The sequence below is a fragment of the Dermochelys coriacea genome, chromosome 3 (genome assembly GCF_009764565.3).
Source record: "Dermochelys coriacea isolate rDerCor1 chromosome 3, rDerCor1.pri.v4, whole genome shotgun sequence".
Taxonomy (NCBI): Eukaryota; Metazoa; Chordata; order Testudines; family Dermochelyidae; genus Dermochelys; species Dermochelys coriacea.
The window spans coordinates 193614323-193758501 of NC_050070.1; the positions used below are offsets into that span (position 1 = coordinate 193614323).

Consider the following 144179-nt stretch of genomic DNA (forward strand, 5'->3'; position numbering starts at 1 on the left):
GACTACTATTCCACCATGTTTCTGTTATCCCTATAATATCTGGTTTCACTTCCTGCACCAGTAGCTCTAGTTCCTCCATTTTGTTACCTAGGCTCCTCGCATTGGTTTACAACCATCTTAATTTTTGCTGTTTGGCCTCGCTCACATTTTGTACCCTATTAGGCACAGTCATTCTACAGCCAGTATAACCTATTAGACTGGTATCCACACTGCCCTCGCTCCTTATATACATTCTCCTACCCACGGCTGTATCCTTTCTTACTTCGTCTTCTTCCCTCTCAATGCTAAAATCTGGCGTGGAGATTTCCTGGACATCTCCCAACCATCTCCCCCTAATTCCTAGTTTAAAGCTCTCTTTATCAGTTGTGCCAGCCTCGATCCTAGAAGTCTATTTCCTTCCCTACTCAGATGAAGTCCATCCCGAGAGAACTGTCCTCTGTCCGTGAATGCCTCCCAGTGGCCATACATCCCAAAGCCCTCCTTATAGCACCACTGCCTAAGCCATCTGTTGACAGTCATAATCTTGTGACACCTTTGTTGCCCTTCTCTAGGAACAGGAAGGATCCCGCTAAAGATCACCTGAGCCTCAATTTGCTTAAGCGTCTTCCCCAGCCTAGCATAGTCTCCCTTAATACTTTCCAGTGAGAATCTAGCCGTATCATTTGTTCCCACATGAAGGATAATTAGGGGATTCTTTCCTGCTCCCTTTAGGATTCTTTTCAACCTCAGGTCTACATCCCGTAACTTAGCACCTGGAAGACAGCACACCCTTCTATTCTCTGGATCAGCTCTAGTTACAGGCCTGTCTATTCTTCTCAGTAAAGAGTCCCCGATCACATAGACCTGCCTTTTCCTGGTGACGGTGCTATTCTCCAGTCTCTCCCCTGTTCTCTTTGGCTGCAAGTTCTTTCCATTCCTATTTTCCCTTATAATCCTCTTCAACCCATCCTGTATCCTCCTGGGGCTCATATTTGGTGTAGTCTCCCTTGACTCTTCCCCTTTTCGTATAGGACTAGCCGCTCTTCTCTTCTTCCTTACCCTTTCACCTTCAACAAGTACCTGCTGAGCCCCTTCTTCATTTTCCAACTCTGCAAACCTATTCCTAAGCTCTATTTCTCCTTCACTAGCCCATATTTTCCTCTGCCTGGTTCTTTTAGTCACATGCTTCCACTGACCACTTTCCTCACCCAATCTCCCCTCAAAATTCCCCAGCCCTGCTTCCATCCGTGAGTCTGAGCTTTTCCCTTCAGATACCTCATATCTTTGCTCCATCATCTGCTGAAACCCCTTCCTAAACTCAACGAGACTTTCCACCTGCATCTCCAAACCTCAGATCTTTTCCTCCATCAGCTCTATCAGACGGCATTTCATGCAGAAAAAACTCTTACCAGATCCCTCCTCCAGGATCATGTACATACCACAGCTTCCACATCCAGTCATCCTCAGTGTGTCTTCCAGTACAGGAATCACTCCCACAGCTGCCTCTGTATCTGTCATCGCCTTCCCACCTAAATCCTGTTAATCTGGGAAACACAAGCCACACCAAAAAGACCACCCCCCCCAGCAAAAGCAAACCCCAAACAAGCACCACAATACAAACTCCCACTCAAACTCCCCTGTTTAGAGCTCTGTTTGCTAACTCCTGTGCCACTACAGCTGTCTGTGCCACTGCCTGACTGGCTGGCTACCTTTATAGGACCTCTAGTCAGAAGCCCCACCCCCTAAGCAGGGCTCATCAGCTCTCCCAGCACAATTGTAGAGGGTTGCGTCTGTCTTTCCCTGTCAGACCCAGAGGGAGGCCATCACCCTTGCTGTTGCGTCTCTGTAAAGACTGGTGTAAAGGGGAATTAGCATCCTTGGAGGCTCTGACCCTCTAGGGAGGGCCAAACACCAAACAGTCTGGGGGTTCAGAACCCTCAGGTGGGGGAGATCCCACCGAAACACACTGACCAGTATTCTGGCCATACAATTGACTATTCTGTGGCAGCAGGTAGGAGGCATCTGTCTCCTTCACTAACTCTGGCCCAAATGAGCTGCAGGATCCACCTTTTATATTGCCTTTATAGTCCTGCCCCTCTGTTTCTGGTAGGGTGAGTGTAGTAGGCCTGGCTGCGCCCACCCCCTGTGGTTCCTCATTGTCAGGTCTGGAGGGAAGCCATGCCCCCGCCCTCGCTATACATAGCCCCTCAAGTTCAGCCCCTGACCTTCAGGGATGGCTTAGTCTCCGTCTTCCAACCATGACAAGGAGTCCGCATTTGCATATTTCTTCCCGTCAGGATGCTGCACAATAAATTCAAAAGGTTGGAGGGTAAAGTGCCACCGCATCAGCCTTGCATTGGTGTCCTTGATGGTTTGGAGCCATTTGCAGGGTGCGTGGTCCATCAGTACGATGAAGGGCCTGTCCAAGAGGTAATAACAGAGGGCTTCTGCTGCTCACTTGACTGCTAGGACTTCTTTCTCAATGACCGCATAGTTGCGTTCCTGGGGAAACAGCTTCCAGCTGATGTAGAGGACTGGGTGTTCCTGCCTGTCCATGTTCTGGAAGAGGAAAGCACTGAGTCCTACCGTGGAGGTATCCATTTGGACAATGAAGCCACAGGTGAAGTCAGGGCTGTACAGGTTCTTGGCAAGCTGGTCCTTCAGTGTCCAAAAAGGCTCTTCACATTTGGGTGACCAGCGTACCTGATGCAGGCTGCCCTAAGTGAGTAGGTCGGTCAGGGGTGCGGCAATTATGGCAAAGCCAGGAATGAATCGTCAATAATACCCCATTAGTCCCAGAAATTGCATCAGTTGTTTCTCAGTGGTCAGGGCTGGGTAGTCTTGTATAGCCTGTACCTTCCCAACCAGATGGTGCACCTTATCTTGCCCAAGGAGTAACCAAGGTAGGTGATCTCTTGCCAACTGATACATCACTTCTTAGGGTTTGTAGTCAGTCCTGCCTCCCGGAGGGTCCTCAGGATGGCTGCCACTTGGTTCAGGTGGTCTTCCCAGTGGCGACTGTAGATCACATCATCAAAATAGGCCATGGTGTACTCTATGTGGTGCTGCAGCAGACAGTTCATCAGCCTCTGGAAGGTCATGGGGGCTCCATGAAGGCCAAAGGGCTTCTTGGTAAGTTGGTAGAACCTGCTGGGTGTAGCAAAGGCTGTCTTTTCCTTCAGCCTGGGTTCCAGCGGGACCTGCCAATCGCCCTTGGTCAGATCCAGGATAGTGATGTAGCGGGCCTCTCTGAGTCAGTCGAATAGCTCGTCAATCCAGGACATTGGCTATATGTTGAATTTGGAGACAGCGTTCACCCTCCAGAAATCGATGCAGAACCGGAGGGTCTCCTCTGGCTTGGGGACCAGGATTGTTGTTGTGCCACTCGCTCTGTGACTTCTTGATGACCCCTAGATCGGCCATTGCCTAGACCTCTTGCTCTACCACATCCCACATTTGGTGCAGGAGGGGTCTCGTCGCCTCGCAAACCATTTTCCCAGGGTTGGTCTGAATGGTGTGCTGGACCAGGGAGGTCTGTCCAGGTAAGGCTGTGAAGGTTTTAGAGAAGGCCTATAGCAGCCGCTTGGTCTGCTTCCACTGCTCTTCTGTGAGGGTGTCCCCAAGCAGGGGATCTTTGGTCTTGGCTGCTGCGGGGACCTGGGGCCCCAGTTCTGGTTCATGGAGGTATAGAGGCGATCAGCAGGCTCTCCCCATGCCCATTCCCCACTCATGCCACAGTTTCAGGAGGTTCACATAATATATTTGGTGAGTTTTTTTCACCATCTGGCCGCCAGAACTCATAGATAATGGGCACTGCCTGGTGGATCACTTTTTATGGGCCTTGTCATCAAGCTAAGAGCTTGGACTCCTTTGAGAGTAGTAGTACGAGGACCCAATCACCTGGTTCAAAGGTCTAAGTCCAAGCTCCCCATTGCAATTTGTGCTTGGGCCCCCTGTGTGGCCTGCAAATTCTCCTTCTCTAAGTCCCTGGTCCAAGCCAGGTACTCTTGCAGCTGCAGTACATACTGTAGGAGTCCATGGGTCCAGGATGGGGTCTCTTACTAGGTGTCCTGCATAAAGTCGAGCAGACCCTGAGGCTGTCAACCTACAGTAGCTCAAGTGATGAGAACTTGGTGGGGGCTTGCATTGCCTTCCTAATGGCAAGCAGTAAGGGAAGAAACTGTTGATCCCAGTGGCACAAGTCCTTAAGTGGGAACTTCCAGAGCATATATTTGAGGGTCTGGTTGAACCACTCAACCAGTATGTCCATCTGAGGGTGGTAGACTGACATCTGCAGCTTTTTGATCCCTAGGAAGCCGCAGACTTCACGGAGCAGCTGGGAAGTGAAGTTCATCTCCTGCTCCATAAGGGTCTCCCGGGGTAAGCCCACCAAGGCAGAGATCTTCAGGGGTTCTTTTGCGATGGTCCACACAGTGGCGTTCCTTGGGGGTGGGCAGCCTCTGGAAAGCAGGTGGCTTAGTTCATCACTACTAGAATGTAGTGGAAGCTGGTGATGCTTTTGATGAGGGGCTCCACCAGGTCCATTGCGATCCTCTCAAAGGGCATCCCTACCAGTGGCAAGAGGATCAGCGGAGCTTTCTGTAAACCCAGGGACACCAACAGTTGGCACTCTGGACAGGAAGCGCAGTAATCCTCGAAATCCTGGTAGGTGCCCAACCAGAAGAACCAGGCCAAGACCAAGGCCAGGGTCTTCTCTTTTCCCAAATGGCCAACCCTGGGGACTTCATGGACTAATCCCATTACTGCCTGCTGGTGACACTGTGGCATGACCAGCTGGAAATGGGGCTCACAGGTCCGAGGATTTCAGTTGACCCACTACAGGTCAACTCGAACTGCGGCCACAGAGCCACTCACTGTGGGTCCTTCACCACCCCACCAATATAGGCTATTTTTTCATAGGCCCGGCTGAGGGTGGGGGTTCTCTCTTTGGCCCCAGATGAAGTTGACTCCCACGTCCAGGCGGGCTTCCCTGCTGTCCGACCACGGTGGCTTGTTTCCTGCTGGGGCATCGAGGGTCCCAAGTGGAGTTGGTGGGTCACTTGGGTTAGTCTTCTTAGGCCCCTTGGCCTTGCCCTCAAGGGGGTCTCCCTCAAGGGCCATCTGCGCCAGTGGGTCCCAGAGGCTCGTGGTTTGCAGAATCTAAGTGAATTCTGGCCAGTCTTGACTGAGAATGACAGGTTGGGCAGCTTTGGGGTGACTCCCACTGTCATTACCCGGGTCACTCTGTCCACAGTTAGCGGTACCCAGGCAGTTGGACACAACTTCACATTCCCATGGGTACAGAGGAGTCGAATCTGGCCCAATGTGAGGTTGCTTGCAGGGTGAGTCTCTGACACACCAGGGTTTGCCCACAGCCAGAGTTTACCAGGGCATGCACTTGTTGCATGCCAAGGACCATGGTGACAGTCACCTTGACAGCAGGACGCAAGCGGGTGTGGGCCTTTCTGGTATAAACCTGGGCAAAGGAGCAATCCATGGCTGGGCATTGTTGCTGGAGGTGTCCCAATTGACTGCAAGCAAAACAGGGTCCAATCTCAGTGGGGCCGGCCTGGGCCTTGGGGTTCTGTGGGTGATCTGGAGGGCTCTGGTTCAGGGATTTCCCTCCTCCTCTGCGGCCTGCTACTACAGCCTTTGTCATGGCTAAAGTCTGGCCGGGTCGCTGTCTTAGGGCTGGACTGTCTTTCCAAGCTTGGGGCAGGTAAGGGTCCAGGCACTATTGGGGGCTCTGTGGCCAGAAAATCCTCCATTTGGCTGACTGCCACCCTTAGGGTGGGAGAATATGAATGAACTGCTCACAACCACCTGCTTGGCTACTTCAGTGGCAGAGTTGGAGCCACCGCCAGCTGGTGTCCTTGAGCTCCTGTGCCACAACTTGGGGTTGGGCCCCCAGCGGATAGGTCTTCCCCCAAAACTGGTGCTGAAAGGTTTTTGGGGTGATGTCTAGAGCATTCCGGATGGCCATCTTTACTGCTCTGTAGTCATGGCCCTTGTCGGGGAACTGCAATAAGTGTCCTGGACTGCCTCCGTTAGGTAGGGGGCAAGAGTGTGGCCCATTGGTTCAGTGGCCATCCAGCTGCTGATGCGACCAACTATAATGTTATCAGGAAGGCTTCTGGGTCATCTCCAGGCCCCATCTTTGTGATGTGTACTGACATCACAGGGCTCTCCACCCACTATTTTATAAGCTTATCCAGCTACATCATAGTTACTCGGGTGGGCAGCGGGCTAGAAGCATGTACATTCCCCTCATCTAAGGGGTTGGGTGTTGCCTGCATTTTCTACCACGTGTAGAGGGTCATGTCCGTCCCTCCCTGTCAGACTCGGAGGGAGACCACTCCCCCTTGCTGCTGCATCTTTGTAAAGACCAGCATAAAGAGGAATTAGCAGCCTCAGAGGCCCTGACCCTCTAGACAGGACTGAACATCAAACGGTCTAGGGGCTCAGGCTGTCAGGCAGGCCAGAGCACCAAAGAGTCTGAGGAGCTCAGGCTCTCAGGCAGAGAAGGGCCATAGGCAGTCTTTCACCCGGCTTCCTGCTCAGGCAGACATTAGAGAAATGCAGGCCTCCCAACCTATGGTATATAGGTGGCTGCCTCACCCCTGGGCCCACCCTACTCCACTGGGTCCCAACCCAGGGCTCTGACTGTGGCAGAGGGCTCCACCACTAGGTCAGGGGGGATCCCACCAATGCTGACCAGTATTCTGGCCGTACAAATGAACTATTATCTGGTTTTCCTGGTCTACTTCCTATGATCCCTTCATTGGGTAGCTTCGCTTCGTGCGGGTCCTCCGTCTACCCGGGGTAAACAGCTAGTGGCAGTTCCAGCAGCTCTTTGGCTGTCCTTGTCAGCTGGCAGATCTGACAGTCCCTTCAGGACCTTGGTGCTGCAGAGGTGCCCCTCAAGCGCAAGCCCTAGCAGCAGATAGGAGGCGTCAGTTTCCTTCACCAGCACCACCTTTTATACTTCCTGTTCTGCCCCTCTATTTCCAGCAGAGTGGGGATGGCTTGCCTGGCTCTGCCCACCAGGGGTGAGCAGTGGTTCCTCTCCCTCGATACAGTGACCCTACGCTGTATGCTATGAGACCAGTTTGTTCTTGATTACTCACTTCATTTCAATGGGACTACTCATATAAATAAGTGAAATAGGTCCAGATCTGCAACAGGATATAGGCACCTAACTCCCAGGCACTAGGTACCTAAATACCCTTGTGAATCTGGGCCTAAGTCCCTTATAGTGACAGACGAACGCCCATCACTGACAGTCATTTTTAGTTTATTGTACATAATGGAACATTTTAAAAATATGCAACATAGCTTCCTTTTTGTGTTTTAAAGCTGTTGCTGAATTTGGTGCTTCTAACATGAAAAATGAGATACAGTTCCTAGAGCCAAGAATAACATGAGCAGGTGATATGCAAGCTTACCACATGCAGCGCGGTCAACACAGTTTCATCCTATCTTTGTCACATTTCTGATATCCCAGTCCAGGGCTGCCCCTGAACAGACTGAGCACTGCAAAGTGTGACAGAGTGTGTGGTGATTTTGTGATATATTCATTCAAAACCTGGCTCAGAAGGTCATATACATTTCACTTCTGACCTCAGGTAGGAGTTAACTCAGACCTCTTGGGAGTGGAAATAGTGGGTCACCCACTTCCCAAAGCACATTATTGGAGTTAGGATATAAAGGGAGTTATTATCCACTCCATTATGTCAGTGTTAAACCAGTGTGCTACACTGGTTTAAACAGTGTTATGCTAACTTATGTGTTATGGTGTAGCAGAGTAGAGAATCAGGCCTATTAAGTGTAGAATAGGCTAGATTCTGATCTCCATTACACTGGTTTAAAAACAGAGTAATGCCATTGTCTTCAGTGGAGTTACACCAGTATATGGGAGAGCAGAACTGGAAGCCATGGGCCTGATTCATCACTGAATTACTTGCAAAACTGGAGTAATGAGGTGGGAGATAAAACTGGAGCAATGCAGAGGTAAAACAGGCCCATTAATATTTGGAGTATGACTTCATACAGATTACTCAATCAGACTGTGAGTGCATTGGTTTTGTTCCAAATGTATAGAACACACCATCAAAATAATAACAAAAAAAATGTCTGCTATTTTGAGTATTGTGCTATCCTGTGCCTCTTAGATCAACCCAGAGATTTAGATAATCTGATGCTTATTTTACAAAACCAAAATGACACATCCTGTTTAATATTCCAGTTACTGTTGAACTGTTCATCTGAATATGTTAGTGGTGACTGTCTCATAAGCCTTGCATCTTAAAGTCTCTAAGCAGTAATTCATTATCCTCAGGTCATATTTTTGTATTCATTCAATTTAAAATATGGGACACTTTTCACTTTAAAGGTTTTTTTTAATCAAACATTATTTTATGCACGGCTTTTAACATACTAATTGATTCATTTAGATCTGCCCTTTACAGAGTGAGTTGCTAATTCCTTTTATTCTTTTTTCTATAGGTCAATGATGCCACTTTTAATACATTGTGGAAACACTTTTAAAATACATTTCCATGTGTGTATTTACTTGCTTCAGTCAGTTTTTAATCCAGGAAATGATGTACTAATTTCTAAACAGTCTGATGACTTCTTAGCAGCCTATACAAAACCAATTTGATAGTCTCAACTCAGCTCCAGGTTTCCACATCACAAGTGTAACCTTTGAAATTAGCACTAATTAACATCCGTATTGGTAGTTTCAATGGAGAAGCCATTCAACAAATGGATATACAAGATAAAAAACCTGCTGTATGAGAGGCAATGGGAGTTTAGTCATGGACTTCAGTGAGGTCAGGATTTCACTCATGGGATGTCTACACTGCAATTAAAAACCCACAGCTGGCCTGTGCCAGCAGACTCGGGCTCACTGGGCAAGGGCTGTTTCATTGCAGTGAAGACTTCTGGGTTTGGGCTGCAGCCTGAGCTCTGGGACCCGCCCACCTTGCAGGTTCCTTGAGTCCGGGCTTCAGCCCAAGCCCAGAACTCTACCCTGGATATCTTAGAAGTGGACTATCAGTTTTATGAGTCCTCCAGGAAATTTGTCTTCAAAACCAGTATATGTAGCAGTATGTGGCAGTATACATGGCTGTGGCTGTTGACACAGGCTCCTGATTCCATCCAGGTAGCACATTCCCCGATATCTGTAGACCTCTCCCATTTTCAAGATGAAGTCAGAGACCAAATGTGAGACCAGACATGCAAACTGAGATGAGGTTGGGTCTTTTCACCTTACTATGAGTTGTGGACTGAGATGTACGTGGCCTTCCTTCTCAAATTAACACATGGCACTTTGGGAAAAATTTGAAAGGCGTCTTCTTTACTGTGCATACAACTTTTGTGTATGTGCCTAACAGTAAGCACAAAACTCCAGAGCGATACATGCAAAATTGGCAAAACTTTCCATAACATCTGGCTCAGCGGAGTCCTGGAGCATTCTGTGGGATTATGGAGAAAACTAATCCTCCTCCCTCCCAAGCCACTGAGCAGCAAGGTAATGGTAACCACTCTGCAGTGACTGCTCCAGCCATGGATTAATCTGTGCTAGCCTTGCACCTATCCTCATGGACAGGGAAGGATTATAAAAATCGATGTAGTCACAGACCTTTTGACCCATCCCAACCCCTAATTTTAACCTACTACACCCACTCCTTCCTCCCAACTCCATGCCGTGTAACAGCATTGAGGAAACACCCCTCCACCCTTCTGTGGAGCCAGACTCTGTGCTGCACAAGAGGTATGTACCCCTTGTTCTGGTTCTCCACATCCCAACACTATTTGTGCTGTGGAACCACACTCGAAGGAAGCAGGATCATAGTGCAAAAATTCCTGTCAACACACACAAATGGATGGATGCACAAAGGCTGTGGGGAAAATTCATAAGGCTCTTTTGACAAACTGATCTCCACATCAGAGTGCTTTCCTGACATGAGCCAGGGCAATAAATCACAGCAAGCATCAACAAGGAGACTGGACCCATGTTTGTGATTCACATCTATACAAGACTTTTTCTGAGGACACTGACAAATCTGGCTAGATATCACCTTTTGAATCAGAATTGTATAACAGATACTTGATTGAAGATAGTGGGTATAAGTTCACAAAAGGGATACAAACCATGCCAGCACCTTCCCTACTCTGCCACCTTCCACTGTTAGGATCTAGCCAGTTTTTTTCAATAACAAGACCTCTGGCTTCCTCTCCCATACCTGTTCTTCCTGTTATTCCACCCTCTGTTCCTTCGCTCTTATATCTGATTCCAGGGTTTCTCATCTACTATATGTTTCTAGCCGAACCCTTTCACCTGTTCCCTTGAACTTCCCTTCTTGTCTCCTATTATCTCTGGCTCCCTCTCTAATTACTCCCTTATCCTTAACTGCTCTCTCTCCCGCTTCTGGCTCATGTTTCTCTTCCTTCAAACAAATTGTTTCCTCTGTCTTGAAAAAACTTTTCCTCAGTTTACTCTCCCTCTTTATCAATTTATTTCCTCCTCCCCTTTGTCTCCAGATTATTAGAACATGCTATTTACTCCCATTGCCTTGACTACCACTCCTTTTGCTCTCTCCTTTATCCCTAGCCACTCTCTGCATTCCACAAAAAACATCATCACCAAAATCCTAAATCTAAAGGCCACATCTCTCTTCTTCTCTTTTTTAGAGACTAACAAATTTATTAGAACATAAGCTTTCGTGAGCTACAGCTCACTTCATCGGATGCATACAGTGGAACATATAGTGGGGAGATTTTATATACACAGAGAACATGAGACAATTTGTGTTACCATACAGACTGTAACAAGAGTGATCAGGAAAGGTGAGCTATTACCAGCTGGAGAGCGAGGGGGAGGAACCCTTTGTAGTGATAATCAAGGTGGGCCATTTCCAGCAGTTGACAAGAACAGTACGGGGGGAAATAAACAAGGGGAAATAGTTTTACTTTGTGTAATGACGCATCCACTTCCAGTCTTTATTCAAGCCTAAATTAATTGTATCCAATTTGTAAATTAATTCCAATTCAGCAGTCTCTCGTTGAAGTCTGTTTTTGAAGGTTTCTTGTTGAAGAATTGCCACTTTTAGATCTGTAATCGAGTGACCAAAGAGATTGAAGTGTTCTCCGACTGGATTTTGAATGTTATAATTTTTGATGTCTGATTTGTGTCCATTTATTCTTGTTCTAAGTCAGCCATAAAAATATTAGCATACTGTGGGGCTGTGCGGCACTGCTATGGGTACCTGCATGGCCCCACAGTATGCCCATTGCCAACTGTGTCCACATATCTATTCAGGGGACACCATCATAGGGACTAATCACATCAGCCACACTATCAGAGGCTCGTTCACCTGCGCATCTACCAATGTGATATATGCCATCATGTGCCAGCAATGCCCCTCTGCCATGTACATTGGCCAAACGGGACAGTCTCTACATAAAAGAATAAATGGACATTGATTATTGATTGATTATCACTACAAAGGGTTCCTCCTCCCCAGCTCTCCTGCTGGTAATAGCTCACCTTTCCTTATCACTCTTGTTACAGTCTGTATGGAAACACCCATTGTCTCATGTTCTCTGTGTATATAAAACCTCCCCACTATATTTTCCACTGTATGCATCCGATGAAGTGAGCTGTAGCTCACGAAAGCTTATGCTCTAATAAATTTGTTAGTCTCTAAGGTGCCACAAGTACTCCTTTTCTTTTTACGGATACAGACTAACATGGCTGCTACTCTGAAACTTCTCTTTTTTGATCTCTTTGCTGCCTCTCAGACTGAGGTCCACTTTCTCCTCCTCTTGGCGTCTACAATTTTGTGCCTTCCTAGTCCCAGCCCTCACCTTGGTGACTGCTTCCTCCCTGTCTCCTTTAATGGCTTCTTCTCTTCTCCTCCTCTACTCATCTTGCCTTTGGACTCTGTTCTTGGTCCCTTCATTTTCTCTCTCAACTTTCTCTACACCTGTATTCCAGTTACGGCCTGCTGAAGATTTTCAGATCTACCTCTAATTGGACTGTCTCTTTGTCCAATCTCTCATCTGCAGCTGTCTATTTTATATCTCCTCCTGGATGTCCAGCTACCATCTCAAATCTGAGTGTCTCCAAACCTCAACTTCTTATCTTATTTCTTCATCTTTTTCTACTTCCCTTTTTTATCTCCATTGTTAACTCTATTATACTTAAAACAATGAGGAGTCTGGTGGCACCTTAAAAACTAACAGATTTATTTGGGCATGAGCATTCGTGGGTAAAAAACCCACTTCTTCAGATGCATGGAGTGAAAATTATAGATACAGGCATAAATATATATTGGTGCATGAAGAGAAGGGAGTTACCTTACAAATAGAGAACCAATGTTGAAGGCCAATTTAGTCTGGGTGGATGTGGTCCACTCCCAGTAGTTGATGAGGAGGTGTCAGTACCATGATGTTGCACCCCATAATGCTTGACAGAAATATGCTTATGAATGTAAATATGTCATAACTGGAATATGTTTTATGCTAGATATGCCATGTAACATATCTTTGCAAAGATTATGATCTACTGAATATATTCATCCTATTTGTATGCATGTATCATTTTTATATCTGAAGTTATGAGTGTTGGCTCTATGCTGTATTAAAGTGTTTGCTGTAGGAAGCACATAAGACAGATTTGGTCAACATAGTGTGAAGGGGTTATTCAAGCAATTGGGCATACTTAACTAACAATGGGCTTTGGTAGATGGCAATTGACATCTGAGCTTTCCCGGGAATGTTCAAACTAACATGTAAACAATGGCGTTGGCCTGCAAAAAGCTGAATCATTCATAGACATGTGACTTGCACAGGTGACTGCAAAACTCCATCTTGTTCAGGGGGTTTTACATAGAAAAGACTATATAAGGCCTGGAAACCCCTTAATTTGATCTTCAGCTGGCTCAGAAGATAGCCTCTCCACCTCAAAGAGATGCCTGAAAGAAACTGGAACAAAAGACAGTAACTATGGGGGTGTGAGTGATTGCTGGACCCAGACTAGGAAGGCATCTAGTCTGTCAAAGAAGCTTATTGGAACATCTCTGAAGGTGAGATTTACCTGCATTTAGTTTCCTACTGTATTAGGCTTAGACTTGCGTGTTTTTGTTTTATTTTGTTTGGTAATTCACTTTGTTCTGTCTGTTATTACTTGGAAGAACATCCTACTTAAATCCTACTTTTTATATTTAATAAAATCACTTTTTTGCTTATTAATTGATCCAGAGTATGTAATTAATACCTGGTGGAACAAACAGCTGTGCATATCTCTCTATCAGTATTACAGAGGGCGAACAATTTATGAGTTTACCCTGTATAAGCTTTATACAGAGTAAAACTGATTTATTTGGGGTTTGGATCCCATTGGGAGCTGGGTATCTGGGTGCTAGAGACAGGAGCACTTTCTAAGTTGTTTTCAGTTAAGTCTGCAGCTTTTGGGGGACATGGTTCAGACCTGGTTCTGTGTTTGTAGCAGGCTAGCATGTCTGGCTCAACAAGACAGGGTACTGAAGTCCCAAGCTGCCAGGGACAACAGGCTCAGAGATAGCCTCAGCACATCAGGTGGCAGTCCCAAGGGGGTTTCTGTGACCCAACCTGACACAAATATCAAGAGAAGGAAAATTGCTGTTGTAGTTAGCCAGCCACTCCCAGTCCCTATTCAAGCCCAAACTGATGGTGTTAAGTTTGCAAATGAATTGTAGCTCAGCAGTTTCTCTTTGAAGTCTGTTTTTGAAATTTTTTTGTTGAAGTATGGCTACTTTAAAATCTGTTATTGAGTGTCCAGGGAGATTGAAGTGTTCTCCTATTGGCTTTTGTAGGTTACCATTCCTGATGTGTGATTTGTGTCCATTTATCCTTTTACGTAGTGACTGTCCCATTTGGTCAACATACACGGCAGAGGGGCATTGCTGGCACATGATGGCATATAACACATTGGTAGATGTGCAGGTGAATAAGCCTCTGATGGTGTGGCTGATGTGATTAGGCCCTATGATGGTGTCCCCTGAATAGATATGTGGACAGAGTTGGCAACGGGCTTTGTTGCAAGGATAGGTTCCTGGGTTAGTGGTTCTGTTGTGTGGTGTGTGGTTGCTGGTGAGTATTTGCTTCAGGTTGGGGGCTGTCTGTAAGCCAGGACTGGCCTGTCTCCCAAGATCTGTGAGAGTGATGGGTCGTCCTTCAGGATAGGTTGTAGATCCTTGATGATGCGTAGGAGTGGTTTTAGTTGGGGGCTGAAGGTGATGGCTAGTGGCGTTCTGTTATTTTCTTTGTTGGGCCTGTCCTGTAGTAGGTGACTTCTGGGTACTCTTTTGGCTCTGTCAATCTGTTTCTTCACTTCAGCAGGTGGGTATTGTAGTTGTAAGAATGCATGACAGAGATCTTGTAGGTGTTTGTCTCTGTCTGAGGGGTTGGAGCAAATGCGGTTATATCATAGAGCTTGGCTGTAGACAATGGATCGTGTGGTATGATCTGGATGAAAGCTAGAGGCATGTAGGTAGGAATAGCGGTCAGTAGGTTTCCGATATAGGGTGGTGTTTATGTGACCATTGCGTATTAGCACCGTAGTGTCCAAGAGTGGATCTCTTGTGTGGACTGGTCCAGGCTGAGGTTGATGGTGGGATGGAAATGGTTGAAATCATGGTGGAATTCCTCAAGGGCTTCTTTTCCATGGGTCCAGATGATGAAGATGTCATCAATGTAGCGCAAGTAGAGTAGGGGCATTAGGAGACGAGAGCTGAGGAAGCGATGTTCTAAGTCAGCCATAAAAATGTTGGCATATTGTGGGGCCATGTGGGTACCCATAGCAGTGCCGCTGACTAGAAGGTATAAGTTGTGCTGACTTGAAGGTATAAGTTGTGCTGACTTGAAGGTATAAGTTGTTCCCAATCTGAAATGCTGGTGGGTGAGGACAAAGTCACAAAGCTCAGCCACCAGGTGTGCCATGGCCTCATCAGGGATACTGTTCCTGACATCTTGTAGTCCATCCTCATGTAGAATATTGGTTTAAAGACTGTCTATATCCTTGGTGGCCAGGATGGTATTTTCAGGAAGATCACGAATGCATTATAGTTTCCTCAGGAAGTCAGTGGTGTTTCAAAGACAGCTAGGAGTGCTGGTAGTGTAGGGTCTGAGGAGAGAGTCTAAATAGCCAGATAATCCTGGTGTAAAAGTGCCAATGCCTGAGATGATGGGACATCCAGGATTTCCAGGTTTATGGATCTTGGGTAGCAGATAGAATACCCCGGTCAGGGCTCTGGGGGTGTGTCCATGTAGATTTGTTCCCATGCTGTAGCAGGGAGTTTAGTGAGCAGACGGAGTAGTTTCTTTTAGTACTCCTCAGTGGGATCAGAGGATAGTGGCCTGTAGAATGTGGTGTTGGAGTTTGTCTGGCAGCCTGCTGTTCATAATTTGACTTGTTCATGATGACTACAGCACCTCCTTTGTCAGCCCTTTTGATTATAATGTCAAAGTTGTTTCTGAGGCTGTGGATGGCATTGCGTTCTGTACAGCTGAGTTTATGGGGCAAGTAATGCTGTTTGTTCACAATTTCAGCCTGTGCACATCTGCGTAAGCACTCTATGTAGAAATCCAGTCTGTCATTTTGACCATCAGGAGGAGTCCACGCAGAATTCTTCTTCTTGTAGCATTGGTAGGAGGGTTCCTGTGAGTCAGTGCTCTGTTCAGTGGTGTGTATTTTCTACACACCTTGAGTCAGAGACGGCGAAAGTAGGCTTCCAGATCATCACAGAACTGTATCATGTGCGTGGGGGTGGGGGGTATAAAGAGAGTCCCCGAGATAGAACAGACTCTTCTGCTGGGCTAAGTGTCTGGTTGGATAGATTAATAATATTGTTGGGTGAGTTAAGGGTACCACTGTTGTTGCCCCCTGTGGCATGTAGGAGTTTAGATAGTTTACTGTCCTTTTTTCCTCTGTAGAGAAGTAAAGTGTGCATTCTAAACGGCTTGTCTTGTTTTTGTAAAGTCCGACCATGTGGAAGTTTGTGTGGAAGGATGGTTTTGTATGATAGTCTCCATCTTTGAGAGCTCATTCTTGACCTTTTCCTGTTTGCTGTACAGGATGCTGATCAGGTGGTTCGCTATACTTACCTACATGCATCCAGCTTCCATCCAGGACACATCACACAATCCATTGTCATCTGCAAACTATTGGAAATAGTGCCCCAATCTGCATATACTTACTAACAAATGTAGTAATAATATCTAGTTCTTATACAGTGCTTCATCTATAGATCTCAAAGCACTTTAGAAAGGAGGTAAATATCTCTATTTTACAGATGGAGAAACTGAGGAACATAGATGTGAAATGCCCAATGGCCTGTGATGGGATGTTAGATGGGTTGGGATCTGAGTTACTACAGAGACTTCTTTCCTGGGTATCTGGCTGGTGAGTCTTGCCCATATGCTCAGGGTTTAGCTGATCGCCATATTTGGGGTTGGGAAGGAATTTTCTCCCAGGACAGATTGGCAGAGGCCATGGGGGTTTTTCACCTTCCTCTGCAGCATGGGGGACGGGTCACTTGCTGGAGGATTCTCTGCACCTTGAAGTCTTTAAACCACAATTTGAGGACTTCAATAGCTCAGACATAGGTGAGAGGTTTGTTACAAGAGTTGGTGGGTAAGATTCCATGGCCTGCATTGTGCAGGAGGTCAGACTAGATGATCATAATGTTCCCTTCTGACCTTAAAATCTGTGATTCTATGATCCTATGAAATGACTTGCCAAACATCACCCTGCAGGCTACTGGCAGAGCAAGGCCTGGAAACCAGGTCTCCTGAATCCTAATCTAGTGCCATACCCCCTGGACCACAGTAGAGCTATCAAAGTCAACGCTGATGCTTAGAAGTAATTGCAGGACTAGGCCATCAGGGTTTAAGGAGTCAGATTTTTTTTTATTTTATTTTACTTTTTGTAAATTAAAGGAAAAAAGTAGGATCCAGGAAAAAAATATTACCCTGCAATTTTTAACTTTTTGTTTACAATGAATTACAGAACAGCTTCCCACGAGTATTCTTGCAGGTCATTTACACTAATACACATAAAACTACCAGCAAGCCTACATTAGCACTGTAGCTACATTTGTAGTCAATTTTGAAGAATGTGCTCCATCCATGGACATATGACCAAATTAGATGATGAATCACGTGCCACCTGAGGCATGTGGCACATATACTGAGAAGAAGAAGACATTTTAAGTGCAAATGACGGAGCAAGCTAAAAGTTATATTCTAAATTACACTTTAAAATAAGTCCCATAGTGCATCCATACAATATATATGATATCCTGACACTCTGTAATTAAGTTCTTGTCGAAAGCTGTCATTAAATTGCACTAAATATTGAAGCTGGAATTATTTTTAAGTTAGATTTATATTTGATCTTGACAGTTACAAATTCTTCTAGTGTATTTTTTTAAATTAATTTCTAACATTGGGTGTGTGAAGGAGATTTCAGTGCTCATGATCAACCACACTGATAGCCCTAAAGACTAGATGTTTGGACCCAGATCCACTAAAATATTTTGGCTCCTAATTTCCATTGATTTTAACTGAAGTTAAGCATCTAAATACCTTTGTAGATCTGGGCTTTGCCCACTAAGAACTTGACCTGAGACCATCCGCTAATATCACACACCTGAATGATTAGCCATTAGATAGTAATTATTTTCAAGTCACTATTATAGCTGGGTGAATACTGCAAACAAAATCACTAATATTCATTTAATTTTTTTAAACAAGTACTTTGGCTTTATTTGCACGCTTTCTGTGTTCATTTCTCACAAATACTCATGAAATTCAGTTTTAGCACTACCAATGGTGACAGAAAGCAAGTTTTAAGCTGACACAAGTGAATACTTGAGAGGAAAAAAGACTTTTAAATATGCCTTCTTTGAGTATTCATGCTAGAAACATCTGCAGAAACAATATTCCTTTCAACACCAAGCAGCATGGGTCTTATTTTGAATGGCAAAACAAGTAGTAAATGAAATTAATGGGAAATGTTGATAATTTCAGGAGAGAAAAAAGAGAGGGGGGCAATCTGTTCATGGCCAGTCTCTGAAGGGAAAAGAAGAGGTGAAAGCCATCAACTAAATTATTGATAGATTGAGCTCTTCCTACTATCAACCTAAGAGAGGATTTTCAAATATAGGAAGCCAAAGTTAGTCTCTTAAATACATATTTAGGCACCTGCCTGATTTTCAAAAATGCTGAACATCCACCAGGATTTCAGTTTTGAAAATCCTAGCCCAAGGATAGAATGGAATTAGTAACCTCGAAGTGAAATGATTCCTATCCCATTGCCCATACCTAATCCATCCAAACCCACATTGTGCATACTGCAGAATTACAGCAAACCTGCTTGGATTTCCTTAAAGAGCTGTCAGGTGTGAGGAGAAAGGTTCAATTGAGGAATAGTGCTGATCTCCTCATTAATATAAAGTAACTTGTGCACTAAAGGATTGATGTCACGAGATGCTGAGCACTGTGGCACTAAGCCAGAACAGTAAATTAAGCATGCACTTAAGTGTTTTACTAGATCGGGGCTTAAATTTGAGAAGACAAAGGACAGTTCCCTTTATTGAATATTTGAAGAGGGAAGAAAGAAGACCAACAGGTCTTTAAATAAATCAGCAGCACATTCTAAAATGCAGTATAGGGAGGAGCATGACGAACTGCAGTTGTTTCCTACTACCTTCCTACCAATACAGCCTTTTAAACAAACACTCTTTGTTGATTTTTCAAATGGCAAAGAACATGACGCAATACTGGAGCCAACACAGTTCCTATTGGGAAGGTGGTGAACAAGGTACGTGTTAAGTTAAAGCATGTATTTAGGTGAGACTAACACACATGTGGTGTGACATAGTCTTTAGGTCATCTCAATGCATAGAGTTTCTCAATCATTTTGAGAGCGCCTCTTATTTTATGTTATCTTTTCTCAGGTCAATGAGGGTTCAAGGAGTCCATTTGTTAAGGGTGGGCCGAGTCTTTTTGCTCTAATGGTGCATAAGACAGTTTCTGGTTATGGTGAATGTGGCACCCATGAATCTTGTTTTGCATTTGTCTGGAGCAAGTGTAGACAAATTGCTAAGATAACAAATTTATGGTTGTAAAACATTCTTTACATCTGATCATCCAACAAAACTCCCTCCTTGGAAGTTTTCAGTGGCTTGGTGTCAAAGTGCATACTCCAAGTGCCTAGTTTTACGTTTTGTACATAATATCATAACTGACAAGCATTTTATTAACTTAACTTGTGTCCCAAGCTTTCTCAATAAAATGAAAAAGAATTGGTTTGTATTTGCTGAGATTGTTTTAACAGGTTTTCAAACCTCTTTCCATTCATCTTCATAGTTCTGTCTGCAAATTGCCTTCCCACTTTCCTCTATATCTATATGGTTATTCATTAGAAATCTATGTAATTTTAGTAGTCCTTTTTTTAACTGGCTCCCTGGCCAATATTAGATACTTCAGTGGATTGAACTCTGGTCCTTAAAGCTTCTGAAGGTAATGACTTAACCAAGTATTCAAGATATATGCAGAAAGGAGTGTCAACTTTAGGAACATGAAAGGTAACTCCAATCCCTTAAAAAAGGAATAAGAGTTTGATTGCCATATAAACCCTAAAAGGGCGGGCTTACTAGTTTGTTTCACTGGTAACAAGAGCACACCCAAGGACCTCTTCAGGCTTTGAGAGCTTACAGTTCACAAAGGTGAAACACCCTGAGGAGTTTTGGAAAGCTTAAATGTCATTTGGATTGCAGTATCTTCTATAAAAATTCCATTTCAGCTTATGTTAGCCTAGAAAAAATTAGTTTATAACAAAAACCAAAACCTCTTTCAGATCACAAGTAATTGGGGGGGGGGGGGCAGGACAGACTTGTGTCTTTTTTTGTTTCCTTATGTTGGTTTTAAAAATGGGTATTTAAAAAAAAATTGGCTTGTCTTTTACATATGAAAGTCAGGTCTTACCTGATCTGGCAGACTCTATGAGGACTGAACTACTAGTGAAATGGTGAAATCACAAAAGTCAAGATAGTGAAAGTTGAGCAATAAAGAGGTAAAAGAATTTTTAGTCAGTTTATCAAACTCGGGGGTGTGGGGTTTTTTTATTTGGTTTTGGTTAATATTTACTTAACTTCAGTGACTAAGTAATAGTTTTGGATAAAGATCATCTCTGTGAAATATTCAATGTCCTGATCCTTCTTTATGGCACTTAGTCCCTCTTAGGGCATGTCTACACTGGAGCTGGAGGCATAATTTTCATCTTATTTTCATCTGATCGAGCTTGTGTGCTAAAAATAGAAGTGTAGCCACAGTGGCTACGCCATCCCCAGTATAATCCCATCTGAAATCCTAGGTATGTACTCATGGTGGTTAGCTTGACCTGCGGCTCACATATCATGGTTACACTTTTATTTTTATTGTGATAGCTCTCATTGACCTACCCAATATGGAAATTACCCCAACAGCTCAAGAGTAGACATACCCTTAGACATTCAAGAAATCCAGCAGCAACACCAAGGAAGAAAGGAATTGACATTCCTTATACTCCTAAAATAAAGAAATAAAACCAATTAAATAAAACCAACTTTTTTGGACTTTGTTATACTTAAGCACAAGTCCATTAATAGATGAGGCATGAAAACATTGTCAGTCAAACCGTTACTCCAGTCTATGTGTACATAATTTCTCTCTTGCAGCATGCCTAGTTTTGTTATTAAGGACCAGATTTTTAACGGTATTTAGTTGTCTAAAGATGCAGAGGGAGATTTTCAAAGCGCCTAGATGTCTAACTCACATTGATTTCACAAGGAGTTAGGTGCTTAGGCATCTTTGAAAATCCCACTTGGCATTTTTAGGCACCTAAACACTTTAAAAAAAATCCAGCCCTAAGGCCTTGGTTCAGAAAAGTATTTAAGCACATGCTCTGTTTAAATATGGGAGTAATCCCATTTACAAAACATGTGTTTAAGTGCTATGCTGAGTCTAAAGTTTCATTTGTATTCATCCATACATCAGGATAACCTAAAACTCCATTTCAGATTGAATATAATCCTAAATTTAATTTTCCAGGTCTTAATGGATCAAATTTTCCAGAGTTAACATTTGAATCAAGATTTTCCTTTATGGAGGCTAACCTGAAAAGCCCCATGGCAGTACCACCAACAGAAATCAGAGTCAAAGAACAAAACAATTAAAAATAATTAAATTTATGGGCCTGATTCTTCACTCACATGGAGTAAGTAGTCACTCCATTTAAGCTAGTGCTGTAAAGTTGCTGTAAAAGGCCCTTAATGTTTTGCCAGCTACCATACTGAGATTGCATGCAGACAGTAGTCGAAGAAATGTATGTTTAGTTCCACAAAAACAGTACATTAGACGTTGTTAAATGTTTTCTGAAGCAGGGTTTCTCTGACTATTCTGGCAAAAATACCAGTATACATAGTAACCAGAGCTTTGAACAAATATTAGTTAAGATGATTTACAGCACAATTGCCAATGCATTCCTAGCTCCATCTTTGATGGACACTTACTCAGGCTGTCATCTGTAGCTGCACAGATAATATCTGCACTGGCCTCTTCCACAAACACTGGAATCATTGGAGTGTGTTACAGACAATTCAGCTCTCAAACAATGAAGCATTTGTGTTCATTTTCTTCCATTTTATCTTTGGAATTTTACTATTTAGGTCACTATCTGTTGCTCCCAGCTATCCTTTCCAGACAAGTCACAGCTCTTTTTAGATTTAAAAGATATAATCAAAGAATTCATCTAACATTATTCCTTGAGTATAAAGCTCAAGATGTAATAAATAGTACACATGTTATAAGATTACACTGCCATTCCTGGACTGCAGCCCCAAGATTAATTATATGTTACAGGATAGAGTTGAGAGCTGTGGGGTGGCAAGCACTTTGAAAATCTGGCCCTATCAGTACACCGAAAAACAATATTAGTAAACTACTCAAATGTGTTAAGTTAAACATGATTAAGATACTTCACTAGCAGGAATTAGGACATGGTGTAAAAGAGGTAGAACAATACCAACTGAATTCCTCAACTGCTCATGGACCTCTTTCTTAACAAGATGAGTTAGGCTATGGAATAAAAAAAATATACTGTATGAGAATGCTATATACATCTATCTGCATATTTACATTAAACTTAAACTGACTACTCTGTTCATGTCAAAAATTACTATGCTTAGAATGAAACGAAGATGAGGGCTTAAGTAAATCATAAATTGATTTATAATGAAACATGACAGTCATAATTTAATTTAGAATGTATTTTAAATTATTGTTACTTTTTGTATAGGTCTTTATTGCCCTGAGGTAATTGTGGCTGCAGAGTGAAGTATCAACTATTGAAATGCCAAATTTCTGTACATGTGTATTAATTAATTTAAATGATGTAGCTACTTTACTAATCAAGAATTGTCTATTGCAAACATTATTAAATAAAAGCTTGCAGGATAGAAACTGACACATGGAGATTATATCAGAGGTATGCAACCAAGAGTTTATCAGTGAGTGATGCAGCTCAGAATAGGCTAGATTTAAGACTGCACTGTGGCTTCTAGGAAACATCCCTATCCTATGGCCAGTGGAGGGGATGGAGCTGGGAAAACAAAGCACAGCCAGGCCTTCCCCTGTGTCCCAGCTAATGTGTCAACCCCTGAGGCTTCAGGTAGCTTGAACAAGTTACAGCAATTCTCTGGCTACTTTTTCACTGGGGTCTGGTCTGGTGCACAGTTGCTCTGAGATTGTGCAATGGTAGCTTTACCCTCACCCAATGATACACCCTGCAGCTGAGTTGCCACAGACAACAATCTAGGGCTATATTATAATATTTTTATGCTGCTGTGACATTATCTGATTAAAATATGACCATATAGATAATTGTTGTAACCAGTGTTATATATTTGCAACAAATCTTGTACAAAATGTGGCATATAAGACATTTATGGAAAGGTTATGATTTGCTGAATATGATTATGCTATTTGTATGCATGTATCATTTTCATATTTGAAGTTATGAGTATTGGTTCTATACCTGGATTTAAAATGTTTGCTCCTAGGATAACGCCCACAAGGTATTTAGCCTGCACATCTTGGAGGGACTATTCAAATTAAGTGGCTCCTCAAGAAACAACTAACAATGGACCATGGAAGACACCCATCTACGTTGAATGCACTATCCTACAAACATACTGAGGCATAGGTAATGATTTCCTGCCGTGACTAAGCAAAATCGTGCATGGACATGTGACTTGCTCATGTGATTCCAAACCCCATCTTTTACCTGTAATTTTCCACTAGCTGTGCTGAGGGCTTTGTTTGAAACAATGGGTTTCCCTCCACATGGCAGAAGCTATAAAAGGCCTTGGAAACACCTCCATTTTGCCTCTTTCCTGCTTGAATCTCTGAACTATGTACTTATACTAATGGAAGCATTCTAACCAAGGGACTGGTTTCAGAGTACTGAGGTCCTTCCAATGATTTGGAAGCAACCAGAGACTTTTCAAGCCAGCAGTTTATTCCATCACTGCTACAAGCCTGAACCAAGAACTTTGCATTTATTGTATTTGATTCCTTTAACCAATTTTAACTCTCACCTTTCTTTCTTATAATGAATAAACCTCTAGATTTTAGATACTAAAGGATTGGCAACAGTGTGATTTTTGGGTAAGATTTGAGTTATATATTGACCTGGGTGTATAGCTAGTCCTTTGGGATCAGAAGAACCTTTTATTTGATGAGGCTGGTTGTAAAGAACCACTCATCTCTAAATCCAGTGTTTTTGGTGGCGATACAAGGACTGGAATATCTCAGGAAACTGCTTTTATGACTCATTAGCCAGTGTGGTGAAACAGAAGTTTACTTTTGTTACTGGTTTGGTGTATCTAATGGGAGAATAACCTCCAGGTTTGGGGTATAGCTTCCCTGTTTCTCAGCAGTTTGTCATGAATTTGGTATTCTCAGTTGTGACCCACAAAGGCACGGTTACAGCTGCTCCTTTTTTCTCCTGTGGAGTTTGCAAATTCTCTGCTTCCTGATAACTTCTTATAAGCAGTTGGATAGGAGGAAGGGGCAATGTCTGGATCACAAGCCATTGCAAAGCAAGGATAATCTTTTTAAACGCATACCAATTCAAAATGGCAGTGATATGTCAGCAAGACTCCCAGTCTCACAGGGATTACTAAGAAACAGTATGTTCAAGTATATTTTAATTAAAAGTATTTAAAGATACACACATTTGGACATGAAACATGAATAACTGATAGATAGGCATGTAAAAACATAGGAATTGTCATACTGGCATATGCTAGTGTTCTACCTAGTCTGGTATGGTTTCCAGCAGCAGCTAGTATCTAAGACTTTAGAGGAAGATGTCCAGATGATCATGATGAGGTCAGAGGTATATGAAACATAATGGGCCAAGTTTATCCCCAGTACAACTCTACTGAAAGTTAGTCCCTCTGTATCAGGGAGAAGATTCCTTTAAGTATTCCACAGGTGGGTATAATTTAGTCCCTAATTTTCTGAATTGTGGATCCTGATTTGTGTAGCACTTACCAACATTAAAGACTCCCTTCCTTCCACTCCCTCTTCCCAAATAAATATAAGATCACTATCATAATATTTTTAAGTCAGAAATTATCCTGGTTTCCTTTACACTGCATCTTTTCCAGAGAAACAGCTTTCCAGAGACACACCTCCCCCACCCCCCCAAATCAAAAACTGTTCCAAATGAAGCCTAACTTGTACCTTTTCCAACAGCAAAAGTACTTATTTTGTTTCTGGTATGCCTATATCAATACACCTAAATATTATTTTGCTTTTCCTATAGTCTTAAGGCTGATTATAAAGGTTTTTTCCATAAAGCAACCAAACAAAATTACTTACTAGATGCAGTATTGGCCAAGAAAGTACTCTGATGAGATATGTTGTCCTGAGATATTTTACATTTCTCCAGAGCAAAATGGAGACAGGAAGTCCCATCAGATATACAATTCAAACCCTGTTGTAGAATAAACATGATTCTTGCTGTAACTACCACTTGGGGTTACTTTTAAGTGGCAGAGTGAACACTAAAATCTGTTAGATGCCTCTCCAATCTTCTTGTTTGCACACAGCTGCCAGTTGAATGTAGTTACAGTAGTCCACATCAGTGATAAATCTTCAAATTTGGAAATGTGCTACTGCTTTTTATATTATCTTTTAAGTTAACATTTAAGAAGATTGCTATAAACAGCACCATGATCATACTAGCCTGGTAACTGCTTTCCAGCTGAAAAAAAGTCCCTTTACTAGCACAAGCAACCGCCATTATTACTAGTCTTACAGCAGCACCTATAGACCACAAATGAGATCAGGATGCCATTGTATATACATAGAAGAAGTCAGTTCTTACCCCAGAAAGCTTGTAGTCTAAATAGACCAGACAAAGGAGGTATTATGCCAATGTTATAGATAGGGAACTGAGGCACAGAAAGATTAAATGACTTGCCCAAAGTGACAGATGAAATTCATGACAAAAAAATCAGGTATTAAACTCAGATTTCCTGACTCCCAATCCAGTGTTCTAACCAGAAGACCAGCCTTTCCTTTTTTTCCATGCTTTGGAACATTCTTCACTAAAATTATTTACTTTTAGCCTGACAATTTCCCAATCACAGAACAAAACAGAATACTGAGATGTAAAAATGGCAAGTTTAATAATGGTTTACAAATATACAATATTTACATTTGTAAGTTTTACAAACAAAAAGCACAGTCTACAGGAGATGAAGACTTTGTGACCCTTTGGCTGCACTCAGCAAATTTACAAAACCTGATCAAATCATTTTTCATAATATCATAAGTGATAGCAAAAAACATTTTAAACTGAAAGCAGCTTTCTGTTGTGACATGCCCACCAGCTTAACCAAACGTAATTTTACAATTTGAACTCATTCGCCATGTATCACTTGAAACAGAGCTTCAAAACTCCAGTTCATCAGGTCAAATAAGGAAGAGGATAGTATTTGATCCACCATGTTTAAGTGCTTTACTAGCCAAGGTCACACCAAAAATCTATTTCAAACTGAGAACATAGTTATGAAATTTCAGGCATTTTAACACTGAACTGATTAAAGCAGTTGTAGTACAATCTTCTGCATTGTGTAGTTAATTCCAATCACATTTAACCAAATGAAGTTATACCTATACAAGAGACAACAGGCCAGATCATTAACTAAAAAAAAGTCTGTATAATTCCATTGAAGTCAATGTAGCTATTCTGTTTTACACCATTTGAGGATCTGGCCCAATAGATTCTATTTTCCCTACACAGTTTGATGGGTCAGTAAAATAGCATTAGCTGCATTTTAATTAGCCCCATAATTCTTGGTTTTGGAAGATGGGTGGCATAATCAGGAACACCTTCAAAATGGTAACCAGGAAAACAATACCTCCAACTCTTAATGGAAGAAACAAAAAAAAAAGTGTGTTTTTTCAGTACAACGTCTTGATCTTACAGATTAGCTAGGTACTATGCTAGGTTCCTTCTTTACCACATGTTTACTAGTCCATCACTTAAAAGAAACAGACTGACAATAGACTCTCCAGACTGTGTATTTCCATTAATTTTCTGAGGGCTGGACTTGTTCTAAATCAGTGAGCACTAACTTCATCTTTTGAAAGCTGAATTTTTAGGCTCTCATCTCCATGAGTTAGTTTCAAGTTTACCAAAACCAGTTTGAGAACCACAGAGATATAATAAATGCACACATTAATATTTGAGCCTACTCACGTCATAGATTAAGAAATCTTGCCGATAACTGAGAAACAAAGAAAAACAGAAACGTGAATGAACTTTATGCTGTATTCCTTTTTTGAGCACTTTAAATACTATTCACATGAATTTTAAATCACACAATTGCAACATGTGAGAGTACCAGTGTGTACACAATATTTGAACTTCATTGCAATAGCTATTAAGACATTTAGAGGAAACTGTTTATAACTATAAACTATTTTTTAATAATTTAATGAATTTAACATAGTCCAGCATTAACTTCTCATACAGAAGTCAAGTAAAGAAGATCAAGACGAGCATCACAGGCAGAATTTTAAAAATGGTTCAGTCTTTATTACAATCATTACCAATTTTCCTACCCAACTAATTAAAAGGCAAAAAAATCCAGACCAAATTCAAGTATCTTTGAGAAATGCTTGCATTCTGGATTTTCTTCGAGCAAGAGCTTCTTGTTTTTTCCTTTCAATTTCTTCTTGAGAACATTTTCTGTTTTTCTGTTCTATCACAAATGCTGAAAATATAAAATATGCATTAAGGGCCTTCAAACTTGTTCAGTATGTATTTTTAGTTGTCCGGCTTCAATGTCTGAAGATAAATGGTAGCAACACACTGTACTGACAAATGAGGAACCCAAGTTAAAAAATGGCCTATAAAATATAGGCCATCCTCAAGGCAGAAGTGGAAGGATACATGACCTTTGTACTGCTGCTGAAGGCTACTTACTATCCAATGTACAGGGAAGCAGACATTTGCTTAAAGGAAATTTTACTGCTGCCCTTCAAGTGAACTTTATGATATCAGAAATCAATATAGAGACTACAATGGGTTAAGAAAGTTAAGGATATTGGCATGAAAAGGGCTCTAAAATCCAAGTGGGTTAGGTAGAGATACTGGTATCAGATTGTACAGACACAGGGGTCAGGTATAGCACAGGCGTCAAGACAAATAGGACCAGCGGGATAGAAATAAGGTCAAAACCAACAAAAAACAGGAGACAGGGACATGATAGCTAAGCATAACATTTTATGTGTTTTTATATAGAGCAGTAAATTAGCATGCACTAAAATTCTGGCCCCATTGAAATCAAACGAAAAACTCCCTCTAAAGTCAGTATGACCAGGATTTCACCTATGATGCTATTTTCCTATTAACATAGCTCGGAATATGTGGCCTTTCACATTAGAGAAATAAGACGAAGGGCATAAAGTCAGTTAAGTCAACTACATATGTGGGTAAAAATATAAGTACAAGTTTCGAGAGAGATTACTTGCCAAACTCTATACTTATCTGTGGCTAATGTCTCAGCAACGAGATGGATTATCATCCTTTCAGTGAGGATGGGAAATTTAGATTAAAATACAGAACTACAACCCAAAAAGAACTGAAAGCAATGCCACAAAGATATTTCCTATATTTAATGACCAATGTATTCTGTCAATAAGTCCAAACATTATTATCAAGGAAAGCTATTTATTCCTTAAGGCTAACTCTCCAAAAAGGTAAATCAGAAAGTGTTGAAACCAAGCAAATATAGTAATTCACACCAATTCCCTGGTAAAAGGAGACAAGATTTCCTTGTTGCTAAGTGCTAACGTAATTGAAGCATTCACCAGTCATTGTTTTGGAGAACAGTGCTGTCAACCAATGACATCAAGGAGCTGAGGTTTCCATTAATTTTCTTCTAGAACATATTTTAATAGTTTTTGGGTGGTGTGATTTTTTATATTTGTTTTGTAATAGTTTCCCAGATTGCTACTTCCCACTTACCTGCTGTCCCAGGTATGAAAAAAAGAAGAAAAGGACTAGAAGATATGACACAAAACAAAATAATCCATAACGCTACTTGAATGAGTCAGTGGTTTGGAAAAGTCCAGATACCTCCAAATGCAGATGATGTTTGCTACTACATGAGAGTGTTTGGTATTTTTGTAGCTGTGATTTCTGAACTTCCGCACTGACACAGTATGTTTTAAAGGTGAACTACAAACAAAACATCAGTAGTTCAGCTTCACCAACATTTCATATTGAAAAGAAACTTCACAAAGCCATGCAGTGAACTAAAATCTTGAACTGACTGTTGGCTGGTTCCATGCCCAAGCATGTTTTCCTAGTAACTGATCAGTGCTTGCAGCAAGAAAAGGCTGGGTATGCTTAAATAGGCTTGGGGAGAGGGACAATGATACGAGAGCCAATCAGCTAGCCCATTCCCCCATCAGCAACCAGTAGAAACCAACTGACAGACTTGAGAACTGATAGGAAAATGGAAGTTTTTAGATTACATGGTGAACACCCCACTTCACTGGCACGTTTGGGCACACAGCAGATACTGATGCAGGCCAAGGTTTTCGTAGGTGACTAGTGTCTGGAGTGCCAATTTCAGGTGCCTAACTTGAGACACTTGCACTCATCCCCTGAAAATCAGGCCCCTTTAAAGTATCCAATCTTTGGCACCCAAAAATTTAGCAATCCCAAATCAAGTCTCTTTTAAAGATCTTGAAGTAAGTGGCGTTTTGACATTTAATTTGCTGTTCACATTTAAAATCAAACGTAAACTTCAGAGAACAGTGACTGACAAATGGTGAGACATTCAGACAATGCTGAAATATGGTGTGTTCAGAAGTGTCATCAAGACACACTGGACCCTATAAGCACTTACAGGTAGGGTCAAGTATTTTGGCAAATGAGTGAAAAGTGGGGATGGGGAGCGTATTCCTTCAAATATAGTAAGTTAAGGAAGGTTTTCCAAAACAGATTTTCATTTTTGAAAAAGAGTAAGATAAAGTAAGAATAGGAGTACTTGTGGCACCTTCAAAACTAACAGATTTATTAGAGCATAAGCTTTCGTGGGCTACAGCCCACTTCATCCGATGCATAGAATTGAACATATAGCAAGATATATAATCATACAAACATACAAACTGTGAGAGACTAATTAGTTAAGATGAGCCATTATCAGTAGGAGAAAAAAGAAAAACTTGTAGTGATAATCAAGATGGCCCATTTAGACAGTTGACAAGAAGGTGTGAGGATACTTAATTTAAGGAAAAGAAAGAATGTTTATTTTAAACTTGTCTCATCATGCCTAGTTTGAGAAGACCGAATACTTAAGTTTATAAACATTTCAATACCATACAAAGCTTACAGTACTCAGTTTGCTTTGATGTGATTTAACACCTTACTCCTCCTCCCCCACCCCACCCAGGTTAATATTAAAAAAGAAACATACCTGTCGTCGACTCTGCCAGAGATTCTGAAAGGTGCCTCTTAAAAGGTGGCTTTTGATTAATTTTAATCTTCCCATGCAAAGGGATGTTCAGTTGATTCTTGCTTTCTTCTAAACCCTGCTGAGAAACTTTGATTCCAGAAGTGCCTCCTATACATATACTTTTAGGATCCACATGAACAGCAATATGGGAATTGTTAATCTTTTTAAATGTAAACTTTGAAGGCACAACTGACATTTTGTTCATACAACTGTTATTTTGTATCTTTCCTGTGTTGTGTGAAAGATCTTGGTTGCAGCCCCCATTAAAAGCATTAGCACACCTATTTGTTATGTTAACTGGATCAATTTCAGAACTGAGGCTTCCTGCAGGCACAGAATTAGACCGATACCATTTTCCTGGAACACTGGTTGTAGTATTTGCAGAAGCAGCTTTATTATAGTCCTGGGAATGGGTATACCTGTGTTGTATAGGAACATTTGCCATTACAGCTATAGGATTTGCAGAATTTGTACAGTTCACTACATTTCCAAATGTACTTAATCTGTCTGTAACCTTTGAGGAGTTTGTACAAGGAGTGCTCATTGAGCTGGTGTCCTGGTCAGCACTGATTTTTTGTGCCAATGGGTGATTAGGCAGTCCTTTTTTAGATGCTGTGAAGCTGTTATCAGCATCAGATTTGGAAACAATACTGGCTCCTTTTATAATTATTGCTTTTTTGTTTTCATATTTAATGTCTTGGTTCTGAGTTTGTTTTTCTACATCATCACACACCTGATACAACAAATCATCATCTTCACAGTTTGTGTCCCAAAGACTATCAGATTCACAAAACATATCTAAAACTTCATCAGGAAACTTAGGATCATTCCAATCAAACGACACAGGACATTTCTTAGGCATTTCAGCTTGTTTTAGGTTAGCCACGCCAGTACAGGTCACCACCTTCACTAGATCATTAGGTTTCACATTAGTAGAAATGGATGACTGAGGGAAAATATTGTGTTTGTTATTTCCATGTTTTCCAGTCTGTGTTCTATGAGGATTACAGTGTATCAAGATGGAAGACGATCCTTTTACAGGAAAACTGGTGGGACCACATTTAGGCTGAATTCGTTCCATTCCATTCTTAAGGTCAGATTGCACTGAAATAAGAGAAGTATAGTCAGAAACTTTGTTTTGGGCACTTTTCCAAGTGGAATTTTTCTTACAAGCTTTAACATCTTGCTCCACATGTAAAAACCCAGTATGTATCTTTGAATTTTCCATCTCATTATTTGGCTTCTGGAAAGAAAGAGATTTTACAGCATCTTGTATTGTTTTACTATTTTGTTTCAGAGGTGCATATTGAATACTGTTGGATTTGGATGAAAAACTAACACCAATTACAGAATTAGAAGTATTTGTTCTTTCCTTAGTTTTAGTAAGGCCATTGAAAGCATGTGTGCTTGGCTTTTTAGGAGCTGATAAAGCTTTTTCAGGAGTACTAATCAGTTTAGGTGTTTGAGTAATCTGCATTACAAAGGAATCATCTGCCAATAAATCAATATCCCAATCATCAAAGTCATCATGAGCTACTTCAGCAGGCTTACTAGAGATCGATGATTCTATCTTAGAGGACAGAAAACTTTGTTTTGGCAGCAAAGGAATATTCTTAGTTTCTGGAGCTGCAATCTGTTTCACATTTTCTGATGCGCATGTTGAACCTTGCTTCTGGCATATCTCTTTAGCAATGTGCTGCTTGATTACTGTACTTTCCTTAAAAGTGTGCTTCTCCTCAACCAAGGGGCTTTTGCTTTCATGGAAACTATTGTTTAGGGAAATAGCTGATAGGTCTTGGCTCAACTGTCCACTACATTTCTGGGTAGAGCAATCAAAAAGGGCATTAAGGGCCACTTCGGCCTCAAGATCTAAAGACTTCTGGCTGCTAGTTTGACATTCTATAGCAGGGATGCCAGTGCTCTCTTTAACTGGCTTCAAGGACAGAACAGTAAGTGTTTCAGAATCTTCATCAAGGAATGACTGCAGATTTTTCATCTGTGCATCATCTTTATAATTATTTAAAGTCTCTGCCTCTGAAGTAGTCTGAATAAAACCATTGCATTGACCATCTTGCTCCTGGACTATATCTAGCTCTATCTGGTTTCTATCAAATTGCTTAGCCAACTTCATCAGTTCCTCTTCAGTATTTTTTATTTTATGATCTCTAAATGGAAAAACAGAAAAAAAGTCAAATACTGAATACTTTGCAAAGTGTAACCAGCTTACTCTCTAGTTTAACAAATGTATGTACATAGGATATGATTAAAAATCTCTAAACAAAAAACATATATAATTAATTTAACTGTCAAGGTATATCCTTTTACTGCAACCAATGATCATCCCATTTTAAAAGATTACGAAGTAAAGGATAAAAGTATTACCATGTATTGACTCTGATAATGTACAGACTGTATTCATGAATCCCATAAATTCATGGATTCAGTGAAATGCTGCTTCCCTTACATGAAAGCATAACTTCTTTGATGTATAAACTAAAGTGAATTTGAACTTACCGTGTACCATTTAATTTTGTCCTAGTTCGCACTTTTACTACTCCAGGTGTACAGGGAATAGCATCCTCACCAATCCACATCCCTAGAAGAGATCCCTCAGAACAGCCTGGTTTTTCATCCTGAACAATTAAGATTAAATTGGCACTACTTAGCAATTTGATTTAAATTAAAGATTTCCCTATACACACAAGTTGCACTGATTTAACTTAAATCAGTTTTAAAACAGATTAAACTGCTACAAACCTGGCTATAAATTAAAGGCACAAGCTAAATCAACATAAACCAGGTTTAAGCCAATGTAAGACTTCAAAGGCGAAGTTGAACGAATTTAACTACACCAGTTTCAAAACCACAACTTTATTTAAAGTGGTGCAACTTTGTGTGTGGACCTAGTTTAGGATATTACTATATTAAACAGGCAAAGTACCAAAGCGAATGATTACAATAAAATATTCTGCAATGTTCACTTAGCAAACTTTATTTTAGTCTACTAAGATATGCTCTCTGTGTTTACCTATTAAAACAGTGCTGACAAATTACAGAAATTCAGAAAATCATATTGAGGATGTCTTCAACAGGAGCAAGTTTTACATTTTTCCATTACACCACCACCCCAAATATATTTCAGATAAATTAGTAGAAATAAATAGAATTTAGAACTTAAATAAAAATTGGTCTAGAGCTCTAAAGTTCAGATCTGCATCTGAACTCTCTCAAAATTCTTAGGTATACAGATCTGTGAATGTGATCCACGGATACTTATAAACAACAATAAAAAAGAATGAAGATACAGAATTACCGTATGTAAGCCAGAGGAAGTGGCTCGAGTTTTATTGGCCAGTAATGGAAAAGAACTTTTATTTTAGGGAAAAATCATGGTACCAGCAAAAGGTAATCCACACACTGTCAAAAAATGTGAATAAAGAAGCCGCAGTCCAAGACAGGGCCATAAATGGTGCAAGAGAGAGCAATAACTTGCACCACAAAAGGGGAGGCACAGTTAATTGTTTCTTTGATAATGACTTTCAAATCTCAGACTGGAAGATTTTTTTTTTTCCAAATATTATGTTTTCTTCAAAATACAGAAACCATTTTAAACGGTGTCAGATAGTAGGCATATTTTTGCCTGCTGAAGATTACCCAATTGTGACAGGAAAAGACAGATTTTCTTATGGGTCTTATGCTTCAGTAAAAGATGGCCCAGCTGTTAGAATAGCATCTTGTTTACTTTGTCAAATTCCAGGCTCTTGATGACAATTACAGAGGTGCACTGACATCAACCATAAAAACTGACTAGGATTTTAAACAGACATTTCTAACTTCATCTACTAGAATAATCAAGCAATTTAATTATATCAATGCTATTGTGCAGTCTTTCCTCATCTTAATCTTGTATGGTTCCTGAACTTTGCTAGTCTTTATTTCAAGATATTCATATTTTAGGGGCAAAATAAGATTAATTCTCTTCTTTCCATTGTTAGATTATTTCTTTCAACAACAAAAAATAAAAAGGAATAAGTCTGGAATGGCAACATGAAATGAATAAGGTATTTTAAATTGTTAACAGTTACTATATTTCCAGGATTTTTGGATTTCCAGTTTAAACACCAATATAAAAAGTTGACAAGATTAACAGTCACTCAACTGTTACTATTTATAGTCAGTTAACCGATGCAAAATTCTGTACATTAGATATCAACAAAGTATAAAAAACAAAGTATTCTTGAAAGCCCATTCATGTTTAGCAGAATACGAACGACTTATCTATGAATATTGCTTTTTAGAAATGTAACTAAGAAATCAAAGCCAAAAGGTATTCAAAAACTGGAAATGAGGGAGAATGTGTATACATATATTAGAGCTTGGACCATCCTTTCATTTAATCTGATTTACACAAATAACGTAACATTATGTACCTTTAGAAAGATGTTGGGAATACACAAAAGGATATAATTTATAAAAATGTTCAAAGGAAAATGGCAAAAATTAAAACAAATCTGACATACAAATTTAAATTGACTTGAATTTTGATATTCTTTTTTTAATCTCAAATTCTGCAAGCTCCTGCTTGCCACTAACTGTCTTTTCTCTATTATGTGAGCTACTCCTTCTAGCCAATTTACAAGATTAAATGTAAAGGGCCACCTCCTCACCGGTTATACACTGTCTTAATAGAGCTATGTGATTTTACATCAGCTGAGGATTTAACCCCAAGAGTGCAATATGCTGGCTATCTTACAACCACCAATTATAAGAAACTCAAAATTAAAATTCTTATTTCAGACTTGTTTAAGATATGAATAATACAATTTATCTTTTACCGTACTGTACTTCTTGTAACTTTGAATTCACAGGAAATTCAGACTTGATGGTGCTTTTTATGAGAGTCTGTGGCCAGCAGAGAACTGCAAGTTGTATGATTTTCTTGCTGCTCCAACTTTTTAATTTTAATTGTAGAAATATTATTTTAACAAACTGAGCTGCATGGAGAGTCTGAAAAACTATCCCAAGGGCTGGCCTCTGAGCAACATAATTGGCTTCAACAGGCAAAGTAGTCCAAAGGAGAATGTTATGCACATCTAAGAAAACAAAATAGCAGCAGAAAGAGAGAAAAATGAAAATGGAAGAGGGAGGCGAGGCAAGGCAAGGAAACAAACTGAGAACTTTGTAAAAGGAGGGAAGGAATAAAAGCAAGTTACACAAGAGAAATAAGGAGGAAAGACTGAACTTATAAAAAGAAGGCAAAAATAACTCTTCCAAGTAATTTCAGAACTCAATCTGGGAGCAGGATCAGTCTCTAAAGCCAGGAACACATTAAATCATTTGGAGAACTAGGTTATTTTACAGGTATGGCATGGATGTATGTTTGGAAAGCTAGAACTAACTATAAGCAGAGAACACTATGATTTAACAAAAAGGAAGGTACAAAAAACTGAAAGCTATAATAACTTGCATGGTGTTAGCACGGTAAATGGAGAGGAACCACCTAGTAAATATAATATGCCTAAAATTATACATTTGAAATTAAAAGTGGTTGAAATAGAACATGCCACTGCGTTTTCTACAAGAAATGGATCACTATCACCCCTTTTGAAGCGAACATCTTCTAAAAATTGGGGCTGGTGCCTGTTCAAGTTTCTGCACTGAATGTCACATGGGTAATTTTTTAACCCCAAAAATGAATGTATGAAGTCAAAGATCTGACAAAAAGAATCAAAACAGTCAAATATGTTATGCTTGTGATTTTAAATTCAACATGACAAATCTGCTAATGCAAATATTAGAAAAGCTAAGAATCTCAGTCTTTTACTATGAGAAAGATTATGGAGACTAACCAACTGCTTTTTCCCCTGGTTTGCAGACAGGCATCTACAGCACCATTTTTAACCTTTGATTTTTGCATAAAGTACAAAATGTTGCTCGAGAAAATTATAATTACCTGTGGAGCAATACGATTAACAATATCTGAAATGTCAACTGTACATCTACTGGTAGCCTGTTTCTTTCTTTCATTACCTATAAAAGAAAAAACTGTTTATAAACTGTCAAACATGACAAACCCAAGTTTCCCAGGTAGACACATTTCACATACAGCTGCTAAATTCAAAATTATATTAAGTGTGGTATCACAGTATTTACTATAATGTCAATAAAAAGCCAGCCAGCCATACTAAGAAATGGCATTAAAAATGGATTTTACTGATGAAGAGTTTCTGTAGTCTACTCCAACTGTAGATTTCAAATTGCCATTTACTTTCTAAAAGTTTCAGAGTAGCAGCCGTGTTAGTCTGTATTCGCAAAAAGAAAAGGAGTACTTGTGGCACCTTAGAGACTAACAAATTTATTAGAGCATAAGCTTTCGTGAGCTACAGCTCACTTCATCGGATGCAAGTGAGCTGTAGCTCACGAAAGCTTATGCTCTAATGAATTTGTTAGTCTCTAAGGTGCCACAAGTACTCCTTTTCTTTTTACTTTCTAAAAAGCACACTAGAAATAAGAACTCTTGGTAATAGTTACCTAGTTTGTGTGTAATTGGCGAATGAGGATCCCAAAAAATTTCTTGCTGTACATCAGTATCATTGGCTGGAGAACTGAAGGTAGGTAACCGTGATCTGATATTTAATGATCTCTTCGGAGTCTTATATAAACATGATTCTGTGTGAATATAAAGTAAGATTTCCCATATAAGAAATTAGCACTAGTAAAAAAATGATTGAATTTAATTCAAAATACACAAAACAGACCCCATGGTCCAAGTGCACACATTTTATAACCTGCAAGATGAAAGAAACTATATACAATCACTCCTTAACAATTTTTCAATTTAGACAAACTATGTTTTTCATGATTACATTTTAAGTTCAGAATACGACTTGTCAGCTGCATTAGTGCAGACAGAACAGTAAATCCATTTTCAAAATGCACTGCAGGACACAGAAAGCAAGATATTCAGCACCTAGCAGTAAGAATGAAAATCATCAAACAATAGGTCAATATAGTGCATTGCCCCACCAGTGGAATCTGATCATAAAAGTCATCTTACCAACTTGAGAGGAGATCTTTTGGTAGAAAAGAGGCTCCTCCCTCTTTTTCTTTCCCTCCACTGGGATAGTTTTGTGACCTTACACTGTAGTGATCTCTGGCTACAATTTTACCCCCTCAAATCCGTTAGCTGTCAGCGTAAGTTACAACAGCCAACAAAGGGCTGTTCTAACTTACCCCTGGAGACTGGCTGTGCACAGCAGTTCCAGGACTGGGAAAATGTTTTCCACCCCACCGCACCCCAACACTGTGTACAGTTCAACCAAACCCCAAAATCTGACCGTATATTTGTAACATTAAGGTAATTCTAGAGTGCCCTTTGTCTTGTCCTGTTGGGGATTATAAGCTGCCCTATCACTATGCATTTTCACATATAATGGATAAAAACAGGTCATGAGTGTGTAAAGACAGTTTGATTAGCTATGACTCCAGTGAAATAAACAGAACAGAGTACACGAAGCGCAATTTGTTGCACCTGCCTTTTTGAAATGAACTTGGCAGTGTTGATGCAGCCTACAGATAAAGGAATTTTAAGACAACACTACTAACTTTAAATATATTTGATTTTGGAAAAGACGTTTTATAGTTAGAATTCAAACTATCCTCAACATCTGTGACTGCTTAAAAATGAAGAAATCCTTAATCATACATTCAAGTTTCAAATCCAGAGGTATTAGCATAGAGAAAGGATTGCCTTTCCCTGCAGGAAACATTCCTTTCTGGTTGATCTGGGTCAGTGTTGACAAAACTGGAAGGAACTGAATGTGCGCAAGGAGCAGGACTGGGAGATGTCTCGAGGCACAAACAAGTGTCTCACGTTCCACTACTGCCCTCCACTTAAAAAATATTAGGCTTCAATCCTACAAATTATTCTACGAGTTCTGCAATTGAATGAAGTTCTACTAAAGGTAATGGGGCTCTGTGTGAGCATGGAATAAATTACAGGACCATGACCGAAGTTATTTAAATGGTTTTCTTGCTTAGTATCATTAAACAACATTGAAATTGAAAAGTGGAAAGCACCTTGACTTAGGAAAGAGAGAAAAAAATAAATGGAACTTCAGCAGAAAATTCTATAGCTGTATGATACAATGCTGGTGACTTATTTTCGTCAGTGCAGTCAGATCACACCATGAGGTTTTTTATACTGGATTCCCTGTTTGTACAGATGGCAATGTTCTGCTTAGAAATTGATGGCACGATCTGCTTCATGACAACAGGGAGATGCTGCTTAACTATTCATATATGACTTATGATAGAATCCATTTTTTCCCAGAGTTGAGAGAAAGATTCAGGAGACAGATGAAACCTTTGGAAAAAGGGTCTCACATAACCAGAGGGTTTGGGCGTTGTGACACTGAACTTCAGTTACCCAGTTTAGGCAGTGCTGCAAATTACAGGCTTAGGTCTAGCCTGTAAATTTATAAGACAATTCAATCACCAAACAAAAATGGTGCAAACACCAACACCAGTTTTTAAATTTTTTGTTTACAACAAATCCTTGTTATTTCCCAGACAGCTGCAATTCACTGAAGCACAAGGCTAACTGGGCCAGTTTCCCCATTAATCAATAAGCTCTTTCAGAGCAAACAGAATCTTATAAAGGGAACCAAACTGATGTAATTTGAAATGAAGGAAGAGACACCCCCTCTCCTTGGGTCAGCCAACCTGTTTGATGCCTTATACACACACCCAGACCGTTGCAGCGTGAAAACAACAAGCTTAGCAGTTACTGACTTGCATTAAACGTACAGCACCTAGCACATTAGGGGCCTGGTCTCGGTAAGGCCTTTGCACAGCTGACAGCAGTTATGGTTTGGGGAGAAGAGAATGGAATGGAAGGGCGAGGGGGTCCCCCTATGTGCCCCTGGAGCTTCAGGGAGTGAATATCGCTTGTGCGAATACGGCTGGGGCGCCCCTCCTGGGCTGCCGTAGGGATCCGTTCCCAGAGGGTTCTGGGGTAACTCAAACTGGGGGAGCCCGTCTCTGCAGAGTGCTGCGCCGTACCCCCGCACCCGGGGTCGGAAAGCAGTCACCCCCATGCGGGGCGGCCCAGCCTAGCTCCTCGGGCCTCACCCTCCGCCTTGCTCTTGCTACTGGGATCGGCAGCGGCCGCCGCCCCTCCATCTTCTGGGCCGCTTTCCCCGGTAGCCGCCGCCCTCCGCCTGCTGCACCTCCCGCCGCCGCTCCGCGTCTCCGGGGCCGGGGACCTGAGGCGGAGCTTGTCACCAGCCTTCCGCCGTCTGCTAGCCATGGCGCGCAGCCCGGCGGCTCAGCATGGCGGCCCCCAACCGGCCGCTCACGCCGCCGCCGCCGCCATCTTCCCTAGCGCCTCGAGCTCGCTCCGGCCCGGATTGGTCGAAATCAGCTCGGCTGAGAGCGTGATTGGTCGCGAGCGCAGAGCCGTGCGGACGCGGCAGGGAACTATAACAGCAAGCAAAGTGGCGCTTAATGGAGCCGGTTGCCTCTTCACAATACAGACTCCGCCCACTACTCCCTCATTACACCAATCCCCTCACTCCGCACCCCTCCCACTGCCCACCACCTCACTACAGACCCGCCCCTCACTACAGACTCCTCCCACTGCCCCCTCACTACACCAATCCCCTCACTTCGCACCCCTCCCATTGCCCACCACCTACTACAGACCCGCCCCTCACTAGACCCCTCCCACCACAGACTCCTCCCACTGCCCCCTCACTACACCAATCCCCTCACTATGCACCCCTTCCACTGCCCACCACCTCACTACAGACCCGCCCCTCACTACAGACTCCTCCCACTGCCCCCTCACTACACCAATCCCCTCACTTCGCACCCCTCCCATTGCCCACCACCTACTACAGACCCGCCCCTCACTAGACCCCTCCCACTACAGACTCCTCCCACTGCCCCCCTCACTACACCAATCCCCTCACTATGCACCCCTTCCACTGCCCACCACCTCACTACAGACCCGCCCCTCACTACAGACCCCTCCCACTGCCCCCACACTACAGACTCCTCCCACTTCCCCCTTATTACAGACCCACCCTTCACTACACCCCCCTCCCACTGCCCCCTCATTACACCAATCCCCTCACTACGCACCCCTCCCATTGCCCACCACCTACTACAGACCTGCCCCTCACTACAGACCCTTCCCACTACAGACTCCTCCCACTGCCCCCTCACTACACCAATCCCCTCACTATGCACCCCTTCCACTGCCCACCACCTCACTACAGACCCGCCCCTCACTACAGACCCCTCCCACTGCCCCCACACTACAGACTCCTCCCACTTCCTCCTTATTACAGACCCACCCTTCACTATACCCCCCACTGTCCCCCCTCACTACAAACTTCTCCGACTGCCCCCTCATTACACCAATCCCCTCACTACGCACCCCTCCCATTGCCCACCACCTCTCTACAGACCCGCCCCTCACTACAGACCCCTCCCACTGCCCCCACACTACAGACTCACTCCTCACTACACCCCCCTACTGACCCCCCTCACTACAGACTCCTCCCACTGCCCCCTTATTACAGACCCATCCCTCACTACACCCCCCACTGTCCCTCCTCATTACAGACTCCTCCCACTGTCCTCTCACTACGCACCCCTCCCACTGCCCCCCTTATTATAGGCCCACATCTCACTACAGACCCCTCCCACTTCCCCCTCCCTACACAACCCTCCCACTGCCCCCTTATTACACACCCCTCCCCTCACTACAGGTTCCTCGCACTGCCCCCTCATTATATACCACTCCAGTCACCCAGACACTCTCTCTCTCTCCCTCCCACTGCCCAGCCCAACCTAGCCTTCACTACAGACCCCTCCCACTGCCCCCTCATGATATATCCCTCCTTTAACAATCTTGGGGTTCATTAAATAACAAACTAGTGAATGAAAAAGGAATGAAACTTTAATAAAACAAACTAGAAAGCATCTCTGGTGAATTGCTGCACACAGCCATGTGTTTCAGAGTAGCAGCCGTGTTAGTCTGTATTCGCAAAAAGAAAAGGAGTACTGGTGGCACCTTAGAGACTAACAAATTTATTAGAGCATAAGCTTTTGTGAGCTACAGTTCACTTCATCGGATGCATTTGGTGGAAAAAACAGAGGAGAGATTTATATACACACACACAGAGAACATGAAACAATGGGTTTATCATACACACTGTAAGGAGAGAGATCACTTAAGATAAGCCATCACCAGCAGCAGGGGGGGGAAAGGAGGAAAACCTTTCATGGTGACAAGCAAGGTAGGCTAATTCCAGCAGTTAACAAGAATATCAGAGGAACAGTGGTTCCCAACCCCATGGGCGCCAGGTTTGTATAATTTTTGGTGGTGCCCAGAACGGGTCCAAGCAGAGCCATCCCGGCCATAGGATGGACCAGGGCAACCGGCCCGGGCCCCGCGCTTCAGGGGGATCCAGGGTCCAGGCAGAGCCATCCTGTTCATAGGATGGACCAGGGCAACCACCCTGGACCCTGGACTTTGAGGGGCCCTGCGCTTCAGGGGGACTTGGGGTCCAGGGCAGCCTGGGGTGTTAGCAGGGACATCAGCGAGCAGCGAGCAACCTGGCCCCAGCCCACTCCGCTCCACTCTGTCCTGCCCCGCCTGGCCCCGCTGGCTCCTGGCATGGCTTGAGGGAGGGGGTGGAAGTTGGAAAGAGGCGGTGAAAGGGGTGCAATGGGGTGGGGTGTGGAGGGGAGGGGGCAGGCCAGGGTGCCAGGCCGCCTGTTAACCCTCCAGGCCGCCTTGGACCCCGCGCGCTGAAGTGCGGGGACCCACAAAGCACAGTAAGCCCAAACATTGGTGAAGCCGGGCCCACGTTCCTAAATATTGGTGGAGCACGGGCACCACCGGCCCACATAACTTGCCGCCTATGCCCAACCCCTGTCTTTGGGGCACATCTCCGAATGCCTATGTTCATAATAGGGTCCCTTATGAGGGAGCATTTCTAAATTATAATCTTCTTCAAACATATCTCTACACCTCCCCTCTCTACAAACTCCTCCCACAGGCCCTCCTTTCACTACAGACCCACCACTCACTATAGACCCCTTCCACTGCCCACTCCCTCACTACACACCCCTCCCTTCACTTTATTAGGAATCATATTGTGTGTAGTGATTTAAGTAGATCTCTTTTAGGTATTTGAAGGTACCTGTTAGCTGCTATCTAAGCGCTTTGGAAATAGGTAGAGGATATTTAGTGGCTGGGTGCACTAGCTTGGCCAGTGTGAGTTCAAATTTTAGATTGCCAGCTGTGCCCCCTGTAACTGTGGTTCTCCAGTGTCTAACCAAGCCAGATAGTGAGTATGAATGTTGTTACTAAGCAAGCAAATTTCTTTTAATGGCTTGTATATAGTACATCAAAAGCTGGATACTTCTGGGTGATAATTCTTCCCACCCCACCTCTCCTGCCTGCAAAAAATTAAACCTGAAGTATAAGCATATCTACCAAGCATATAGATCAAGGAATAAATTTCTTGTATTTTGGTGGAATATCAGGTTAGGATTTCATTTAATCAGTTTGGAATAATCTTTTTAAAAGGATCACATTTCCTTACAGTGCAAAACTAGTGGGTATTAATTTACGGTCTGGAATATGAAAAGTTTAAAACCTTCAAAAACAGTAATTCTCCAGCATTGATTGGGTAAATTGTGAACGCTTCCATTCCCACCCTATGCCCTAGGCAAACAATGTTTTTTTCCCCAGTTCTCCAGTCTCATGAGCACAATTAAAACCAATGGAAAACTTTTAAGTAGAGGAAAAATAAGTATTATATATCAAATGTAAAAAACATGTATTATGTGTATGGTTAAGGTTGCATACTTAATTTTAAAAAATTGGGACATTTAAAAGTTAAAGTTCTCAGGACAACTCAGTTACATTGCACATACTGAATGTAAAGTGGGGGCAAAAGTTTTAAAAAAATGGTTCCTAAAGTAAGTCTCCAAAATCTATATTTAGAAATCTAAAATAAGGCCTCAGTCTCGCAATCAGATCTATGTGGCAGATACAGGCATAAATCCAGAGTAAAGCTATTTAAAATTTTTTTGGCCATCTGCTTTAGCATATCCATTTTGAAATCCATTATGCTTCATATTGGTGCAGGAGTTGCCTGCTTGGATCTATTAAGATATACATTGAAAATGTGGTGTATGCTTTTTGGTTTGGAGAAAAAAGAAAAATGAGAAGATGCTCTATATACCTTAATAAGTATTTGAACTAGGGCTGTCAAGCAATTAAAAAAATTAATCGTGCAATTAAACACACTGTTAAACAATAATAGAATAGCATTTATTTAAATGTTTTGGATGTTTTCTACATTTTCAAATATATTTATTTCAATTACAACACAGAATACAAAGTGTACAGTGCTCACTTTATATTTTTTATTACAAATATTTGCACTGCAGAGAACAAAAGAAATAGTATATTTGAATCCACCTAATACAAGTACTGTATTGCAATCTCTTTATCATGAAAGTTGAACTTCCAAATGTAGAATTATGTACAAAAAATAACTGCATTCAAAAATAAAACAATGTAAAACTTTAGAGCCTACAAGTCCATTCTGTCCTGTTTCAGCCAATTGCTCAGACAAACAAGTTTGGTTCCAATTTGCAGAAGATATTGCTACCCACTTCTTGTTTACAGTGTCACCTGAAAGTGAAAACACTTTCTCATGGTACTTTTGTAGCTGGTATGAAAGATATTTACATGCTCGTTGCGCTAAAGATTCATATGTCCCTTCATGCTTACACCACTATTCCAGGGGACATGCGTCCATGCTGATGACGGGTTCTGCTCGATAACAATCCAAAGCAGAGTGGACTGACACATGTTCATTTTCATCATCTGAATCAGATGCCACCAGCATAAGGTTGATTTTCTCTTTTGGTGGTTTGGGTTCTGTAGTTTCCACATCTGAGTGTTGCTCTTTTAAATCTGAAAGCATGCTCCACACCTTGTCCCTCTCAGATTTTGGAAGGCACTTCAGATTCTTAATCCTTGGGTTAAGTGCTGTATCTATCCTTAGAAATCTCACATTGGTATCTTCTTTGCATTTTGTCAAATCTGCTGTGAAAGTGTTTTTAAAACGAATATGTGCTGGGTCATCATTCGAGACTTCTATAACATGAAATATATGGCAGGATGTGGGTAAAACAGAACAGGAGACATACAGTTCTCTCCCAAGGAGTTCAGTCACAAATTTAATTAATACATTTTTTTTATGAGCATTATCAGCATGGAAGCATGTTCTCTGGAATGGTGGCCGAAGCATGCAGGGGCATATGAATGTTTAGCATATCTAGCACGTAAATACCTTGCAATGCCAGCCACAAAAGTGCCCTGCGAACGCCTGTTCTCACTTTCAGGTGACATTATAAATAAGAAGCAGTCAGCAGTATCTCCTGTAAATGTGCACAAACTTGTTTATCTTAGTGATTGGCTGAACAAGAAGTAGGACTGTGTAAACTTGTAGGCTCTAAAGTTTTACATTGTTTTGTTTTTGAGTGCAGTTATGTAACAAAAAACCCTATGTTTGTAAGTTGCACTGTCACAGTAAAGAGATTGCACTACAGTACTTGTATGAGGTGAATTGAAAAATACTATTTCTTTTATCATTTTTACAGTGCAAATATTTGTAATAAAATAATAATGTAAAGTGAGCACTGTACACTTTGTATTCTGTGTTGTAACATAAATCAATATATTTGAAGATGTAGAAAAACATCCAAAATATGTAATAAATTTCAATTAGTATACTATTGTTTAATAGTGCGATTAATTGCAGTTAATTTTTTTGAGTTAATTGCATGAGTTAACTGCGATGAATCAAAAGCCCTAATTTGAACCCAAGCATATCTTGGAGGGTTGTAATTTGCAGCTATATCAAAATGCTGTCAGAAGCAAAAATTATTAACTAGAGAGTGCAATGAGTTGAAGTACGCTGTTTTGCTGTCTATCTATAACAGTATTTTGCAGAATTACAAAAGAATCTGGCAATCCACAAATCTGAAAAGTCTCACCAAAAACCTTGCTGTCTCTCCCCACTTCTAACTGACCACTTAGTGACCACTGCAGAGTACTGTAATGAGGTTATATTATTTCATACTACAGTTCATTTACTAGTCTACTCTGAAGTATTGTCATAATTAAAACTAAACTACACCTGTCAAATTCAATGAGCACTTTGAATTTTATGATGCAATTTCCTTGATTCCTGCTCACCCCACCCCCCCGTAGTGTTTGTTCACAAAATGTGATTATTCACATTGCATCTATCAGACATTAGTGAGGTTTTACTCTTACAGTAAAATCACTTTTAAAAGAAAATGTCATGATGTACAACTTGTTCTACATGAGCCATCTTGTTACATCAGTCTCAACCTATGCAAAGTTGAGTTTCCAAGGTTTTTTTGGGACGGTGAGGGGGGTTGAAACTTCTTATGCAGTAAAGCTGAACAGGTTTATGAAGGAAAAACACTTTCCTAATTAATTAAAGTTGTATGTGTATCTTACTGCACTTTGAGAAATCAGCTCTGAAGCTGAGGCTGATTATTCAGTTAAGAAATATAGTAGTGGGAGTCTGTGATGTTGAAAGGTTTCTCTGTGGAGTGATTGCCTCAAGGAGGAGGGAATTTGAGTTCCCTTGTCTTGATACTAGCAGCTGGATCATGGCTAATTGTGGTAAGGCTCTGTTCCAGGGAATAGCAATAAAATCTTAGTGCTGTGCTGCTAAGTTCTGAGTCCTAGTTCAAAATCAAGAGGGATAAATAATGGAGGAGACTGAACGAATAGTAAAGTTAGGTGAGTTTTAATAGGATGCTGTCTGAGAACTTTTAGAACATTTTTTACAGGAGACAAAGAACAGATTTTAAGGATCTAAAATAAAATAAAAATAAGTAGAATTGGAAGACCAGAGGGGTTTCATAATCAAACCCAAATAATGTAACATGGGCATTGAAAATATGAGTGGAAAAAACCTTCTTGTCTAAGATGCTTGTGGAAAAGAGCACAGAACCTTAACTGAAAAAGTTTATGTTTTTAAGGCTTACGAGGGAAGATGTACACACGATAAGTAAAGTATTTCAAAATCTTCTAACAAATTAAATTAGACCAGTTAACAAAGGCATGACAGTGACTTCAGGTTATAGATCAGTTTCCATTGTAAATCTGATTTTGACCTTCACAGACTAACTAAATTAGAAAACACCCCAAATCCTCTTAACTTCGTATAACTTCTGGGGGAGAGTCTGAAGTTGATTTGACAGAGTAATTCTGCTATATAAGATTTTGAAAAAAATTGATGTCAATTTCACTTTGTGAAAAATCTTCTAACTTCTTTTGTAAAAATATGTTTAATCTAGCTAGGAACTTCAGTTTGTACCCATCTTTATCAGAATGATGAATAACACAATATTTGTATAGCTATTAACTATGTAGATTTTTGAAACCCTTACTGCTTTGCCTGCTTCAAGCATAGGACACAAACTTCACCAAAGTCCAGGGTGAGTTTGAAAGCCCCATCAGAAAAAAACATATAGGTTTAAGGCAAATTCTATTGGTGCAGTTCATGGTGTTTGTAAAGTTTGTTCTCATCTATCGTAAGAATCTCTAAAGCACCTGTCACATTCAGACAAATAGCTCATTCAGATTCAAGGGGTAAAATCCTGGCTCTTGAATTTTGTGATTGAATCAGTAAGGTCAGTATTGCACCCATAGAGTTATATACTTTGCTGACAGGGAACTTGATTCAAACATTATATTGTCTTTTTTCATAGAACAACTTGTATTGTTTTATACTACTGTATATCTATAACTATAGTAAAATATGGTCTCTCTAGCAAAATAAAATAAGATACAGCAAGTGTCCACATATCAGTTTTATTATAAAATACTGGCTTTACCACATAGGATAAGATTAGTGTCCAAAAACAGGCTAGTCATTCTGATCTTCCTGAGTCTGCTATCTCTCTAACCTTAAGGCCAGATTCAATGTATGGAGCTAGGCTTGCCAGCTTTCTATTTGGACAAAACCGAACACCCTAGCCCTGCCCCTTCCACGACCCCCCCCCACATTCCCCTCCCTCGGTGGCTGTCTCTCCCCCATCTTCACTCATTTTCACTGGGCTGGGGTAGGAGGTTGGGGTGCCAGAGGGGGTGAGGGCTCCAGCTGGGGATGCGGACTCTGGGCTGGGGCTGGGGATGAGGGGTTTGGGATGCAGGAGGGGGCTCCAGGTTGGGAGTTTGTGGCCAAGGGATTCGGAATGTGGGAGGGAGCTGCAGGTTGAGGCAGGGGCTTGGTGTGTGGGAGGGGGTACAGGCTGTGGGTGCAGGTTCTGGGGTGGGGCAAGGGATGAGGGGCTTGGGGTGCAGGAGGGGGCTCCGGGTTTAGGGGGGCTGGGGGTTGGGGCATGGGCTTACCTCGGGCAGCTCCCGGTCAGCGGCACAGCGAGGGTGCTAACTCAGGCTCCCTGCCTGTCCTTGCTCCACCCTGCATCCCGGAAGTGGCCAGCAGGTCCGGCTCCTAGGTGGGGGGACCAGGAAGCTCCACATGCTGCTCTCGCCTGCAGGCACCCCACCCCGCAGATCCCATTGGTCGCAGTTCCCAGCCAATGGGAGTGCAGAGCTATTGCTTGGGGTGGGGGCAGCATGCAGAGCCCTGTGACCCCTTGCCTAGGAGCCCGACCTGCTGGCCACTTCCAGGGTGCAGCGTGGTACCAGGACAGGTAGGGACTAGCCTGCCTTAGACCCACAGCACTGCCGACCGGACTTTTAATGGCCCCGTCAGCGGCGCTGACCGGAGCTGCCAGAGTCTGTGACCGGGTCTTCCAGTCGAAAACTGGATGTCTGGCTACCCTACATGGAGCCCTCAGTAGTTTTGTAGCATTACTAGGCACTGCAGTCTTTGATGCTTACATGGATGCAGTGTAGCTATAAACTACTTGGTTGGCCACCTAATGCTTCCCTAAAGGTATGATTCTGCTCTACTCAACTTCCTTCCATATATGATCATCAGCTTTTAGGGAGTAATGTCAGGGGAGACAGTGTCTCTCTGAAGTACTAGCAGAGGGCAGTTTTTCCATGCCTGAGACCTGGGGAGAATGAACTGTTGCTGAAAACTGAATCCAAAACAGAGTGGGTCAGCTTGCAAGAGCCATCAGGCTCAATTTTGGGGGCAGGGACAGGAGAGAGATGCCCTACACCAAAAATGTTGTATTTTTCATTTTTTAACTGCAAGAGGAGAAACTCAGTCCCTTCTGTCATTATTTCAAAAGGCTTCAGTAACCTATGCAGATCTAGTAGCAGGTTAAACTCCATGTAGTGGAACAGACAGCTTATTGCCATGAATTCTCCACATTCTGTACCCCCCTGCAACAGTTGCAGCACTCACCTGTGGAACAGGTGCAGATGTACCTATCATCTGAGATCTTCACAGCCTTTAATTTCACAACACCTCTGTGAGGTGGGACAGTGCTATTATCTCCATCTTATAAACATGAAACTCAGACACAGATAGACTAAGTGACTTGGCCTATCATCACAGGAAGACAATGGTAGATTAGGGACTTAAATTGAAGCTTTCAGGCCAATTCCTTAAAAACTGGACCATCCCTCCTCATCCATTAGGGAACTCATTGTTTTCAAAGTTGGTTAGCCTGCCACATAAGAACTTTATGAAGCCCTCTAGGAGCTTTGTGTTTCTTAAAACAATGCACATCTTGCCATTAGTTTCCTCCTTAGTGAGCAACAGGCAATGGGGTGATCTAACTTGCACACTGAGTGTCGATGAACCAAAGGAGGTGGCTTGTTTGTGCCAATTTCTCTTTTGTTCTTTTCCCAGCCTGGATTTGTAAATGCCCATCCCCCTCCATGCACAACCTTTGTTGATAATTGGTCACTGCCACGTTATTTCCTGGGTAGAGACAGATTATAAATCTCTTCTAATCATGTTAGACCAAAATTATTTCATAAACACTTGCTAGAGTCCATAAGCAGGATAGATGTTTTTCACACATTTTGTACTAAATGCTTAATTAGTCACACTTCATATTGATGTTCTATTTATAGTTTATAAATGGTTAATAGATGGTTAATAGCTGTTTTAATTAATAGTTACTAGTAACCTATTGGCTTGTTATAACTGTCCCTTTAATAATCTATATCACCTTCCACTGATGTGCTTAGAACCATCTAAAATAAATACATATCTCTAATATGCATATAACATCCATTAATCATGTATTAACTCTATATAAACCATTTATAAATAGAACCTAATATAAAGTGTGATTGCATAATCTAAACAGGCTACAAACCAGGAAAATGTCTAGATTATGCAGATACAGGGCTACCGGTGAGCACTCTTACCCCATGGCAAATTATTGTATTATAACAGTTGTATAATACATACCATTTTAGAAATGGCATTTGCCTGCATCAGCATTTAAAATAATATACGTTGTCCCACTTCAGATAAAAGGAAAAGAAAGCCTGTATGAAAGATCTGGAAAAATGGTTACTTTCTGGAGGTGTGTTATTAGAAAGTCATGTTGCTTTAGTCAGTGACTGTGACAGGTTGCCCCCACTTTAAGATGCCACCTGATGTGCTGGGATACCACTGAAAAAAACTAACGTGTGCAGCTAAATGTGTGCACAGGCTACTGTTTAGCTGCCACTGCATTGGCCTTGTCAACACTGGTTCTCCACTTGTAAGGTAACTCCCTTCTCTTCATGTGCCAGTGTATTTATGCCTCCTTCTGAAATTTTCACTCTATGCATCTGAAGAAGTGTGTGGGGGGGGTTATCCCTGAAAGCTTATGCCCAAATTAATCTGTTAGTCTTTAAGGTACCACCGGACTTCTAGATTGGTGAATCTTCTGGAGTTCACTTGCCAATTTACATTCTCAGAATTTTTATTCCTGAAATTTAGAGATACCTGGGCCACCAAACATTGGAGAAATTTGGATCTAAACTTTGCTACTGAGGACCTTCTCTTCTGTAATTTAAACACAGGGTTTTTTTCCCCAAGGACGGTCAAATTAAAAACTGTGTGCAGCTAAACAATAGCCTGTGCTTTTTTTTTTTTTTAACTAGGGATAGAAAAAACTGGCACAACTATTTTTCTTCCTCCCTTTCTGCTTCTTTCTTTAGAAAACCTGACCTATGAGGAAAGATTAATAAAATGGGGCATGTTTATTCTTGAGACAAGATGGCTGAGGGGGAGATCTGATAACAGTTTTCAAATATGTTAAGGGCTGGTAAAATGAGGACTATTATCAATTGTTCTCCAGGTCCACTGAAGGAAGGACAAGAAATAATGGGCTTAATCTGCAACAAGGAAGATTTAGGTTAGATTTTGGGGGATACTTTCTAACTATAAGGGTAGTTAAAGTCTAGAATAGGATTCCAAGGGACGTCTTTAAAAACAGGCTGAACAAACATCTATCAGGGATAGTCTTTGTTTACTTGGCCCTGCCACAGTAAAGGGGGCTGGACTTGATGTCTTCTTGAGGTCCCTACGAGCCCTATGTTTCTATGAGTCATTCTTCTCCCTGAGCAGGAATTAGTGGGAGCTATGGTGTGCAGCACCTGTAAAACTCATGCCATTTACTTAAGTGCCTGGAGAAATGAAGTATGGTTACATGGTTAAAGCACTGACCTAGCATTCAGGAGACCTGCGTTCAATGCAGAACTCTACCACAGTCTTGATGTTTGATCTTGAGCAAGTCACTTCATCTCTTAGTGACTCTGCTACCCATCTATTAAACGGTGATAATAGTAATTCTCTACCATGGGGGGTGTTGTGGGGATAAATACGTTAATAATTGTGAAGCTATCAGATGCCACAGTGTTGGGAGCTGTATAAGAAGATGGATAGATAGATTTAGGACCTGTCTACAAGGCAAGGCAAAGTGCTCTAGAGCAGTGTGATTTGTGGACTGCCCTAACATATTGTGCTTTAACTGCCCCTATAGACCCTTCTGGCATGCTCTAACAGGACTATGTTAATGTGAAGTAGGTACCTTGTAGAGTACACTAGTGTAGTCTATATGGGGCAATTAGCGCTCAACACATTAGAGCACTCTACAAATCACACTCTTCTAGAAGACTTTGCTGTGCCACGTGCACAAGTCCTTAGATGCCTAGCTTTAGACACACGTTTGAAATTCTTTTGAAAAAAAATCTTAATTTTATAAAAACTACCTGTCCAGGGCACTACTGCCTTTGCCATGTATTAAAAATATGGCCAACTGGACACAAACAAAAATAAACTAAGCAGCCTTCTCAAAACTGGGAAGGAAGGAAAAAACCACTCTAGCCATATTTCTCAAGCCAAGTCCTCAGCTCATCCCTCTCCCCCAAAGCCTTAGGGGTGGGGGTGGGGTTTCTAAAACAACATTACACAGTAATAGCTGAGAAATGTATGAAGTTAATTATAAGAGAGAGAGATGGATTCTATTACCTTTACTGGGACCTTAGAAAAAATTCTGAGGATACCTGAAATTATAACTTTTTCTGCCCATGATGGAACTTAAGTATCATTCATATATTTTTGCTTTTATTAATAGCCTAGTTATAAAGCTTGTCCTGACTTTCCTTGAAATATCATACCCAGTTCACTTATTACAGATTGATACTATAAGTTTTACATTTCACATAACTATTTCACATTTGGTGACAATGTATACCTTCAAATCAGCGGCACTGCGATGGGTACCCGCATGGCCCCACAGTATGCCAACATTTTTATGGCTGACTTAGAACAACGCTTCCTCAGCTCTCATCCCCTAATGCCCCTACTCTACTTGCGCTACATTGATGACATCTTCATCATCTGGACCCATGGAAAAGAAGCTCTTGAGGAATTCCACCATGATTTCAACAATTTCCATCCCACCATCAACCTCAGCCTGGACCAGTCCACACAAGAGATCCACTTCCTGGACACTATGGTGCTAATAAGCGATGGTTACATAAACACCACCCTATATCGGAAACCTACTGACCGCTATTCCTACCTACATGCCTCTAGCTTTCATCCAGATCATACCACTCGATCCATTGTCTACAGCCAAGCGCTACGATATAACCGCATTTGCTCCAACCCCTCAGACAGAGACAAACACCTACAAGATCTCTATCATGCATTCCTACAACTACAATACCCACCTGCTGAAGTGAAGAAACAGATTGACAGAGCCAGAAGAGTACCCAGAAGTCACCTACTACAGGACAGGCCCAACAAAGAAAACAACAGAACGCCACTAGCCATCACCTTCAGCCCCCAACTAAAACCTCTCCAACGCATCATCAAGGATCTACAACCTATCCTGAAGGACGAGCCATCGCTCTCTCAGATCTTGGGAGACAGACCAGTCCTTGCTTACAGACAGCCCCCCAATCTGAAGCAAATACTCACCAGCAACCACACACCACACAACAGAACCACTAACCCAGGAACCTATCCTTGCAACAAAGCCCGTTGCCAACTCTGTCCACATATCTATTCAGGGGATACCATCATAGGGCCTAATCACATCAGCCACACTATCAGAGGCTCGTTCACCTGCGCATCTACCAATGTGATATATGCCATCATGTGCCAGCAATGCCCCTCTGCCATGTACATTGGCCAAACTGGACAGTCTCTACGTAAAAGAATGAATGGACACAAATCAGACGTCAAGAATTATAACATTCAAAAACCAGTTGGAGAACACTTCAATCTCTCTGGTCACTCGATCACAGACCTAAGAGTGGCTATACTTCAACAAAAAAGCTTCAGAAACAGACTCCAATGAGAGACTGCTGAATTGGAATTAATTTGCAAACTGGATACAATTAACTTAGGCTTGAATAGAGACTGGGAATGGATGAGTCATTACACAAAGTAAAACTATTTCCCCATGGTATTTCTCCCTCCCACCCCACCCCCCACTGTTCCTCTGATATTCTTGTTAATTGCTGGAATTAGCCTACCTGCTTGTCACCATGAAAGGTTTTCCTCCTTCCCCCCCCCCTGCTGCTGGTGATGGCTTATCTTAAGTGATCACTCTCCTTACAGTGTGTATGATAAACCCATTGTTTCATGTTCTCTGTGTGTGTGTATATAAACCTCTCCTCTGTTTTTTCCACCAAATGCATCCGATGAAGTGAGCTGTAGCTCACGAAAGCTTATGCTCTAATAAATTTGTTAGTCTCTAAGGTGCCAGAAGTACTCCTTTTCTTTTTGCGAATACAGACTAACACGGCTGCTACTCTGAAACTAGTAAATGATACTCTCTCTACCAAGAATTGTGGAAGATCTGCCTTAAAAATTGCATGTATTAATTATACTTAAAGCAGTGTTAACTCCTGTTGTGTGTGCTTTGATATTCTTTTCCCCTGCCAACTCTCTTGTGCAACAGCATCCGATGATAGAATGGCAACTAGCTCTGCCTTGTTATTATGGCTGCTTAGGGTGGAAGGATGTTTTGTCTTTTGTTGTCTGGCTTGGAGCTGTAGGCTTAGGTGTTCACCTACACGAGGCCCCCAGTTTTTATCTCCTTTCAGCCCCAGCCCCTTACTAGTATGCAACCTTATTGACCCTCATCCTATAAGCTGTTATGCATATGATTAACTTATACATATGAATAGTCCTCTTGAACCAGACTGGGACTGGATAGAAGACTGGGACAGGGAACCAGTGTGGTAAAGGAAGTGTGGGGGAGGTGAGACAGATCTGATGAGGAGGAGCCAGGTTGCAGGGGGACAACTGGGATGGATGGGCAAAGAGTGGATCAGTTTTAAGTGCTAGTCCGCACAGAGGATGACAACCCACTACTGCTATCATATGCTTCATTGGCTCAAGTGGCAGAGATCTTTTCAGTGGATCTAAAGGTTCCAACCCTGCTTATGTCCTGTGAGTGTCAATATGATGCCACATAATGGAATTTCTGTTTTTTCAGTTTGCATTTTGAAAAATCTCAGAAATTAAATACAACCTATTAAGGTTGCACGTGCAACTTTAATTCTGGCATTATCTAACTTTTGAGTGCTTAACTTTGCAGCATTAATAATGTTCTTTTAATGTAAGTCTTTTTTTTTGTATAGTTATACATAAGGAAGAAAAGTTATCTTTAAAATGATGTACAATAGTCCAGGACCTTGGAAGTGCTCTTTTAGAGATTTTTACTATATTTTGATTAATGTCCATATTATAATTTTAATATAACACTTCAGGTGATGTGGTAGTGCTGATTAACCCACCTTTTGGATGTGCCCTGGGACTTGCTGTGCACCCGAGACATGCATCCATCAGCACCTCCACACAGTCTGTCATGTCTTATTATTTAATAAATGAAAACAGGCTCTAAACAATAAAGGGATAAAAATGTTCTTAAAAATTACAGCAACCAAGCTTTTTTATATGTTGACCCTACTGTATTACTGCTCCAGGCTATCTCAGAGTGAGAAATAGGTTCTCTGTTTTGGGTGTGTGTGTGTGTGTGTGTGTGAGAGAGAGAGAGAGAGAGAGAGAGAGAAAAAACATTTTTGATGAGACATCCAGGAGAAAGATAAAAGGCACTGCTTATTTATTTAAAGTAAGCATAGTTTTTGATTGACATGTACACTTTAGGAGAACTTTTAGTCTGCAGTGCTAAACAGCTTGCTGAAGAACTAATATTCAAACTACACTCCAGCACTTAAAATGCAGTCACTCTGTTTTTCTTCAATGTATTCAGTTTTTCCTGAATCAAATATTTTCATGTCAGATGTTCATGGCTTACAGTTGAAAAAAACAGCTCCTATTAGCAAAATGCATTTTGGGGGCTTTAGTTTTATAACCTCTATACATTATCCATTGAGTCTGTATCACATTAAGAGGAAGCCACAGTTTACATGGAAATGCATAACAATGAAGTCTCTCTATTCCATATGCGTATGTAACTCCTATTAAGAGGGTATATTCACTGCTGGTTCAAATGTCAGTGGTGATTGGAAGTTATTGCCATCTGACAGCTGTTCGGTAGTCTGTATAAAATGAGTTAGTGATCTCGGCTTACTACTGATGTCCACATTACAAAACCATCACCACAGCTGGCACTAATGGGCAACATTGTTGGCAGTCTTTTTGGAGATGCCAAGGTTGAATGGACATAGAGGCTGTTGCCCCAAGATGTGGTCCCCTAGACTTCAGGATTGAAGCATATGGTCAGATTCGCACAGAGAAGCATGCACTTCCAGTGTTGCACGTGTTTTATGGATAGAGAATTTCTCCAGGACTGTCCGATCTGATGCCCTTCATCAAGCACTACTGAATTCATTGAACAACACACACATAAGAATAGATCTCCACTATGATTATGAATTTTTTTCATTTATTTTTCAGATGGCTTTCACTTTTGTCATATTGTTCACACTTAATAAGTTTGACTCTTCCTATGTCACACTGTATCCTTGAAATAATTTTGCTGCACTGTTCTGTCCCTCTGGATTTTACAGCAGTGGATCAGGAAGAAAGTGCAAGCCCTAACAGAAATAATATATCCACTGCAAGTCTTACAGGTACTAATTTCTGCCAAAGAAAATACTGCAGTGTTTCTTTTGTGGGCTAGGTTAGTATTAAATTGAAATAAATTAATTGTGTAACTGCCATCATCAGTGTTTGCAAAACTTGTTGCTAAACCAAATAAGCCCCACCTGGGAAAAACTGTAGAAGCAAAAAATCTGTCATCTTTTTCTAAACACCTGGAGAACTCTTCTAATTATAGACTTTTCTAACCTATCCTATTTATGTATAGGTTCTTATACCATGCCCATTTCCTTGTTCTATTGCCTGATCCTTTATCCATAAAGAGTGAGGTGTATTTATTAAGGTGCCTTAAAATTTTCTTTTCTTTCATGAGAGTCCTTCTTATCATCACTGAGAAAGTCCTGAGAATTCCTCCCTTGTTCTTTCAATTTAACCTCCTCCTCTTCCACTGTTAAGTCCTGTGTTGTAGCAAGAAACTTTCTAGCTGAGGGATAAATTTAGGTGGGACTTTGAACCCCATCGGCTCCATTTTTAATTAGTCAAAGGATTCTTCAGAGATTTAAATATGATTCATGTAAACAAAAGCCCTCACAATTTGGGGTCGTGTCCCTTTAAATTTAGTACATGTTCATTAAAATCTTTGAATTCAAATGGTGAACAAATTTAGAAATCAGTTATAAGAAATTAATACAGCTATACATAGGTTGATACACTATTACTATCATTTCTTTTTGACTTCAGTCATGGTGATGAGAAGGTGAGAAGCAATGATTTGTTTGTTTCCTTTTAATTAATTAATTGTTTTGGTTTTTGACATAAAATGATTTTTTTTTGTCTGAACAGATCTTTAGCATGTAAATATTATTGCTATCCCTTTTGACATGATTGGCTAGCCAAAAATTGTCTCAGTTGGGAGGAGAAGTTGGTGATGCAGTTTTATGTGTTTACAAAGTATGTACAAAGTCCTACTGGAGGAATCAAGTAACAGGAGACAATTTCCTTGTTCACAGCTACAAGCAGGGCCAGATTAACCTTTTGTGGGCCCGGCGTCAAACATATTTGTGGGCCCCCCTTGGAAGCAACGGAGCATGGCGCGGGGAGGTCAGTCCCTGGAGTGAGGGGCCAGCCAGAGGCAAAAGGGTATGGCATGGCAGGGGAAGCCCCGCTCCGCCCAATGAGAGGGCACTATTTACAAACTGGCAGTTGCCCCACGCACAGTAGCCTGTCTGGCCCTGTGCTGCCAGTGTGCCCATTCCCTTGTGGGGCGCCCATGCCACGTCATACAACCCACCCGCCAAACACCCCCCCCCCAACTCCCTATAGCCAGAGGCCCCCCAAGACCCAGCTGGAGGGCAGGCCGAGAGGAGCAAGTGGTGGGTTGGGGAGCCAGCGGGGTCTCGGGGCACAGTGCAAGCGGAGCAGGCCGGGGCCCCTTCTAAGCATGGGCCCAGCTCCATGGAGCCACTGGAGCCATTGCAAACCTGTCACTGGCTACAAGCCTCTCTTATGCAGCACCCAACTCAAAATCTGTCTCTAGGTTTCCCTCAGGGCCACACTGTGCTTGCCGAGTCTGTGTCCGGGACTTCTATCTCTGTCTTTGTATGCTTCTCTGCTTTTCTCTCTCCAGTGAACCCACCCCCTTATCCAAAGCAATGCACAGCGAAGCCTTCCACCCATGTAGTCCTAATTCCTAGGAAGACTCACATATGCCTTTGTTTTAGGTGGTGGTTGCTATAAAGGAACTTAGCTGTCTTTTTATAGCTATCTTAAATGAAAGGCAGCAGTTCTACCCATCAGCTTGAAGGAGTTCCAAAATCTTATTTTCTTGTTTATTTGATCTAATTAGTTCCTTAATGTTTAATTGCCTTCTGGGAGATCTTTACACTATTGTGTTTTGTGTTTTACATTTATACCTGCAAAACAATGGTATAGTTAAGATGACTGAAAAGCATTGCATTGTATTGGTTCTGGCAGTGATGATTGCAATTTGTGGTATCTGCTTGTTTCCTAATTTTGATGAACACTTTCACTTTGAGTTAGTATTCATTAATCATTGTGACTGTACAGTATTAAGAAGGCACAATAGCAGCTCCATAATTAAGAAGACGCTGACACACGCACTTAAAGTAGGACTCAAATCTCTTAGCTATCTATGAATGACAAAAGCCTGCTTCCCAAACTTAGAGCACTTACTTTTTGAGTACTGAAACATTTTCAGAGAATTTTAAATACATTTATAGATTAATGTATTCATAGATTTTAAAGACGGTGGGACTTTTGTGATCATCTAGTGTGAAACATAACATAGTTTGACTTCTAAATTGGGGGAAGGGAGAGGCAGCTCCCATCAGGTCAATGGGGCTGCGCATGGGGGAGGAGCAAATTCCGTACCCGCCTGAGGCTTGCAGTTTGTGGGGGACAATGACCCCCTGTCATCCCTCTCCAAACTATGCCCATGGTCTGAATTCCTGCATAACACAGGCCATTGGACTTCCCTGAATTAATTCCTAATTCAAGACCAATAGCTTTAGAAAAGATCCAATCTTAATTCTAAAATAGTGACGGAAGATCCACCACAATGCTTGGTAAATTGTTGCAATGGTTAATTAGCCTCACTGAAATGCACAGTGTTAGACTGAGCCCACCTTATCAAGCGATACAGATTGCTCTGTATCAGTGACCTGTCCTTTTCATTATTTTCCAGATTCTTAATCTGTGTCATCCGCAAACTTTATCAGTAATGGTTTTAAGTTTTCTTTCAGGTCTTTGAAAAAAAATACCAAATAACAGAGGGCTAAGAATTGATCCTTGTGGGACCCCACTAAACACAGCCACTCACTAATGGTTCCCTGTTTATATTTACATTTTGAGAGCTGTCAGTTAGCCAGTTTTTAATCCCTTTAAACATGTGCCAGGGTGATTTTGTATCTTTATAGTTTCTTAATCAAAATGTCATGTGATACTAAGTCAAATGCCATCCAATAGTTTAGGTATATTACATCAAAACAGTTACCTTTATCAACCAAACTTGTAATCTCATAGAAGATTAAAATTAGTTTCACAAGATCTTCTGTCCATAAACTCATTCTGATTGGAATTAATTATATTACTCTCTTTTACTTCTTTATTAATGGAGTAATGTCTTGTAAACATTTTAAAATGGACTTGCTAATCTTTTTATGAGGGGTACCTTTTTATGAATGGCCAGTGGGAGCTTTGGGCGGCCCTGCAAATGTAAGCAAACTGTCTGGCGGATTACCCTGACGGGCTGCGTGCAGCCCACAGGCTGCAGGTTGCCCACCACTGACTTAAATGCTCCAGTCTCTCTTGCCACCCAGACAAACTGGACTCACTTATATCATGTCACGTTTAGGTTGCTTCCAGTCCCAAGAGACCAGTCACTTACCCCGGATCAGTTGCTACTCTAGATTTTACAGCAAAGACAAGTCTGGTAGCCAATTCTACAGTATACTAACTAAAAGTTTATTAGCTAAGAAAAGGAAGTAAGAGTTATTGAGAGGTTAAAGCAGGTAAAATATATGTACAGGTGAGTCTCAGTCTATAATTCCAAATGGTGGCAGAGATGCAGTAATCTGCCAGTTTCCCAAAAGTCTCTCGGGACTACCCAGAATAATTCTGAGGATCTCCATCTTCTCATTCAGTTATTCTGCCCTGTTAGAATCCAAACAGTTCAGAGATGAAGGTTCTTTCCTTGAATCAATTGTTATAGTTTTTTCTCACAAAAAGCAAGCTCACATTGTCACTACCCATGTGGCCTTTCCTTTGAGATGGAGAGTGAGGAATGCATTTTGAGCCCTTGACTTCCAGTCATCACACACAATGACCATTTGCTTTGAAATTAGCACTTTTCTGTTAAAGTTCTTCATTTGCATTACACAAGGCACCTTTCTTGTTTGATGGGTTATTTAGTTACAGTGGTATCCACAATGTAAATTTATTTGAGCATAAGCTTTCGTGAGCTACAGCTCACTTCATCGGATGCTGTAGCTCATGAAAGCTCATGCTCAAATAAATTTGTTAATCTCTAATGTGCCACACGTACTCCTTTTCTTTTTGCGGATACAGACTAACACGGCTGCTACTCTGAAACCTGTCACAATGTAAATGTTTGCTATTGCATTATAACAGGATACAGATAAGTGAAAACAATGCATGTAACATCCCATTAGTTTTCATGAAGTTTAAACACTAAATACACTCTTATACAGTTAACAATTACTTTGATCTATACTCATACACAAGTGAATTGACCTGGGGCTTCAGCTTGAGCTGGCACCTGGTCTTCCAATGTCAGTGTTAATCACCGTCTCAAAGAATGGCATAATATTTGTTTCCATCTGCAGGGAAAATGCATTTTCTAGAGAGGTGTTGCCCCTTTTCGACCATAGTGGCTAATGAAAGTTCTGGATGTTCCAGAACTCTATGGATGTTCCATCTGGAAGTAGAAACTGAAGGGTCTGGTATTTTCATTGATGCATTCTTGTTTATTTCCAGGGAAGGTCCTTCTTCAGGAGGAACCAAGAACAAAAGGAGCGGTTTCTTAGTTCACAGCTCCAGGCCTTTCTAACCAACCAAATCAGCTTTTTCCAGGGTCCTGTTGTGTTCACAGGCTGCTGCTTGGTTTTCTTGCTTTTTGCCTCTTCCTCTCTCTCTCTCTCTGCTCTTGTCTTTTTCGGTCTTTTGTCTCTTCTGCCTTCACATGCACATATACACACCCATACCCCTACCCAAAACAATACTCAGCCAAAAGCTCGTGGGTGGGTTCACACACTCCTTTTGTTTTAGATAGGGGATTATATTTACAATCATGTTAATTGAAGAGTATGTTTGCACCTATCAATCTCAATGGGGTTTACACTCAACCCACAACAAGATTTCATCCCACTCATAACAGAGGGGAGGCATGTTAGTAGGGTCCACATAGGATATTCAAGGGCACTACTCCAATAATAATAAATGAAGAAATTAATAATAAATAAATCAGATTGTCTAGGAGCCAAATCTCAGGCAAGTAATTAGTAAGTGTTCTGCCCATCCTCAAAATGCAGGTTAGATTGCTACATTTGGAGGCATGTGAAATTTTCACTCTTTCCTTTATTTTACCTTACTATCTTGTTCATTTTCACTGTTCTCCACTACTTCTGCCCCTACATTAGAAGCCATGATAGTAGAATTGCAGTGGCCAGCCCACCAGATGGACCCGTTGGAGAGCTTAATTCCATTAAGGGATTGGAGCTGTGCTTTTTAGGATCTTACGTTGCTAAACTAGTGTCATGTGGGATATTTTAGGAGAATGTTTTCTAAAATGCAATTTTATAGTCCAGAACTAATATCTTGTAACACAGTGAGTGCTTTGTGCACGTACTATGACAGTTACCACTACAACAGCTCTTAAGCAAGCTTAACTGAGTGTCTGCACTGAAACCATTTCAGATCTTTGGGACAGCTCACACTTAGGCTCATTATAGGAGTTACCTAATCAGCAATGAGTTGCACCTAGACCAGTAGATATTTAAGTGATTACTTCTTGGAAGGTGTTCATCCAAGTGTAAATTAGTCTGTCTCAGAACAGATTTTAGCTAGTGCCTGGCAGCTTGGATGACTGGCACATTGTCATTTTCATAACACACCTATAGAGGAAAGTGCCAAAAAACATAAGCAGCATTGGTACAGTTAAAAAATTCCATTCTTGTTCTACGTTGCTAAGGCCCAGCAGCAGAAATACAGTGGCTCTAGTTAATGTTTGGGGTAAAACGTGCTTTGAAATGTGTCATGTAATCTTTATTGCTTTAATTACTATCTTTGATTTTCATTTGTTTTTGCGGGAATTTCAGTGCATGTGAAGTGAAAGTGACAATACTGCCAGTCATACTAAGTTTTGTGGTGATTCTGTGCTGTTTCTAACACACATCCACTCCCCAGTATTCATCCTCTCGATGTCCCTGGCCTACCCACTCCCCAACTATGGATCGCACCATGCCAAAGAGTGTGGTATAAAAATTAATATGGATAGGAAACCCCTTTGCTGTGTGGAGGCCATTGGAGAAGGTGTCATGGAGACAGATCACCTTCCTCTCCACCCATGTAGGCTGGGAGAGATTGCATAGAGGGGGGAGTCTCTGTGCATCTTCTGATTTTTTTTTTTTTAAGAATTCCTTTGATGCAGACACAGGGTGAAATGAAGACAGACACATGGATGGATTTTAAGCAGCAGATCAGACCTTTTATTAAACTTTAACACAGTGGAGGGGTGCTACCATGAGTGGGACAGAGGGTGCAGAAGGGTGAGGACCTCAGTATGTAAGGGCCATAAGGTCTGACTACAGTCTTGGAAGGCCACAACATCTCATTCTATCCCATAAGTCCAAGGCCTATCACCAAACAGGTCTTTTACCTCTGGGAACCATTTATTTTATCCTTTTAACTGCACTGGAAACCAGCCGCAATTTGTGATGAATTAACAACCAACCACCTCTGTTGGGTGCTAAGTTTCTTAACCCACTATGGCTTGAAGGTGCTGCAAGGAAGGCAAAAAACTCTCTGGTCCTCTGTCAATTGGCACATGGAAGAAAAAATTCCTTCCTGACCCCAAAATGGGCAATCGACTAGAACCACAGCATCTGTCAGGCCAGATTCCTAGTTCAGGAAGGGTAGGATGGGGCTGCTGGGACAGAGCCAAAAGAAACTCCAGTGGCCTCATTCCAGGTTAAATCCTGAGAGAACCTGGGGAACGCTGATCAGTCAGCTCTTCTCCCCGCTCCCAGCTGGCCAATGGGTGCCAGAGACTCCAAGAGAGGGAGGAGCTATCTGGTGTCCTTCAGTGTGTGTTTCCCTGTCTGGCTGCTGGGACTATGCCCTTTAATGTATAGTGCTCTAAGTGAGGATGATGTGTGGGAGATAAGGGTTGTTTTCACCATTAACAGAAAAAATCTCCTGTGAATATTTGACCAAAACCATACATGTTTTCTGATTAGCTCCATTCAAAGAAACTAACAATTACTTGCAGCATTTTAGATTCTGTTCTCTAGCAAGACATTCGAAGACTCTGCAATTTTTACAAATTATAATGGATTTAACAGAGAAATGGTTCCTGTAAAACAGAAGGCATGCACACCAGTACTTTTGTTTGTTTAATTTATTTAGCACTGCCTGACAAGATGGCCTTGGAACTGTCTTATTTGGTCATTATCCTATTGATTAAATAATGTGATGAAAAGTGCATGATAATGCAGTGTTGAGAGATTATTGCTAGACACTTTGCAAACAAAACTGCTAAAGGGAGAGCAGTTGCAAAACCTTTAGCATTGCTAGGTAATTAGAAAGCAAGGAGGAATTAAAATAAGGGGTGCGTGGTATATATAATGTAGTGATTATGTGCAGATAATGTTTTGAATACCCTCTTTTGCTAGCTCTAAATAGAGTACCTCTTAGTACAGGAAATGCCTGTTGAACTACTTATTCAGAATCCTTAACAAGCTGTTGGATGTGTCTGTTTGATACTGTGACAGTGCAAATAAAGCATGGACCTTTTTTTGTTGTCGTCGCACATTTCTTATAAAAATGTCATATCTGTACAATATATCACACAGAAAAAAATAACATGGACAATATTCAGAAAAAGAAAAGGAGTACTTGTGGCACCTTAGAGACGAACAAATTTATTTGAGCATAAGCTTTCGTGAGCTACAGCTCACTTCATCGGATGCATACAGTGGAAAATATAGTGGGGAGGTTTTATATACACATACCTCTGTTTTTTCCACCAAATGCATCCGATGAAGTGAGCTGTAGCTCACGAAAGCTTATGCTCAAATAAATTTGTTAGTCTCTAAGGTGCCACAAGTACTCCTTTTCTTTTTCTGAATACAGACTAAAACGGCTGCTACTCTGAAATAGACAATATTGTAGATGTGAATTTTGTTTAGAATAATTATAGTGAATTCAAGCCCTATGCTGATGCATCATTTCTTTAAATGACCATCTAGGGTCAACATTGGGATTTGAACATGTGACTTGCTGAGCTAAAAGCACAAACCTCTACTTCATGAATTAAAGGACAAATCTATTAGCTACAATCACTAGCAAATGCCTAAGTGTCTTATGTGGACCAGCCTCTAGAGGGGAACAAAGACCCACGCTCTCAGGATGTGGATTTCATAATGGAGATAAAAAGAAAAGGAGTACTTGTGGCACCTTAGAGACTAACAAATTTAACAGCTTGTGCCACACACTCTGAAAGAATTTTTTTTGACAGCTTGTGCCACACACTCTCAAAGAATTTTTTTAAAATTGTTAGTCTCTAAGGTGCCACAAGTACTCCTTTTCTTTTTGCGAATACAGACTAACAAGGTTGCTACTCTGAAACCTGTCATAATGGAGACAATCACTTTTGCAGCATAATTCTCCCCTCAGTAGTCCTTGCAGGTATTGGGGCACCATGAGTTTAGGAGGGCCCTGCAGGAACTGCCAGAACTGTCTCAAAAGGCAGGCTCCAACATGGAAAGAGGAACAGAGCCATCATTGTTTTATAGAGGGGGAGTGATGGTGGAGAGATGTGAGAGAAATCAACCGGAGATTGGCATGTGGAGGTGAACAGGTTAGGAGAGGGAAGTGTGAGTTTAGAATGGACATTTTGGATTGTGGCTAAAAGAGCCGGACATGGAAAGTGATCTTCAAAGATGTAGTCCTCCCTGCCCTCTTTGAATCTGTGGTTGAGGCTCACATGAATATTGCTACATTCAGTTTGTATTTTTCTGCTTGGAACTGACAAAAAATTAACATTTGAAACTTGATGACAAATAACTATATAGCTGAAATAGAACAAAAGATAACTGTATGATGTAGACGGAGGGACATATTCTCATTGCAGAATCACAAAAGTATGAGGATTTATTCCATGCTCCATCACACCTAAGAAGATCTTCTATGCATGTACGGCAGCAGATTATCTGAGATACATGAGGCTGTGCATACTATGTATCTGAGAGTAGAACTCTGGCATGAAATCATAAATCTGTGTAGGTGGAATTGCAAAACAATTCAGTCATTTTCAATGATAAGAGAGCCAGAGGTGAAAAAAATGAATGAGTGTATTATGTTGTAGAGATGGGAATACAGCCCCGTTGCAGGTATATCAGAGCACAGTAACTCAATGTTCTATGTCTAAAATAGCTTTTTTTAATTCAGTTTTTAAATTTAGTTTTAAAAGGCAGATTTTTAACGAGATGACCTCTGATAATCAGTTGTTAGAGAAAAGCTGGAAACAACAGTTGGCTTCATCATGTTTTAAGGTGCCATCATATATTTAGCACAATTTCATACAAAAAACTACTTTAAGAGAACAGTAAGGTTGCAAAACCAAGTGCTCAAAAGTTTGCAAATATCACAATTAAAATTGTCTAGGCAAACTCAATTTGCCCACCATTGTGCATATGGACGATGAAACTATTAATCTAGTGGCTAAAGCAGAGGATTAAGAGAACTTTTGTGTACTATTTGCTTATTAATTATGCTTTGCATTTACATAGTGTTCATTTATAGTGTTCAGGGGTCCATGTGATTTGTGAACTTGGGTGTGCAAAAGAATCACCATTTTGTAGATAGCATAGTCAAGCACATAGATTTGGCACATTCATTTTGACAAGCAGCATAATGAAGTAGAGCCTAAGCTAAGTCTGCCATATTAGAAACCTGAATTTTATTCCCTGCTCTGGCAGAAGTGACTCTCTGTAACTTCTAATATCTTTAGTAATCTTAACTATAAAAGGAGGGGAGCGGGAGTCATACTTACCTGCTTCCTAAGGTAATGTTATGAGGCATTGCTCTATAATAAGGGTTGTGAAATGTACAGAGTTATTAACACTTAGCCAGTGGAAGAGGTGAAATGTAAAGTTATGGTCTCCTTGCTCCCAACCTAGCACATTTTTTATATGTTACATAGTATTTTGATAAGGAAAGGCAAACTACCTGATTGGCAGGTACACACAGCTCAGTGAGGCTTGCAAGCATGCAGATAAATCATCCAGAAAGCTAAGGATCAAATGCTGAATGGTGATTTTCAGAAGATTATAACTTGGTCAAATTAGGTAGATTTTCATGTTGATTGCAAAAGTCATCTCTCAAACCTGGGATTATCTCCCTGCCAAGTTTCTAGTTCCTGGGGCATGAGATCTGTTTGAGTCTGATTTTTTTTTTTTTATATTGACAAAATTCCTACTTTTCCAAAGAAAACAAATCAAGCCGGAGGCAGAGATTATTCCAGCCTGAATGGTTAAAATTTGGAAAACACATAGACAAATGAAAACAGGTGAGTATAATGGGAAGTGTTTAGGCAGCTCTAAGGGAAGGTGTTGCTCTACATTCCACTTACAACAACAGATTTTTTGTGCTGCTTTGCTCCACTGCTCTCTTTCTCTACTATGCTGGTGATTCTCATTCACTCCTTTCCTTTGTAACTCTGGAAGCATGTTCCCACTAAGGCAATTGTTCCAATAATAATCTCCCTAATCCATTCTGTTCCCACTGATGGCATCCTTCCCACAGAGGAGATTATTCTTCAGCCCATGCCTGATTCTTCCGCCTAAGAATACAAAAATCACCATTTATTTCCAGCTCCCAGAGATACCATCTTTTCTCTTTTAAATAAGAGATCCCTGATCTTTCCTAGCACTGTGCTTATCATAGTGCAGACCTCTCTGATATGAGACTCTACCTCAGCTCTATCCTCTTCTCCCTCTACTGAGGCCATCCTTTCCCCTCTTAGAGACAACCTGATTCCACAGAAGCTCTCATTTCTCCCTTATCCTTCCATTACAGGGACCCCCAAGGCAGATGGCCTTTCTAGCCAGGCTTCAGTCTTTCTCCTAGAAGGAACAGGCATCTTTTCATTACAGGGCCCTGAGCTCCATGATGAATAGGAGTCAAGGAAATTAAAAAATAAACAATAGCATCTGACAGCCCGACCAATGACCCAGGACTGTGCTGTGGCACCAAAAGATAATTATTCTAAACTGACCTACTCCTCTCCTAGCAGCAACACCTCCCAGCTTTTTCTTCTTTTAGCAGCAACTGACTCCAGGCCCTGCCTGCCCCCTTGTTCGTAGCATTGGCATAAAGCTGGAGCTGAATGTTCAAGAGAAAGATAGGCTCAGCCATCATGATGGGGACAGCTTTGCTGTCAGGAGAGGAACCTGATTGTGATACACAGGTTGGTTCCACATAGGGGTGGAAGGAGCCATGGAGGGGAAAAGTAGCTATGGGGAGTAGGAGAAGGGAAATGCCCTAGGAGGTGGAGAAAGGGAACAGAATGGGGGGAGAAGGCATGAGCGAGAATAAGGTAGGGGAGAAACTACCGTGTAGAGGGAGAGAAGGAGGAAAGCATAGTAGGGAGCAGAATGGTCGGAGGGAAGGGGAGAGGGAGAGGGAGCCATGAAATGGGTAGGACCCAGGTCATGGGGGAGAGAAGTGAGGAGTACTCAGGCCAGCTTCAGAACTATTAACTTTAATTTGTGGATCCTATTTGCCATTTTTCATCTTAATGAATAAGCTGGTGCATAGTCACGTTTGTATAATGAACATGCCCACTTTGGTGTAATGAAGATGGAATATGCCAATTTGAAGCTAATTCTTGCCCTCAGGAGATTGCAGGGAGTGCAGCTGTGGCCAGCCCCTGTACTGGACATGCAAGTTGGGGAGAAAACAACTCCTTTAATCTTTCCCTTCCTCCCTGTTACATAGCCTCACAAGACTCAGTCACAATCTAGCCTTTGCAAAAAAGAAAAGGAGTACTTGTGGCACCTTACAGACTAACAAATTTATTAGAGCATAAGCTTTCGTGAGCTACAGCTCACTTCATCAGATGCATTTGGTGGAAAAAACAGAGGGGAGATTTATATACACACACAGAGAACATGAAACAATGGGTTTATCATACACACTGTAAGGAGAGTGATCACTTAAGATAAGCCATCACCAGCAGCAGGGGGGGGGAAGGCGGAAAACCTTTCATGGTGACAAGCAAGGTAGGCTAATTCCAGCAGTTAACAAGAATATCTGAGGAACAGTGGGGGGTGGGGTGGGGGGAGAAATAACATGGGGAAATAGTTTTACTTTGTGTAATGACTCATCCATTCCCAGTCTCTATTCAAGCCTAAGTTAATTGTATCCAGTTTGCAAATTAATTCCAATTCAGCAGTCTCTCATTGGAGTCTGTTTTTGAAGCTTTTTTGTTGAAGGATAGCTACTCTTAGGTCTGTAATCGAGTGACCAGAGAGATTGAAGTGTTCTCCAACTGGTTTTTGAATGTTATAATTCTTGATGTCTGATTTGTCTCCCAGTCCACACAAGAGATCCACTTCCTGGACACTACGGTGCTAATAAGCGATGGTCACATAAACACCACCCTATATCGGAAACCTACTGACCGCTTTTCCTACCTACATGCCTCTAGCTTTCATCCAGATCATACCACTCGATCCATTGTCTACAGCCAAGCTCTACGATATAACCGCATTTGCTCCAACCCCTCAGACAGAGACAAACACCTACAAGATCTCTATCATGCATTCCTACAACTACAAGACCCACCTGCTGAAGTGAAGAAACAGATTGACAGAGCCAGAAGAGTACCCAGAAGTCACCTACTACAGGACAGGCCCAACAAAGAAAATAACAGAACGCCACTAGCCATCACCTTCAGCCACCAACTAAAACCTCCCCAACGCATCATCAAGGATCAACAACCTATCCTGAAGGACAACCCATCACTCTCACAGATCTTGGGAGACAGGCCAGTCCTTGCTTACAGACAGCCCCCCAATCTGAAGCAAATACTCACCAGCAACCACACACCACACAACAGAACCACTAACCCAGGAACCTATCCTTGCAACAAAGCCCGTTGCCAACTCTGTCCACATATCTATTCAGGGGATACCATCATAGGGCCTAATCACATCAGCCACACTATCAGAGGCTCATTCACTTGCACATCTACCAATGTGATATATGCCATCATGTGCCAGCAATGCCCCTCTGCCATGTACATTGGCCAAACTGGACAGTCTCTACGTAAAAGAATGAATGGACACAAATCAGACGTCAAGAATTATAACATTCAAAAACCAGTTGGAGAACACTTCAATCTCTCTGGTCACTCGATTACAGACCTAAGAGTGGCTGTCCTTCAACAAAAAAGCTTCAAAAACAGACTCCAACGAGAGACTGCTGAATTGGAATTAATTTGCAAACTGGATACAATTAACTTAGGCTTGAATAGAGACTGGGAATGGATGAGTCATTACACAAAGTAAAACTATTTCCCCATGTTATTTCTCCCCCCACCCCACCCCCCACTGTTCCTCAGATATTCTTGTTAACTGCTGGAATTAGCCTACCTTGCTTGTCACCATGAAAGGTTTTCCTCCTTTCCCCCCCCTGCTGCTGGTGATGGCTTATCTTAAGTGATCACTCTCCTTACAGTGTGTATGATAAACCCATTGTTTCATGTTCCCTGTGTGTGTATATAAATCTCCCCTCTGTTTTTTCCACCAAATGCATCTGATGAAGTGAGCTGTAGCTCACGAAAGCTTATGCTCTAATAAATTTGTTAGTCTCTAAGGTGCCACAAGTACTCCTTTTCTTTTTGCGAATACAGACTAACACGGCTGCTACTCTGAAATCTAGCCTTTAGTATAGAAATAAGAGGTTAACAGTTTTCTAGATACAGGGTGGGGTTTTGAAAGGCACTCTTTATTAGCTTATTTCTGCTTCCATTTAGTGGATTGACTACAGTGGGAGCAGAGTTGGGCTGACCCTGAATTCTTTTGAAAACTCCACCCACAGAGTAGTGCAGTTTTAGGCCTTGTCTACGCTACATAATTTTGTCGACAAAAATCAGCTTTCCTCAACAAAACAGTGGACTAGAATGTTCCTCTCACCGATGTAACTCTCCTGCTATGCTGACAAAATAAAATCACCTTGATGAGAGGCATAGAGCTTTTTGTGGAAAAGTTAGATCAGTGTTGACACTGTGCTTGCTTATATCACTGTAAATGGCCTCTGGAGGGTGTCTCCACAATGTCCATCCTGACAGTTCTGGTCAGCAGTTCGAACTCCACTATCCTGCAGCCAGGTACACAGGCATCTATCTCTTCCTCTTCAAAAGACCTGGAATTTTTGAAATTCTACTTCTTGTTTGCTCATCATGGAGAGCTCACATCACATCTTCCCAGCTGACCATGGCGGCTTCACGCAGGAAATGTACACTGGAGTTGTTGGATCTGCTGGGTCTGTGGGGAGAGGAAGTTGTGCAGTCCTAGTTCTGCTTCAGCCATAGGAACTTTGATACCTGTGGGCAGATTTCTTGTGGCATGTTGGGGAAGGGTTGGGGAAGCACATCAGTGCTATGCAAAGATCAAGGAGAGGGCAAGGGAGACAAACCATTGCTGTGGTGCAGCACCAAAGACCAGCTGCTTTTACAAGGAGCTGGATGCCCTCCTTGGCGGCGACAACACCTCCACCTTCAGGAGCCCTTTGGATACTTTGGGCAAGAGGGGGGTTGGAGACAGTAGCCAGCGGACTCAAGCCTGAGGACAAAGTGGTGGATGGGGAAGTGGAGTTGGAGATTGAGGTGGGACAGGTGACAGGGTCATCTGGTAGCATGGCAAACCAGGAGCTCTTCCCAACTCCGGAGGGTTCAAGCCAGTCCCAGCACTCCGGCTCTGGCATGCATGATGCAGGATAGGGGAGCTCTGAAAAGTGTTCAGTTTGATTTGATACTGCTCGGTTACATGAATTGGAGTTGCCCTTTGTTTCATTATATCATAGACGTGAGTTAAAGTATAGAAGTGTACAAGACTAGCAGTGTCTGCATCTATTTCCCATTCCTCTTTGCAACTGTGCAGTGGGGACCCTGTGGAAAAATTTGTTAATGCACAGTGAGATATCACGGAAATCCTCCAGAGAAATCTCCAGGAAACTTTCCTGGAGGTACTCACCAGTCCTCTGCCGAAGGTTCCTTGGCAGAACTGGTTTATTTGTTCCCCCGCTGTAGGAAACTTTGTCATGCCAATTGGCAATCTTGTGCAGGGACCAAAGCAGCACATAGGCAAGCAGCATAGGGACCTGGTTTGAAGCTGCACGCATGCAGGAAATGCTCCCTTACATCCTTGTTTACCCTCAGGAGTGAAATATTGGCTTCAATTACCCCAGCCTGTGGAAAATGGTGACAGAATTTACAATAGTGTCCCTAGTTGCTTGCAGTGATCCGTTGCACCTGCGCAACCTGTTGCTGAAGTGCTCCTTGCTGCTGTCAAGATTTCCAGAGTAAGGCTTCATGAGCCATGGGAGTAAGGGGTAGGCTGAGTCTCTCGGGTTCACTATAGACATTTCAACATCCCTCATTGGAATCTTCTGGTCTGGAAAGAAAATCCCTGTTTGCAGCTTTCTGTACAGGCCAGTGTTCCTGAAGAAGTGAGTGTTACGCGCCTTCCTTGACCACCCTGCATTGATAACAGTGAAATGATGCCGGTGATCCACAAGCACCTGCAATACCATAGAGAGGTACCCCTTTCTGTTGATGTACTCCAGCACAAGATGGTTTGGGACCAAAATTGGGATATGTATCCCATCTATCGCCCTGTCGCAAGTAGGGAATCTCATTGCCGCAATGCCATCCACTATTTCACACACATTGCCCAGAGTCACAGTTCTTCTTAGCAGCATGCAATTAATGTCCCTTCACACTTGCATGACCACAACCCCCATGGTGGATTCCCAATTCCAAACTGATTCATGACTGGTTAGTAGCAGTCTGGCATTGCCAGCTTCCACACAGCAATTGCCACTCACTTCTCCACCCAGAGGGCAGTTCTCATTTTGGTGTCCTTACGCGAGAGGGCGGGGCGAGCTCTGCACACAGGTCCAAGAAGGTGGCTTTATGCATCCGAAAGTTCTGCAGCCACTGTTCATCGTTTCATACCCGCATAACGAAGCGATCCCACCATTCAGTGCTTGTTTCCTGAGCAACAGTTCACCGTGTGCAGCTGTTCCATGAATGTCAACATCAATCTGAAATTGTTTCTTTTCATGGCTCACAGCAGGGCAGATACCACAGATTCCTGTTCGGATTCACAGCTCATGAAATACTGCATGATCAGCCCACACTGTGTTCATAAAACTCATCATAAGACTGGTGAGCAGTGTAGGATCAATATTTTCAGGTGGAGATGGCAGGTGCACAGTTTACAGGGCCTGTTGAAAAATGGCACAAAATGTCATTGGAAGCCCATGGAATGATGGGACAGAAAATACTTCATCACAGGATGTTGAGCCTACACCCAGGATGCACTGTGATCCATTCCCACAACTACTAGCGGCAGAAGGTGGTGAGTTGCACAATGGGATACCTACACACATTGAACTGCTCTCTCTCTCTCAGTGCTAGAGCACCAACTGTGGATGTGCTCCGCCAACACAAGGAATGTTGTGTGAACATGCACAAGTGATATAATTATAGCGGTTTATGATCACCGGTGTAATTTGCATCGACTTAACTCTGTAGTGTAGAGAGAGCCTTAGTTTGAGAGATTATTATAGCTAGTTTGTCTTGTTTCCTGGATGTTATAAGTAGCGTGTTCAGGAGTGGTGGGCTACAGCCTAAATGGTTTGGCAAATAACTAATCCAAGTTGAAATCTGTTTCATGTCTAATATTTTTTGTCCTATTTTATGTAACACATATTAACTGAGAGTATCTCTTGTTAGCCACAATGTGAATTTACATTTCTTGTTGCTGTTGGAAATATTCTCCATCCCTTTTTATTTATTTAGCTAATTAATTAATTAATGCTTTGTCTTCCAGAATATAATTGGTGGGGTTTTTTATCAACCTTCATCTCAAAGCTTTTATGTTGGCATGACGCCGACAGACCCCAGTCATTTGTGGGCAGGGTTGAACTTGGGGCATCTGGAGCTTAATGCAAGAGCTAAAAGCCAACTGGTTCTTAGCTAAGGCTGTGGAGCAAACTCATTTTCTCTCTCTCTCTCTCTCTCTCTCTCTCTCTGTCTAAGTGGTCTCGGTGCCACTAGATGGGACCAGGTGGTGTGTGGGTTACATTGGCGTGATGGCAGTTTCAAAAAATGTGCATGTCATAACACATTTCCCACATCCTCTAAAGGTTGTGGTTGTTTGAGTTAATGCTTTTGGTGATTACTAGTATGTAGAAGGGAGTGGGAAACCCTGCTTTGGGAGTAAGATGGCCTGGTTCTCCAGAAGATCCCTGAGGTTCATAATGTTTTCAGACTGGATTCCTGGCTCCATTGAAATCTATGGCAAAGCTCCCATTGACTTCAGTGGATCCAGGATTTTGCCCCATATTTGTTTGTTTTTTTTTTTCTGTGGTGGAATGGGAGTAACTGTTTCCTTAATGAAAGAATTTGGAAGGAAAGCCCACAGTGGATAGCTCTTGGAGTTTTCTTCCTTTTCCTCCCTACCTGAAGCGGTTCTCTTCTGTGGGAGGGGACAGTTCCCCCTTCTTCACACTGTTTTTGTTACACCAGGAGTATGAGGAATTCTTTGTTTATAATTTGAGCATTAAGGTTGTTGATCCAATCTGGTGCTTCCAACTGGCTGAACGCTTCCTGGCACTTTGGATGCCAGATATGACCTAATTTACTGCGGAAAACAGCAGGGATAATACACTTCTCACTCTCAAAGGTTAATGTAGAGTATCAGCAGCTATTCAGCCAGGATACATGTATCATCAGTTGGCCCATCCTTACTTATTAACACAGAAAAACAAATTATTTTCTTTTTTAACGGCACTGTTCCTCCCCAATAGTAATTTTAACTCCTGTGCATTATGCAGTTTTCAAACATTTCCTGAGGTGAGGGTAGAGAACTGGGGTGAAGGGGAAAATTGGGGGGGGGAATTGATTGCTTTAACAGTATGAAACTGACCAAACTAGGAGATTTTTCTTTTTAACTAAAACATCTGTTTCTGTGCCAGCACTGAGTGAAACTGCTGAGTTAGCCAAGGCTGTAAATTGAACTGGTCCTTTTATCTCTAGAAAATATTAAAGCATCCTCTGCCACTGAGCTGGCACACATTATTGGATCAAATGCTACTATTAACGGGAAATCAGGAAAGTACATTATCACTCTAGTGCTGTCATTACCAGAGGGTTTCACTGTGAACTATAGCATTCGGGAAAGCTAGGCTGCAAAGATGAGAGAAAAATGGAACACTTAGGGTGGGGAAAAAAAACTGCAAGCAAAAGCTTGGAGACATATTAAGAGTTTGTGAAGGTACCCTACCTGTGAGGCATGCTAGTGCTTATTTCCAAAAGGGATACAAACAGGAATGATTCTTCATGTATAAGTTTAGAAGGAAACCAGCACAGACTTTTCTAATGGGCTTCTCTAATCAATTCTAGAAGGTCTGAAACCTGTCAAGGCAAGATTGTGTCTGCCTTAAATTTAATGAGGTACGTTCTGTACCAAACAACGCTCTGAAGAGAGAATTTTATTGTGAACATTTTCTTTCCAGCTTTTAGAGGAAGCTATCTTTCAGAGATTCCTTGGTTAAATAGCATTTAAAATAATTAAATATATCCTAAACTGCACCAGTAGATTGGATTATAGTAAAAATGACAAATAGAGATTAGAATAGAAATTACAAAATAATCATGCAAGATCGTGGCTACTTCAGTGATGTTATTAACTTAGGCTCTAATACTGCATTGATAGCACATGGGCAGACCATTTTACCTGTGCAGTCCACCGAGGCACTAGCAGTTCCAGGATCAGAGTCTTTAAGAAGATTTTGATTAAGTTAATATTTTGTTATAGTTCACAGTCTGGGCTGTATCTGTATCTTCAGTTGTTTAGTTTATCAGATAAGAAGATACCAACTAATGCCTAACGCTTGGTTCTGCTTTTCATTTTCAAAATTCGTCACAGTCACTACCTAATCCTCATGATACCTGTCTGAGGTAAGTATTACTACCAATTTTACAGAGTTAGGAACTGAGGCACAGAGATGTTAAGGGCAACATTTGAAAATTTGGGTGCCTAAAATTAGGCACCTCAGCAAGTAGCCTGATTATTAGAGGTGTGAACTCCTATTGATTTAATTGGGAACTGTGGGTATGCAGCAGCTCTGAACATTGTTTAGATGCCTAATTTTAGAGACCCAGGTTTGAAGATTCTGACCTAAGTAACTTGGCAAAGGCCACAGAGCAAGTCTCTATCAGAGATGGGGTAAGAATTATGGAGTTTGGTTCCCAGCCCCATGCTCAGACCATTAGATCATAACACTTTAATGCTTTCAAGGTCTCACATTTTTTTGTAGGTGTGTAGCAGAACTTCTCTAATAGGGTTACACAAGATAGTGAAAATATGGAACTGTAAAAGAAGACGATCCAGAGATCCTATCCCTGACTCTTCTTCATTAGCTGTGTGATCTTGGGCAAGTAATTTAAACTCAGTGTATGTTTCCCAATTTGTAAAATGGAAGTCCTAATATCTACCCCAGAGGCATAATCAATATATGTTTGTAAAATGTTTTGAAATCCTCACAAGGAGAAGACTATAGGAATGTGAAATATGATTGTGTTTTCCCCAGTCAGTCATCCTTCACAGAACCGTTGGTCAGGCCTCCAACTTCCACTGCAAAGTGCTTTCTAGGAGAAACGCAGATTTTTTTGTTTTGCTTTAAGGCCTAATCCTATATTCCTTCTGCACTCAACATTCACTTCAGTGGGAGCTTTGAGTGTGCAAGGAATCTAAGATCATGTTCTAAGGCCCAAATGTTCAAAATGGCCAGTCATTTAGGGGTGTCTATTTTTCTGTGCACCTTTAATTATTAGAGATATTGAGCACCTGTAACTCCAGTTTACTTTATCTGGAATTACTGGTGCTCAGCACTTTTTAAAACCCAAGTCCAAAGTGTCTCAAGTTGACAACAGAATCTGAGGCACCCAGAATCAGTAGCACTTTTGAAAATTTGGCTGATATGACTGAGTACTAGTAGTTGATCAACACAACTTTTAGCAAGTCATGGTATCAAGGAGTCAAACAATATTGAGCTGTTATTCCACCATTATTAGAAAATCATCTATTTGCCAAAGAACAACAAATAGTAGTGTCCCCCATACCATCCACAAGTTGTTTTCAAACAGGTTTCAGCAATCATTCAGATAATAAGACTTCAGTGCTGTGAAATTTTATCAGTGTGTGTTCAATCTTTGGTCGCATATATGAGTCTTTTTTGGCAATCAGATAAAACTTCCCAGGTTTTTTCCTAGTGGCATGAGTGGTTAGCGTGATCTTATTGCAATGAAAAGGATTTTGTGCTACAAATTATTTTTCATAGAATCTCTTTGTTGTGTTAAGTGAACTCTGGGTAGATTATATGTAAAAGCATTTTCAGGGACATTAACACCAGGGTGTAGTCTCAAGTGAACTGAAATTAAAATAGTGTGAAAAAAGATATTCTTATAAATTTAATGAAAGATAAAATGTACAGTGAAAAAGGATGATGAGAAATATTTAAGCATCATAACATGTCATTTCTAATAGAATAATAGTCACATACAAAATATCAGATTTTAAAATCTTTAAAGTCATATTTAACATTATTGTAGGTGTTGGGACCTTTTTTTTTTGTAATTAGTGAAAGCTGATGCTTTTTACTTACATCCTAAAGCTGCACATTAGAGTAAACGGAATATGAAACAGACCTACAGGTTCTCTTTGTCCTTTGCAAAAAATGGAATGTCATTTCTTCCACAACTCCTTACACCCATGCCAGTATTAAAGGCTTTTCCTACAGAAAAGCACTAGATGGTGCCCCTTTTCTTTGTGTGTGACAGTGCTGGATTTCCCGAGAGGTGCTACTGCCGTGGAGATCATCATGTACTAGATTTGTAGGGTCTCCTTCTTTAACATTATTGTTGAGAGCACAGTGTAATATTCTTTTACTTCTTTCAAGCTGTCAGAACCCAGGCCATCTGAACAACGATATTCATCTTTTAGGAGACAATTGTGTTAAAGATTAAGAGTGAGTCATAGCCTCAAAGGTTCATGAAAGCTAAAATTAAAATGTGATTTCAGACGGAAAAAGGGAGAGATCATTCTCTCTCTTTCTCTCTTTAGCCCCACCATCATTGTATCTAAGTACATTTTCTGTGCTGCAAAGAAAACTTTTAATGTCATGGATTTTTAATTAGACTCTTGCTGTGAAATCTGGTTGATATAGTTAATTCATTAATTTTATTATGACCCTTGGACCATAACTGACCATACTGTATTATGCAATCAGAACTGAAGTCACATTTCAGTTTTCATTTTTTGAAATACAATGCTAAATAGTGGATTATGTCTGAAATTAATATTCTGCAAGTCCTGTCAACCTGCAGCTTCTCTCTGTCTCTCTCTCTCTCTCTTTTAAAATCTTGTTAGGCATGGCTAACAGATTGCTACCCTGTATTTGGAATGAGAACAAATAATTGGTTTAAGGGATATTTTTTGGAATAGCTCTTTACCTTCATTATACCCATAATTTTGGGTTTAGAAAGTTGATCTGTTCAGTAGGGTTCTAGTCCAGTGACAGCTGAAAGAGATAAGCATGATTTTGAAAGAAATGTTAAAAAACAAAACCAAAAAAACCAACGCTTCCTCCCCCAAAAATCCAACCCAACAACAACAAATAAAATGGTATGCGTTTGTTGGGAGTAAAAGTTTAGGCGACATCTAGTCACTCGTTATAAAGTCCTTGAAATGTAAACTGAAAAGAAGTAATTTTGTTAATCTGTTTGTTTACACATTTTAAAATGACATGAAAACAATCAGTCTTGGGTATGTTCTGGGATTGTAGTTTCTTACAAGTTTTAAAACGGTGTTTAGAAAATTAGGCCTGTTAGTATCTGGGAACAAATATTCAACTGGGGAAAGAATCTTTAATATGAAACAGAAAGAATTATTCCCATGTTCTAGCTGCTCCATCATATGTCATGACATGTGGCAGGTTGACTGCTCATTAATTCTATTTATATCAGTATGATAATACACCCCACTGAGTACACGTGTGTTAAAATATTCATAAATTATGTTTAGTGGAAGCAGATATACATTAAATGCCAAAAGAACACTATTATTTAAAGACAAAACTGGTAAACAATGAAACAAGAAAAAGTCTTTTTAATGTAGGTCCAGTACATTATGTATCATCAAACTCATATTAATTGCCTTTACTTTAAAAGTCTACCTCCAGCAACAAAATATATGGTACATCTTTAATTTTCATATAACTTTAAAAAAAAACAGCTTTTACTACAAATAATTGGAATGTTGCAATTACTGTAAATGTCATATTAGTGCAAACCAATAAACATAGCAGTTTGAAATATTTAAAATGAAGGACCGCTTTGACCTTCACATATTTTTAAGGCAATCCTTAAACAGCTAAAAGCTAGAGTCCAAATTAATGTAAATCAAATGTGAAGTCTTGTCTATGAGAAATATAGGCTACACAAATTGCTAATAAATCAAACAATTTGTGGATGTTCTATACTAAATAATAGATTTCTTAAACTTATTAAATACATTTTAAAACAATGTTAATTAAAATAAATTAAATTGTTTGAATTTGTATAGAATACAAAGTTGATCTCAGAAAATTTAAAATGTCAGTATCATCCGTATTAGAATTTAATAATTATAAACTGAAATATACTCAAGTGCAGTGGATTTTGAGCATGTTCATTTAACTCTGTATGTTAAAATCACCAAACATATCTCTTAGACACACAGTTTTAAACTTGAACAACTGAACAGGAATACATTATGCTTTGTGTTGAATTTCATACTTAAAATATTACAATTTCATTTTGAAATTTAAGAGTATATTTTAGGACTTCCACAAATCATAGAATCATGTTTCAGGTTTTAAAATCACTGGGAGTTTCAGAACTATTAACAGTGTTATAGTCCACAATTATTTGTAGTTATTGTACTATCAGTTATCCTCCAAAGTAAGTATAAACAAGCTGTTTAGATCTCCTGTTTGTAGTTCACATTCAGAAAACAGTTTAAAAACTCCTTGACATTTGTTGTTTTGTTTTGGTTTTGTTCATGATGAAATTTTATAAAGACATATGATGAGAATCAGAATGTTTGTACTTCATAAAAGGCAAATACTGTAATTATTCTGTTTTTATTCATTTAAGGTACCTGAACAAGGATGGGATAAGACTAACTGATTGTAAAAAATCTTTTTAATCACAAATACCATGCTAATGTTTATAGCTGTCGTGACTCACAGCCTACTGTTAGATTGAATATGAACTTTGAATAAAGTGTCAAGAAGCAACAAGATATTACAGGGATATACTTAAGATCTCCTAGGCACTTTTAATAAGAAAAACATTTGCCTTGGTGTTCTTGGGGAAAAAAATGTGTCCTGATTCCTGCTACTCTGTCATATGTGCCATTTGAGTCTGCTATTACCCTCCTCACAGAGATGGCTTCATTATATTCTTGATGAAATGATTCTTATAGGATCTGATCCTACTCCTATTGAAGTTAATGGCAAAACTCAATTGACTTCATGGGAGCAAGCTCAGGCTCATGTAATATAGTTTGAAAATATTTAGGGATTTTACAGGATTTAAAGCATTATATAAATGTAGGAAGATAGTGCTTCATGATGCATCTTTTTCATAATATATGTTCTGAATTTTAAGAACCTTTGTAATTCTGGTAATGGTAACAAGAAATTATATGCACAGTACAATTTTATCAGACAAAAAGACTTTTTTCTAGTTTGTACCTTTCAAAAATAGGTTGTGATTGCTTGAGGGGAATAACTCTTTATGACAAAAACTAAGTTAATTTTGTGGTATCTTATTTCACTAGTGAAGATGATTTTTTTAAGCTCTTCCAATCCTCTTATTGCCCTGAAAAATGGAGTAATTTCACACAACAGTTATTTAAAAATAGAAAAGTCATTTTTAAAACCTCTCATTAGGAGCTTTTTGAAAGTTTGCTATGTACTTTCAAGTAAAACTTGGCCTCAGTACAGAACTGTTGTACAATCATTTTCATCTGAGATTTGAACATATTGGAAGAACTAGAGCAGTTCTTTCTTCTATCCTGTCATTTTTTCCCCTTAGAAATGATGAACATATGGCAACCACCCTCACTGGATTCTCAAACAACAGGAGGGACCTTATTTCGATTCCTACATCCTGTCATCAGTGAATCCCATGATATTTTGCTCTTGCAAGGGTAAAGATGTGATTCACATTTGCCATAAGGACAGAGCTTAATGTGATGCCATTTTACCACAGGAGCCCTCAATCAGTTAATTAAATATGATATAAATCACTGCATGTATTTGTAAAGTAAGATTAATATGGTAAAGTCAGAGTAATGAGGAATCTTTGCCATTGTCTGAGTGTGAATCGCTGATATGAAGATTACTCTTTTTGAAATGGGATATCTTTGAGTGGGTTTTGTTGGCTTAATCCCTCAGAGGGCTTTGAGCAACTTGAAACCCAGAGCTGTCATCTTTAGCCAAAATTTCAGCCAGAACTTCCTCAGCTTTCACGCAATCATTTAAATCAGCATTCACAATACTTAGAAAGATCAAGCTTTTCAACATACCACAAGGCTTCTTCATGCCACCTGGGACACTGGCAAAATGTTTAATAAATATTTCATTTCATCATGAATCCTCTCTTTTTATATTTTTTTCCGTGGGATTTAGGGAGACATCCACGGAGGCACGTTCCATCACTGTGGTCAATTAGGTTTATCGCCTTAATTTTTTTTTTTTCTTGACGTGCTATGGAGCCTTGTTAAACTAGAGCAATTACAGAAACACAAGATAGGCACTCTGGAAAGATCAAAGCACTCCTAAAGACAACTCTGTAGGATCCCAGAGTTCTCTTTGAAAAATGCTCAGTATATAGATGTATTCAACCACACATTAAAAACCCTGCATTCAAATAATGCTAAAGGCCTGCCAGTAGTTAATATGGAATTCACCTTAGTCACCTTAGTCACTCCCCATTCACATCATACCTAGAATAACTCCAAAGGAACCATTATGGTGTATGAGCATTCTGTGATGGCACATGTATATTATGGCATAATATCTTGCATGGAATAATATCCTGTTACTATAGTGCATTAATGTACTAACATACTATATTGTGGAATAATATAGTACAAATATATTGTACATGAAACAGGTTCTTTTAATCCTCAGTATTTTAGCTGGGAGTTGAGGTGGGGAGGAAGTGAAAGGGAAAGTAAAAATTGATGCCACTTTGGGTTCTGAGCCCAGTCCCACGCCCATCAGAACAGCAGAGATAGAGAGTACTGCAGAGGCAGCATACTAAAGGCCTAATCCTGCACTACTGAAGTCAATAGGAGCTTTGCTATTGACTTCAGTGGGTGTAGAATCAAGCCCTAAGTGCATGGGGAAAGGCAGGCACCTTGCATCCCTCTTGAAAAACCCAGAGGTGAAAGTAAGCCAGTCCGCTGTACCAGCATGAGCCAGTACGCCATGCTGGACCAGACCAGCTTACCCAGGCTAGCGCTTTAAAGGGCCCGGGGCTCCCTGCAGCGGCTGGAGCCCCAGACCCTTTACATTGCCTCCCAAGGAGCCCTGGGGTAGCAGTGGCAGGGCTCCGGCGGTGATTTAAAGAGTCTGGGGCTCCGGCCGCTGTGGGAAGCCTTAGGCCCTTTAAAGTGCTGCCCGAGCCCTGCTGCCACTACCCAAGGCTCCAGCAGCAGGGCTGGAGAGGCGATTTAAAGGGCCCAGGGCTCCGGCCACTGCGGGGAGCCCTGGGCCCTTTAAATCACTGCCGGAGCCCTGCCACCGCTACCCCGGAGCTCCGGCAGCCGGGCTCGGGCAGCAATTTAAAGGCCCCGGGGCTCGCAGCCGGAGTCCTGGGGCCTTTAAATCTTTAAAGGCCCCACCTCTTCCGGTTGAGGCCACACCCCCCAGTCAGGACTCAGGCATACCAGTAAATCCTTTAAGTTACTTTCACCCCTGAGCAAACCCCTCTTGCTGACATTCCAAACGGCACTGACAAGCTTCAGAAAAAGATTGGTTTCCGTGCAGCTGGAAAAAGAGCCATTACAATGAGAGCCTTTGAGGCGATGTGTTTGTGAATATAGGGGAAGAGAAAGGTAAAGTGGGAAACTGGAGGAATTCTGGAGAATCCCTACCACTTTCAACATAAGCACCCAAAGCCCTTTTCATATTACAGGTGCAAATAATTGAAACCTACTGATTCCTTTTCTTTTCTGTGCATTGCAGTAATTTTAACATTCAAAACTAAAACGGAAATAAAATGTCCTGCTGCTGGGCTGAGATCATATTTCACCCTTGATGTGAATATTTTATTTAAATTCGTTAAGCTGCTAAATTAAGAGGATTTGTTTTTGATGCTCCTCTTAATGAGCATCTTTGTTTCCCTGATTTTGGGATAATTATTAGAATTTTAGTGTATAAACTGTTTATCTTTTTTTTTAAAGTACCTTGCAGCGATTAAAGAACTCTCATTTTTATAAGTGACTATTATAAACAAAAATTTAATGACAATCTTTCTCATTACACAGTAATTATGTAGTACCGTAAGACATCAGATAAGAGATTTGTTTTTCTTTGAAGTCTAACAAGTATTCTTAAACCTATTATTATGTAAGATTTTTTTCTAGCTTAATCATATTCGTTAAGATGCATGGTAAAAACAGAATAGAAGTAAATATTATGGGCCAAATTCACAAAATAAGCTGTATCACATAAACTAAATCTGTAGGTATATATTACACCTGCAAAGTAGATGTTGAATTCCAGGGATGAATTCCTAAGCCCACTGAAATCAATGGGAGTTTTGCCATTGACTTCAGTGGATCCAGGATTTTACCCCAAGTGCAGTTCGACACATGGTAGTGGGAAACAACTGTGTGTAACCTAATTTCTTAATCAGGGTTGCTCGAAGGCAGCTTTATTTTAGGCCAGCCATTAAAAATAGCTCTACGGTCTTGCATCAGGACTGAACTGTCATATCTGGATCCCACCCTTAACACACATTTTTTTCATTTAGGGCACTCCCCTTTTTTTCTTCAACTCAGCCAACACACCATCAGTTTCATTAAACACCAGTTACAGCAGCCACTTGGGCTGGTTTTACAGTTCTATCACACCTATCTTATCTTTTATACCATCTGGAGACTTATATTGCCTGTCTATGCTAGTTCTTGTTTTTGCCCGATATGTACCTGTGCTTGCTTAACTGTATGAATAGATTTTTCTTTTTTATTAATTTTATACTATTGTACTTGACATTATTTCTAACCTAAAATTCCTTGTAATTTACAATGAAATCTTGCAAAATGCAAAGTTTCCTTAGAAAATTGGGGTTCATTTAAAGGATTAATACCTGGCTATGAAATCTTTCTCTGCACAATCATTGGATCAAAGCCAGCCTGCACAAGTTGTCATGCGAATGGAGTCAACTCACTAAAATAAATGTTGACTAACTTCAAATTTTTAAATGAGTTTGCTTCCATCATGTTTGCACCCATTCTTTGTTGCTTCCTGGAAATATTTATGCAATCAAGTTGTTCTGGATTAATGTTTGCAGAAAGTAAATTTCAAAATTATATGGATGAATAGTCATGGAAAATGAATTTTAAATCTATATGAGTCTGCGCTGGAAATGTTTGCATGTACATGCAATCAGGGAACAGAAAAAATGCCATGTGTTTTATACGAACACTCATAAGTAACAAACAGTTCAACTAGCAATTTTTGAATGTCCACAAATAACTTACTTAAGATCCATTTATAGGGTTAAAAGAATTCTCCTTCAAATTGTTGAATATTGTTGGAAAAACATGATTTGAGGTCATCACAATTTGCTTGTGGATGTTACATATGCAGAAAAGAAGTGCATTATTTACTGTGAATTATTGCCAGCTCTAGTAGTTAGTAAGGACAAGATTCTCACCTCTGCTGGGGCCCCTTTATGTTCAGTAAAAGTTGTCTGGAATGTGTAAGTGGGCTCTAAAAAGCCCTGGATATGACTGAGTATAAATCCCCCTAGCACAGCTCCTCAGGAGGTCCTCACAAGCCCTGCTTTAGAGGGCCTATTGGAGGTGGGGCTGGAGTGGGGAGGATGTGCTAGGGGTGCAGCCTTGGCTACCTTGGCCTTCCCTCCCTCAGGCTACAGAGTCTCACCCAAACGTCATCACAATCTCACACCCGAAATGATGGTCTCAGTGATAGCAGTTTTATGATGTGAATACCTATCTCATTAAGTGCTAATTAGCAAACTTCTTAGTGGTTTCAGAAGACAGACCAAGGGTTAAACCATGTAACTCACGAAGATGGTCCCTAGGATCAGGCATTGTGCTGGGCCAGTGTGGGATAGTTTGCACTGCTATTGCCCTTGTCTATGTGGATTCATAAATTCCTTCACGTTCTAGTACTGTCATAAATACTAAATTAACTATTTTTTATAAAAAGTAGTTCACTTTTTAACAAGAAGAAAGATTATTTGTACTCTAGGAATTCTATTAATATTGGGCCAAATCCTGTAACTCTTACTCAGTCCTTATAAAAGCAAACTCCTATTGATTTAAACCTTTGGTGTAAAAGTGAAAAATGACATTACAAAAAAGTGGTTCCTATATTTTACATTAAATATGCCTTGTCATTGGCTGTCAAATTGTATTTTTAACTTTATAATCTTTCATTATTTTGAGATTACGGTAGACTGACTGGGCCTGATTTTCTTTTCATTTACCAGTGTTTGACTTCAGTGGAGACATTTCTCATTCACACCTGTCAGAGCGTGAGGAGAATCAGCCCAACTTATTTTGGTATTTGCTTGGTAATGGTCAGGTAGCTTTAGTGGTTTTTACTCCTGCCTTGTAATTTCTTTGCAGCATAATAAAAACCGTCTTTAGAAGATTGCTACATAGATAATATAGAAAATGCTTGTGATACTTTTATGCACAGAGAGTTTAATACTTGTATGCAAAAGTAAATTGATTGTAGGCAATTCTGTGCTCGAATACCCAGGAGTTAAAAGGATGACAACAATAACTCCCTGGGATTTGTTCTCAGAAGTGGTGTCTATAAACACTTACAAAGTATCAAGCACAACAAAGTATTGTTCAGTTCTGATGTGGAATCATAGAAACATATTTTAATTTGGGAGGTAAAAGGAAAGTCAAGAGACATTTATGTTTAGTGTTTTACGTTTTGTAAAATAAACAACAAAAATGTATGGCTATGTGAATGCCTCTGAGGTTGTTTGAAATGCAGGCAACATGTTGTCAAATGTGATGCTTAAAGGGAGAGAAAAGAGAGGGTTGCTGGATTAGCGGATAAAACACGGACTTTTCACCTTTGACACCATGGTTTGAAGACAACTTGAGATAATAGTGAAATGAATTTGGTGTATTGTCACATGGTCCTCAATGAAACTGACACAGGTCAGTTTGAATGACAGCTGAAGTGTGTCAGAAGAGACCCTGGATTGTAGCAAGGAAACTATATTTCCTCTTATTCTTAAAGAATAAGAGCTAATTCTAATGGGAGGAATTTGTGATTAGAATTACAGTCATTGGCATGCCAATCTGGATGTCTCATTCCTCGGCTTTTCAGTCATATTTAGGCTTGAACTGTAGAAAAAAAATACTAAATAGGCAAACTATTATTGCTTTTCTTTCAGACAGGAGATGGTTGTATTTAATTACAAACTAGATTTCATCATAGATTTGTTGGTTCTGATAGTGAACTTCTCTCCCCACTTCAGCTGAGATCAAAAAGATGGTCCTGTGGCTAAATCTAATAACCAATAGTAATAATACATAGTATTGGTGGTGGTGGCCAGGCCATTCCCCATCAATTAACAGAGCCAGTTTCATCCTTATGCTGGGGTAAGTTTCAGTCCAGGAAAAGAGCAGGAAGCTTGTACCTGCCTTATTCAGTGTCTTCTGGGGGCATTGTGTATCCAGGCACAGGGTGGGGAATCTCTAACGTGCCTTTGCTTCGATGGCCTCTTGCAAGGATATAGAATAGCAGCAGAGAAAGAACATCTTGGCTATGCTCCTGGCTGGCCCCATCTTACCCCCTACCTCCTCTGCCCCACCTCTGCCCTAATCCAGAACACACCTTGTGCTTGGGGCTTCTGTGCAGGCAGTGTAATGAGCACAAGGGAGTATTTTCCTGACACCCTTACCTCTGCGTAGCTGCTCAGTCTATTTGGTGCACATGAGTGCCAGGGCAATGATGAAAAGGCACCATTTATACATGAGACTCAGTGAAACTCTTTATGCTGAACAGAGCTAATCAGAAACTGGAATTTCAGTTCTGCAGGAAATTCCAAAATTCCAGAACAAGAACAAAAATTCAGAAAGTTAAAATTTCAGAATTTCCCACAGAATGAAAATTCCAAAAAATTTGATTCAGAACCATCAAAATATTTTGTTTCAATAATGTCAAATAGTTTCCTTCAAACTTTTATATTATATTAAAATATGAAATATATAATATATTTGTATATCTAATATATATATAATATATGATACATGTATCACAATTCATAATTTATTATAATATAAAAGTCTAAGTGAAATTAATCGAAATGATAAAGTTGAAATAAAATGTTTTTACCGTATCAAAATGAAATGTTTTGACATTATTGAAATGGAATGAGAACCTAAAGATTCATTTCAACTTCTTCCCATCAATAACATAGTCAAAATCAGTATGTTCCTGTGAAATGTCCTGTTTCAGTTTCAATGAAACTGCAGTTTTTGATGGGAAACTGCTCCATCAATTTCTTTTTAACTAGATCTAAAGAATGAATGCTTAAATTCACTGTGGGTTTGTCTATAAACTCTTAAACTGATAATGTACCTCCAGTATATAAAACTCTTGAGATCCAGTGAATTGTAGTTCTGCATCTCTTTGGGGCTTTTTGAAAACTAATACAGAAGAGCTTCTGCACATCTCTGACAATGGTGAAAGAATATCAATGGAGCAAAAATTATTGTAGGTAATGATGATCTGCTATTGTAGAGACCAAGCTGAAATGAGCAGGGGGTCAATATTGACCTTATTTATGTTTTATACAGGTTTATATTATGCCTACTACTTGGCATCTCATCTAGGAACCTTCTCTATTATTTGTATTATGGTAGCACCCAGAGGCCCCAACCAAAATTAGTGGCCCTTGTATTTCATTAATGTGAAAGAGCTCATCTTTGCTCATATGGGGAAGAGTCAGGTGCCTCCACTGAGTGCCTTCTGGGGGATTAGGATCTGTAGCGGGGGAGATGGTAGGCCTGAAGGATGAGCCAACCTCACCTTTCAACCCAAAGCCCCTGGGGAGGAAGTTATCAAAGTTAAACTATCCTCAGACTGCACTGACTTTTCCATGACTTTCCCCTCCTGCTGTGGAACCTTGTACAGGGACAACTGCCTATGCAGTTTCTGACTCTGAGAGCTAGAAGAGAGAGGCAGGAATTTCACAGACAGGTTAGATTCATAAAGACCTTCACATCATTAGCCTGGCTTTTGCAAATCCTTTGGGATCTACAGGTTGTGTGGGGTAAAATGTCCCATTCTGGGAAGCAGGGGGAAGAGGGAGAGAAGAACACCACTGCTTTCCTCCTAGAATGATTTGGGGGAAACTCGGTGAGGGAAACTTCTGGATGCTTTAATCCCCAGGATACTCCCAGCTGGTTTTCCCATGGGTGGGTGGGTGGGTGGGGAGACACCAGGCTCAATATGTGAGTCAATTTAGTGGCTGAACCAATAAAAACACTCTTCCCAACTGGCACAAAATCACCTTGCCTTGTTGACAAGGTAAATTAAGGAAAGGCCAAAATAAATAAACCTTGCTCATCTTGTAACACAAGTTTTGCTGCAATGATGTCTTTGGTTCTATTATACCAAGTTATTGATGCAGATGCTTTGAGTTTTTTGAATGATTTAAACATGTGACAGCAGCTCACTGCAGGATTATTGAACCTCTACTGTACATTAGGATTGGCATAATGAACAGGTGTGGGTGCTTTAGCCAATACGAGAACATCTTATAGCCATAAGTGTTTTCAAAAATACACTGTCCTATTAAGAATCAGCTTGGTTCTAACCAGTTTAATTATAAAAAGCTTCTTCATCAACTTTGTATGGGAAAAATTCCATTTGGTATCATTTGCAATATAGATTTTACAAGCTGCAAAATTAAGAACTGGATGTGAACTTCTCCAGAATTCGGGCGTGCTTGGCTTTCAGATACCACAGGGATGGGTACATTATGAGAAACTAGAGAGAACAGAAATTCAGAGCTGGGTTTTGATTCCAGACTCAAATAGCTTGCAAACTATATTAAAGCAAAACTAGAATGGGATCAAAGGGAAGTGACAGTCAGCAATCATTAGGCTTAAAATTAAACCTGCCAGCTTGTTTGGTTTACAGGCATGCACAAGCATGTTGGGCTGTTGCTCCACATTGCAGCACCATTCTTATGAGCAGGCACAGTATTAAATAATACTTCCTTACTTCTACAGCAACTTTTCATATGAGGATCTGAAAGTGTTTTACAATCATTAATTAAGCCTTATAACACCATTGCAAGTAAACAGACACAACCACCTCTGCAATAGAACACAACAGCTGTTTACAGCCCATGAGAACACTACACAGAAGAGAGACAATATGTTCACCAAGAGAAATCTTGTTTATGTCAGAACATCATCGCTGTTTGCAAGCATGGAGCTGTCAGTCATAAAGGAAGGAACACCTGACATGAATTTGTGACCAATGAGTGCAAACAATCCAGCATCCTGTGTGTGGTGTTGGTGGGTTATCAAACTGAGAAGGTGGGACTTGAGTGATGGTGCAGCCATTGCAATGAGGGGCACATATTCTTTCAGAGTCAAGAAATCAGTAACAAAGCCCTCTAAATTTTTCACATTACATTTTGAGGCTTCTAGCCCTTGACAGTATCCATTTAAAGAATTTTTTTTTACATGACAGTGCCCTTTTCAGTGAAAGTACATCAAAATGAAATTATTTCAGGTCTACAGATCTGTCCAAAATGAGGCTATCGGCATTTTTAAACCATCAGCCACTGGTGATCCTTCCCACACTAGCCTTTCAAATAATCAGACTAAATATCTAATAACAAAGTTGGGTTCAGGCACAAATCTTTTCTGTTGAATAAACCAGCCTTTTCACTGAGTGATTTTGTCCATTCATCCTATTTCAATGACTTCATCTTGCTAAGAAATTTTACGTTGTATCTACAGGGTGGCCAACTAAACTTGCTACACTTTCCACTGAAGCTATCTTGTGTTTATTGTTTAACTTTGAGTGACCTTGAGATTATACAGGAAAAATTGGTGTTGCTGATGGTTAGTTCTAGGTATAGCCTGGAGATTGTGTCTAGCAATTTCTTTTATGGTATATATGTATTTAGCATTACAAAGATTAATTCTAGGAATCAAGCTCTTTAATTTTGATAAACATATTAAATATGTAAGAGAAATTGCTCTCCTTTTAGGAATATTACAAAATGAAGACCTTTGCTCTCCATAGTTGGTATTGAATGTGCTGGTACATGCATTCACACCAGCTGCACTATGTACTAATGCAACCCCTTGTTGTCTGGTCTTCCTGAGAATGCATTATATAGATTGCAGTTGGCTCACAAAGAGGCTGCCAGGGTCATGACTCACACTAAGATTAATCATTACGCCTGGGTTAGCTTCATTACTTTGACTACCCATTACATTTAGCAAAGATTATGAGATGTTGCTTTTAACTTACAAGGCTTGGGCTAACACCCACTAACCTCAGTGACATGCTCTCATGGGTATGTTTCTTTTGGAAATATTAAGTCTCCTAGAGCTGCAGAGATTCTCTAGAGACTGTGCCTCCAGCAAATGCCTAAGGAGCAAGCCGTCCATCATTATATAGTATGATGTATAGAATGGCATTTGGGATTCTTTCAGTTTTTAACTTTCTTACTCTGATGTGCACTGATTTCTTCTGAACACATACTATCAATGCAGATTTTTAAAAACAAAAACAGTGCATAGCATATGTGCCAGAGCGGGGCGGCTGGTGGGGGGGAAGGAGATTATCAAACCCTGCACAGGGTGGACAGAGTGGGGATGGAGGCCCATGGGTGACCAATGGGTGGGATCCTTGCCAAATGGTTGTCTGCTTTTCTGCTGGATTCCCCTTGGCTGAGAGGTGATGTGGATCCTGGGGAAGCAAATCTCCCTGGTGGTGAATTGGCTGCATTTACAATAGGGAGTGCGAAAAGATAATTGATTCAAGTGGTCCAGGCAATTCCTTCTGAAATTGTTTCCTCAGCGGTGCAGGGCTTGTAAGGTGCAGTGGGTCTCCCAGAGCTGGGACATTCGATTGAATGGATTTCAGGAGAGGAGAGCAGCATGGCTGGCAGGGATGAGTTTGATCAGCACCAATTTCAAGAGCAGGGTGTGAAAGTGAGACCCCTCCACACAATGTGGCAAAGGGTGTCTGGAATGGGGACCTCAACAGGGTTCAGGGACCTGACCCACTTTTCCCCTTTTGGGGCTTAAATGGGGAGGGGAGTGTGGAGCTAGCAGGGTAGCAAATAGGCTGTGGGGAGGATCAGATGTCCTAGGAGCTGTATCAAAGATGTCTGGGATAGACACACAACTTCTGTGGGTGCTAAGGGTATTACTCAGCTGTTACAAGCTAACCTTCAGTTGTTGCAGGAACTGGGAGCACCCATGGGTTTGGGATCGGGACGTGGCTGTAATGCAGGCCCAGCATGGGCTTGAGTTTGGGGTACAGGTGATAGTCAGGTAGGGCAGTCCCCTCACCAGGGGGTGGGAGCTCTTAATGGGGGGTTGGGGTTGGGCACCTTTCAACTCACCCATTGCCAAGGACTGTAAATTCGTGGGATAGAATTGCTGGAGAGTAATTGGGCACTGAGGGTGCCCCAACAGGCAATCTCAAGCATGGTTATGCTGGGCTGGCTGACCCAATGGGAGTTCACTTTCTCAGTACTACAAGGGATAAAATTTAGAGGGGTGGACATGTGGGCATATTATCATTGTTGCACAGGGAGATACTGACAGGCAATAAGCTGGGTCAGAGCAAGCAGAGCAATGAAATGCCCAAGCGGCCCAGGGTGACTGCACAAGAGAAGAGTGAGGGGGGATTTGATAGCAGCCTTCAATTACCTGAAGGGGGTTCTAAAGAGGATGGATCTCGGCTGTTCTCAGTGGTCTCAGATGACAGAACAAGAAGCAATGGTCTCAAGTTGCAGTGGAGGAGGTCTGGATATTAGGAAACACTATTTCACTAGGAGAGTGGTGATGCGCTGGAATGGGTTAGCTAGGGATGTGGTGGAATCTCCATCCTTAGAAGTTTTTAAGGCCCACCTTGACAAAGCCTTGGCTGGGATGATTTAGTTGGTGTTGGTCCTGCTTTGAGCAGGGGATTGGACTAGATGAACGCCTAAGGTCTCTTCCAACCCAATATTCTATGATTCTGTGACTACAACATGGGAAATTTGGGAGGCTGCCTTCTTGATCTATGGGGGAGTTATTGCAGAGGCCTACCTGGACATAAGCCCCGTATTGTTTAAATATATAGATTAATCAGGCTTGGTTTAACTATGACAAACAGTTTAGACTGAGGGCAGCAACACAAACTGGGATCAGGCGGGACATACCACCTCATATGCTGTGGTTGGAGTGGATGATGCCACAAGAGTCCAAAGTCCATATGGACAGTGGCTGTTCATTCCATAGCAGGCCTGACAGGCCTGAAGCATAAAATGACATTTTCTGGGCGTTCAATGAATGCAATTTTTTTCGTAGCATCTGCAAATTTAGGCATGCTTGTGAAATATGCTTTGGGGTCCTTACAGCCTGCTCTTGCCAGAGCAGAAGGGGAAAGTTGCAGCAGGGGAACAGTATGGGGAGTAGGCCAGGTGCCACTTGCAGGCCCATGGAGGCAGGGGCAGAATCTGGGGAACAAAACATAAGCAGGGATGGGGGGTGAGGGTTTAGGGTTCCCTTTATGTGGAAAAGAATGCATGTGATGTCTAAAAATTTGAAGTCCTGAGGGGGAATGGGCCATATTGTAAAGGAAAAGATAGCATGGGAATTAGATAGCAGGGTTGCAGGGCCATTCAATCAGTTACCTATGCAGAACTTGGATGGTAAGGTCCCTGCAGTGGGTGGTCTGGGGACCAGAATGTGAAAGGGGACGGCGGGGGCTGACAAAAGCCCTCTGGGTATATATTGAAATGATCATGGAATTACCTGCACAGTACACTTTTATCTGCTTGGTACTTCCACAGTTAATAATAAAATTGTGGTCTAATTAAACCACATCTAGTGTTTCCTGTCTTTCCTCTAGCATAGACAGACAGTGAAGTATAGGGTAAAAAACATCTGCAGAACCATATATATTATTTAATACCAAGATGCATCCAACTCTCTGAATTATCATCATGTATTTCAGCCCATAGCCAACTAACGCAATGCAGTTTTCTAGAAAGAAAAGTAGCTAGTACTACTAGTTACATTGAGCATGAAACTGAGAACTTTAACCAAGATGGCATTTCCCAACAGAAGCCCACAACACAAATTCAGCTAACAGAAAGGAACAAAGAAAGTTTAACTCTTTTTTACTTTCCCTAAAGCTGAGCCTATGAGGTCTTCTCAAGCATAAAGGGGAAAAAAGCCTCATGCACAAAAGATCTTTGAAGGAGAATTTGACTAAATGTGCCCATGGTATTCCACATCAGAGATATAGAAAGGAAAGTTAAGGTTACATTTAAAAATATATATGACATTTGCCAGGGTCACAACAAAGATGATTGTCGTAAAGCATGATTGCCCAAATATAGGGTTAAAAGTCTGAAATAAATTATTTTGATTATTTTTGGTTATGTGCTAAAATGATGGTATATTTTAATTATATACAGTCTCATACTTCATTGAGGCACTGAGCCATAAATGCAACTATATATATATAGCCAAACAAGCACAAAAAAAATTGGTTATGAGAATCAGCAGAGTTCCTAAGCAAGGGCTGACAGTCATCACGTTTAAAAACACCTTGGAAAAAATAAACTTTGGGAAATTTTGTATTCTGAACTGAGGAGGTGGTGGATTTCTCAAGGGAACAAATTCCACATTCTAACGGCTACCACAGCCATAGTTCATTTGCTTGCCAACTTTTGACATGAGAATTGAACCCCTAAAAGTTGGGTGGTCTCAGAGTAGAGATGCTCACCAAGACAAGGCTCACATAGGAAATCTCAGATATACTCATACCCCTTCCCATTAAGTGGCTGCAAACTGGCAGGGCTATCTTAAAACCAATCTGCCATTTTATAGTACTATATAAACAGAGTGTTTATAATATGGTAACAGCTGTTTGACTATGTGAGTGGTCATGCTGTACAGTCTAGACTGTTTCAGAGTAGCAGCCGTGTTAGTCTGTATTCGCAAAAAGAAAAGGAGTACCGGTGGCACCTTAGAGACTAACAAATTTATTAGAGCATAAGCTTTCGTGAGCTACAGCTCACTTCATTGGATGCATTTGGTGGAAAAAACAGAGGAGAGATTTATATACACACACACAGAGAACATGAAACAATGGGTTTATCATACACACTGTAAGGAGAGTGATCACTTAAGATAAGCCATCACCAGCAGCAGGGGGGGGAAAGGAGGAAAACCTTTCATGGTGACAAGCAAGGTAGGCTAATTCCAGCAGTTAACAAGAATATCAGAGGAACAGTGGGGGGTGGGGTGGGAGGGAGAAATACCAGGGGGAAATAGTTTTACTTTGTGTAATGACTCATCCATTCCCAGTCTCTCTTCAAGCCTAAGTTAATTGTATCCAGTTTGCAAATTAATTCCAATTCAGCAGTCTCTCGTTGGAGTCTGTTTTTGAAGCTTTTTTGTTGAAGTATAGCCACTCTAAGATCTGTGATCGAGTGACCAGAGAGATTGAAGTGTTCTCCAACTGGTTTTTGGCTGGACTTTACAAAAACTAGACAAGCCATTTAAAAAACACACTTTGCTTCTCTACAAAAGAAAAAGGACACTAAGCTATCTAAACTACTATATGCCACAAGGGGCCACAACAATGGTTCCCGTAACCCACCCAGCAATATTGTTAATCTATCCAACTATACTCTTAGCCCAGCAGAAGAATCTGTCCTATCTCGGGGCCTCTCCTTTTGCCCCTCCACCCCCACGAACATGATACAGTTCTGTGGTGACCTAGAATCCTATTTTCGACGTCTCAGACTCAAGGAATATTTCCAACACACCTCTGACCAACATATTAACCCACAGAGACCTTCCTGCCAACACTACAAAAAGAAGGATTCTGGGTGGACTCCTCCTGAAGGTCGAAACAGCAGCCTGGATTTCTACATAGACTGCTTCCGCCGACGTGCACGAGCTGAAATTGTGGAAAAGCAGCATCGCTTACCCCATAACCTCAGCCATGCAGAACACAGTGCCATCCACAGCCTCAGAAACAACTCTGACATCATAATCAAAAAGGCTGACAAAGCAGGTGCTGTCGTCATCATGAATAGGTCGGAGTATGAACAAGAGGCTACTAGGTAGCTCTCCAACACCACTTTCTACAAGCCATTACCCTCTGATCCCACTGAGAGTTACCAAAAGAAACTACAGCATTTGCTCAAGAAACTCCCTGAAAAAGCACAAGAACAAATCCGCACAGACACACCCCTGGAGCCCCGACCTGGGGTATTCTATCTGCTACCCAAGATCCATAAACCTGGAAATCCTGGACGCCCCATCATCTCAGGCATTGGCACCCTGACAGCAGGATTGTCTGGCTATGTAGACTCCCTCCTCAGGCCCTTCGTTACCAGCACTCCCAGCTATCTTCGAGACACCACCGATTTCCTGAGGAAACTACAGTCCATTGGTGATCTTCCTAAAAACACCATCCTAGCCACTATGGATGTAGAAGCCCTCTACACCAACATTCCACACAAAGATGGACTACGAGCCGTCAGGAACAGTATCCCCGATACTGTCACGGCTAACCTGGTGGCTGAACTTTGTGACTTTGTCCTGACCCATAACTATTTCACATTTGGTGACAATGTATACCTTCAAATCAGCGGCACTGCGATGGGTACCCGCATGGCCCCACAGTATGCCAACATTTTTATGGCTGACTTAGAACAACGCTTCCTCAGCTCTCGTCCCCTAATGCCCCTACTCTACTTGCGCTACATTGATGACATCTTCATCATCTGGACCCATGGAAAAGAAGCTCTTGAGGAATTCCACCATGATTTCAACAATTTCCATCCCACCATCAACCTCAGCCTGGACCAGTCCACACAAGAGATCCACTTCCTGGACACTACGGTGCTAATAAGCGATGGTCACATAACCACCACCCTATATCGGAAACCTACTGACCGCTATTCCTACCTACATGCCTCTAGCTTTCATCCAGATCATACCACTCGATCCATTGTCTACAGCCAAGCGCTACGATATAACCGCATTTGCTCCAACCCCTCAGACAGAGACAAACACCTACAAGATCTCTATCATGCATTCCTACAACTACAATACCCACCTGCTGAAGTGAAGAAACAGATTGACAGAGCCAGAAGAGTACCCAGAAGTCACCTACTACAGGACAGGCCCAACAAAGAAAACAACAGAACGCCACTAGCCATCACCTTCAGCCCCCAACTAAAACCTCTCCAATGCATCATCAAGGATCTACAACCTATCCTGAAGGACGAGCCATCACTCTCACAGATCTTGGGAGACAGACCAGTCCTTGCTTACAGACAGCCCCCCAATCTGAAGCAAATACTCACCAGCAACCACACACCACACAACAGAACCACTAACCCAGGAACCTATCCTTGCAACAAAGCCCGTTGCCAACTCTGTCCACATATCTATTCAGGGGATACCATCATAGGGCCTAATCACATCAGCCACACTATCAGAGGCTCGTTCACCTGCGCATCTACCAATGTGATATATGCCATCATGTGCCAGCAATGCCCCTCTGCCATGTACATTGGCCAAACTGGACAGTCTCTACGTAAAAGAATGAATGGACATAAATCAGACGTCAAGAATTATAACATTCAAAAACCAGTTGGAGAACACTTCAATCTCTCTGGTCACTCGATTACAGACCTAAGAGTGGCTGTCCTTCAACAAAAAAGCTTCAAAAACAGACTCCAACGAGAGACTGCTGAATTTGAATTAAATTGCAAACTGGATACAATTAACTTAGGCTTGAATAGAGACTGGGAATGGATGAGTCATTACACAAAGTAAAACTATTTCTCCCTCCCACCCCACCCCCCACTGTTCCTCTGATATTCTTGTTAACTGCTGGAATTAGCCTACCTTGCTTGTCACCATGAAAGGTTTTCCTCCTTTCCCCCCCCTGCTGCTGGTGATGGCTTATCTTAAGTGATCACTCTCCTTACAGTGTGTATGATAAACCCATTGTTTCATGTTCTCTGTGTGTGTGTATATAAATCTCTCCTCTGTTTTTTCCACCAAATGCATCCGATGAAGTGAGCTGTAGCTCACGAAAGTTTATGCTCTAATAAATTTGTTAGTCTCTAAGGTGCCACCGGTACTCCTTTTCTTTTAGTCTAGACTGTGTAAGTGGCAGAGAAGACCTGCTGGAAGCCCTACTAAGAGTGCATGAAAGTAGTAAAGCCTGGAAGTACAAGGGGCATGTTAACTTTATGAAGTCATCATGGGATAGTTAAATATGCAACCCGGTACATAGATGCAATGGCCTCCACACACTATTTCATACCACGTCTGATGCATCGGTCACCCTTGAAAGGACATGGTGGAAAATGACATTATTTCTTAACCTGGGTAACCATTTCTGAAGGTTCCCTCTCATGAGGTGGGACATGAAGGAAGATAACATCTTTCTGCATGATGATGATCTACTAGCCTTGAATAAGCCCCTTTATTCAAACAGCCTATATTTGCTTCAGTATATGCTGCCTGAGGAGAAAATACCTAATCCTCACTTCATCAGGAGTTGTGAGCGCTCAGCATCTCCCAAGAAACTTATTCATAGTGTGAGGAGCTATCTAAAACCCTGTACAGCTGAATGGGTAGCTGAGGATAGATTGGCTGCATGGTGGATAATAACATAAAAGGACTCCATGCTTGTAAAACTGGCTCTCTATTAAAATAATTATTTACAGAGATGTTGCAATTGAGCTAGCATTCTAACTATAGGTTTCAGAGTAGCAGCCGTGTTAGTCTGTATTCGCAAAAAGAAAAGGAGTACTTGTGGCACCTTAGAGACTAACAAATTTATTAGAGCATAAGCTTTCGTGAGCTACAGCTCACTTCATCGGATGCATTTGGTGGGAAAAAAAAAACATTCTAACTATATAACTAAAGACTAACTTCCTGGTGCCTCCTCCAAATTCTTCCTCCTGCAACCTGTGCTCCTCCCTCCAAGTTCCATGCAGGTTGCAAAAAGGGTCACCACCCTTTCTGTACTGAAGAAGGGGGCTCCATACTGGTCATTTGCAAGCTAGCACATATATGGGAGGTTTTGGTGTGAGCTTATGGAGTCTCTGTGAAAGCATATAGTCAGGTGTTGACTTAAATTATAAAGAATAAGGAGCAGTGACCCCTAACCCAGTCCACGGGCTGAAGTAACAACTGTGAATGGTCAGCATTATATCTCCACAGTCTTCCAGCAGTTTGTCAGGGGCGAATCTATTCTGCTCCAGGTTCCACTGAGTGCTCTCCATAAATCCCAATGTCTTGGGCTTTATGTGGTAGAGGTAAGTTTTAGCCATAATGAAGCAGAAAATTTAGGGAAGGTAACTTAGGTTCCATCTGCATCTTTGACCCCTCCCCTCTTTTTCATAAATTACAAACATTACATGACATTTTTTTTCTTTGACTGTATTTTAATACTGTTTTTATTTCAAGTTATGTACTGTCATTCTATTGTGAAAACATAAGTTAATAAAACAATGGCACAGCATACAGCCAAGTGGCTGTGCATTTTGGTTTGTTTAATGTAAGCATTTTGGTGTAAAGACAATAGGATAACATGCATTAGAATGTTTCTTTACATACATTAAAGGTCAAGTTTTCAGGCGTCTTAACCAGATCTCTCTGTAGGACACATTTATGTATGAGACCCAAATTATGCCCATGATTTAGGGATTTGTGCATCTAAGTGACCTCAGTTGTGCCTGCCAAAAAGTAGGCCAATATCTGAAAATCTGGCTCTAAAACGTAATACAGTTAATGAGAAAAAGTTTTGCTCAGTTAATGGACTGGTAGGATTTAATACTAGAGCTGAGAGAAGAATTGATTTTTCAGTTTGGGGGCTGAACCAAAAAATCTGAGAGAAAAATTAGATTAGGTACTGAAGCAAACAGGAGCAGCTAACGGGAGTTTTGTGAGGGATTTTTCCAGGTGAAATAAGTGGGGATATGATAGAGGTCTATAAAATCATGACTTGTGTGGAGAAAGTAAATAAGGAAGTGTTATTTACTCCTTTTCATAACACAAGAACCAGGGATCACCAAATGAAATTAATAGGCAGCATGTGTAAAACAAACAAAAGGAAGTATTTTTTCACACAACACACAGTTAAGCTGTGGAACTCCTTGCCAGAGGATGTTGTGAAGGCCAAGACTAAAACAGGGTTAAAAAAAAAAAACTAGATAAATTCATGGAGGATAGGTCCATCAATGGCTATTAGCCAGGATGGGCAGGAATGGTGTCCCTAGCCTCTGTTTGCCAGAAGTTGGGAGTGGATGACAGGGGATGGATCACTTGATGATTACCTGTTCTGTTCATTCCCTCTGGGGCACCTGGTTTTGGCCACTGTCAGAAGACAGGCTACTGGGTTAGATGGACCTTTGGTCTGACCCAGTATGGCTGTTCTTATGTTCTTAAGTTTTTCATTTTTGCTTGACCAAAAAAAAAAGTTGTTTTGGGTCAAGTGAAATGTTTCATTCTACCGAAAACAATTTGTTTGTTTGTTTGTTTTTTGTGAGGGGGGAAAACAAAAACAAAAACCAACAAAAACACCATTTTTTATGAAACAAATTGTTTTCAGTTTTTTTATTTTGCACTGTTTTCAGATGTTTTTCACCCTTTTAAAAAGATTTGTTCAATTTCAAAACAAAACACCATTTCATAATGAAAAGTCAAAACATTTCAGAATTGTCATAACAAAACATGTCAAAATGATCAAAATGAAACTTTTTGACTTTTTTCATGTTTGTTCAGGGGTTTTTTTGGAGCCGTGGTGTCTTCCCCCCCCCCCCCCGCCCTGAATCTGTTCACCGAAATTGGCCCAAATTCACAAACTGTTTCAGTTCCCCCAAAAATGCATTTTTGGTGAATTATTACTTGCTCCATTTAATGGATATCAGAAATATAAATATGGAAATAAAGGAGGAAATATGTTAAGCAGGAAATACTATGCAGCAGACTGCTAATTAATCCTTTGTTTAGAGAATTAGAAAATAAAGTTAGCAAGAGGAGTAAAAAATGCAATTGGAGATACAGCATAGCAGATGATGAATAGTTGGGAAATGGAATGGATGTTATGGTGCCGTGTGTGGAATGAATGCTGGAGTAATTTAGTATATTGCATTAAAATGATTGCCTTGATATAAAGTTTGTGCTCGAGTGAAAGAATTTTCCGGAAGTGGTAGTCCTTTTTACTGGGTGATATACTTTTTATAATGTTATCTGGCTGCAGTGGTCTTAATGAAGAAATCCAGTGTTCTTCCCAAAGGAAGATCTTATATAATTTATTAATTGTTTTCATGGTTGTTACAAGATCATTTGATGATGGATCGGTCTGCTGAGTGAAAACTCTAATACTGCAGGTATGTTAGTATCTACAGTTTTTCCTCATTGTACGGAAGGTTTAGTTTTGGCTGAGCCACATCACACTGTATGTTTCTTAGTAAAATTACTAGTATCTAGTTAGGGTTAGGATTTAGGGTTAGGGTTTTAATTGTTGCCTGTATTAGGCACCAATTACCAACACGCAGGCAAAAGTGTTTCCTCCTTTCAAATGCTGAAAAGTACCAGTCTTAAATACACCAGAAATGTATATGAAACCTTAATTTGCCAGTTATGTAGTCGCCTGCCTCTTTGTCTAACTACAGAGCTCATTATTAACAGAGTGAGAGAAAGATGCAGATACATTTATGAAAGGAATTCAGAAAGCTGCCTTTTTGAACTTTGGTAGATGATAACACATTCTATAAAATCAATTTGCTTTCTTTATGCTTTTTATGACACATGCTATGAGCTTTTACCAGAAAGGGAAAACAATTTAGTTTGAAAATTTTGTAACAGATAACATGATTTATGAAACACAGTCTGCATTGTACTTCAGGTAAACAATGATTTTAAATGAAGCTTGTAGGAGCAAATCCTGGCTTTCCTCTGGTGCAGAGGACCCCTGGCAAAGGAACCCATGTGGTTTCACTGGACAAGGGGTGGGGAGATTTGAGGGTGGGAGTGACATATCTGAATGGCATGGAGTTCTATGCCATAAAAGCTTCTTATATGTCAGTCCACATGTCAAGTTTGGGTGGGAACAGGGTAGCAATAGGCTAAGAGAGTGTAGGAGGTAGAACAGGATGTTTGCTGCTATGAGGATCCACCTGTTCTACCTTTCCCAGCCCTACAGTAAAGAGGGTGTGTTAAGATTGTAGCTATTCCTCCTCCTTGTTGCTCTCCTGGTGTATAACTAGTGCACAACCTGATATTTGGGCTGTGAGCTGGAAGTGTGGATTAGGATCCTAAAGTGTCATTTAAATTGCTCAGATTTTAGTTTTAAGAGAAAGTTCCCATATAGTTCTGATAGAATACATTACTTTATCCTTATTTTGTGGTTTGCACTCATCTCTGTATGGTACCTCCAATATTGTGCATTTAGCAAATAACACTATTAACTTTAAAAGCCGTCTCTTGGAAATTCTACAGGTTTGTTACAGATGGAAAAAGAGAAACATTTGGCAATACTAATGTTTTTCTTAAGATTAACCCCACTGATTCTTGTCTCTTTGCATTCTTCAGCTTGATTTTGTAGGTCATGCAATGCTGCCCTTAATCCATCCAGCCCTAAGCGTACATTTTAGATGTCAAATTCTGATAAATGTTCTATTGAGCCTAATACACAGCATACATGTATTTAGTAATCCAAGAAGAAAATAAACATATGGGTGTATATCTCTAACCTGTCTGTCTGGCTTTCTTGGTAAAGAACTCTATTGTTAAGATGTATGTGCCCAAACAGTACCTCTAGGTGCACATACAATAGTCAATAAAAACAAAAGGTTAATGTCCAGTTTCTACTATAGCCTTCCCTTTTCAGATGTTAGGAATTTCCTTGAAAAAATTATTCTCAGGGCAAAGTATTCCATGTTAGAGATGAAACATCAATTCAGCCATTTCTGAGTAAAAGAAAAGTGGGAGAAAAAAACCTATTTCCCTCCAGAAGTTCAGATTGAAATATCAGTGTAAATCCATCAGGTGAGAAACAACAATAAAAGTTTGAAAAATCCCATGGTAGCTAGGACCCAGAGGGAAGGAAGAAAGGAAGGAAAAATCCTTTTTCTTCCTTGCTGCTGCTGATCCACCCCCTCACTCCAGCCCCACCTCATAGCAACACAACCCAGAATGCACTGCTCTGTTCCCAAAGTAGGAATGTCTTCAAGACACTGTAGTAGCTAGCACTCCGGCATCATGAGCACCTACTCTAGGAGCAATATTTATTGCCATGAGTAATCATGCAATGGAACTATTCATGTGGCTATTCAGGTATGTTTTTGTAGGATCGGGTCTTAAAGTATTGCACATATACCATAAAATATATAGGACATGCAGTGTGGCCTTGCCTTAACCCCATCCCTCCCTTTTTCTTTTATTAAATTTCCTGACTTTTGCATGCTCTTCTTTTTCTACTGGTAATTGATGTAGAAGAAACTTTTTTTTTTTTTTTTTTTTAAACAAAATGTGAGTTTAGCTTCATCCTGATTGTGCAGAATTTTAAGTGCTGGACAAGTGTGCCTCATACAGAGAAACAGTTGTTAGGAATGGTTGCAAAGTTAAATTATTTTATTTCTACAAGGTGGCCTTTTATGAGGCTGATATGTGGGCACATGTATGTACATGTATGTGTACACATATGAGGGAAACCTAGAAAGAAAGAAAGAAAGAAAGAAAGAAAGAAAGAAAGAAAGAAAGAAAGAAAGAAAAAGTTATATTTTTTTTTATTTGTGGTTTCAGGCTGGATGGATGATCATTATCAAATATTGATAAATGTTGGTAATACTTCATTAGAAAAAAGCTCTACATTATATGTATTAAGAGACTTTATTTACCATTGAAATATATTTATTTTTAATACCAATCCTTGAAAATAATTGGTTGTATTTGATCTAGTTATTTTTAATGAATGTTTTCCATATATATTGTGTGTGGTTTGATCCTGCAAAGCCTTACTCATGAGAGTAGTCAACACTCTTCAAAGATTTGCAAGATTAGCCCATATGCAATACAGTCTCAGTTATTTGAGTGCCATGGGAGACATTAAATAAGTTCTTATAGATGAGGTTTTTGATAAAGAGGACATTTTCAATGCAATTACTAGATATGGCGAGATTTGATCATCTTTCCGATGACAAGGAGTTTCAGAAAATTTAGCTTTGGAAACCTTGAGTTTGTACTGCACACTGCACAATGGCAGAAATCAGGTGGACTCTGAAATACATCTATTTCTTAATAGTCTTTCTCATGAAGCTTTGGATGCAGTCCCAGCTCTTTTGTTTTTTCTTTTTTTAAAATTGTACAGTCAGACTTTTACAAGCACTTAGTGCACTGCGAAGCTAATAAGCTATCTCTGCTAGTAGCAGTTTTGTCTTTGACTTCAGTGGGAGCACAGTTAGTTCAACTCTGAACATTTTTGACAATCCCACTCATAATATTTAGAATGACACCATCAACTAAATAACAATTTAAAATTTAGAACCCAGTTCTCACATCAATTCATAAAGAATCTAGAAGTAAATAAGTTGTAAAAAAAAGAAGGGATTCCAACATGTACTGAAAAAGTTAATGGAAAACAAATCCAAGTCCTGCTTAGAAGAATAGATTTGGAAATACCCCAGGAAGCTTCAGATTGATCATATTTAAATTAGCTCTTTAACCTTACTCTGAAGGCACTTCAAATGTTGGAGCTGAGAAGTCAAAGATATTTCAGAGGCCAATATTCCCTTTTCTTAGTCTTGTATGTCTTAATATAGCCAACAGATGGTGCTACAGCAGGAAGCACTCAGTTCTCTTCTTCCCATATGGTTGTACATGAACACTTTGATGCCTATGGCACCGGCTCACTGGTTAGAATGCACTGATGTCTCTGATCTGCAGTTCTGATCTGTAACTTACAGCATAATATGAGCCTATCATCAGCAATTCTAAAAATCAATATAATTTTTCTACAGTTTGCTAGAATGCCAATAACTGGCAGAAATAGGGTTATACCACTCAAAAATGATATACTCAGGTTTCTAAAATACATAGGTTTCTCATACGTTGATGTTGGTTATGAATCAAAATATTAATGTTTGCGGGAAGCTAAAGCTGATTCATCAATTCATTTTTGCACATAAATGAGCAGTCACTTGTTTCCTAGGAAACACAAATCTGTGCATATGCAGCTCAGAATGTGCACCTGAAGGTTTTCCTTCAGACTGGTACAGTAAAAAGTCTGTCTCAAAGGATTCAATATTCTTAAAACAGAAGGACAAAATAATATTGGAAAGTTGCTATATAAAAATCAGGTAACTAGCTATGATGCCAAAAATCATAGGAAAAAGGGAGAAATAATTCAAGAAAATAGAGAAAACTTCCTTTTTTCCTTCCTATCCCATCTAGGAATTTTGAGTTTCTGTAGTTGCAAAATCATGTGCTAAATTCTCTTCATTATGCACATTTGCTACCTCAGCTCATTGGTCCATCTGTGCCAGGATTACTTCTAAAATTCTCAACTTTCTGAGTAGCTTTCAAGTAACCACAATTGTTTTTGAAATAATAGTGAATACTAGAATTCATTTAGTATGACTAAGTTACTTGCAAATGGCTTAACCATTCGTGGGTAATGTACTCATCCCATATTCTTGCAAATAAAACCCTTCTGCCACACCCTCATATTCTAACTCTATATATGTCGATATATAATAGTAAATAAAACATAATTCGTCCATTATATATTGTGAATCATAATGTGACTGGAGTTGTATGGAAGTGTTTAGCATGGTTCTACTCTGAAAGTGACATGGGTAGAATTTTCAAAAGTGATCAGGTCACATAAGTCTACCCTTCACTGGACGCAATGGGAGTTTGATCATTGAATGCAATGGCAGCAGAGTTAGGCCAAATGCTGAGGACTTTTGAAAATTGCATGCTATGTAATATGACACCATCTTACTCATCAGATTGGCCTTCTGTGCATATTCAGTCACTGATGCTGACCTTAGTGACAGGAATATGTATTAACTGATAATCGCCTTCTAAACAAGTGTGTCCATAAAAACAACCATGTAGAATAGTGTATTCTGTAGTAATAAAAAATATAGATGCAAATATAGCTGGAATATAGATGCCAAGTTGTGTTTGTTAAAAATTTTCCTGGGAAAAAATGTAATTTTCAACCAGCTGTAAAATATTTGCTTTATATATGTTTTGTCAGTTTACACTCTTGAAGAGAAGTTCTTTTTTGGTAATAGAAAAATTTGATTTGTAAGTTATAGTGGTTGGGGAATTACAATGGAAAACTAGTAAAATTGCCAATATTTTCTTCAAATCTGGCAGGTTTTCTGTGAAATTTTGGATTTCAAACTGTACTCCTCGTTTCCTAAGAGAAGGCAAGGGGCCCACTTTCCAGAGTTTGCTCTGAGGTTGAAGCATTGACAGTGTAGCATTTGTCCATATTTTTTATTATTAGTCACAATAAATAGTTTATTAACTGGGATTAAACCATAAAATCATGACAGAGTAATATTAACTGGGGGATGCGAGTTCGAAAGGATTCTAGATATGGTTAGATGAATACTTGGCCTTTTGGGGAAATTATTCAAGCGAGTTTGCTTTTTTCGGTAAGGTAAATTGTTCTGGGGTTGTTGTAGGCAGGTATTCCAAGTTTTCATTTTATTAAAGATCTTGCAAAACAAGATTGCAAATCCCTGAACCCAAAGAACAGACTGTATTATAGACCAGTGCCAAAATGGTCTCCTGGGTGAAGAAATGATGATTTTATGAAAATAAAAGAGGGTTTCCAGAACACTGGGGGAAACTTGCCGCTGTGAAAAAAAACTTTGTCCCCAGCTCTGCCATGGGACAGATCCTCCTCCCATTGAAGTGAATGGCAAAACTTCTGTTGACTTTCAGTAAGATTGAGGCTGGATCAAAGTTTGGCATTTTTTTCTCCATTGTAATCAAACGATTTTTAAAATATATTTTACTTAGCTATGTGAATAGTTAGAAAGTCACAAAAAACAGATAGAGAATTTTTCAAACAAAAAATTCTCTATCAGTTTATTCAGAAGGAACAATAATAAATAAAAACCTGTCTGTGTGACTAAGATAGAGAGAAGTTCATCCTATTGGGACCTGAGCCATGTAGCTAGGTTGTCCTAAGTTTTTAATGTAGACCATGCCTCACTGTTTTAGGACAAATGCTCAGAACAAATGTTTCCATTATTAACTACTTCAGGCCAAATTTACAAAAGTATATAGGTACCTTTGTAAATCTTCAGGACTAAGATATACCATCCCCAAATGCTATATTCAAATAGCATTCCAATATGTGTGGTGGGAGATATAGTATACAAAAAGCCCTCCTAAACCCTTCCTTCAACAACTGTACTTTTCATTTTAGGACAAAAATGAAACAAATGTAGGGCACCTTGTCAGTATCAATGAAGAAATAAAATGTCAAGTTACGGCATATAATCTTCCTACAACCTTTGCTCTGTGATTGGTCTGATTGGTCTGAGAAATCAGGATAATAGTGTAAATGTGATCTCTAGCCTAGGACTTTGAGGGGGAAATGCAGAGGTGAATCTACATCTAAACAAATTTAAGTCATCTAGAAGGTGTCCAAATTGGTGTAAATTATACTTTTTTCTGCCTCTTACCACACTTAAATTAAGGGATAAATTGGTACACCTTGCATTCCAAGAGTCCAAGAGAGAGGTGTGTGCAAACAACTAACAGGAGAATGGAAGATGGTGCCAGATAGTGCTAGATGGTCCTCTATTTTAATGTACACCTTACTCTTTCTTCTGGATATTTGGTGTGTAAATCACACCATCTTAGATTCCTTTCCATATTGATAGAGTAAGTGTAAGTATTTTTAAATTGATCTAAGGTAATGTTAATAGGTCTATTGTACAGCACATGACATACCACTTTGAGCTTAACTGAGTGCATCCAGTAACTCTAGCCTCAGAGAATCATATAGGTCTGGAAGAACCAAAGGCACAACATATTTACGGCACCTTTGGATTTGTAAATTATCCCTAATAGTTTGTACATCCTGTGCTAAAGTTTCTCTCTGAAGCTGGAGCCTTTTCATTTGTTGTTACCTATTTGTTTATATGGGGTCTGATCCAAAGCCCACTGCAGTCAGTGAGAATATTTCCATGAACTTCAATGGGCTATTGGTCTGTGTCTTAGGAATTTATAGTGGCTTCTATTGCATAGGCACCTGCGTGCCTGAGCCTGAAGTCAAATAAAACAGTAATTGAAGGTACCATTTCCCCCCCATCACATAGTAGGGAAATATTTTATACATCTTAAACTTCTCACCTCTGGAAATCTTTCATTGTTACATTGTGGGGTCTTGGTTTATACCCTAACCTAGAGTACCCTTCCACCGGTAAGAAGTAGGATCATGGTACAAAATGAGAAAAAAAGAGCCATTCCCATGAGAGAGTAAATGGGAAGAGGAGCTGCCTCCCAGAATATGATCACAGGAAAGTATATGTGTTGGTCAAAGGGAGAGGGATCTCCTTGCAGAAAAGAGGCATTGGGTAATTTTTTCAAAAGCACTTAAGTGATTTAGGAACCTAGGCCATGATTTTTAAAAGTGTTTAAGCACCTAACTCTCATTAAAATCGATTAAAATCTGGCTCCTAACTCCCATTAACTTTCAGTGAGACTTAGTCTAAGTTCCTAAGTCACTTTTGAAAATGAGACAAACTCCTAAATCACTTAGGTGCTTTTGAAAAAATTACCCATTGACATTACAAGGTTTTTAAAGGGGTTCTACCTACTATAAAAGATTCAGAGTTGGAGGGGAAGGCAGTTGATTCAAGCTAGATTCAGTAAAAAACAAAGGCTCACTAGCAGTTACACTCAGGCATGATTTTTTTGTTTTGGGGTTTTTTTAAGTAAGAATTTTAAAAGAAGGAGAATTTGTTTAGAGTAAAAGAAAACATCAGTTGAACGTTGTCCTTTTTAGGTCAGTCTCAGTGTTTTTGGTTGTATTAACATTGAGAAGTGTATTATTTATGAGGCTGTTCATCTGTTTCAAGAACCAAATGCTAAATTAATTTTGGAGGAAGAACAAATTACAGATAACTCATCAGTAGTACAGGTTCAGTTACTGAATAATTTCTACCTATGCCAGGTTATCCATCACCAAGATGCCTCTCACTGTTCTACAGAGCCCCGCAACATAAGACTGCATAAGACTGAGGGGATGTGATAATAACAAGTGAGGTCATGAAGGTAATTAGGTGATTTTTCTTTTTTTTTTCTCTTTCTATTTTTTTAAGCGCCTCCAAAGTAAATATTTAGTCAAAATCAAGCAGGCCCTACAGGTCAAATTGCCTTTTGCAGGTTTTTCTTTATTTGTTTTTGTGGTTTGTTTTTGTTTGGTTTAGATCACTTGTATAATAACAGTGTCTACTAGTACCCCCACAGGTGGTTTTAATGGCATTGATTGAAAAACACAGCAAAATATGAATGTGTATGTCCTCAGACTGAATGCAGGTATTTTGTTTTTCGGGTTCATCTGGATTCTGATTCAAAGCCCACTGAATTCCATGACAGACTCTTCAGCAACTTCAGAGGGTTTTGGATTAGGCCCATAGTTCCTTAATTTTGAATGGGTGAGAGAGAGAGAGAGAGAGAGTGAGCTTCATAAGGATGTTTTATAAAACCCTCCTCAAAGTCATGCTGGATTATACAGTTCTCACAGAGGTTTTTCTTCCTCCCCTTTCTTTACCACAAGTTCACATCTTTAAGCATAGCGCCCCTCACTGGGATACTGTAAATTAGTGACAGTTCATAAACTGGGGAACAAAGGCTAAGTTTACTTCAGGTGAAATAAACTGCCTCAGTCAGCAGGGGAGCATTTGGGCTTCCTGCTGGGCAAACAGCTGCTCTTCTCCACAGGCTGTGACTTTCATCACTTCTGACACATAATGCTGTCCACCTACAACTCAGAACAGATAGAGAAGTTTAGATGACCCACATTCTGTCCATCCCAGTGGGAGGGACTCTGAAGTCAAAGCAGCTGAAAAAATCCAAAGAAGGGAGCATCTTGGAGCTACTCTGCTTTTTGGTAACCCCCCTGAGACATGCATGTATTCTAGAGTGATAAATGACTCATGTTGGGAGGAGAGGGAGTATCGCTGAGGTAATAATCCGCCTTTGTGGTGGAAGTAGCTTATGACAAAAACCAAAAACAAAGAAGCCCCCATATATGTAGAATTTTAGCTTTTCATCCATCTAAGTCTCATCTGCTCTTTTGCCCAGAAGCCTTTATTAGGTTATTTGCTAGAGGCCCTGAATTAAATCTTATTAGCTGTTGCCCACAATAAGTGATAAAGATAAATCAATCAATGAATGGTGACTTTAAAATAAAATCAGAATCATCTTTCTAGTTTTAAAAAAAGTATTACAATCATAAATAAATACATTAGGCTTGTTCTTCCTTTGAAATAGATACAGATTATTTATTTTGAGAAAGGGCCAAGCATGAAAATATTGGACCGATTTCTTTTTCTAGTGTTTCACTTGAGGAAGCCATTTGCACAGTGCAGCTGCCTTACTTCTCATGCTTACAAAAGAAGCAAGGCCACATGAATGGGGTTATAATTCAACATGTATGATTAAAAACTTTTATTTTGAATGCTTTGAAACTTTATTTTGTTGTCAAGTAATGTGTAGTGGCTTTGAGCTTTTGTACAGCAATCTCTTATTACATATAGCCTTATGTACATCACCTGTAGCTAAAGAAACTTCCACACTTCAGAATATCATGTTGATTTTGTAGTTTTTGTTATCACCCGAACTTACACAGGCTTCCAGGAGTCTGAGCAATATACTTTCTGTGAGTCAAAGCTGATGCTGTTTTGTGTCTTTTAACTACCATTCCTTCTCCACACTCTGTTTTCTCCTGAAGCCCCTGTTAGCATAGTCTTTTACCCTCTCCTCCTCAGATTCAGGATTCTGAGATTCAGGTTCGGAACTGCCACTGAGACAGCTGTTGTGAGTCCCACACATTCAAGCACATTCTTGTTATCATTAAAACAGCCCTTTCTGCTTCATTCTGTAGCCAGGGAGATAGGAGCGGCTCCTGTTGATGTTGATCAGCGGCTATGATTGTTCGTCTCAGTTTGTCATCGAGCATTAACAAGTGTGCCCTTCTTCAGGTGGTGCTCATCTAATGGTTTATAATCTCAGAGAAGCAGAGATGGCAGCATGTGCTTTTTGACCGGGCGTTCCGGTCGAAAACCGGACATCTGGCAACCCTAGCTGCTGTTCTATCTCAAGTTTGGTAAAAGGGAATCGTCAAATAAAACAATACATTCTATTTATTTCATCAATATTTGCCTGAATTTGCAGAATGCCCATCAAATAATACATGCTAAACACAGATGGACCAGTTAAGGCTTGCATAGGAAACCTCCAAGGAGCACTTAGGTGAGGCAGAAAGTGTCGTTCTTGTGTGAGTAGGTGGCATTCTTACCCCTCTGAATAAGTAGTGAACCAGTACCCTCTCTCTATATCAGGGGACTTTGTGCTTCTGGAGATGCTATCTATAAAATGAGATGTAGATGAGATAAGCTCTTTGTTACTTTTGTTCATTAACAATCTGAAGGCACTTTCCTGAAGAATAGGATACTATACTAAAATTACCTGCATGTTTCCATTCAAATTGACCTGCTAGCGTAAGCTGTTGAATACTGTGTTGTGAGCTATTAAACAGCTTTTGTATTCCAGCCCAGAGGTGGCTGTTTTTAAAAATAATTTGTGACACACTTTGAAAGCTTTAAATAAAATGTGCTATTGAAATGGAAAATATCATGATGGTACATCATTTTAAATAATAAATGACAGATTTTTTTTTCTTTTTTAGGTCACTCATAGACCTGTCATGTTCTGTCTCTGAGACTTTGAAAACTACCACCTACCTGACTTTCTACAAGCTGGCTTTATACTTGCTCTGAGGTTCCTTGTTAATGCTCTAATTTTCCAACATGGTGCTGGCTGTGACAAAAGCAGGGCAGGAACTGGCTGCTTTGACTTCGGGAGACCAACATAATTTCAAGAAAGATATGTTTTTAATTTCCTATTTGCTCAGCTCCTTCTTAGCTTCTCGGTTTGGAGTATTCAGAACTATTTCTGAAGCAAATTGCATTGTCAATGTTGGTTGCAAGTAGAGATAGAACTAGGTAACAAATCTGTGCTTGGTGCTAAAGATACAGTAAAGTTTGGGGGTGTTTGAATCTGGGTGTTTTGGTTTGGGCCAGTTTTCAGTGTAGATGATCTCCAGTTTACACATCTTAGAATTGCAGTGCATATTAGAGCTAAGGAATGTGTGCGTGGAGTGCACACCATCAACTTTGTCATTTGTCTTTTTTCCTATTGTTTGAATTTAAGATTGATCTTTGTTTCAGTTATGATCATGTGCACATTATAAGAAAGGGGAACAAAGTAAACATAGTCAATTTGTTATACTTCAAAGGCCCAGAGGACAGCTAGAGGCCTGGCTTGCACTGAAGGTTGATGGGAGTTGGGTCACTAGCTGCCATTTATGCCTTTGAAAATCTCCGCTTTGGTGATCAGTCATCCAAGTCCAGACTACATCACCAATCTGACAGAGTGTTGTTGATGTACCTAGGTGGATTCAACATGGGCAGGAGTTAATTATGTGATGGGTGAAATGATGAGCACCCCCACAGTCACATGCCTCAGGGACAGCTTGCCCCCACAAGGAACTTGAGTGATATTCTGACCTTGATTCTGCAAGCTTGTGTGGATTGTGCAACAGGGAGTGCAAGCTTGTTGCTCTCCCGCACAAGTCTGAATAAAGGCGACAAATCAGCACAAGTAAGCTAACCACTCGGAGATATTAAGTGGAACTGAATCTTAGGCTCACAATGTACCCACTTCTCTGCTCTCAAATGTGCAGAATAAAAAAGGAGCCCAGTGAGGGTAGAGAGTGGGCACCACTGAGGCTATATCAGTTTAAGGTGACCTTCAACATGCAGATTGGGTGCCTAGTTACTAATTCACTATTGTTCCTGGTTGTACTCAGACTATAGGCATTCCTCATGTCAATCTGTCTGCACCCAACATAATGTAATTGAGGTTCTTTGTAGCAGTGTTACTATGATGGGGTCTACAAGACAGATAAGAAGTCAGATTATTAAGAGAGCAGCAGCAGCTCAGTGAGTAGGAGATGTGAGCTAGTTCTTACTAAGGATGGGAGAACCATCAATGCTTTGAAATTTGAGGTATCCAAAAGTATAGATGCTTATTCAAAGTTTATATAACCCGTCCAAACCTTTGGAAAGGGTTCCAGCGATCCCTTGTTCTGTGTGCTAGTCCCCCTTCCAGCAAGCAGTCTTTGGTTCTTCCCAACTAATTATATTCTTGCAGGAGGCCTTGAGGATTTTGCAACCTCAATACAATTTTCAAAAGTCAGCAAGCATGCTACACTCTTGGCTCTTCTGAAGATTTCTGGGCAGCCATTTCAAGGATCTTTGAGGGTGTCCAGCAAGATAACGTTGCCCTTCTTCTCTGCTCCCTCCAGATTCCTTGCTTAGCATCTTCTGGGAGAATCAGAAGTGGGAACAATGTGTGAACTGCCTGCTTCTCCAGCATGGCCCAGAAACTCTCTGCTAAGTTCTGCTGCTTCACTATTGTGAATCTTTAAGTACTGTGTCCGTCACTCCCCAGGGTAAAATGGGGTATTCTTGAATTATTTGATTAGATTGGAGAATTCCATATACCTTGTAACACTGTGGGGTGTCTTAACTCAAGAGTAATTAACATTTAAATAGACAGAAGCAGTGGCCCACAGCAGAGAAGCTTCTGGGTCACGTTCTTCTCCAATGGGGGAACGGGCAAGCTACCTACGATAGTTTACACATGGCATATTTGTAGTAGCAGATCCAGCAATGAGCACACCCATCTGAAGAATCAGGATGACAAAGGTCAGTTTCTGAACATCCATAGGGCCCCGCTGGTCACCCTTGAAGATCTTTAACTTGGGAAGGATCCCACATGGAAGAAGAAATAAATCTTCCAGTTACTTCTAAAACCCTGGAAGGAGAATAGCAGGCTGCCGTGCCTATACAAAAACAGACCAATGTATATACAAAGCAACACTCCACCCTAAACTGGAGTGAATAGGGGAACATTGTAAGAACTCTTCTGTCTCCCTTCAGAGGGAAGGAAATGAAAGTCACTTAACCAAACATTGCAGAATCTCTAATGAGTTCCTAGTTATGATCCACGGAGTGATGGGAGTCTACTTTTTCTGAACTAGTTTACCTGTGTCTATTTACTTCATGCCAGTAAGAACACATTCAGAGGGTTAAGACATGGCAGTGGACTAGAGAGTCAGCAGTTCAATGAGTTGTGAAAGAGCATAATTTCAATCAAAAGTTGTGCAAATGGAAAGCTTCTAGCTCATTAGTTTTAAGACAGATTACATAATTGTAATGTAAATAGGCAAAATACCAAGTGTGACTTCATTTTTGGTTTTTAATTCTAAATTGTTTACACATTTTCAAGTCAGAGTGACATGAAAAACATAGATTACTAAATAAACTGAGCAAGTGCATGATTAATGTTTTAAAATTAGTAAATTCTTCCCATTTCCACCATTTCCAACATTCCTGTGACAGATTGGTTTTGCAAGTCTTATTTGTATTCCTGCTTTTCAAGGCTGTCTTTGTTTTATTTATTTACTACACACATTCTTTTTATGTTCAATGCCTCTTTTCTATTTAATCCACAGGAGAGTTTTGGTCACTGGCAAGATCATTAAATTATACTAATATATGTTTAATTAAATGTTATTACAAAATATGTATGATAAATTATTGTATATGAAATTAAAAGCAATCAAAAGGCTGAATATTGCTGCAACATGAAAATTAAATTAACTGGATGAGTAAGACCAAGTGTAACAATGATAAAAAGGAGACATTCATAGAAGTTTTTTGTGTTTTTCTAAGGAGATACAGTTTATATTTTTTACTATGATCAGTAGTGTCAATTTTTTATTAGTTATTATTTGTTGGTGTCCACTCTATGCTAATCACATTCCATACAGAAAGAAAAGGAGTACTTGTGGCACCTTAGCGACTAACAAATTTATTTGAGCATAAGCTTTCGTGAGCTACAGCTCACTTCATCGGATGCATTCGGTGGAAATATAAATCTCCCCACTGTATTTTCCACCGAATGCATCCGATGAAGTGAGCTGTAGCTCACGAAAGCTTATGCTCAAATAAATTTGTTAGTCTCTAAGGTGCCACAAGTACTCCTTTTCTTTTTGTGAATACAGACTAACACAGCTGCTACTCTGAAACCATACAGAAAGGAAATGCTATTCCTGCCCATAGGAGCTTCTGCTGGCTATTTACTGACAGTTAAACAATTGACTATACACCCTGGTAATGAAACATGTAGTTTTTTCATGTCTGGTTTGCCACTTAGAATCTGGTCCAGGTCAGTAATGACCAAAAACTGTTACTGTCTGATGAATGTGTAAGGCCTTTGCGTAAGGAGTAGGTGGTCTCAGTCCAGTTGTTAGTAGACATTCGCTAACGTCACAAAAATCACTGCATTTGGCACTAACTGGCAATCTCAGCAGAGTGACCAGTGACTCAGATCCTGATTCAGCAGAGATCCATCCTACTAATGGAAGTTAAACACATGCGTATGTGTTTTGATGAATCAGGGGTCTAGTGAGCATGAAGACTGCACTACCTTCCCAGCCCTCAAGGTTGTGAGTACATGTCAGAGCCGAGGTGTGTTGGTAAGGAATTATGAGTTGCCCATACTGTGCACGTTCCAGTAGCTAAATATGGGACCACAGTCTTTGGCTGTGCAGCACCATTCATGTTAAAAAAACCCCACTGAAAGATATTGAAATTGAAGACTTTTAAAATGTGGGTTCAACATACTCATTTATAGATATTATTTTATTTCAATTAATCTTCCAGTGCTCTATATAATTTTGATAAATATTAAAAATAACAATTATTGTCAACCAGTTGAACTTCCCATTGCTCTGTCAGGTATGGAAGGCAGTATGGCCAAAGCATAGGTTGTTGGACCTGTGATCTGTTCCTAGCTCTGCCCTTGGACTGCTGTGTGACCTTGGCAAAGTCACTTAATGGACCTGTGCCTCAGTTTTACCATCTATAAAATGGAGATAAAGATACAGACCTCCTTTGGACAGCTCGTTGGCATCTGCAGATAAAAAGTGATAATAATAATAAGTAATAAGTAATAAGTAATAAGATAAGTAATAAGTGAGAGGTATTATTTATATAAAAATAATGTGTATTCTACAGTGATGGTTCAAAACACAACCTCTTACAATAATGGTTAATGTTAATAGTAGAGGGCCTCCGTGTACTGTTTTTTATTAGGACAATATATCTAATTTGGATCCTGTGACCCAATTCTAGTAAAATATGCAGAAAAGAAAGAGAATTTTTCTATCAATATTTTAAAATAGAGGTGGGTATTCACATTTGGATCAGAATCTGTTCCCTTAAGTTACACCATTGTAAATCAAGAGTTACTACAGAATCAAGACCATAGACTTAAACACTCCTGAATTTGGGTGTTATTAATACAATCTCAAATATGAGTTTTCCAAAAATTTCAGGGTGTTTGGATCCAGTGTTTGAATACATCCCATAACACAGAGTCAATCCACAACACCCAGATTGAAGGTTTCTAAATGTCTTTTAGATCAGTGCCATATTTGGCAGTTTGGGTTCAGGTGGAGTTCTGCAGAACTTTTTGGGTAGTATAGTTTGCATTCTGTGAATTTTACTCTGGGTTTCAGTTAAATCTGAAACTCAAAGCAGTACTCAGTCCCAGAGAGCGAGTCTTGCACGATTTTTGTCTGAAACTATAAATCCTTCCTATGAGTGAGAAGGGCAATCTTCAGACCTCATTCTCCTGAAAGACTTGCAAAATATTCCATGAAACTGGGTTTAACCTCTATTTGTAAGAAAATTCCTTCCTATTTGTGAAATGCACTCTAGAATGTAATTCTGGCTTCACTGAAGTCAGGGGGAGTTTTGCCATTGACTTCAATGGAGCCAGGATGTCAAGCAAAGTTCTGATTTCTTGTATTAGTTACAGTGAGCCAAATCGTGAGGGCCTTATTCAGCTCTTACTCATTCCTTTCTTAGGACAAAACTCTCATTGACTTCAAAACTGACTTTCAAAACCTCAAGATTTGACTCAGTATTTAATGCTCTTCCTTCTCCACTCTAATACTATTGAAAGAGTTTTACAGAGTTACGAACACCTCAGGAATGTAGGTTCATACTTCTGAAATGCTCATAACTCTGAACAAAACGCTATGGTTGTTCTTTCAAAAGTTTACAACTGAACATTTTATTTAATACAGCTTTGAAACTTTACTATGCAGAAGAAAAATGCTGCTTTTAACCATCTTAATTTAAATGAGACAAGCACAGAAACATTTCCTTACCTTGTCAAGTCTTTTCTTAAACTTTCCCTTTATTTTGTTAGTAGTTCACGTTTAACACAGTACTGTACTGTATTTGCTTTCTTTCTCTTTTTTTGGTCTCTGCTGCTGCCTGATTATGTGTTTCTGGTTCCAAATGAGGTGTGTGGTTGACCAGTCAGTTCGTGACTCTGGTGTTCGTAACTCTGAGGTTCTACTGTAGTTGTCAAATGCACTAATGACCTTGCAGAGTTTGAAATTCAATTGAGAAGGTGTAGTTCATCAAAGTAATATAATTTGCTGTATTTATTCCCCCGGTATACATTAAGGCCGATCATATAATTCATTTTGTGTTTCACTTTCCATTTTCATCACAAATTCTAACCACACTATCATGTGGGCAAAGAATTACAATTTTCAGTGTTTAACAAAACATTTTTGGATGTCTCAAAAAATTCACAAGCCCAATATAGTAGCACTCACTGTGCCATCTGTACACACAGCACATAGTGCACCCTCCTGATTAAAAGACTATTTTTAAGAGTAGCCTGCTGTACTAAGTAGCTGTAGCAAAAACCTTCTGTCTAATCGAACCTTATTTAATAAACAATGTTATTGATGCCTGTGAGACAGCAGTACAGTGCTTGACACAGGGACATCACAACATTCATTGGATTGCATTAATTGGCACCCTCGTTCATCCCCTACGTGCATGGCAAAGTTGAAGCTTTTTGGCCTGGCACACAAGACCGAAAATTGAATTTACAAAATCTAACTATGGTTATCTACATTCCTTGATGTCCTCCCAGGTGAGCTACTGGGCTTCATGCTAATAACTTCTAAAGCAAGCAAACTTTAGCTAATTATGTGCTAGTTTATTCTCCCTTGCTCAATTTTGGCAGATTGCTTCTGTAAATTATGAAAAATAAATGTGAAATATGCAGATGTCTTTTGTTGGAAGCAGATGTTTGGTCCTCCTTGCCAGAATCTAATCAGCTGTTTCCCCTGAGTTCTTTCCCCCCCACACTCCTAATATTGTCCAAGAGCTGTTTGAAAACATGAAAGGTTGTGGACCTTAGATCTCAAACAATATGACTCTGCTGTTTCTAACTACCTCACTTAAATGTATTGGGGTAAATTCAGACCAGTGTCTCCTCCGACAGAAAGCAAAGCAGACCCCTGGTAGGGGTCCCCCAAGGCACAAAATTCCCTGAGGACAGTGACAGAAAGTGCTACAATCTCCCTGTCAGTAAGGGAACATAGAGGGAGCCAGCATAATTCAAACAGTGGGCAGGACTGCTTGGTAAGAGGCAGTGTCCAGCGTAGCATGGGCAAACACTGATTCATTCTATCCCCCACCTCAAGCTGTGCACTCAGGACAGCTATGGCCAATACAATTGTAAAGTGGCTCTGCTGTGGCAGAAGAGCCCGAGGTAGAGCAGCTAAAGCATTCCCCCTCCCGCCCCACTTCCCGCCCCATCGCAAATCCCCCTTCTAGAATGTGGAACTCAGCTTACATGGGGGAGGTACGCTTACTTCTCCCTTCCCCAGTTTTGGTGACTGTCCCTTTACTGTGGCTCAGTGGTTAAGAAGAGTAACTAAATAATAAACTAACTGCAAGTGGACTGTAGGATGGTTATGCCAGATTTGGAAGATCCATGCTGTAGTATACTTTATTCCTATGTTTGGTGCTGGCCCACTGTGTACACCTCAAAGTAACCTAAAATACATAATTATGCCCAATAGCAACTTTATTAAACATACCTCCCTTGCCATGTCCCAGTACAATTCCTTTTCCAGGGAATGTTGCCATCTACCAGCATCATTACATTTAGAAAATACTCTCCCATTTATGAAAGGATCCAGATGAACAGCACTAGAACCTGAAGTTTCCTCTTTCTTCTTACAAGTATAGCAGGCTCGGCAGAGGTTCAGTAATAATAATAATAATTATTATTTATTACAACTGTACTTAGCACCTAAATAGCACCTTCAGTCTAAGGATCTCAGAGCACTTTGCAGTCATGAATTAGTTTAAACTTCCAGCACTCCAATAGTGCAAGTATTGTTATCTCAACTTTATAGACAAGGAAGCTGAGACACAGAAATAGGTTAAGTGAGTTGTTCAAGGGGAAGGATGGTTTGGGGCTTAAAGCAGTATGGGGACATATGAGAGCCACGTTCTGTTCCTGCCTCTCTCACAGGCCTCCTGGGAGAATTGATCCTGCTTTATAATGCATGTTCCTGCCTTGCCAATGTGCTTCTGTCTTATTCCACCTCTTTGGGGGAAGGAGGCTAGTTTAATCTCTGTATCCTTTCATTTGTTTGCCCTTAAGAATTCACATTCTTGACCGCGTGTTTTGTGACATGAAAAGCTGTCTACTTAAACTGGACTAACAACTCATTTCACAGAGGACCAGAGGTGAAAATAAGTTGGTATGTCTGGTATGGTGTACCGGCAAGAGCCGGTACACCGCCGACCATACTGGCTTCCCCAGGCCGGCGATTTAAAGGACCCGGGGCTCCACTGAGGTAGTGGCGCCAGAACCCCAGGCCCTTAAAATCACCGCCCATGCCCCGCTGCCAGAGCCCTGGGGTAGAGGCGGCGGCGGTGGCCACTGCCGGGAACCCCGGGCCCAATCATCGCCCAAGACCCAGTGCTCCCACCTGCCTCCGCTACCCAGGGGCTCCGGCAGCGGGGCTCTGGTGGCAATTTAAAGGGCCCGGGGCTTTAAAGGCCCCGCCTCTTCCGGTTGAGGCCATGCCTCTTCTGGTTGAGGCTACGCCTCCCGGCTCAGGACTCTGGTGTACCAGTAAGTCCTTTAAGTTACTTTCACCCCTGGAGATGACTCTGAACAGCTCCTTGTGTTGGTAACAACTTTCAGTTGCTATCATCCTTTTGGGGTTGGAACCTAGACATTTAAAGGTGCAAGGCTCTGTGGCCTATGAACAATTGCTGAATGACTTGTGCTTCATTGTTGTGATTGTTGCTATTTATATTGTGATAGCACCTGGAAACATTGATTAGGGATCCATTGTGCTAGGTACTATAAAACCAAGGAAAACAGTCCTTGCTCCAGAGAGCTCCCAGTCATGGATTATTACAAGCAGTAACATTTGGATAAGTCGACAAACAGTGAAGACAAGGCAGCTGTAAAGATGGGGGCATTTTATTATAAGTCCACCAGAACAGTCGTGGAATGGAGGGGGCGGGGGAATAGATTGACAATTCTTTGCAAGCTTCAACCTAGAGGTAAAAACATACTTTTTTTCAGACATTACCAAAGCACTTGTTTAATCTGCTTCATGAACAAATATTATTTTTTTAAAATGAAACTTCATAAGGATTTATGAATATACAGACCTTTGATTATTCCCCAAAAAATGTACAAATCAAAATAAATTTGCCTAAGCAATTTAAAATAATTAACCTTTGTCAAACCTCCCTTTTTGGTAATGGGATAGTAACTATATGAATAAAAGATAAGTTGTGACATTCAGTGAATTACAATATTCATCTCATAAATTATGGGGTAAAATAGCAATATAATCTAAATTTTTATAGCACAAAAATGTCCTGAACAGTAGCCCACAATACCTTTCATTTTCATTTTAAATTTGGCTGCCATGTTCAAGCTTTACTTATGCTGTCTTTTTAGTTCTGTCAGAGTTTCGATTTTTTCTAATTTATGTAAATGATATCAAGTGTTCGTACTATGATTATGATGCCTGTGGTGTAGACCCTCCAGCTTCCAAAAAGGGAGTGTCTTCTGTAATGCAAATCCATGCTACAGAGGGATTCTCCTGAGCTGTAACAAAATAAAAATTATGATTCTGGGAGTCTCCTGCTTTACAACTAAGTACAATGCCAGTAAACCAAGGGTGTAAACCACATGAGCATATGGACAAAAGATGGTCTGAATGGCATGATTATGTTTCTCAGGCCATAATGAATTCATCCCAAGGTGCAACGGCACATCTGTTGTAACAGTGTTCATGATAGCAAACACTATAGTTAAGGTTGCAGTTCAACTCACATTATAGCTGTTTCTTTTCACTTACAACTTGCTCCAAAATGGTTCTTTTTGGACTGACTCTTCACATTAGACCAAAGATGATGATGACTTTTTTTAAGGAAAATCTGTTCAACTACTTATAGATTAGGTCAGCAGAAAAATATTGTTTTTTTACTCTTTAAAATAATTCTTAAGAATTTCTTTGCTTACTGATAAATAAAATCTAGTTATTTTTAACCTTGAAGTCAATATAAAGACTCCCATTCAGTGGTGGAACTAATAGGACAACTGCCTCTCCCACCCAGCAGTGTTTAGGTGTATAAGTGGTGCAATTCACAAGGGGCTGGTGAGCAAGCCTATCCAGCATTCACCTGGCAGCAGCAACTCCTGTCCCAAGAGACTGGGACTGCCTCCCTGCTCCAGGCATTATAACATGGTGCACAGATTGCACTTGTGATTCCATGCACCATGTTGCAATGCCACTTAATCAAATTATGGCCCTGGAGGGGCAGTCAGACCAAACCTGAATGGTGCTGCAATCCCATGGGCCAGGTTGCAATGCTGGGAGTGGGGAACTGGGTCTAGCCTCACAGGAGAGGAGCCACCACTGTGGCATGAATGCGGGGCGGCCTTACTCTCTAGCTCAATGACCAATGATCCATCTCCTCTGCTGGTTGAAAACCTGACTCTGCCACTGCTCCCATCGACTTCAGTAGATATTTGATTGGGCATGATTCTCCACTCTGTTAAACCAATGTAACAAAGTAGAGAAATAGCCTCTAAAACTCAGCTACTGCAGGTGGATAGACCTCAATGAGGTATAGTCAGTTTGACAACTCACAGTTTTATTTAACAGCAGTGTTATAAGTGATTAAAAGCCCACCTTTGTGTGTACAAACTTCCACTTCAAACTTTCTGTTAGGATCCGAGCTGAACAATTGTCTCCGCACTGTGGAGTTATGCAATTAGTGCTTTAATGCTGCAGCTCGCTATTTACAGTTTTTCTCTCTTCCTCCTTTCCCTCTCCCAGTAAACAAACACACAAATACATAACACGCCATAATTTATGTTAATGCAAAATTGAGTTTGCAAATTTAAACCCAAAAAGTCAGGAGATGCTAATAGCAGCTTCCCATAGTTACATTAACTTGTCCACATAGCACATACTGAAACGCTATCAGTTACTCTCACATTAATATGTTGTATGTGCAGTCTGAGCAAGTTAATTGGAACCAGGAGAACTCCTAGGAGTTGCATACCATGATTCTTTTGTGCTCATATTTGCAACCTTCACTTTTCACTTATGTAAGTTAGGCTATTTAGTACATTATGATGCAGTTCCACTAAATAGCTCAGAAATCTTTAAACAGCTGTGCATGTCGGCTATACATAAAAGTTTTTACATGCTAAAGAGGGTCTGGGTGATAGCATACAGGCGATGAACACTTTAAGAGAAGCTGTATATTTCAGTTCGGCTTCTATTTTGCACCCACGGCTGAGTGCCTTTTGCAGTACTTTTACCTGTGGTGAGATGGTTGAGCTCAAGTATACTGACTTTGCAGTATTATGGGTGCTGCACTGTTTAATGTGCTATTCTTCAAAGGCTATGTTAAACCCAGTCCCCTTCTGCCTGTCTCTGGCAGCTGTCCAAGTGTAAGATAAAAATTACATGGGTCTTTTTGAAAAGAGTACCGGCTAACCCGCTGTGTCATGGTCAATTCCCTCTCAATGGGACAAATGCTGTTCCCAGCACACAGCCTGAATAGCCAGGCTATGCTCCAGGGAGATCCACTGGCGTCAGGGAGAAATAAATCCTTCCTCCAAGATTTCAGAGTAGCAGCAGAGCCTCACTGCAGCCATTTCAGTGGCCTCAGGGTTCTAGTAATTTCCACAGCTGCAGTATACCCAATCTGTGGGGGGAAATAACCAAAGGATCAGCATAGTGATAGATCCTTCACCTTTTGCCCCGAACATCCTAGCTGTCCCACTGATAAAAACATCCTGAATACTGGACCACAAGGAGACCTCCCCAGTGCATGGGGAGTACATTCCCCTGATCTTGGCCTCCTGTACCCTTGCAGTAATGATAATATAACCTAGCTTTTATGGATGGATCTCAAGGTGCTGTAAAAAGGAGATTAGTATCGTTACCTCCTTTTGTTACAAATGGGAGAACTGAGGCACAGAGATGTAAAGAGAGTTGTCCAAGGTCTCTTAGTAGGCCAGTGACTGAGTCAGGAATAGCACCCACATTGCCTGACTCCTACGCCACTGCCCTATCCATTGGGCCACAGAAACTCTGTGCAGCAAGTCCCTTGCCATGAAATTCTCCGCACCTTCGGTGATGAGCGCAGCATTCACAGCAGACTCTAATATAACAGCTGTGTGAGAGCTATTGTTGAGTGCATAATGGCTGCTCCATTTGTCTGCAGAGTGACATCATATTGCCATGCCTTCATGTTTTTCAGGAAGGGTAGTAGTCTGGGTAGAAATGTTTAAAACCACTGGAAAGATTACAGAAACATTCCTATGTATTTCTGTTTGAAATTAGGACTCACATGATCTTTCTTGTTTACTATAGAATTAGATTATTTCTTACCAAGCTATCATTCTCTCAGGCAAGACAGAGGAAGATGTTGGCAAGATGGGCAGATGGATGGCAAGCTGCCACACAGCCCGGAGCATGCAGTCCATGTTTCTCTAGACCCAGAGAGTTTAGCATGGCACATTCTGGAGCCTAAAGAAGTAAGTCAACTTTCAGTGACTTATTTTTAATAATCCTCTTTCCCCTCATTTCATGTATACCTATTACACATACAGTTTGAATTGTACTATTCTGCAAAGAGGCATCATTGTAATTATAAAAGGATTGCAGCAGATTATCACACTGGCTGAACAGCATATTGCTATGAAAACTAGACTTTTTTAGAGTTTGGACAGAAATTAATAAAGAATCCTACTGCAGAGACATTGATTTTAAAAATTAGGGGAGGGTGTCTCTTTTCCGATGCTGCTTACTGGTGGCATCACGAAATAATGTGACTGGGACAGAATCAAAGTACAGAAAAGTGTGTTCTTCAAATGTACTTTGACTGCCTAGTATTCCAGCCCACTTCATCAGCCTCACAATCATGAAATGGCTGGTTTCTTGAACTTGCAGCCAGAGCAAATGTCTTACTTCCCAGCCTAAAGATATTTTTATGCTTTACATATAGCTGTTTCCAAGGAAAGTGTTATTTACATTGATGAATTCATGTGAGGCCATGAAATAAGCCTCTTTCTTTTCTTAGTGATAACCTTGCATGAATATCCTTGTTTCTTGTTGAAATGACAAGGGGGGAAAGAAGACGGAAGATTTGTTTCATTCTCTCCCATTACCTATTATCTCTCCTTTCTTCACATGCACAGAGGACAGAGAAAGGATGGCAGTGGGGAGGATTTATTTCAGTTCTATTTTTTCCCAATCTGAATTATATTGCTATTATATTGTTAATAATATAACTTTTAGGTTATGTGGCTTTTGATTTTGTTTTTTGTGCACCTATTTGTAAATTGTTTTAAAATAACTTAGTCCTGGGCATTTAGGGGATTGGTAATTAGATACAGCACCTTTCACCTCTAGGTCATTGGTTCAGATTTGTCACAGATCAGTAGTGCCTGGAAGTTGTTATCATGTGACAGCTGTTCAATGGGTATGTGAAATGAGTTGGTGGCCTCAGCTCATTTCCTAGTGAGCAGGTGTCTTCATTACAGACCAAACTTGAGAGGAGTATTGCAAATCCATTGTTGGTTTTAAAGGGGAGTTATACTTAGGTGAAATGAGCAAAGCCACGTTTCATAATTTCAAGAGGCAATAGTTTTCTCTATATGAATTAAAAAATTAATTACAGCAAATCTATACGGCCATATCCTAAATTGATGCAAATTTGGTATAGCTCCATTAACTTCAGTGAAACTGCACAGATTAACGCCAGCTGAGGGTCCCCACACAAATGTATATTGCTAAACAAAAACAACATTAAAATAGAGTTAAGATTGAGAGTAACGTACCTATGAATAATTTAAGGATAACTGTTATTACAGGGACATTTCAATTAATCCCAACCCCAAAATGGTAAATCTGGGGAGTTCAGAGTTAAGATAATCTTTAAAAGAAATCCGGAGGTGCTAAAGTTTTGAAATGGACATTGGGGCACACAAGCAACCTTAACTCTGCCCTGTAGAGATGCCATGAAATCAGCATACAATTACCACTGATGCATTTTAGTATTTGTGACCCCAGATTAGATAAAGCTGGTTTTTAAAGACACATTAGTCACTGAGTCCCAATGACTCTGCTTTGAAGGTTTTCCCTATTCTCCTATCTCAGCTCCTCTTGGCAGAGAAGCCAAGGGAGGAGTTCCATTGGGTGCCTTTCAAGCACAGCTACCTAGGCGAGCATGCAGCCACTGAACCTTTAAGGAGCAGTGATGGTTGGGGCCAAATCATCTACCTATTAAAAACTCCTGACAACTGGGTCCAGTCTCTCTCATAGCATTGATTTATTAGTCAGTAGAATTGTCATGCAGATAAGCTGTAAAGGAAGAGTGATGATTGGTTGAGTTACCTCTCATGTCACAATGGCCTCAGTTCAGAGTGATCTGAGCTGTTGAACTAGCCTGATCCATAGACTGCGTTAGAATAACAATTAGATAAAACAATCATTAATAACTTAGTTTAGATGCAAGCTAATTTTTTCTGATGTAGCCTCTGTGTAAAATTTCAATGAGTTTTGCAGTATGGAAAGTTTGAAGAGTCTGTATTATTCCATTCTTACTATCATCTGGGACAAAAAAGGGCAGCAGAATGCTAAATTGCTTCATTTTTAAAAATTAGCCTGAATTCATAAACTAATTAACATATTTACATGTATTTTCTGAGCAAAATAATTCTGTAAGTGCTGTAAGTTTGGGTAGAATGCAGTGCATTCTTCCTCTATAATGAAGAGTTGAGTCTGTACTGTAAGTACAAAGCTCAATTTACCTTTAAGTATGGAGCCGTGACTGGTGCCTCCATAATTTTAAAAATGGAAGGTGAGAGATGAGGAACCTCTTCCCCATAATTCCTGTCTTTCTTGTCTGCTTCAGCAACCCAATTCCCTTGTCTTTTTACTATTTTAGGAGCTGACATCTTGTTGTTGTCTGTCCACATTCCTTACCACACAACCATATCTCAGGAAAAAACAGAGAAGCAGAAAGACAGAGAGGGTAGCAGGCCAATGCGTTAGGTAGTTCTACCCAATGAGCTGTGTGGCTTTGGGGAGCTGATAAAGAGAACTTACTGGCATATATGTGCCCTAAAGGCATTGGTTATACACAGGTCAGCAGTAAAAAGCCTACCACTATATGTGTGAAGTCCTGGAAGAGAGATAGGCAACTAAGTGGCAAGCAAAATGTCATCCCTTTTAAACAACTAACAGAAGATAAAACCGGATGGAGAGGAGAAGGAAGAGAAAACCGAACTGCAAAGGGTTCAAAGATAATATATTTGGTTGAGCTGGGATCATCTGACCCTGCATGAAGCAATTATAGAAGATCAAAATGATTACATTAATAAAAGCACAGCATGAATACAAACTTTTTTGTGAATTAAAGGGCCAGGTTTGATTTGCTATAATTCCTGGGGTGATATTATTAATTATTCAGTAGGATTTGGACAACTGTTGTGTATTTGTGAAAATGTGCATTCTATAAGTGTCAAGAATTTTCTCATTCATCCAAAAAATTATACCATATTGAGTTGTTCAGTATTTGCTGGCTTTTGTATGTTATTCTCCTGTTTTAAAAAGCTTGTCAACTAATCAGTGTGCAGGAACAATGCTATGGGATGCCACACAAGCCCAGTCATGGAATGCAGTAGTCAAAGCAGTCTGGCAATAACAGACTTTCTGAAAATTATTCATGCAGCGTATCTCCCCAATATTTACTAATACGGAATGCACATGAAGGTGGTCGGAATCAGTTCACAAATGGGTCAACCATTAACTGTACAAATAGTTCAGCTAGGTTTAGACTTAATAAGTTATCTATTTTACATATGGTCCAGAAAAAAGGAAAGATTCTGTCATGCAGCTCAGCTGCATTCTTGTGTCTCACGGACATTTGGAGGTACAAGGGCATAGCTAAGTGTACCTTATTCACTCACCCAGAAAAAGACACCATTTGAATGCACTCCTTGAATAGGAGGCACAATAATAATAACATCATATAACAGAATGGCTACTGCCAAATCGCTTTAGCTTTCCTACCTAATCATCAGGACCAACAATCTGTTAAATAGTCTATTCAATATTTTTTTGTTCCACAAGCATGTTTAAATTTAAAATTATTATTGCACCTAATGAGAGAAACAAACAATTCTAGAGAGACTGTAAAATAACCAGAAAGAGCAAATATGAAAAAAATAGGAAGAAATTGCCTGTTACAGAACTTCATTAAAGTCATTTATTAGCTTTGTAATGCCTAACAATCTGCTGGCTCTGGGATTTTTTTCTATATCTGGGCTGGGGGGTCGGAGGGAGGATAAGGGTGGTGTTTCACTTTCATTTGCATTTGTGATCCCTGCTGCTGTGTTTATAGCGTTGATGCTATTCACACAGTCTTTGCAATATTAATTTTTAATTTATGATGCTCATTAGGAGACACTTAAAACAGAACAATTATCATTTATCTTGATATATTATTTACTAAGACTTGCTGTCATGGTTAGGGATCTGTGATTAGTGGGAGGGGAATAGAAAACAGCTCCAAAAGGTGCTAGGGTGAAGGGACTGGGGCTTAGAAAGCAGTTGTCATAACCAAAGGTCTGAAGTTCTGATGTCTAAGCAAAAGACTTTCAGTGCCTAATCAAAACTCAGGAGGAACCTCCTAAGATGAGCCTGGAACAGTACTTAATGAACCTGCAGGATAATATTAATGAAACTCACTCTTAGGCCACCAGCTCATCAATTATTCATCCAGCTGTAGACCTGATACTTTTCTGTCTTCCCTTTTTGTCTCAATGTGATTACCTTTTTTATCCTTTCATGGATTCACTGACATGTTCCCCTCATAGCATTTCCTTCCTAGGAAATTGTATTTCTCAAAGCAGCCAAACAGGCATTCATAGCAACAAGAATGGGAATCTGAAGAGTCTGCCATTTGTGTTGCATTCATATAAATGTGCCTGGATTATTAAGACTTAATAAGCCAAATAACTGCTTGGACAGCCCCTGCTAATCATATTTGTTAAAAGCGGCCATCTTGCAATTTCAGGTCATCTGCATATTTCTTTTTTAGTCTGTAAAATCCAGCAAGTCGCAATGAAAAGCTGATTTTCGAGTGGTCTAAAATACACAAAATTTCAACTAAAAATAATGACTGGGAATACAATAGCACCAGCAGAGTCTGCTATTGTGGTGACATTTTCTAATGTAAAAGCCTGTTCATGGTGGAGGATTAAATGTTGTTCACTCACCCTGGAGCTGAACCAAGCCACAGTAAATTGTTCCCAAAGATCTGAAGGTGCTAGTTATGGAGATCATTAGGGCTCTTTTACTCCGCAAAATAAATTGTGTGTCTCTGATAAAAGACTTTACAGACCAGAACCTAATAAAAACTTTTGCATTTTAGAAAGAAGACCCATGATTTTCATAGAACATGAATCTTTTTTTATAGGCCAGGAAGGAGATGTGGGAAGTTTCAGTACTCAGAGTTTGTGGGGCTAAATTAGTATCCTCTTGTTTCTCCAGTGCAGGTATTTTAAAATTCCTTGGGAGTTTTTAAAAGTTTTCTACCTGGCATTAATAATTTGTTGTTTTGTTTTGGCCTCCAGAGCTCTGCCTTGAAATTGCACAGTAAACCAGACTGAGAATGCAAGACATCAAGGACCAATGCCACCATACACCTTTGCTGAATCTCCCCTGCTCTCCTGAGCTGAAATCTCTGACAGTGTGACTAGTCTGGATGGGAGCCACCATAGGTCTAAGGCTAGATATTTTGGGGTCAATGGGTCTCCAGTTCAGTAGTGTTAATGTGTTTCTTCTTTTTTGTTCATTTTTTTGGTGGTAGGGATCAGGGGTGCTGGAACAAGGTTAATAATGGGGGTACTGAGAGCCATTGAACCAAACTGTAAACCCTGTATATAATGGAAACCACTTAAAGTCGGGGAGTGCTGCAGTACCCTCTGCACCTCTAGTGCCTGCACCTCTGGTGGGGGTGGTTGTAAACTAATAATTGCAATTGTAATTATATAGAAGAGAAGAAAATCCCCCTGCTAGAAGTATTGAAGAACTGACATAATAAATTATGATGACTCTTTCAAAGAAGCGCACAGTACTCTGACTAGCATTTACATTATGTAGAGCTTCTAATTTTTAAGCCACTTGACAACATTGACTGATTGATCTTCGCAGCACCCCCATGAGAGAGGTATGTAAGCATTATTAGCCTCTTTGTTGTGCTGCAGCAGAACTTGATTATGAACTGGAATGTAAATGCAAAAGGCATGGGAGGAAATTTTCAGAACACAGATCAGTTGCTTATTTTGCACCCTCTTGTAGACTTAGACCCTCTTGTAAAGAAAACACGGCATAATGACAATGCCTCCTGTGAACAGCCATGTAGAGAAATACTGCACTACAATAATAGCCTACATTTAGAGCTGGTTTTATAATAATCCCAAACAGTTTATTTGACAAGCATTTTCCCTGTCAATTTACAAAAAAAAAAAAGTTGTTCACAAATAGATTTTCTTTACTTTTTGAATAAGTCTGCGTGGAATTTTCAAAAGTGCGTAAGTGACTTCATAACCTGAGTCCATTTTCAAAAATAACCCAGGCACTTGGAAGCCTAAATCCCCTTGACTTTCAGTGAAATTCAGGGTCCTAAATCTCTAGGTCATGTTTGAAAATCTGATTTTGGATTCTTAAATTAATTATTCACTTGAAAATTTTATCCTTTATAGATGGTCAAATAATAATTGTCACACCATTTTTTTCATCACTGAGTAAAACAATATGTTTTAATAAATTCTTGCATTATCCAACCAACTCTACCTTTTCTACTCCAGTAATCTAAGAATTGAATCAAGGTATAGCAAAAGCCTTCTTAACAGGCAAGTAATCAATTTAACTAAGTTGATTATGCATGCAACTATTCGGCAGTCTTATATTATAAAAAAAACCTTAAACCTCTTATCTGCAGCCATACAACAGCATAATTCTACAGAATATCTAGTTTTTGTCCCTCAAATATCCTATTGTTTTCTATGTTATCATTTTAGATGTTCATGGTGCTATAGATTATGAACAATATGCGTTCAGCAAGAGAACTTTGAATAAAATATGCTCTTTTCAGTTTCTCTGTGATCTTCAGCTTAATTACTTCTTGGCTGGGATATGGTGTTTTCATGATTCTTTGATAGAGTTCATTTATTGTTACTGATGGTTAACAAAATTACTAACATTTCAACATGTATGCTGTAAACACGGGTTTATTTTTCCTTTTCAAGTAATGTACAGCAACAAGCTGAGCTGCGTAGACACAGCTCTTCTATACATCAGCTATGTCTGCAGCATGTCATTTCAGTAGCAATATCATGGTATAAAACAATCCCATTTCCCCAAAGCTTTCTTCTTGACAACATTCAATGAAGCTTGTAAAGGGGAAATTCAATAGTGGCTGTGTTGTGGAATATCATAGCATGGCACTTTTAATGCTGGCCGTTTATAATCTTTGTAAGGTCATCTGACTTTTCTGATTTTTGCCTAGGGATAAGTTTTCCTTTATTTTAACATATTTCCTTTTGTCTGGTTGGCCTGTAATTGACTTTGTCCTTTTTTCATTTATTTCCCTGCCTCCTGGTTGTAGCATCTTCTCCCTGGAGTCTCAGGTTAGAAGTTTTCCCTTTTGTGAAACCATGACAGGTGCCTAATTGAATGATGAATGTCCCTTTATTACTCCGTAATTGAACTGCCAGCTTTTTGATTGGTTTGTAGAGATGCTCCACTCCTCATCAAGCACTGCAGGGGGCTTGGTGGCTGGCAGCCTGGGCCTACACTCCATCTGTCTAATCACATCTATCCCACACTCTTTATTTTTTTGTGGGGAGAGTGCTATGGGGGAGGAAAGTCATCATAAATTATGCTAATTTGGTGGTGTTCTGACAATGAGAATATCTTATTGTTACGTGCATCTTGGTGGTAAATGCTAGAAGACATTTTGTCATGGCTGCCTGGCCTGACAAGCCCACGATGAAGATTAATGGCCCTCACCTGAGTGACAGAGCAGGGGATTGTGGGGCAGAGCGGGTCATTCATCATACTCTGACAGGTGTCATTCAATCCGACAGCAGCACCACAGTTGCCCAGCTAGCGGTTCCATTTTTCTGCCAGTTAAGCAAGTAGTTTAATAACATCCCCAGAATTAAAACTCATTCTTTGTAGCAGGTCTGACAGCTGAAAATAAGAAAATCAATTCTTCACATGTTATAGCCCAGTTAACTGACTAGGGCTTTGACTTTAATTTAGTCTTTGGGCTGAATTTCAAGTAGTGTGCTTTTGTAAGACATCATCTATTAAAATTTACCAATAACGTTAACTTCTCTGTTGTTATTGCTGGTGGATTAAAAATGCAGACCTTAATGGTAGATGTCATTTTTGTTTGGTGGAAGCTGAAGCCCATACCACTATAGTTTGGGATATTCCGCTTCATCCTCATTAGTGATGTTTACAACTTCTCTCTTCATTAATATTGATCCCCCAAACTACAGCAAAAAACAAGACAGACACTAATGTGAAGCATTTTGTATCATTAAACCATTTGGATTTCTTGGTTTCAGCCGTTCCAGGAAGCCGGATAGAATATTTCAGAAATAAGAGACAACCTTTGGCAGCACATTGCACTTCTGGCAGGAAGAATTAAGTTTATGAGCCAGTCCTGGCTTCTAGGCCCCGAGCTGCTGATGTATGACATGTATGACAAAGGTAACACTCTAATCTTATAGGGTGCTTGCTCTACCTCTGCCATGATGACACCTACAGGACTGGCTAATTTGGGAGCAGAATTGGAAATGGCTTCTAAGATATTGAAATTGTAACCTTAACATGCGTTAACCTACTCCGTTGTAAATTCCAGGGTAAATAGGACATAAAAGTTTGTTGTTGATCTTATTTAACCCTAGTCTGCACTGGCTCACATTGTTGCAGTCTAAGGTTAAGCAAAAACATTTGTGTGTCTACATTAGAATTCACAGTTGTGTTTGTTAACATGTTTTAATTAACACGTGTTTTAAAAATGACTAAAAATTCAAGTATAGACATACCATTTGTTCTGGGTAGCAAGGGTTGTGGACTCACTGATGAGAGCAGATAAAGGAAGAGATGCAAACATAAAGGGAAAGACACAAGACTCCTTCCTATTTATGTGATTCCTGATCCTCTGTGACATAGTACAGCCATTTGTGGAGTACCCTCAGCCCCCAGATTTGAATGGACTGAGGAGTTCCCTGACTAGGACTGGAGGTAATGAGTGCATTCAAGAAAAAGAGAAATTGGAATGCTATTACCAGCACTTTCTCAATAAGCCCAATTCAAAGCCTACTGAAATCAGTGGAAGCACTCCCATTAACTTCAGTAGGCTTGGGATCAGGCCCCCCCCATTAGCATTTTTCGTAATATTTTGTCTAGATTTCCCTATTTTCCATAGTGTGTTGGTTTTTCACTTATTAAGTCTTTTGTGTCTGTTTTGATGGTAAATGTCAGCAAAAGTAGAAAAAAAAAGACATTCCACAAGGATGCCTTTTTTGCACCAACACATACATCATTCTTGTAACAAATCTCTTTCCTTATCAAGGTGTTTGGTTAAGAGAGCGTCACTGGTTAGTAAATATATTTTGATTTGCTAACCTATCTCTTCTTTTGGGATGAAATTTACTCCAGTGCAAAGGGCCCATGCAGAACTCTATGTACTTTTTAGACCTAATTTAATTCTATAATTTGGATTTAAGCAGTATTTAATTTTTTTATTGACTTTTGCCTGTTAGTGACTTGGACTTTAAGGTGGGATTTTCAGGGCTTTCGGCACTGTTTGAAATCTGCTGCCATTTGAAGTTAATAGTGAAACCAGAGTAAGAATTATGCTGAGCACTCTTGAAAATCCCACCAATATACTTTTAACCAGTTCATTCCTTGGTGAGATATTCACTAGAAAGGACTTCCCGGCACTTTTGTATTTGTTTTGTTTTTCATAATTGGAAAAATCATTTTTAAAAAAAATTAAATCTATTATGTTAACAAGTAACATTTATTAACATTCACTTGTGTCTGTCAGGAAAATTATCTCCCCTTTTGCTCCTTTATAAGTCTAATTGTATAGTGCTATATAAGGTTCGGAATGTAAAGACTTCTGTGTTATTTGGCATTTAGCAACTGTCCTTGTCTCCACCTCAGTACTAAATCGAGAGTTGTAAAACAGATAGCAAAATGAAGGCCAGATTCTGATACCCTTATTCATACTGAGGGTATGTCTATGCTGCAATTAAACACCTGATACTGGCTCATGCCAGCAGATGCAGACTCATGTGGCTTGGGCTAAAGAGCTATTTAAGTATGATGTAGATGTTCCAGATTGGGCTGCAACCCAAGATCTGGGACCCTCCCACCTCACAGAGTCCTAAAGCCCAGTCCCCAGCCCATGCCAAACCTCTACACCACAATTAAACAACCCCGTGAGCCTGAGTCAGCTGGCATGAGCCAGCTGTGGGGTTTTAGTTGCAGTGTAGACATACCCTTTGCAGAATCTTATATCTCAAAGAGGCTGAATGATTTCAGCGGTACTACTTGTGAAGTGTTGTACTACTTGGTGTGAATGAGGGTATCAGTCCTAATTTGTGTTATGGAAGATAAAAATCTCTTATTATAAATTGATGGTAACAATTGTCTAAATTAAGTTCTTTGCTTAACATAATAAGGGCTAAACATTGTCACTTACACCTTATAAAATCTCACCAGATGGTATCACATTGGAGAGAAGAATTTGGCCCTACATGTCATTACTAGTGTATGTACATAGGTGACGGGGTGCACTTGCTCCATAGTGCATGCGAAGGGGTTAATCCTACATTGTGGGCTGAGGAAGCCATGCCCCCTTTACCCTACTGGGCATGATCCAGGTGTACCAGTATAAAAGAGAGCAGCTTGCCTCAGTTGGGGCTGACTGCTCTGGGCAAAGGACATGCTCTAGGGAAGGCTCAGCGGAAACACGGGACTATAGAAGCCGGGGTCACTGGAGCCCAGGCAGACACCAAGACAACCCCAGAGACCTCGCAGCGTTCGGAGCCACTGGAGAAAGGGCAGACCGGAAAACCTAAAGATAACAGGGACACCCAGAGCAGGGATGATGGCAGGAAGCAGTCCAGGGGGATCAGGTGGCTGACTGGTGAGTGAGCCAAAGCTCTGAGTCTGTGTGTTTCTGTTGGAACCTTCCCCACTGACTCTATGGCCCATGCTACAACCACTAATAGGGCCCTAGCCTGGGTCCAGTGGAGAGGGAGGACCTGCATCCCCTTGGTGGGGGGTGCAATCCCTCCCTCTGTGCCCAGCAGTGGCCGCTAGACCATACTGCCCTGCTGGCAAGGGCGAATGTATTGACTTGGGCCACTAGGCCTTACTGCCTTGTGAGAAGGGGTGGATTTCCTGACTCTGGCCATTGGCCCTTACTGCTCTGCAAGGAGGTACTAGATTATTGATGTGGGCCACTAGGCCTTACTGACATGCAAGAAGGGGTGGATTTCCTGATTCTGGCCATTGCTACTGTTCTGTGAAAAGGGGCAAAGTTATTGACTTCAGCCACTGGGCCTTACTGCCCTGTGAAAGGGGGTGGATTGACAGACACTGGCCCCTCAGCCTTATTGTCCAGTGACAAGGGCGAATTAATAGACTCCAACTACTAGGCTGCACTGTCCTGCTGATAAAGGCGAGCATGTGGACTTGGACTGGGAGGGACGTAGAACTAAGATACGCATGCCCCCCCCATTCCCTAAGAGAGGAGGGCGCATTCGCCCCGCACAGGATGGGGTTTTCCCCAACCCTGTCAGATGTGGTGGAGAATGCGGGCATCGTCCCAGGCCTGAGGAGAGGCCTAAACTAGCCAATCCGAGTGGGGTACAAGCAGTTCCCTGAATTACCCTCGAGCGCTAGTGACTCGAAAGGAGTCGATGCCAGTATGGAGTTGGACAAAGTCTTGAAATGGCTCCTAGAAAGCCAGCAGCAACAAGCCATACAAAAACAGGAATACACTCATATGTTGCAACAGGTGACAAGCCACCAACTGGAGATGATGCAGGAGTTGTCCAGCCAGCAGCAAGCCCAACAGGAAAGGCAGCACTCTAACAGACCCGGAGCTGGGATCTCTACCGCCTGGCCTCCTGCTAAGGCTCATGAAGATGGGGCCCAGGGATGATTCCAAGATATTTGAATGGATGGCCACTGCTGCATGATGGCCCACAGGACACTGGGCTCCGCTTCTAACCCCTTATTTGATGGAGCCAGCCCAGGTGGCCCACCGCAACCTTGACCCCCAGGATGCCCTGGACTATGAAAAGGTGAAAGCAGCCATATTGGACCAGACAGGTATCATTCCAGAGACGTACCTCCAGCACTTTTTCTGGGAACGGTATGCTGTAGGGGGTAGGCCTCAAGTGATGGCTCAGCATCTCCAGGTCTACACTTGGTGATGGCTAGAGCCCAACAAGCAGTCCGGTGTTCAGGTGGCAGAAGCAGTAAACTTGGAACAGTTCGCAGAAATCCTCCCTGCTGGGGGGAAGGAATGGGTGTGTAGACACGGGCCCATGATGTTTACCGAAGTGGTGGGACTGATGGAAGATTACTTGGAAGATTACCTGAAGTCAAGCGAAAATGAGGCCACCTGAAAAAACATGGCGAAGAGCTGTGGAAGCCATCCTGAAAAACCTGGAGCACAGCTGGGGAACCATCGAAAGACATGCCAGAAACAGACAGGAATAGAGGAGTTTTGTCACTGCCCTTACTGCCAGAGACATAATAGGAATATGATGATGATGCCCAGAGTGTCAATGCACAGGCCCGAAAGGAATGCCGAAAGCACCCCTCATCCCTCTCCCAATAGTTGGGACCCCCTTTGAGTGAATAGGATTTGACTTGGTGAGCCCACTAGAAAAGAGTGCATCCAGCTACCAGTACATTCTTGTGATCATGGATCATGCGACCCAGTACCAGAAGCAATCTCATTACTGACTGCCACTACCTCTAAGATAGCTGCCAAACTCATCAAGGTCTTCGCTCGGGTAGGGTTACCCTGTGAAATCTTAATGGATCAGGAGACAAATGTGACTTCCCAATTGATGGCTGACCTCTGCCACCTTTTAGGTATACAAGCCCTCAGGACGTCCCAATACTATCCCCAGATGGACGGATTGGTGGAATGTTTTAACACAACCTTGAAGAGCATGCTACGCAAATTCATGGAAGAGGATCCGCGACAGTGAGATACGTTACTTCCAGCCTTGTTGTTTGCTATACAGGAGGTACCCCAAGCCTCCATAGGGTTCTCCCCCTTTGAACTCCTATATGGGAAACAACCCTGAGGTATCCTCGACCTTCTGAAGGAGGGCTGGGGAAAAGCAGGAGACCCAGGTAAAAGGGGTCATCCATCATGTGCTACAGCTACAGGAGAGGCTTCAGATGCTAGGGGCCTTTGCCAGAGAGAATCTGGAACAGGAGCAGCAGAGTCAGGCACAACACTTTAACAAAGGAGCCAGGCTATGGAGCTTTGAACCTGGTGATCGGGTCCTCATCCTGTTGCCCTCAACTGAATCCAAACTACTGGCTAAGTGGCAAGGTCTCTTTAAAGTCATACGGCGGATCAGGCTGGTCGACTATGAGGTTAGGCTACCAGGTCGGCGCCCTGAGACAGGCATGTACCATGTCAATTTGCTAAAAGCCTGGAGGAGCAGGGAGATGTTACTAATCACTCCCTACCCTCCTGAACCAGAATTAGGACCCCTGGCTGATGAACCCTTCGAGGAAAGGCCTCTAGCGATAGGAACAGGATTCAACTTGACTCAGAGAGAGCAACTCCAAGGACTCCTACAGTCTTACCCAGAGGTCATGAATCATCATATTGCCACTGTACGGGGACAGAAGATATGCAACCCCCACCAGTCCATGCCCAAAAAGATGTGTGAGGCCATTTGGAAGGAACTGGAGATCATGCTAGACCTGGGCATGATAGAAGAACCCCATAGTGAGTGGTGAAGCCCGATAGTCCTAGTTCCAAAACCAAATGTCTCAATCCGGTTTTGAATTGACTTTAGAAAAGTGAACGATATATCTCGATTTGACGCTTACCCAATGCCATGTGTCGATGAACTCCTTGAAAGGTTAGGGGGAGCCAAATTCCTGTCGACTCTGGATCTCAAAAATGGGTATTGGCAGATCCCTCTGATGCTGAGCTCACGCTCGAAGTCGGCCTTCCCAACCCCCTTTCGCCTATACCAATTTAAGACCATGCTATTCGGGTTATATGGAGCAGCGGCCATCTTCCAGCAACTTATGGATCAGGTATTGCAGCCCCATGGACAGTACGCTGCCACTTACATTGATGACATCATCGTATACAGCACCAGCTGGGAGGACCACCTTCAACACCTCTCTAAAGTCCTCCATTGAAAGAGGCGGGACTCACAGCCAATCCAACAAAATGTCATTTTGGGCAGAAGGAAGTAACCTACCTTGGTTATACTGTTGGGCTAGGAGAGCTACAACCCTTAGTTGACAAGATACAGGCACTACAGAACTGCCCCACACCAACAATAGAGTGTCAGGAAGGGCTATTCCTAGGCCTAGCTGGATATTACTGGCATTTTGTACCAAATTTTGCGACTTTGGCAGCCCCCTTGATTGACTTAACAAGGAAGTCCCAGCCCGAGAAAGGCCAGTGGTCAAGGGAATGTGATGCAGCCTTCAAGGCCTTAAAGAACAGCTGACCCAAGAGCCAGTCTTGGTCCATGCCAACTTCCAGAAATCCTTCATCCTGCAGACTGACACATCCGAGGTAGGGATCGGGGTGGTACTGTCTCAGGGAGATGCCAGAGAGGAACATCCTACATCGTACTTGAGTTGAAAACTGTTCCCCAGAGAAACCTGATACTCAACCATTGAGAAAGAAGCCTTAGCTGTCAAGTGGGCCATAGACTCTCTAAGATATTTCCTATTAGGGAACAGATTCTGGCTGGTTACTGACCATGGGCCTCTGAGCTGGTTGCATCACAGGAAAGAAACCAACCCCCGAATAATGCGATGGTACTTATCCCTGCAGTCCTATGATTTCCAAGTGATGCACTGCCCAAGAAGGGTGCACGCCACTGCTGATTTCTTTTCTCAGCTGGAAGGCGAGGAAAGAGACTTCAAGCCCCCGCCCGGTCCACTCTTAAAGGGGAGGGTATGTGACGGGGCGCACTCACCCCACACTGGAAGGGAAGGGGTTAACCCTACATTGTGGGCTGAGGAAGACATGCCCCCTTTACCTACTGGACATGCTCCAGGTGTACCAGTATAAAAGAGAGCAGCTTGGCTCAGTTGGGGCTGACCGCCGTGGGGGAAGGTGGTGCTCCAGCCCAGGATCAGCAGAAACATAGGACCATAGGAGCTGGGGTCACTGCAGCCCAGGTATATGCCAAGGCAACCCCGGAGACCTCGCAGGGTTCGGCGGCGGCGGAGAAAGAGCGGACCAGAGAACCTAGAGATAACAGGTGAGTGAGCCGAAGCCTTGAGTCAGTGTGTTTCAGTCGGAGCCTTCCCCCCGACACAGTGGCCCATGCTACGGCCACTCATAGGGCCCTCGGTTGGGATCCAGTGGAGAGGGAGGGCCTGCACCCCCGTGTTGGGGGTGCAACCCTTCCCCCTGTGCCTGGCAGTGGTTGTTAGACCACACTGCCCTGCTGACAAGGGTGAATATATTGACTTGGACCACTAGGCTTTACTGCCCAGTGAGAAGGGGCAGATTTCCTGACTCTGGCCAATGGCCCTCACTGCGCTGCAAGGAAGAACTGAATTATTGACTTGGGCCACTGGACCTTACTGCCCCACGAAAAGGGGTGGATTGATGGACACTGTCCCCTAGGCCTTATTGCCCAGTGACAAGGGCAAATGTACAGACTCTGGCCACTGGGCGCTCTGCCCTGCTGATAAGGGCGAGCGTGTGGACTCAGGCTGGGAGGGACATAGACATAAGATATGTATGCCCCCCTTATTCCCTAAGAGAGGTGAACGCACTCGCCCCACACAGGACCGGGTTTTCCCCAACCCTGTCACAACATAATAATAATTATTGATGTTATTTATGGATCACCTTTAAACAAATAGTTAATAGAAGCACATTGGGTACATGTACGTAGAAAAGAAAAAGCAAGCTGGTTGGAAAAAGTGGTGGAGAGCTATGTTGTGCAAAATTCAAATGTTTATTATTTTTCTTTAGAAAAATGTTATTTTCAATATTATTTCATAGTAGCTTATTTCAAAGACAGCACAGTGGAATTCACCAGTTTTCATGTATAGGACTATATGGAGCCAGTACCTCCAAATCAAATCAGAATAGTAAATTCTATACTTAAATTACTATACAGGATGCACAGAGAATGAGGCCCATTGTTTTTTATCAGGGTCATCTTCCACTCCTCCCCTGCAAAAATATATTTCTGGTTGTTCAGGTTAATTAATCTTTTATTTCTGGAATTGAAACCCTTCTTCTCCTCTTCTAGAGGATGTTAATTTTTTTAATGTTTCTAGCTAGAAGGAAGCCAGCACTCTCTGGTAAGAATAGAAGAGCCCCACTGTATGTGTGTGTGTGTGTTTGAGTCTGTGTGCATATACACATACGTTCACATACAAACATGCTATGGGGTTCTTCCTGGCACAGAAACATTTATTATATATATATAATATGCTGTATACTCTTATAGGTGATGGAGGAACTGGCATGGATCAAGCATCAAATAAATTGGAATGGTGGAGACCTGTGTTACTTATGAAAATGAAACCATTCTGAAGACCCTTTTAAGGGTCATGTTTTCAAACCTGGTTGGCATATCCATTGCATCAACATCTGAAAAATTGACCTTAAAAACTCGTTTATTTTATTTATATTATTTTAATTAGTTATGCATATCAAAATAGTATAAATTTTGAATGTATACAAATATGTTTTAAAATGCACTTCACAGGTATATATTTAAAAGAAAATGGAGAAGTGGAAGGAAATAGATATTTACTAGCAGAATATTTAATAGTTTATACTCATTTTTATAGGTCAAGGAAGTTAGACCAATTTTGAAAGAGTCCAAGTCATTAGTTATTTTGAAAGATACTCTTTTCATTACTGTTAGATTAGCCATAAAATATTGCTAAAGAAATCAGTGTTAACTATGAACCAGGAGGAAAATGCCCCAGAATAATTATTAATCCCATTTAGTAGCAGAAATATTATTAAAACAGCCACAAGGCCTCACTATGGCAAATGCCACTATGGTAAATTATTTTAATTTTCCATTCTGTGTGGCTCCAGTCAGAGACTTCATTAAACTGGGTGGGTTTGTACTCAGGACAGTGAATCCCATTAAAGTTACAGCTTCAACAAAGTCTGGATTTGGCAGCTTGCTCTTTTTTTTTTTAATGGACAATATTTCCCCCCCAAGTTACCATTATAAATTTAGACCCATCACACAGCTTCTGACTCTCACCTTTATTTTGTATCATCCCATTCTAATCTGATATCAAACAGACTGTAATTTCAATATAATCCTATGTTAGTGCAATTCATGTTCTCTAAGGAAGTAAATGATTTGTCAGGATTACATTGTGGATTCTTATAGAATCCAATCCGGAATCTAAACTGATCACTTTGTTTTAGTGATCACTGACATACTTTATCATGGGACCAAGTTTTAAAAGTGTGGTAAATACTCACATACATACAGTTGTGAGAAACACTGTTCTGGTACTGTTTATGTGAAGCAAGTATCAAGAACCAATAAATTACTCTGCGATTGATAGGACTAAAATGGCAGATGCCAGCTGACTTTTCTGATTCATAGAGTCATAGATTCATAGATATGAAGCTCAGAAGGGACCATCGTGATCATCTAGTCTGACCTCCTGCACAACACAGGCCACAGAATCTCACCCACCCACTCCTGCGATAAACCTCTCACCTATGTCTGAGCTTTTGAAGTCCTCAAATCATGGTTTAAAGACGTCAAGGTGCAGAGAATCCTCCAGCAAGTGACCTGTGCCCCATGTTACAGAGGAAGGCGAAAAACCCCCAGAGCCTCTTCCAATCTGCCCTGGAGGAAAATTCCTTCCCGACCGCAAATATGGCAATCAGCTGAACCCTGAGCATATGGGCAAGATTCACCAGCCAGACACCCAGGAAAGAATTCTCTGTAGTAACTCAGATCCTACCCCATCTAACATCCCATCACAGGTCATTGGGCTTCTAAGATCCTCTATAAGGGTAGCACTTGGGGAAAGGTTAGATGTGATGAGCAGAGAGAGGTGGAGAAAGCTAAGCTGGAGGGCCTCAGGTTTGGTGGATTGTATTATTTCAAAACATTTTAAACAAAATGTGGCCTCTTTGTTAAAGGAAATAGTATAAAATCTAGGGCTGTAACATTTGCCCACACCACTGGGATAGACAACTTCCTTCAGATTTAAAAAGTAATAATACTGAAGAATTGCAAGGTAGATGAACTTCAGAGGAGTGCTGTAGTAGTGAGCACAGGAAGGCCTCATTAGCATTTGTAGTTACCGGTGGGGTGGCTCGAGTTGTGTGAGGGGGACAAAAATAGATAGAGTCTCAAACGTTAACTGTTGCCTGGGTCGGGATGAAATTGAGAAACTGGAGGACCTGAAGCAGCTCAGGCTTTGAAGAACAAAATACCTAGAACAGTAACTGAGCTTCGTGTGTGAGTGGGTCTATGAGCTAATAGAGACAGCATGTCAACAAATACTGTTAACCTTGCTAAGTTCCTTTGTGGAAGTTGAAGTGACCAGAGTGTGAACCAAGAATAAGATGCAGATTTTTTAAGTGAAGATAATTAACCATGGGAACAGATTACCAAAGCATGTGATAAATTCTCCATCACTTGAGTCTCTACATCAAAATTGAATGTCTTTCTGAAAAAATGATCAGCTACAAAATTTTGGGCTAAATACAGGAATCACTGGGTGGAATTTTGGGGCCTATGTTATGCAGAAGTTCAGACAAGGTGATCATAATGGTCCCTCTGGCCTTATAAATTATGAATATATGAGCCTGTGGCCAAAGAAACAAATGAAAGCATCATACATGCAAAGAAAATAAGAAAAAGACTGTCAAAATAGCTTCTACATAGCTGACTTATCAACTGCTTAAAGCACCAGTGATGGGTTAGCCTCATTTTTCAGACATCTGTAGCTATATAGGATGGCATGGATGCTGTAAAATACAATGGAAAATTTGGGTGATAGCTTTTGGATCAAGGACACTAACACATCCAGAAAGAAACTCTCATTACCCATTCTGGGAAATCAGAATTGAAGGTCTTGGTATGAGCCTTTACAGATAAGTTTTAAAACTGCTCATACTATGTACCAATATTTGTCCCTGATAATGATATACCTTTCATTGACTTATGTTCTAACAACAGCACAGTTAAATCACTGGAGGTAGCTGAATTGGGTGATTTTAATTTTATCATTAAGGCAAGGTTAATGCTGGATCAAGGATATAGATATAGCCTTTAGATATAGAGAAATACATGAAAGAGTACATAGGAGATGTATTACAAGGTAGATGCAATAAGTGCTGTTCATACAGCAATGAGAGCATAAATTAGAGTAGGTGATACATGGGCAGTAGTGATTGCAGCAGACTTAGTTACAGTAGAAAAGGATTTGATAGTGATCACTAGACATACAGTAAAACCAGCTAGTAGAATGGACCTGAAGAATGCATAACAAGAGGACTTGATAATAAGTAATGTGCTTATTTATTGCAAGGAACACTGGATCAAAATCCCCATTTAATGCTGGTAGAGAAAAGCACTGATCTAATATAAGATCAGATCTACTGGCCATGCATGAATAAAGTTATAGAGCACTATATGACAATGATCTATTCCTGCATGCAGTGTAAGGGAACAAGTGGAGAGACCAGTGTCTATCCCTGAAATATAATGACCACTTACCCATCTGAAGTTGTATGTATCAGTTATGTCCATCTTAGAAAATGAAGGGAAGGTTGCAAATACATCCTAGTGATCATTTGTCATGTCACTCAGTTTGCCCGAGCACATGACCTACTTGACAGCTCTGGAAATCTAATGTCTCTTTGCCCATTGCAATCTTCAAAACCTAGCACCCATCAAAGAGGCATCAAAATAACATGCCTAGCCAGGAAGAAATCTGAAGCTGAATAGAAAAATCTGGATAATGAAGTGACTCTGACACTGAAGAAGACACATATGTATGCCACTCAGTAGTAGTTAATGCTAACCCAGATCAGGAACATACAGCACTGGTAACAGAACAAATAGACCAGTAAACAAGCTAGCTGCAGGTGAATAGATGACAAGGGCATTCCAAGGTTAGGCCATACTTGTGATCGCTGTCAGTCAGGATTCAATGTGTTACATGTGTTATCATGAGATGGGAGCCTAGGGTGGCAATTAGGGTCTAGCTATGGAAAGGGAGTTGTCTCAATGCCTGAGTTAAGACTAGTTAAAAAACCAACATAACAATAAACCCGTTACAGAATTGGTGCTATCTTCAGTGCCATATAATGTGCCCCACCTTTTACAATGTACAAGTCCTGTTGAAATGTGTCCATTTATTTGCTGCAACTAACATGGATTCAAGCAGTATAACAGCCATTATCCTAATACTGCAGTATATGTTCTTAAGAGCAAGTTGTATGAAGTACTTGGGTGGTTGCTTCATATTCATAAATCTCCTCCTTTGGCCAACATCAATGCGCCTCTGTGTGGGAAAGCTGTATAACATAAGTAGACATACTGGACATAGTAAGTGCATTGTCAATCTGAATACATTCATGAGGGATACCGGGAACAGTTTCTATGGGGTGTAGACTTAGGTGCTTTTGAACCACACATTTACTCCAAATGTTTATTATATCAGTAATACATGTAAGTCATGATCCATATGTAAAAACAAAAAATGATTGCTCCTGTTAAAATATAATGATATTCTGACCATTAATGGAATAGTTGGTTGTTCTTGGTTTAGTTACATATGTTAGTGAAGACTATGGAAGTGCAACTATTAAGCAAGGATACTCTTAATGTCAAAAGGATATCATGAAATTGCTAAGCCCTGGTCTACACTGCGGGGTGGGATCAATCTAAGTTATGCAACTTCAGCTATGTGAATAATTTAGCTGAAGTCGACGTACTTAGATTGACTTACTGTGGTGTCTTAACCGCAGTGAGTTGACTGCTGCCACTCCCCCGTCAATTCTGCCTGAGCCTCTCATTGCAGTGGAGTACAGGAGTCATGGGAGAGTGCTCGGGGATTGATTTATCACGTCTAGACTAGAAGTGATAAATCGATCCCTGCTGGATTGATCACTGCCCACTGATTCGGTGGGTAGTGAAGACATACCCTAAGAGGGCAGTGAGGAACATGTACCAAGAACCAATCCGTTCCTATGAGCTCTAAGAATGGCACATCCCAAGTGATTGTTCTAAGTTCAAGTGTTCTGTGAGAGTGGCACTAGGATAATGGTTTCAAGCAAAATGTTGCTCGAAAGAGACACAAGGGGAAACTCCACTAAATCTTCTCACTTTAGTGTTTTTAATATATTTAATACAAATATTGCGAGGAAAAAACCCAATCTTAAACTTGGCTTCTTCCCTTAAAAACAATGTGGTAAAGGGAGGGATCATAACATATGCAGTGTTATTACGTGCTAACTTGAATAATTGTAAATAGATCTGATTGTGGCTGGCCTTCCAGGGTGGGTAAGGAAAGAGGAGTGCCGGGGGTTCTCCTTACTCTTTATTGTTATTATCTATTATATGTATTATGGAGTCCTTCACCTTATTGTGCTAGATGCTGCAAGTTCATAGGTTCATAAGATTTAAGTCCAGAAGGGACCATTATGATCATCTAGTATGACCTGCATTATACAGGCCATAAAACCTCACTAAGTAATTTCTACTTCGAGCCCATCATTTCTCTGTGA

The 144179-nt window shown here is 40.9% G+C and overlaps 1 protein-coding gene and 1 long non-coding RNA gene across 3 annotated transcripts; one reads left to right on the forward strand and one right to left on the reverse strand.

The window, feature by feature from the left end:
* Positions 1 to 25752: 25752 nt before the first annotated feature.
* Positions 25753 to 39593, reverse strand: ETAA1 (ETAA1 activator of ATR kinase). Of its 2 annotated transcripts, XM_038396978.2 has the most exons (6): positions 39249 to 39593; positions 36648 to 36785; positions 36070 to 36146; positions 32631 to 32749; positions 30078 to 32281; positions 25753 to 27362 (listed from the first exon to the last, which is right to left on the reverse strand). In XM_038396978.2, exons 1-6 carry the CDS (start codon positions 39424 to 39426, stop codon positions 27247 to 27249), a joined length of 2832 nt encoding a protein of 943 aa, XP_038252906.1. In that variant the 5' UTR covers positions 39427 to 39593; the 3' UTR covers positions 25753 to 27246. The 2 variants fall into 2 exon arrangements, with proteins under 2 accessions (XP_038252906.1, XP_043367941.1); XM_043512006.1 differs by lacking the exons at positions 32631 to 32749; positions 39249 to 39593 and having other exon boundaries at positions 36648 to 36782.
* Positions 39594 to 45841: 6248 nt separating this feature from the next.
* LOC122459564 lies at positions 45842 to 112179 on the forward strand. The gene is made up of 3 exons (XR_006280347.1): positions 45842 to 45990; positions 107537 to 107637; positions 110276 to 112179. It is a non-coding gene; the product is annotated as an uncharacterized LOC122459564 (long non-coding RNA).
* Positions 112180 to 144179: the final 32000 nt, after the last annotated feature.

Coding starts and splice junctions, on each gene's coding strand:
- ETAA1 (XM_038396978.2), bottom strand. CDS start 39,426: ATGGCTAGCAGACGGCGGAAGGCTGGTGACAAGCTCCGCCTCAGGTCC. Junction 32,750..36,069: donor TTAATCGTATTGCTCCACAG/GTAATTATAATT, acceptor TTAATTGTTCAG/GATGAAAAACCAGGCTGTTC. Junction 32,282..32,630: donor ACAAAATTAAATGGTACACG/GTAAGTTCAAAT, acceptor TTTTCCATTTAG/AGATCATAAAATAAAAAATA.